Source organism: Primulina eburnea, chromosome 2, assembly GCF_022965805.1.
Source record: "Primulina eburnea isolate SZY01 chromosome 2, ASM2296580v1, whole genome shotgun sequence".
NCBI classification, from domain to species: Eukaryota; Viridiplantae; Streptophyta; class Magnoliopsida; order Lamiales; family Gesneriaceae; genus Primulina; species Primulina eburnea.
This window is the reverse complement of record NC_133102.1, coordinates 36493178-36637356: the sequence shown is the minus strand read 5'-3', so window position 1 is coordinate 36637356 and position 144179 is coordinate 36493178. Positions and strand designations below refer to the sequence as shown.

General features: G+C 37.4%; 5 protein-coding genes across 12 annotated transcripts; 3 read left to right on the top strand and 2 right to left on the bottom strand.

Annotated features, from left to right (window-relative positions):
* Nucleotides 1–59502: 59502 nt before the first annotated feature.
* Nucleotides 59503–61359, top strand: LOC140824268 (uncharacterized). The gene is made up of 4 exons (XM_073185865.1): nt 59503–59727; nt 59782–60243; nt 60301–60489; nt 60679–61359. Exons 1-4 carry the CDS (start codon nt 59503–59505, stop codon nt 61357–61359), a joined length of 1557 nt encoding a protein of 518 aa, XP_073041966.1.
* Nucleotides 61360–61654: 295 nt separating this feature from the next.
* LOC140824267 (uncharacterized) lies at nt 61655–62098 on the top strand. The gene has a single exon (XM_073185864.1). The coding sequence runs from the start codon at nt 61655–61657 to the stop codon at nt 62096–62098; it is 444 nt and encodes a 147-aa protein (XP_073041965.1).
* Nucleotides 62099–80592: 18494 nt separating this feature from the next.
* LOC140823074 (probable serine/threonine-protein kinase WNK4) lies at nt 80593–84271 on the bottom strand. The gene is made up of 8 exons (XM_073184190.1): nt 84141–84271; nt 83941–84057; nt 82826–83091; nt 82505–82728; nt 82228–82385; nt 81814–82132; nt 81329–81634; nt 80593–81236 (listed from the first exon to the last, which is right to left on the bottom strand). The coding sequence occupies exons 2-8, from the start codon at nt 84028–84030 to the stop codon at nt 80719–80721; spliced, it is 1881 nt and encodes a 626-aa protein (XP_073040291.1). The 5' UTR covers nt 84031–84057; nt 84141–84271; the 3' UTR covers nt 80593–80718.
* Nucleotides 84272–93051: 8780 nt separating this feature from the next.
* On the top strand, nt 93052–95747 carry LOC140823072 (protein INVOLVED IN DE NOVO 2-like). Of its 2 annotated transcripts, none has more exons than XM_073184188.1 (2): nt 93052–93187; nt 94732–95747. In XM_073184188.1, the coding sequence occupies exon 2, from the start codon at nt 94744–94746 to the stop codon at nt 95563–95565; it is 822 nt and encodes a 273-aa protein (XP_073040289.1). In that variant the 5' UTR covers nt 93052–93187; nt 94732–94743; the 3' UTR covers nt 95566–95747. The 2 variants fall into 2 exon arrangements, with proteins under 2 accessions (XP_073040289.1, XP_073040290.1); XM_073184189.1 differs by lacking the exon at nt 93052–93187 and adding an exon at nt 93236–93389.
* A 6903-nt stretch (nt 95748–102650) lies between these two features.
* Nucleotides 102651–127418, bottom strand: LOC140823071 (uncharacterized). 7 transcript variants are annotated; one of them, XM_073184182.1, is made up of 8 exons: nt 127063–127418; nt 126919–126981; nt 126733–126819; nt 125495–125537; nt 125298–125405; nt 104138–104211; nt 103944–104041; nt 102651–102958 (listed from the first exon to the last, which is right to left on the bottom strand). In XM_073184182.1, the coding sequence occupies exons 1-8, from the start codon at nt 127276–127278 to the stop codon at nt 102673–102675; spliced, it is 975 nt and encodes a 324-aa protein (XP_073040283.1). In that variant the 5' UTR covers nt 127279–127418; the 3' UTR covers nt 102651–102672. The 7 variants fall into 7 exon arrangements, with proteins under 7 accessions (XP_073040283.1, XP_073040282.1, XP_073040288.1 ...); XM_073184187.1 differs by adding an exon at nt 103032–103072 and having other exon boundaries at nt 102680–102915; nt 103949–104041; nt 125298–125532; nt 127063–127414; XM_073184185.1 differs by adding an exon at nt 103032–103072 and having other exon boundaries at nt 102681–102915; nt 103943–104041; nt 125298–125532; nt 127063–127414.
* Nucleotides 127419–144179: the final 16761 nt, after the last annotated feature.

Here is a 144179-nt window from a genome sequence, read left to right as displayed (position 1 = left end):
TAAATAAAAACAAATAATAAAAACAGTAAACTTAAAAAGTTGTTATCAGAACTTCAAGCTTTTATTTATGAACTTCAGAAGGGTTTATACAAGAGAGAATAGAGGGGAGGAAACTCGACCGTGTTCTTCTAAGAACACAGACTGAACCTATAAATATATAGAAGAGCCGGACATGAAACCCCGGATTCCATCTCTAAATAAAAATAGTACAATGCTTTATGAAAGCAAATAGTAACATGGGCAATAAATTCAAAAAGTGTACAGTGATATGCCACCCACTTTTGTCATGATATGCCATGATTTGATGTGATATTTCACCAACTTGATGAGATATTTCTTCTGACGATTTTTAATCATTTTTGATATTATATTTTAAAGAATTTTTCAAATTCTCAAAAATATCATTTATTTGAGAAAATTGAGGAATATCATCCTCAGGGTCTTGAGTTTCTTGCATCTTCATTAAATGAATAAATTGATTTTCTTGATTCGGAAGCCATTGATTTATCTGATTTTGAATCTGAGCATCCAATGTTGGAGTATAAATCCATTTTCATTTCCTCAATATAAACTTCAATCATATTCTCTTTGGAATAAATCTCAGAATATTTCTGAGTCAGAATCTTGAAAGGACTCATAGAGTCTTTCTCTTTTTCATGTTGATTATGGAATTCTTTCTGATATAAAGAAATTTTTTCCTCCATATTTAGAAGAGTTTCATGACCATGAAGCTTTCCAGTTGCTGGATCTTCTCGGAACATTTTATCCCATAATTTAATATAGCTGACTCTTTTTAAACAAGGGATACTTTCATCAGTATAATCACATTCTGGTTGTCATCTCCAGATCCATGGAATTCCAAATTCCATGAAGAATAGACATAAAGTCTTGCCGTCAATCCAATGTTCAGAAAAGGATTTCTTTATGCATGGGGACACATTTAACCATGTATTCATAGGTTTTATAAAAACCTCTGGCAAAATCTTTGCAGATGGATCAAATATTTTCCACCATATATAAAACCAATTTGGAATAGTATGATGAAAAATATTTTCACATATCTTCAGAAACCAAGTATGTTTCTTCTTTTCATTTTCATAAAATAATGTTTTATTAAAACTTTCAACGTAATCCCAAAAATTGAATTTGAAACTCATTTTATGAGGTCGGAATAAAATTCTTTTTCAACTAATGGAGATATACCACATTCTTCTATAGATGTGATCTTTTTAACTTCTTTTTTGTTGAGTATTACTAAAAAAGTGAGTTATATCAACACTTTTTGTAGATATGAGAAGATTTTCATAAAATCCTCTTTGCTTATAAGCACCATATACATATGATGTATTGGTTAAATATCTATCCATGATAGTCCATGGAGTTTTTTCCCATTGAAGATCTTTTTCTTTTATAAGAAGAATTAATTCACGATGTTTTGTCTCTGTATAAAGAGCTGAATCATTATCATCTTCTTTTATTAATATTAGCATATGATGCTGAAGACTGAGAATCTGTATTATTCTTCTGCTTTTGTTTCAAAAATTCTTGAAACTCATTATATAATTCAGTATTCTGCTCAGTATTACTGGCTGATGAACTTGATAAGTTCTGGGCTATTAGCCTCTGTTTGCCATGTTGTGCTATAATATTAGGGGGTTTTCCCCTGCCACCTCGCCCTCTATAAGAGGACTCTCCTCTTTCTCGGGAATACATATCTGTAAATGAAAACATTAGGATAAATATTCTCGAGTTAAGAAATCAGGTAGATGATTATCTTCACCTTTTTTATAAATGATTTCAAAATCAAAAGGAGCTGAATGAGCCTGCCATCTTGCAAACATTTGTTTAGATACATCATGTTTGAAATCTTTATTAAACATAAATTTTGCAGATTTGCAGTCAGTTTTTATAATAAACTTTTGATTGTATAAATCATCTTGAAATTTTAAGATACATCTAACAATAGCTAAAATTTCTTTTGCTACTGTGGAGTAATTTTTCTGGGCATTATTCTATTTCCCAGAATAAAATCTTATAAGATATTCTTGTTTAGTTTGGGGATCTTTCTGTTTTATAATTCCTCCAAAACCTATATCTGAAGCATCAGTTTCAACTATATTATCCCATTGAGGATTAGCAAGCATAAGACAAGGAAGATTTTTAACCTTTTCTTTGATATTTTTAACAGCTATAGTATGTCTTTCAGACCAAGGTAAAGGATTTTTCTTTAACCTATCATATAAGATAACATAATTTTTAGTAAGATCTTTTATATAAGGAGAAATATAATTTAAACTTCTTAAAAATCTTTGTAACTGAGTTTTATCAGTTATAATATCAGGAAATTTTGAACCAAATTCTATACTTCTTTGAATAGTAATTATTTTCCCTTTCTCAATCATATGACCAAGAAATCTGATATTAGTTTGAAACAAAATTATTTTAGATTTTGAAATAATAAGACCATTTTGAATAACAATATTTTTAAACATTTCTAAATGTTTAAAATGTGTTTCAATATCATTAGAAAACACTAAGATGTCATCTATATAAACAATTATAAAATTGTTATAATTATAAAAATATCATTCATAATTTGTTGAAATTCTGAAGGGGCATTTTTAAGGCCAAATGGCATTACTTTCCATTCACAATGTCCTATAGGAACATTAAAAGCAGTTTTATATCTATCAGATTCTTTTATTTGAATCTGCCAAAATCCTGATTTTAAATCAAATTTTGAGAATATAATTGCATGTACTAATCTATCTAGTAAATCTTTTTTATTAGGAATAGGATGCCTAATCCATTTTAAAACCTTATTAAGAGGTTTATAATTTATAACCAATCTAGGAACTCCTCTTTCCTGCTCTGAATGTTTATTAACATAAAAAGCAGTACAAAACCATGGAGATTGAGAATGTTTTATTAAACCTTTATCTAACAAAGAATGAATTTTATTCTTACATAATTCTAAATATTCAGAATTCATTTGACAAGGACGAGCCTTAGTAGGAATATTTCTTTCATCAAAATTCTCTTCATATGGAAGAGAGATAATATGCTTCTTACGATTCCAAAAAGCATTTGGTAAATCATTACATATTTCTAATAAAAACTTATTATAAATAATTTTTATTTTTTCCTGCAATTTAGGATTCTGTAATTTATCATCTATTGTAAGAAATTTTATATCTTCTTTTAAAGAATTTATTTGAAAAGTTTTTCTTTCAATCTGTTCTTGTAATTCATTTAAAATTCTATGAACAGGTTTAGTTATAAACTGAAGTGAAATAGGATTACCTTATAGGTTCCTATAATGCATGTTTCATCAACATAGGTTAAAGGATATATTTGATAAATAAAAGGGAGACCAAGTATAAGTTGGCTAGAAATATCTTTCGCTAATAAAAAACTGGTTTGAATACAGTTTTTATCTTTGCAAATATAAGATTTTGGTAATTTATAATTTATTTCTAGAGGTTCTCCTCCTGCATGAGAAAGAGAATGAGTAGTTTTATGAAAATATTTTGTAGGAATTAATCCTTCCTGGATAACATTTAAATATGCACCACTATCTATCATAGCAATAAAATTCTTCTTATAAGAATTATCAATTAATAAAGTAATATTAGTATACCATTTTTGAGATATTATCATACTTAAAACAGATAAATGTTTCTGATTATCATCAGGAAATGAAATATCTTGAATATTTTCAAAACTTTCAGTATTAGAAATATTATTATTTTCGATAACTTAAATTCTATAGTTTAAACTATTATTATTATTTTGTAAAATTTTTACTTGTTCTTTAAGATTATCAATTTCTTTAACTAAATCCTGTATAATAACTGGATTTTGTTGACTATATTTTTTCTGTAAAAGATTTTTTACTTCTTTCATGGAATAGGCTTGTTCTTGTTTAACAAGAATATTATTATTACTGGTTGAAGCAGTATTTTCCATTTGATCATTAATTGTAGATTTTAATATTGGATCCTTAATCATTTTAATGAATTCTAAAATATTATTGTTAGTTAAAACATTAATATTTAAATCTTGAAATTGAGACATAAGTTTATAAAACTCATCATTTTTATTATTATTATCCTCAATAGGATTTATACAAGATTTTCCTTGTATACAATTATTGCATTCTTCTAAATCAGAAATGTCTGATTCATTATCCAGAATTTCTTCTGAGTTGTAGGATTCTGAAGAATTCTCAGTTTCACTATCAAAATTATTATTTGAATCCATTATTATTTTAAATAATGTTTCTTTTATATTATCATCTATTTCTAAATTATTAATTTTGTTTTTAGCCCAACATTGATTAGCATAATGACCTTGTTTTTTACATTTTCTACAAATTATTAATTTATTTTTAGCTTTATCAGCTTTCCATGATTCACGGATTTCATTTCTTTTCTTCTTTCTATCTTTTTGTCTATCAAACAAATGTCTTTTCTTATAAATCTTATCAACTTTATCTTTAATTTTCCTTTTACCTTTATTAGGTAAGTCCATACCAAATTGATCACAAAATTTACCTAGTTGTTTTTTCTCTAGTAAATTCTGTCTTTTAATTTGATTATTTAATTTTAATTCATTACAGAGAGCTAAACCCTCTTGAATACAAGTATTTATTAGATTTCCATAATTATAATTATCATAAGGAATATTTATATTATCTTTTCTTAATACTTTTCTAACCCTTTCAGCAAATAAGAAAGGTAAGCCATCTATGAATTTAGCTTTTCACAGACTATTATTACAGTCTGGAATCTCATATATACGAGATAAGAAAGTATCTTTATACCATCTAAAATCAGTAAGTGTTTTACATTTTAGATTACTTAATAAAGTTCTAATTTGTTCACTATTATTAGTGAATTTTCCAGTAAAATGTTCAATCATAGTTAATATTAAAGAATAAACTACATTTTCTGATTGAATATTATTTTCCATCTTTATGGAATTAAAAATTTCATCTTTTTGAGAATAATGTAAATAATTATCTCACCAACCTTTAAGTTGACCAGTAAATCCTGCTGTTATCATTTTAGAAATATTTATATCAGTATTGCCTGATGTTTTACAAACAGTACTATACATAAGCATTCTATGAGCAGTATTATAAATCTGTCTATCACTAAAACCATCAATATTCCATTCATAAATATTTTTCCCATTATAAATATTAGCAAAAATATATTCTTGTTCTTCAATAAGAACATCCATGGGAGTAGGTCTATTATAATAATATTTACTTGTAGTAGGTTTATCTGCCCATTTAAGTTTATTAATTTCTTCATCAGAATGATTATTAATTTTTTCTAGTTCTTCAAACTCTTCACTAAGAGTATTTAAATTAAGATTTCTAAATTTTTCTTCTAATAATTTTTCTATATCAGAAACAGAAGATTTAAATTTAAAATCTTTTATATTAGGAGGTGATTGAATAGAAGAACTAGTAATAGAAACTGTAACATCCCGAAAATCTGAAAGTCCACGTGAACCACGTGCATGTAAATTATTAATTTTCTTTGTTATTTTATTAAATTCTTTTAAAGCATTAAATGCATGTTTATTTTATTGATTTGTGTTTAATTATTTTATGCATAATTCACGCATGATAGGATTTAATTCATGAAATTTATGCATTAGGATTTCTAGGTACATTTCACGATCGAAGAGAAATGAAGACCGGAGAAATTTCAGGAAAAATATTTTATTACATAATTAATTTTTTATTAATTAAAATAAGACGTTTTAAAGGTATTTTTTCAAAATAGGATTTTTATGGATATTTTTACCTGCAGGATTTTAATTTTTATCGGTGCGCAAATTTTATCAAATTGGGGGACTTTTTAAGAGTTCGGCTAATATTTTCAAAATCTTTTCAACACGAAATATTTTTTGGGAGTGTATTTGAATTTAACGAGCCAACTTTTGAACTCATTAGACTTAAATATTATTTTAAACCTTTAATTATCAAGGTTAGAGCCTATTAACCTTTTTAATTGCAACCTCATTAAGCCTAATTAAATCCCTTAACCTCCCGTAACCCCCCACAGCTGATACACGTCCCTCTCCATTCAGATTCTCTCCCCATTCAGCATTCCCCACCCTCGGTTTCAGAGCTCCACGATTGAAGGCGTCGGTTCTCTCTTGTTTTGCAAAAGAAAAGCTTCAACCGGGTCTCCCTTTGCATTGTTCTTGTTTTTCAATCTTCAAGGCACGCTCCGTACCCTTATTTCTGCATCATTTACGTCTTATACATACTGTACGTGATGTGTTATATGTGTGTGTATGTCTCGATCCAGCCATACCAGGGAAGGTTTCCGTTTGTTCTTGTCAAATACATGTATTCTTTGTTTTCCACTCACGTTTTAATGTACCGTGCAAGGGGCTGCGGGATTTTGGTTGCAAGGGAGTTTAAAATATCAAGAATTAAAGGGCTTAAGGGTTGGAGGCTAGCCTTGGTCGAGTAAGGCTCATTGTGTGCATAGGCCGATGGGTTTGGGGAGTGTTTCCTTGGAGACTTGCGGCTGTTGATATATTCTAAATTTCATGGGGCTGTAACCCTGATCCTTGTACATCCAGTAGGGTCTAGTAAGACGTTATAGGTGAACCATGGATGTGTGGTTGAGAGAGGAGCTCGATCATTGGAAGGGTAACTCGATCGTGTGTGTAGAGGAGATTCGATGCTCTTCTGTAAATGGCTTTGTGCAGCAGCAAGCGCGTTGGTTTGACTTGGTTTAGGAGGTCCCTTAGAGCCTTAAGAATGAGATTAAATGGCTGGACAGGTGGTTGTATAAGAGGGGACCGAAAGGTTAGGGGATTGGGGGCCATGTGTTGCAAGTTGAGTATAGAATAGTGGAGAGGCTAGAGTTTGTCTCTTTTGGGATATATCAGCCGAAGTTTCTTTTGGGACAATATTATAGTATTAGGGACCTTTTAGTATTTTTAAGATATGATAAAAAGTTGTGAAAATTTTGATTAAGTTTCGAGTCGATTCGGGTTAAAATCGGGACTTCGGTCCAAGTTTTGGAATGAACCGGATAAGTTGTGATTTTGGCTCGAGTTTACATCTAGGGATACTTATAAAAATATTTTGGGACATTTTAAGGAGTTTGGTAAGCTTCGGGTCAATTTTAGAGGTCCAGGGTTGAAACGATAATTTTTGAGTTTCTGGGGGCAAAATGGTCATTTTGCACTCGGGGTGAGATTTTGGCCTTGGCAGCCCTGAGCACAAATTCATGATATTTTAAATGTTCATGCATCATGTTTATGGTTTTTACGCAATTATGATAAATATTGTGCATGCTTTGTTTAAATGAAAAGTTACGCATATGCATGTTTTTATTAAGTGATGAAAATGACTATATTTTTGAAGGATGGGAATTGGTTGTGACTGACGATGTATATGTATACGATGATATGATTGGAGATATCGTGAGGGAAAAGGCCCCAGAGGGAGCCCGTTTACGGGAGAAGGCTCCAGAGGGAGCCCGACGATCGTATTTCCATTGACATGATATGATAGGCCCGGGCTCAGTGGGCGGGTAATGCTGTCGCTGATGTCCCCCGTCGCCGGGTACCACGGTTTTTATAGATGGATCCATCGATAGAGCTGATACGATAGAGCTGATACGAAAGTCACAACTAATGAACTGAATTCAAGTAAAAGAAAATGTTTAAGTTTATGACACGATGAGCTGTTTTGACACGTATATGATGATATGAGATGACATGAGTTGACACGACATGATTTTATACGACACGTTTACGTTATGCTTTAAGTTCATGAAAGATATGTTGAGTATGATATTTTTCACTGTTGTGTGCTATGTATATGTACTTGTTATTAACGGTACAGGTGTGTTGAGTCTTTAGACTCACTAGGCGTGTGTGATGCAGGGGAGCTTGTTATTGAGAGGACTGAAGGTGCTGAACACTGAGTAGACATACCTGGTGTGGTGACACGACCCGAGGACCACATGTTTTCCGCATTTTGTTTTTATGAGATTTGAGAGGATATGAACATTTTTATATGCTGGTTTTGATACGCTGATGATTTTCACAATTTTTACTCGTTTATGTTTACGCACTATTTATATTGTCAAATACTTAAGACATTTTCAAATGTTATTTATAAAATGCAAGCTTTAATTTTTTTAAAAAAATATTTCCGCGCTTTTAAAATTAGTAGATGTTTCAGAAACAATATTAGTTTCTGGTTCTTCTATATGTACATCTGGTTTAATTTTATTAATAGATAAAATAATTTTATCAATACGATCTTTAAGAGAATTAATTTCTTCTCATATAATCGTAAGATATAAATTTGTATAATTTTGTTTTCAATTATTTGATTAATATGTTTAACAGTAATTTGTAACATATCATTCTCAAATAATTTTGAAAAAGCAGTAAAATTAAAAATTTTATTATTCTTTTCTATTATAAAAGATTGTTGAGGAGGGTAAACATATTTTTGAATCTGTCCTGATGAAAGTTTATAATTTCTTTCAAGAATAGAAATATAATCTATAATAAATGTTTTGAAACACCAAGGAACAAAATGTATTAATTTTTTCTGATTTTCACAATATTTATAAAATGTTGAAACAATATATTCAAATTCTTCTTCAGAAAAACTTTTAAAGTACCAATTTCTGAAAGATTCCCATTTGGGTAAATAAAATTCTGCATTGATCTTTGCTATAGCAGAAGATCCTTTAGTAAAATCAATTTTTGATTTATTATCCATTAAATACTAAAATTCATTTCTGAAACAGTATCAGTTTCTTTTACTTTTTGAAAGTTACGTACTTTTATGAACAATATTATTTTGATTTATAATCAAATCATCTACTGTATTAGTAGATTCTAAATCTTCTCTAATTTGAGAAGTAGATGATCTAGAAGTTTGTGGTATATCAACCATATAATCTAGAGGAGAAATAAAAGAATGACTAGATCTTGATCTAGCATAGACAGAAGAAGGTAATAATCTTCTTTGATCATTATTAAACTGTATTTGAACAGATCCTTCATTAGTTTGTATAACTTGTTCTAAATCCCTATTTATTATAGGATTTCTAGGAACAGCTTGTTCAATTATCCAGTTTTCTGGAAATTCTATTTCTTCCCATTTTATAGATCTACGAGTTGTAATATTAGATATATTAAAATTAGTTTCTATTAGAATAGTTTCATTTAATTTTTTTATCTATTCTTTTACACATAGGATTTAGTGTAAATAATGGTTTATAATAAATACGATAACAGATACATATTACTTCTGTTTCAGGAGTATAATTATAACCATGAGTTTTAACATTTAATGTTAAAGCATCTAATATATTTATATCAGACAATGATAAAGATAAATTTGGATAAACATCAAAATATACCGGACCATGAGCCAGACTAGATTGAATTATTCCCATAAGAGATTGTTTCCAATTTAAATTTCTTCCATCTCTTAAGGCTGCTATGAAGCTTTCTGGTAAACCTTCTAAAGTTAAAGGTCTAAAAGCAATTTGAATTAAACCTATATGAATAAATCTATAATTTTTCATATAAGGTAGAATATCTTTATTATTCAATAATCTAATAATCATTTCTTCATTATGAAGATGTACTGAAGATTCTGTAGTTTTAACTACTTGTTTAAAACCAATTCTTTCAAAAGTTCATAATTTATAGATCATTTTAGATTATATCTTAGGAATAGTCCATTTATTCAATAAATCTAAATTTTCAGGTAAATCATATTCTTCATTTAAACTGTTATGAACAGTTTCTTTCATGCTGAAAATATTCATTTGAATAAATGTGCTAAATTATTAACCAGACTATTTCCATGGCTCTGATACCATCTGAGGCTTGGGATCAAATGAGGAATCTGTTACGTGACATTGTTTTATCAAACTTTTCCTTAGTGGCTTTCGCACACATGAAGGTTATTGGTTTCCAGTCTATATAACATCTTCAACTCAAACTGATATATATATATATATATATATATATATATATATATATATATATATATATATATATATATATATATTTAATTATTTAAATTTGAAAAATATCATAATTTAATTACGATACACAAAAGTGACATTTTTATATGCTCTCTTCTATGCTTATATAACTATAGGTAGATATACAACACTGCCACTGAAAAAGAGTTCCATGTGATGGAAGAGATATTTTTTGAATATAATAAAAGATCTGCGACCATTCATTAATACAAGAAAAATAATTATTTCGGTCCACTAAATTGCTATATTTTGGATTTTAGTTCACTAATTAGTATTCAAAATTTGATTTGATATAGTGATTTTGGTGTTTTTCTTTAGTCCTACCTCATCATAATGTTTACGTGATATAAAAAAATACTGATATAATGTCATAAACTTCTTACGTATCTGGCAGAACATCAATAGTTTGATCAAAATGCATGAAATTATAAGTTAATGAACTATAATCTAAAAAATAGATAACTTAATGGAAGAGAAAAAAATATTTTCCTTGTAATTAAAGACATTGGATTGAGTTTAATTTGATCTCTGATCAGCTGGCCTCTCCCTTTCAGAAATCAGTTACCCTCTCTCTTTCAAGAATTATACACTAAAATACGATCTTAATTTCTCTCCATAAATTAAGCAAGAAAGCCTTCATCTTCGTTCCCAAAATATATCTTCATAACCCTAAAAACCAGTCAAAAAATGCTAAACTTGAGAACAGAATATGCGCCCTTAAAGTCCATTAACATTATATCAGAAGCAACGTTTCATTCCAGGCGTCTGGGTTCGGAGCTCCCAGTTTCTGAAGATTCTGTCGAGGTTTATTACAGAAATGGCTCTGCAGGGAAACCGTTCGTGTGGGAATCGGCGCCTGGAACCCCTAAAATTAAACTATGGGAATCCAAACCCCCTCGTCTCGCACCTCCTCCTTCATTCCACTCCGTCTCAGTGGTAGGAAAACCCACAAAGAATAATCTGAAAGCTTTGCATGATGTGAAGAAAACAATACTGCAGAAATCTCCGACTGCAGGTTCCTCGTCTTCCCGACTTGGGACGGCTCGAGAAGCGTGGAGACAGCGTAAATCTTCAAGATCGTTCGATTCCATGGATGATGATTATGAGCCACCAGTTTCTTGCTACTACGTGTTCTGCTGCTGGGCGTGATGTGAATTAATGCAGAGTCTCCCGGTTGTTAAGATAATTTTCGTGAGTTTAATTTCAAGGCTATATTACATTGTTTAATTATGAATATCTGGCCGGCTCCAGGCTGTGGGAAGTCAACTGGTATATAGCTCATGCATGTTTTATTTTTTTGAGTCAACCCCAAATATAGTAACCTATTGTTTATGCGAGAGATCGAATCACTAAGTTTTTTCATTATATTTTCTTTTTATCATTGTTCAAATTACTAGTTATGATTGTATCGCCTCGTTTTTAAATATGAAAAATTGTAATTTTTGTTATTTATGATTTTATCTCGATTTTGGTTATAATCTATATTATAAATTAATTTTAGATATGCATGTTTCAATTTTTGGTAACCTTGATCATTTTTCACCATAAGTAATGATGTAGCACTATCATGAGCACCACGCCGATGTCAAGTCAGTGTCATGCCGATGTCACATCTACACCATGTTGACCAAATAACCAAAGTTTTTTAAAAAAAATATAAAGATAATTGAACAAAAATCTTAAATTAAAATTTGAAAACATAAAGCACCAAAATTGCAATGAACCTGTATATATATAACAAAAAATTTAATTTTTCCTTTCAAATAAGCTATATGTGTTAAAGCATAATCTCATCGAGCTAAATAAAAGCGAGTCTCAAACTTGAACTTGATTGTATTTGAAAATTATTTGAGTTTATTAACTTTAATTGGAGCTTAGAAATTAGTTTTTGATATCAAAAAGTAGTAACTTTCTCACCTTTATTGTATCAAATCTTCATTTCCTAGATAGTAGTTAGATTATAGGAATTTTTTTCATCATGAATATGTTTGAACAATATAAACGGCAAAGCTAAGTTTCCGTTAGGCTATAAAAGTGAAATAATGTAATGCACAGACAAGTATTTTATGGATGTTTGGAGATTTGAAAAGTTCTACTTCACCATTTCTTTCGTTTCCGAAAAGATTCCACTAGAAGATTTTGATGATTACAACAATTTGCAATAACTCACTATAACATAGCTTATCTCTAGCTTACTGAAACTCTTAGCTATTCTCACAACTTAAACATTTTGATCAGTAAGACTCTTACAGCCAGTTACATGTATTTTTGAATAAAATACACTAAAACAAATTATCATCGATGATATGATATTAACAATTAAATGTGTGCTTCACAAAACTCTTTATCAGTTGAGCTCTTGAAAGCTTTAGATAACAAAATATACAAAATGTAAAATGCTCGTGTAAAGAATTTTATATCTAAAAGTGTCACGCTTCGAGACCGAGGTTAGTCGACTTCAATATCGCCAAACGACAAGCCTCGTAATACAATATAAACCAAAACCAGATAGAAATAATGTTGAAGCGTTTACAACGGAAAATAAAATACTTATATATGCGGAAAATAAAATAAACTTCTTGATTCATCTTATTATCATCTCCAAAACAGGTCTTGTTCATCTTCTTAGATATCCTCTTCTGACTTATCTGGGGAGGGTAGAGTAAAAAACGAGTGATATGATCGTCACTCAGTAATTGGGAGCCGTTCGAGCTCATACATTACAAATATACATGATCTTCAAAAAATAGCATATCATGCATACCATATTTTGTATCATATATCATAAACATAAACATAAGCATAACTTGGCGTAGGAACTGAGATTCACTACTTTCCATGATTTACTGATATCAGTCTCTAATTTTACTACTATAAGAAGTCGAGGCCATATAACAGTTAAAATCTCACCATGTAAAGGTGATACTTTTTTCCGGTCGTTGTGTTCCAAATTGATTTACCTAAATTTAATGTGTGGGGTGTGCAATTGATACAATATGCCTTTTAGCTATGTTTGTCTTATTGTTTATTTGATATCTTTTCTGAATTAGCTTAGAGTTATAGTAGTGATTGTAATAGTCATTCACAGAGTTCTGCTAGTTACAACTAGACTGTTTATGTGACCAGCTGCGTGTATCAGTTGAACTCTTTGGGCTATATCCAATCCCATGTATGTTCGCCTTATTCGTCTTTTCTATCGGTTGTTCAACTAGCTTACATAGCTCAGGTTGTTTATGTGCCACAACTGATTTGACAAAGTGAATGTATTTCCCTTTACGCATGTTCAATTATGTCTTTGTACAACTTGATGAAGGTTCGTTCTGGCTGTTAAAATCTAAACTAGTTTTATCTCCAACCGATTTCTACAGTCCTTGCATCTCAGTTATTGAAACTGATGACTTGTTCCAGACCTGGATCAGATAAGTTGGTCTCGAACTTTCAAACTTTAACTGCTGAATCATATACTAGTTCTCATCATTTTCAGCCGTCAGCTCAGCATTCTCCTTTTTGAGATTCGACAGATCAACTTATTGTGAACAACTAGTTTCAGTATTGTCGTCTTTAGGATCAATTTGCTATGCTTTAGCTTCCTCAAAGGAGAGAGCAAGCTTTTGGTACTCATTTACCATGTCATGCAATGTTGAAATAAGTTCTTCTCATGTAAAATCAGTTAAACTAAAATCAAATGCATGTTCACTGTTGGATTCTAGTTAGGGCTGTAAACGAATCGAATCGAATCGAATCGATTTTTAAGAAATTTTCAGTATTCAAGCTCGAGCTCGAATCCGAATAAACATTTTTGAAGTTCGATTCGAAACTCGAACTTTTATTACTTTCGATTCGAACTGAAGCTCGAGTTCGAATTCGATTCGAACTTTTCATATATATATATACATATATATATATATATATATATATATATATGTATATATATATATGTATATATATATGTACTTAATAATATTTTATTTATTTTTTAAATATAATGCTAAGGTTCGCGAACAATCGAAAATTATAATTTTAGCTCGAATTCGATTCGAAAAATATTCGAACATGTTCGAGTTCGGCTCGAATTCGATAATTTCGAATTCGAACCAAATATTATTCGAACCGGCTCGAAAAGTTCGTGAACGTATTTCGAATTCGAACCAAATATTATTCTAACCGGCTCGAAAAGTTCGTGAACGTATTCAGTTCGTTTACACCCCTAATTCCAGTTCAGGATCATCAGCCATGAGACATTTCACCTCTTCTTCATCACTTGAGCTGCTTGAGCTCTCTAAGTCTGATGCGTCACTATCAGTTTATGCCTATTTGGATTTGTGTTCTTCGGTCACTAAAGTTTTATGCTTCCGTCTGGAGGATTTCTTGTCATCCTTAGATCTCTTTCTGTGCTCAAAGGGCATTTTTCCCTTTTCAACTAATCTCCTATTGTCCTTCTTTTGCTTGGGACAGTCAGCAATGAAGTGGCCAGTTTTGCCACAGTTGTGGCCAGCATTCGGTTCATCCTTAGACTCATTCTTATGACAGTACTTCTGGATTGGTCGTTGGTTTATCCTTATGAATCTTTCGAATTTTCTAACAAACAATGACATTGCCTCATTGCTCAGTTGTTCAATGGTTTTTCAACTGAAACAATTGACTCCATTTTTAGAGAACTTAGGGCATTTGTGATTGGTGGAACTGACACAATCTCTTGTTTGTATATCGAATTCATATGCTTTTAGATCAGTAAACATGTAAAGTCCGAAAAATCAACCTACGTAAACCACATGCATTCAAATTATTTTAAGTGCTTAATTGTTTTATTTAATTGATTTTAAATGCTTGCATGATATACATTAAATGAATAAAGGGATGATTGCATGATTAAATGATTATATAATAAGATTTCATGAAATTGAAGGAGTTTACCCGAATATTCGATATTAGACAAGAGAAAGGAGACCGAGTAAGACCAAGACAAGAATATTTATTTTTCATTAAATATTTTCAAGGCTTCCTAACATGATTAAAATTGATTTAATTTTTCTAAAAATGGTAGAGTCCGAATTATTTTACGATTCGAGCTCGATTTTTCTCGGAAAGCCGATTTTGGGAAAACAATGAGTTTTTAAAACATCAAAAAAAAATTGGAAACTAAATTTATACTTTTATTTTTTAGTTATTTAAGATTTATTGGGCCCAATTTAATTAAATTAAGTAGGCCCGATTGCTTCTATAATTGGAGGCTCAAAACCAAAGTATTAAACGATTGAATATTCGAGCGTATTAAACGAAAAAGCACGTTTTCTAAACCCTTTTACGCATCATTCAAATCATATTATGCATGTTTTAATTGTTTATGCATAAAAATTTAGGTGCTCGATTATTTTTATGGTAGAACGGATATTTTCAAAAATACGATGATTTTACGCTTATATGAAAGAACGTTATGAATCCAACGAACACGCTGCCAACTAGGGATGATTTTTGAATAAAACCTGAAAAAATCGGAAGGAAATACATGCTGAAAATCAAGGGAAAGGCTAAGGAGGTGAGTCCTATGCTTTTCAGAATTTTTCCTTATGCATTCGTGTGATTGAAGGCTCGGCTAGGATGCATCGGGTGTTGATCTTGAGGAGGGTTCGTTCTGGTCATGGTTAGGTCCTAGGAAGAGTCCTATCATGGCTAGGACTCTTGGGAAACGCTAGGGAAGAGTCCACGGGAGTTGGGACTCTTCCCCATGCGCATTCAGGGAAGCCTCGGGCAAGAGGGCTCACGGCTCGGTATGGGGCTGGGCTAGGTGGTCAAGACTGTGCCTTAGGATGGTCCAGTGAGTGTTAGAAATGGCTGGGCTCGGTGGTGGCCACGTTAGAAACCTCCACGCAAAGATGGCAGCAACAACCGTAGGTGGTGCGTGCAGCCCTTGTTCTGATGGCAGGGCTCGCAGCGTGGATTAGGGGCTGGGACGTGATGGTTCTCAGGCTGGTCCAGGGAATGTTAGGAGGGGGTTTGATCAGTGGTTACTGGAGTAGAAGGGTCCTAGTTCGAGTAGAATCCTAGAAAGCATATCGCGAAGCTTGTTCTGAATTGTAGGGCTTCGTACGTGGGTTTAGGGGTTTGGGCTGGGCTGGGCTTGGTTGGGTCTGGGCATGGTCTAGGGTCGGTAAGGGTTAGGTGTGCTCGGTAATGGCTCGAGCAAGAGGAGTCCTAGCTCGTATAGGAGTCCTAGTGAGGGAAGGCAACTTGCGCAGCTTTGTGTCTTCACTCCAGGGTGATTTGCGCAAGCTAGGGCCTAGTTCCAAGGGTTAGGGTTGGTCAATAGGGTTCCTAGGTGGGTTGGCTAGGGTCTGGCTCGAGGTGGCTTTGTGGAATTGGGAGATGGCTCAGTGTGTTCAATTAAGGGTCAAAAACAAATTTATTAGAACAAAATTTCAAACCATGGGTCCATGGGGTGGTTCATGGCTCACAAGGGTAGTTTAGGAAATGAAAATCCATGTTTAAAGTCTGGGAAGAAAATATTAAGTTTTGAATTTATTCGAGAATTAAACGCCTCACGAATTATTATTATAGAATTAAATGAAAAGCCTCGAATTAAGCTGGATAAAATTATGAAAAATTATATTTAAGCATAAATAATTATTTAGGATAAGTCCATGTCATTAAAAGTAAGAAAAAGTTAAATCGAGAAATATTACGTTTAGTGACAAAACGGTCATTTTACACTTGGAAATTTCGTAAAAGCTTGGCAGCGTCCTGAAGGATCATCACGCATGTTAAATGATATTTTATGATGTTTAAAATGAAAATATGATATTTTATGATTTATGGTAAAGATGTGCAATTTTTACTGTTAAAAATGTTATTTTTGGAAAGTTATGATTTTTTATGTTTATAAAAGAAAATGAAAAATATTTTGAAGGATGTGAATTGACTGTGATAAATTACATATGATATGTGGGGGATCTGGTTAAAGAAAGAACGGTGAACTTACAATTTTGTGGCGATTTCGTGAGGGACAAGGCCCCGAAGACCCCGACGATCGTATTTTCACGGCGGAGCCTAGTGCCCGCCCCCATGGACCATGTGGAGCTGAAGAGTGATCAGTCGAGCAAAGGATAAATGCTAGTCACTTTCGATGATCAAACTTCCCCCAAAATGATAAAGGAATGAAAGCTTTACGATTGAAATGATTTTTCGATATATGATTTATTTATGCTGAAAATGATTTTAAATGGTTTATTTATGTTCAAAAGATTAATTTAAGTAAAAGTATGATTTTCAATGCATGTGATTGTATATGTATTATTTGCTACTCATGTTTAGAACGTGATGAGTCATCAGACTCACTAGGTTTGAATGATGAAGGATTTGATGATTTGAGGAGGTGCTAATGCTTGAGTAGATCGAGTGCAGCAGTACACTCCTGAGGGACCTTTATTTTCAGCACTAGCTTGATAGATAAAAGATTTGAAAGATTATTGTTAATGATTTTATTAGAGATATATTTATGCTTTATTTTTTTACGTTAGTTGATCTTGTTAAAGATCGATGTAGGATTTTTGTTTAATTGACGATTTTGGGATTTTATGCATTGATTTCAAATGCTAAATTATCATGATTTATGGAAGTGTTAAGTTATTTTAATTAGTAATTTCAGAGTTTATGAAGAAAAAAAATGTCGAGGTCGTTCAAAACAAGTCTTGAAGTTCCACTTTGTTCAGATATTTTGATTCTCTTATGACCATTTTCTTGATATCCCACTTCTTGAGAAGACCACACATCACTTTCAGCGCAACTTATTTATTTGAATACACTTTCCCTGTTCGTTCAGTTCGTTGACAATGCAGCTGTCTCGTTTATCAAATTCATTCATTAATTCACAAGATTTCATTCTGATGTTGTCCAAAAAAATTTGATACAACAATTGAAAGTTTATTTTCCTGTCTCCTCATTGTCTTCAAATAACCGTATCAGTTTCTCCCAAATTTCTTTGGCAGATTTGTACATCTTTATTTTGCTGAACATATTTTTATCCAGCGTCTTTTGAAGTATGTCATTGGAAACATTATCCAAGTTGGCTTTTCTTTTGTCCTTACTTGTCGACTCATCACGTGGTTTCTCAAGGTGATGAGGTGCTCCATCAATTAGAGCAACAACAGTGTTTTCTTTCATGATCTTCATTGATCCATAAGTTATGACGGACCACATGTTATCATCTTGTGCAGTTAAATGTGCATGCATTCTAATCTTCCAGTAATCAAATTCTTCTCTGGAAAACATCAGAATTTTGTTGAAGGAAGTCATGTTTATCAGATATATGTATTGAAAGCATTCAAGAACAATATTTAACCGCTCTGATACCACTTGTTAGGATCGGTTAACTTGTGTAAAGTATTTAAAAGGAGTGGTTGAATAAACACTTTGGATTTTTAATTCTTTCAAGAATTTGAGTCAGTTCTTTGAGAAACTGATTTTGAAATCTTGTATGTCAATAATGATCAGTTAACTAAAATAGTACGGAAATAAACTGAAAAACAGATTTGGATACTGTAAAAACTGAAGATAAAGAAAAATGAACAAAAGGATTTTTACTAAAACTCTTATCAGTTGATAACTGAATTGCTCACCCTTTCTATCTCAAGGATATAGGTTTCCACTAAAAGACTTTGATTAATACATAAAGATGTAATAACCTACTTCTTTTTTGACATAAACACAGCCAAACTGAAACTCTTAACTTTTCTTAGACTCTTATAAGTTGATAACTGAATTGCTCAAATTGTACCCTGATTTCTACGAATAAATTATTTAAGTGTGAGCTTGAGATTGCAATTTGCAAACTGGATATAAGCTTGAAAATGAATCGCAACTAACTTGATAACTAATTGTTCTTTGAGTAGTTGTGTAACTGATATTCGCTTGACACCGACTCGTTCTCTCTTTTTTTACCACAACTGGAATTCTCAGCTATTTATAGTCTTCGATTCCAACGATCACATTGAATACATTTATTAATGATGTCTGTTGAGTAGTCTTTTTTGTCCATGTAGACATCATTCTGATAATAGTACGATGTATCAGACTGTTATGCGCTGACTAATTTTCTTAGGTACGGAATGTCACTTTGTCTGCTGATATCAAAATGCAACTGCTGATGTAGCTAACTGATCAGGAGTCAAACTGGTCAACTGATAAGTTCAGCTGGTCTTATACTTGGTAATCAGTTCAAACTGATGTCCTTTCAGTTTGAACACTCTATTAGCTTCAGTTTGAGTATTTCAATTATTCTATATCAGTTATGCGAATATTACGTTCAATTCTGATCTTCAATTTTGATATCGGTCAGTTTTTCAATCTCCTAATCTTCAGTTTTTTAGACTTATTTATATCTTTTGAGAACTTTAGTTTATTTACTTTATTTCTACTTAGTTTATTTCAATCCGATAAGTTTCTCAGTTCTAAGATCAGTTTTGTCTTATCAGTTTTGTCACTGTTCAATTCAGGTCTTCATTTTGGTTATTGATTGGTTTTTCAAATTCCGAAACTTATAATTTCTCAACAATCTTTCCGTCTTCATTTAGCAAGTTGAACACATAGATAGACAGAAGCTATTGAGAGAAGATTTCTTGAGTGTCCAACTCTATGAATTTACGAAGTCTAGAAAGATTCAATCTTCTGAAAAACTCCTCAAACTGCTTCATCTTTGATGGTGAGAGTTGATTCAAAATCAAAAGATCGACGTTCAATAAAAATGATGGAGTTTGGGTTGCCATTGTTATTGAATTTCCGTGAAAAAGAAACTTGCAAGTGATTTTCTTGGAAAATTTGAGAATTTGATGATAGGTAAATGGAAAACTGAGTAGGGCGGCACTCATATATGTTCGTGAATTTTCAAATTTTGGAAACGTGTCACTCCGAGATTTTTTCGAAAATAATTTAATGTAAAATCAATTCTCTCAAATGATTAACTCATTTCGGAAACTGAATCTAAGAAATTAAACAATAATATTTTTAATTGAAATTAATCAGTTTTTAAATAACTTAGTTTAATCAGTCACGAATCTCATTGTAGAACTGAACTGAATTAAGATTAGTTAACTTATTTGATAATATTAGTTGGTTTGAGTACTGAATGATCAGTTTGAAACTAAATCATTTCAGTTCAGGAACAACTGAGATCTGTCTTATCAGTTAACCAACTAAAATTCATCATTCCCCATAAATTAAGCATTAAGACAAATCAATAAGCCCAAAAATATTGATAAAGTAAGAAAACTTAGTATCTGATAAAGGCTTAGTGAATATATCAGCTTTTTGTTGCTCCGTTGAGATGTATTCCAGTCTAATATCTTTCTTTAGAGCATGATCTCGGATGGAGTGACGTTTGACATCAATATGCTTGGTTCTCTAGACTGGATTATATGTGATCTCAGTTGAACTGAAGTTATCATAACAGATTGGTGATTCTTCTGTAGTAACTCCATAATCTTACATTTGTTGCTGAATCCAGAGCAATTGGACACAAAACTTCCAGCAACTAAGTATTCAACTTCAATTGTGGTCGCAATGGATGTTTGTTTCTTGATAAACCATGATATCAGTATGTCTCCTAGAAATTGACATGATCCACTTGTACTTTTGTGATCTAGCTTACATCCTGAATAATCTATATCTGAATATTCAACTAAATTGAAAGTAGAGTCTTTACATACCATAAGTTCACATTTTGTGTGCCTTTGAGATATTTCATTATATGTTTGGCAGCTAAGCAATGCGATTGTTTAGGATCAGCTTGAAATCTAGCACACATGCATACATCAAACATAATATCAGGACGACAAGCAGTTAGGAACAATAATGAACTAGTTAAACCTCTGTAGAGAGTCATCTCAACTAATATTCCCACTTCATTTTTGTCTAGTTTAATCGATGAACTCATGGGAATGGATGTTGCTGAACATGTTTCCATGCCCAATTTATTGAGAAGTTTCTTCGTATATTTGGTCTGAATGATATAGATGTTAGTTTCCAGTTGCTTCTGTGAGAACCCGGAAATTCCGAACCAAATCATGTAAGAATTTAAAACTCGAAACTAAGCTCAAACCTTTAATCTTAACTATAAAACTCAAATATTAATGTTGTAACATTTCATGTTCACAATCTTCGCATGATTTTGATGTTAAAAAAAACTTGTTATTTTGTTATTAATAATCTAGCTTAGTGCGCAAATAGCTAAAACTGAATGAATCAGTTTACGAAGCCACAACTGAAGCTACTGGAAATGCCAACAGATTGAATCAACTGATCGCTGAAACTCAATCAGTCAAACTGATTTATCAACAAGTAGTTCAGCTGACTGTCCAGCTGATAGGTGATTCAGCAGGTGAACCTCAGAAGCCTGGCCTGCCGATGATGTGTCCGACTGACGAAGAGCCCAACTGACCAGTTCAACTAAAAAAGTGAAATCATTTCGACTGACGATTCAACTGATTTAACTAGCCCAACTGACCAGTTCGAAGCATCAGTCAGAATATTTCAGTTGCAGATCATGATAAGCTTATTCATAGTGGATTCCAGTTGTGCGTGAAGATACAAAGACATTGTCCAGTCAAAGGACAAAAATGGACGTTGCATCAGAGCATTAAAGACAAAGCGCTCCAGAGGGGCGGTCAAAAAACGAGACACAAAGTCCAAGGAGTTGATTCAAATTGCAACGGATACATTAATGAGTCTCACTGAACGATGGAACTTCGCACCTATAAATAGAAGAGAAGATTAGTGAAAACTCAACAGGAAGAAGCAGAAGAAAAAGAATGATATACACAAACAAAAAGCTTCAAAAGAGAGAAATGAAGGGCACGCTCATTGCACATCAGATTTCAGAAGCAATCAGCCTAGAGGGACACTTTAACGTGTTATCTGCTTAGTTTAGAGGCTTACTTCCCTCAGTGTGTAAGAACATCCTTGTTCAGTTCTCACACACGAACACTCTCAACCACTCATATACAGTCTTGCACAAAGACGTTAAACTTGTGTATGTAGTCTTTGACACATAGACGTTAAAGAAGTGTTGGCTGGAAGGTGCTGCCTTCAGTTGTAGCTAGGAGTTCAGTTTAGGCAGTAGTGTAAGTCCTACCTGAGTGAGTTTGTACAAAGTGTTGTATTAATCAAAGTCTTTTAGTGGAACCTACCAGTGGAGGTACAAGGGGTGACGTAGGAGCAGTTGAAGTCTCCGAACATCCATTAAAATATCTTGTGTATCTAACTAATTAATTGTTGTTTTTAAACTGCTTGGATTAATTAGAGTATCTGTCAGTTCAGTTGTCATCATAACTGAACTGAAGAATGCAAAAACTAATCTAGTCTCTTTCAGTTATTCAGTTTACATAAGTTAAATGTTTTCAAATATAAAAGTTTTCTTTACGAAGGCTTATTTCGGGTATCTTCCGCTTGATTTTTCTGTTAAACCAAACCGATTTAATTCTTCGGTGTTAACATTCTTAGAACACGAGCTATTGCAGCTCATTGGAGAATATTTTGTTTCAAGCATCTCCTGGAATCCCAACACACACGATCATTCAATTGGTATAAGAGCTAGCTATTCTAAGAAGAACATTTGAAGAAAACTGTCTATTTTTAAAAGGTTTTAAAAGTTGTTTTTAAAATCTTTTATATTGTTTTCAAATTGTTTGAAAAAATTTATATCTCGCACATTGCGACGAGTTGAGAGGATTGATTCTGCAATTGACATTGCTGCCATTTCTTTCGATTATGAGCTTTGGGGTTTTAATCAACCCGTAGGGTCTTGAACTCTACCTGCCAAGATGTTCAGCTAAACTGCTCGGTGAACAAGATTTCAGTTGTTAGCCTACCAGTTCAGTTGACATACAAATGAAGCTTACCCATGCTGGGATACTTGATGATTAAAGTGGAGCTCGGTCATCAAAAGTATATCACTGCTCCATTGATATATCATATCAATGTGGTACAACATCAATAAGTTAATTTAAGTCTACTCGACCAGTTAGACTGCATACTGATCAAGTTCAAGGCAAATTAGCTGCTCTTCTAACAGAAAGACTCAAGATCGTTGCAGCTTTCAAATCACTCAAGGCAACCAATCGTCAGTATATTCAGCTCTGTCCAATGTAAACCAACCAATGTTCGGTGTTTTTTAAAATCTGATATTTTAGTAACAACTTTCCTTACAAATTATGATGTACTTGAATGTAAAATACAAGGAAGTTTATTTGATCAAATAAACATTTTGTTTATCCAGCTGTGTTTCATTGTGACTGAACTGATATACTTAGACTTCTTGCCGAAACTACTTTGATGTTTTTAAGGTTGTAAAACTTTTTCATTCCAAATTTCACAGTGTTTTTTAAAGTCAACCATTGAGGGGGAGTTTTCTTTAAAATCCATTCTACTGAAAATCGTTTTTCAAAAGCATTTTAAATCAATCTTTAATTCAGTTTTTGAGGGGGAGTTTTTTTTTTTTAACTATTTTAAAATACCAGCTCTCTAACTAAATTTATATTATTTTACTTCGTTAACTGTTTTAGTTTTGTGAACATAAAAAGGGGAGATTGTTGGAATCTTCGCATTATTTTGATGTTAACAAAACTTGTTATTTTGTTACTAATAATCTACCTTAGTGCGCAGATAGCTAAAAATGAATTAATCAGTTTACGAAACTACAACTAAAGCTACTGGAAATGCCAACTGCTTGAATAAACTGATCGCTGAAACTGAATCAGTCAAACTGATTTATCAACAAGCAGTTCAGCTGACTGTCCAGCTGATAAGAGATTCAACACGTGAACCTCAGAAGCCTGGGTAGCCGATGATGTGTCCAAATGACGAAGAACCCAACTGAACAGTTCAACTGAATAAGTGAAATCAATTCAACTGACGAGTCAACTGATTTCACTAGCCCAACTGAGAATCAGTTAAATTGACCAGTTCGAAGCATTAGTCAAAATCTTTCAGTTGCAGATCAAGACAAGCTTATTCAAAGTGGATTCCAGCTGTGCGTGAAGGTACAAAGCCATTGTCTAGTCAAAGGACAATAATGGACGTTGCATCAGAGCATTAAAGACAAAGCGCTCCAGAGGGCAATAAAAAAGAAGAGACCCAAAGTCCAAGGAGACGATTCAAATTGAAATGGATACATGAACGAGTCTCACTAAACGATCGAACTTCGGGCCTATGAATAGAAGAGAAGATCAGTGAAGAATCAACAAGAAGAAGCAGAAGAGAAAGAACGATATTGTAATGCCCCAGATTTGACGACTGTCCTCACTGTACCAAGACGGGTCTTTCCAGCATGCTTATGTCCTCACTCACACGCACCCTGAGAAACTTACTAGGAGGTCACCCATCCAAAAATTGTCCCAAGTCAAGCACACTTAACTTTGGAGTTCTTATGTGATGATCTACCGAAAAGAAGATGCACCTTCGTGATATGAGTAGTTCCAATCAAATCTTTTAAGCCCTCTTCAACTGTACAGTCTATTACATTGAACAGTCTCGGAATCCCTCTCCTTCCCGTGTGGGTCGGTTCATTCATGTTCCCTCCACATAGAAGCCTGCCAGGAGCCACTCATTGTCCGTGCAACTGATGGCACCGGCAATCACCCCCCGCCCTCTTCAGCCCCGGGCCTCACATGCCCACCAGCTTCCGCTTGGTTCGTCCCCGAACCACACCGTACTAAGAGAGGTCGGCTCTGATACCACTTGTAACGCCCCAGATTTGACGACTGTCCTCACTGTACCAAGACAGGTCTTTCCATCGTGCTTATTTCCTCACTCACACGCACCCTGAGAAATTCCCAGGAGGTCAATCATCCCAAAATTGCCCCAAGTCAAGCACGCTTAACTTTAGAGTTCTTATGTGATGAGCTACCGAAAAGAAGATGCACCTTCATGATATGAGTAGTACCAATCAAATATTTTAAGCCCTCTTCAACTGTACAGTCCATTACATTGAACAGTCTCGGAATCTCTCTCATTCCCGTGTGGGTCGGTTCATTCATGTTCCCTCCACCTAGAAGCCTGCCAGGAGCCACTCATTGTCCGTGAAACTGATGGCACCGACGATCACCCCCCGCCCTCTTCGGCCCCGGGCCTCACAGATATACACAAACGAAAAGCTTCAACAAGAGAGAAAAAAAAAGGCACACACCTTGCACATCAGCTTTCAGAAGCATTCAGCTAGATGGACACTTTAACGTGTTATCTGTTTAGTTTAGAAGCTTATTTCCCTCAGTGTGTGAGAACATTCTTTTTCAGTTCTCACACACAAACACTCTCAACCACTCAAATATAGTCTTGCACAAAGACGTTAAACTTGTGTATGTAGTTTTTGATAGATAGACATTAAAGAAGTGTTGGCTGGAAGGTTTTGCTTTCAATCATAGCTAGGATTTCAGTTTAGGTAGTAGTGTAGCTGAGTGGGTTTATACAAAGTGTTGTATAAATCAAAGCCTTCTAGTGGATTCTACCCATGGAGGTAGAAGGGATGACGTAGGAGCAGTTGAAGTCTCCGAACATCCATAAACATATCTTGTGTATTTAACTGATTAACTGTTGTTTTTAAACTGCTTGGATTAGTTAGAGTATCCGTCAGTTCAGTTGTCACCATAACTGAGCTGAAGAATGCAAAAAATCTCTTTCAGTTATTCAGTTTACATATGTTAAAATGTTTTCTAATGTAACAGTTTTCTTTACGAAGTTTTATTTTGGGTATCTTCCGCTTGGTTTTTTTTGTTAAAGCAAACCCGATTTAATTCATCGGTGTTAACATTCTTAGAACACGAGCTATTGCAGCACATTGGAGAATACTGTGTTTCAAGCATCCCTTGGAAGCCCAACACACGTGATCCTTCAATTATCTTAAATTTTCAGCTAACATGGCTCGAGGAAGTAACTCAAAAGCTCGAAGATTAGTTCAAAAGGGATCTGCGCCATAAGGAACCACATCAATCGAAGAGTCGTCACCGGAGGAGTAAACCCCAGCTCAAGGACTCAATATTATAGCTCAAGGAAGCTCAACCTTGCTTGTCCTAAAAGAACCAAAAAGAGAGCTAGAAGAAGATCTAAGGGAATGAAAAATTTTAGTGTGTAGGAAACAACCCTTGAGTTGATCACGGTGACTCTTGAATATCGATGAGGTTGACCACATTGAAGGTTTTTCTTGGGCATCAAGGGGGACAGCTATGGGCTAGGTAAAAGGTCATTTGGCACCTATAAATACACCCCACTATGCTGAAGAAAACACTTCCGAAAACACCACAAAAATTCGGCCCCTTCCCCTCCATAAAAAGCTCTCTGCCTCATATTAGTCCTACCCAACTCTTATCCTTCAAAATATGTAGGTAATTTTTTCTTAAAATCAAGCATGTATCGTATTTTTCGTATTTTCATAAAAAGTCATATTCATGATAACATAATTATTTAAAACCTTTCAAAACGTGTTTAGGGCGCTGCCAGGGCTAAAAACTCAACCTGCGTGAAAAATGATCATTTTGCCCATGGAAATCCTAATTTACCATTTTACCCCTGGACCTAAAAATTTCGATCCGAATCCAACCAAACTCCTTAAAATGCTTAAAAACATAATAATAAGCATTTCTTAGACGTAACTCAAGCCTCCGTTTCAAAATTTATATGATTAGTTTTAAAACTTAGACTAGGGTCCCGTTTTTAACCCGAATCAACCCGAAACTTAACCAAATTTTTCCCAACTTAAACCATGACTTAAAGCTACATGACCAACCCCTTAAAACACTTAATTTAGACAACCTAGGGCCCTCGGAATAGACCGAACAGCTGCTGGAATTAATTCAGCACGCAAGCACCGAAAACCCTAGTGAGCTAAATCCTTGTATTATCGATCCTAGGCCTAACCAACCCGAACCAACCTTGAACCTTTGCTACCTAGGACCAATATCAAACCAAGGACTCACTCCTGGACCAATCAAACCCACTCCTACAGCAAAAGGCACGCGGACGTGCATGAGTTACCGAAAACAAGCCAAAACACGACCTTTCTCATTTCATGCGCCTCAACCCCCACTTAACCCAAGACCAGACATGTAAGGACCTCCCCTAGGCCTCAATTTGGACCCTACTGGACCATACCATGGCCTGTTTTAGTCCCTCTTTGTCGTGCCTCCCTTTTTCTTGCACTTGCCGCTCAAGGAGAAACGATTGGCCCTCTCTATTTTCGTGGACAACTCGAGACTCCATCCCCTAGACACCTTCAATCCCTTCATGTACAGCCCTTACAAGCCTTAACCTAGCAGATGCTTCCATAGTGACATGAAAAACATGAGTTTTACACAAGATATGCATGTTCATGTCAAAACCTTTGCAAAAACGATTCTATATGATAGACCAACGAAATTTCATGTAAAAACATATACAATAACATATAAATGGTTTAAATGATGAGAAAAAGAGATACATGGCATGCCTTAACATTTTTGTGATAAAAAAACTCAAAGGTATGCGTGAGGACATGCACCGGAGAAGCGAAGAAGAAACTTTCTCTTAAAAACTAGGAGAAAACCAAGAGGAGCTGCTGGAAATGGCTGAGAGAATGTTGTTGAATGAGAGGGAGGGGGCGGCCAAATTTTAGGTTTAGGGTTAGGGTTTGATGGTGTAGGTTTTAAAAAAAAAAAACTCATGCATAAATGTTCCCTAATAAAAATTTAAATGAAGTTAAAAATATTTTGGGCCCGCTAAGCACTAAAATAAACATATCAAGCCCAAACACACTCCGGAAAATTTTTCGTTTTGGTACATTTTTAAAAATATTGCCCGAATCCTCAGAAAGCCCTTCGAATCGATAAACTTGGCGTATCGGCTAAAATTATAACCCAGCGGGTAAAAATACTCAACCAATGCCCATTTTCAAAAATTATACTTAAAACACCTCATATTAAATAACTAAAATTAATTATTCAATAAAAATATTTTTCCTAATTATCTATGGTCTCCATTACCCGTCTGATGCATGAAACTTTAAAAAAACCAATGCAACAACACCTAATCATGCAATATTCATGCATTAAATGCATAAAAATCATGAAACACATATTTTGTAAAACCATAGATTGCATGCAGTCGGGTTACGTAGTTCAAATTTCCTACAGGTAGCGACTCCTCATCTCCGTCTCCGTCTCCCAAGTAACCTCCTCCTCGGAGTGATTCAGCCACTTGACTTTGACCATGTGGATCATCTTGTTCCGGAGACTCCTCTCTCTCCTCGTAAGATAGGTTCGGTGTCAGCTGAAGTGGCTCATAGTTCAGCACATGCGAAGGATTCTACATGTAATTCCGCAGCATGGAGACATGGAACACATTATGAACTCTCGCCAGATTCGGTGGTAATGCAACTCTGTAAGCGAGTGTCCCGACTCTCTCTAAGATCTCAAACGATCCTATGTATCTAGGACTGAGCTTGTCCTTCTTCACAAATCTCATCACACCCTTCATCGGTGTGACCTTCACGAACACATGATCCCCTATGGCAAACTAAAGATCTATGCGCCGCTAATCCGCATAACTCTTCTGCCGGCTCTGAGCGGTCTTCATCCTGTCTCGGATCTTGACCACTAACTCTGCTGTCTGACAGACATTATTCGGCCCTATCTCTGCCATCTTTCCTACCTCGTCCCAATACAATAGAGACCTACACTTCCTCCTGTATAATGTCTCATATGGAGCCATATCGATCATTAATGCCTGATAACTGTTGTTGTACGTGAACTCCACAAGAGGTAACTTTGGCTCCCAATTGCACTGAAAGTCGATCAAACACACTCTGAGCAGATCCTCTAATATTTGAATCACCATCTCTGACTGTCCGTCGGTCTGAGTATGGAAGGCAGTACAGAATATCAGCTTAGTACCCCATGCTTGATGCAGACTCTTCTAGAATGCAGACGTGAATCTCGGAACCCTGTCAGACACAATGGACACTGGAACCCCATGCAGCCTATCTATCTCTCTGATGTACAGCTCTTCGTACTGAGTCATGGTGCAAATCTTCTTGATCGGTAAAAATTGTGCTGATTTAATGAGTCGTTCGACTATCACCCAAATGACATTATACCCACCAGTCGTCCTCGGAAGCCCTGTCACAAACTCCATGGTAATGTTCTCTCAATTCCACTCGAGAATAGTGAGTGGTCTCAGATTTTGTGTAGGTCTCTGATGCTCGGCCTTAACCTTCTGACACGTCAAAAACTCGGGAACGAAACGCATAATATCTCTCTTCATGTCTGGCCACCAATAAAGAGACTGAAGATCCTTATACATTTTCGTACTCCCTGGATGGATGGAGTACGGGGTGTTGTGGGCCTCTCTCAAGATATCTGCCCTTAGGGAATCACTGCTTGAAACCCACAGTCGATCACGATAACTGACTATGTCGTCCACAACTGTATACAACCTCCGGCACTTAGCCTCATACCTCTGTCTCCACTTCTACAACTGCTCGTCAGAAGTCTGCCCTACTCGGATCCTGTCTCTCAGTTTTGATTGTACTGTCAGGGTAGAAAGATTAGGGGCACTGCCCTGGCATATACCGCAAGCTAAACCATTGAATATCTACCTGCAACATTCTCTGTACTGACAATTGAGTGATCACTACAGTATTTCTGCTCAGGGCACCTACAACTACATTATCCTTATCCGGATGGTAGCTAATGTCGCAGTCATAATCCTTCACTAGCTCTAGCCACCTACGATGTCTCATGTTCAGCTCTTTCTATGTGAAGAAGTACTTCAGGCTTTTTTGGTCAGTGAAAATCCTGCACTTCTTCCCATACAGATAATGCCTCCAAATATTTGGGGCAAAAACCACTGCTGCTAGCTCGAGGTCATGAGTTGGATAATTCTTCTCATGAACCTTCAGTTGTCTGGATGCGTAGGAAATAACTCTATCACGCTGCATCAGAACCGCGCCCAAACCGAGCTTTAAAGCATCTGTATAAACCACAAACTTTCCTTGACCCGGTGGCATAGTTAGAACTGGTGTTGTAGTCAATGCCTGCTTCAGCCTGTCAAAACTCTCCTGGCCTTCAGGTCCCCAAACAAACTTCATGTTCTTCTTCATCAAAGAGTTCAATGGCACCACAATGGAAGAAAAACCCTGAATAGACTTCCGATAATACCCTGCTGGACCCAAGAAATGGGGATCTCTGTCACACTCTTAGGCAGTGGCCAATCTCGAACTGCATCAACCTTGCTGGGATTGACCTCTACTCCATCTCAGGATACAATGTGGCCCAAGAATGCCAATCTATCAAGCCAGAACTCACACTTACTGAATATGGCGTACAGCCGTCTGTCCTGTAAAGTCTACAGTATAGTCCTCAGATATTGAGTGTGCTCCTCCCTGCTCCTCGACTAAATCAGGATGTCCTCGATGAAAACTATGACGAACTGATCCAAATATGGTTGAAACACGTGATTCATGAGATCCATTAAGATCGCTGGCACATTCGTCAATCCTAAGGGCATTACCATAAACTCATAGTGACCATAAAGGTTCCTGAAAGTCGTCTTATGCACACCAGACTCTCTCACCTTCAGCTGATGGTATCCTGATATGAGATCTATCTTCGAGAATACTTATGCTCCCTGAAGTTGATCAAATAGATCCTCGATCCTGGGAAAAGTGGATACTTGTTCTTTATGGTGACTCTGTTTAGTTCCCTATAAGCCGCATGCTGCCAACATTCTTTTAACAAACAGTACTGGTGCGCTCCATGGAAAAAAGCTAAGGCGAATGAAACCCTTATCTAGCAAGTCTTGAATCTAATCCTTCAGTTCCTTCATCTCTGCAGGTGCTAGAAGATAGGGCGCCTTAGAAATCGGCACAATACCTGGCATGAGCTCGATAGAAAAGTCCACCTCTCTATCTGGTGGAATGCTTGAAACATCGTCAGGGAAAACACTGAGGAAATCTCTGACCACTTCGACCTCCTCTGGCCTCTGGCTTACTGGCTCGGTCACTATCATGATATTGGCCAAATATTCCTAGCAGTCTTTTCTCATGAGCTCGCACAGATGCAAGAAATGATGTGTGGCATCTGCTGATGTCTGGCTTCCTCAAATATAAATGGCTTACCGCTGGCAGTTGGACAGATACTGACCTCCATCGAAAATCTATGACAGCTTCGTTCAAAGAAAGCCATTCCATACCCAAAATGATGTCGAACCCCGGTAACTGTAGCATGATCAAATCTGCCTGCACCGCATTCTTTTGTAACCGAAGTCCAATCTCTTCACTATCTGTGAGGTAAACATCTGATCCTAGGATGGAATCGATACTCTGAATCCCAAATCCATCGCCTCTGGTATGATTCCTAGTCTCTCGACAAAAGATTTGGATGTAAACGAATGTGTAGCTCCGGAGTCTAGCAATGCATACGTGGTTACACCTGAAATATTTTCCTTATTGCGACAAAACATACCATCAAATCTAATCGCGTTGAAACTTAAGAAATTTTCTATCAGTAATTATCCAAAAACTCCCGAAAACTATTGATTTAATTCTAGTACCCAATCAAAAATCTCGAATTTTTATCTCAGAAATTTTGGAGTTTGCAATTTGGCCCTTAAAGTTTCGAATTCCTTTCGATTTGGCCCTGCCATTTCTCAAAAATTGAATTTTTGTCCCCAACAGATTTCGAATTTAGCCCCAATAATTCCTTAAAATTTTCAAAATTTAATAATTGGATCCCCCCAAAAATTCAAAAAATTCGACAAAACCCTTTGATTTTTTCAATTAAGTCATTAAAATTCCTAACTCATTTAAGTCAATCCTTAAGTCCAACTAGGTAGAGCATGCAACCTAATTTATTCTAGGTTCTCAACTCCAAAGCTCAAATACCAACATAATAATCCATGCATTCGAGGCAGTAAATAAATGAAATTTTAAACATAAAGGTTACTGTGATCAAAGTAAAGCCTGGCTCGGCTTCTGCCTCCTCGCCATGCATCACGTAGGCCTTGCCAGTAGTGGGGCCCTGATTCCTCGGACAGTCAGTTGCTTTATGCCCCTCTTATTTGCATATGAAGCACCTGAAATTTCCCAACATAAACTTTCCATAGTGAAGTTTGTTGCCTTATTTGCACGACGGTCTTCCCTCCGGCTTAGGAGCCCCTGGTGCTTGAGGTGGTCGTTGCTGTCCCGGCCTCTTCAACTGACCCTGGGGCTTCTGCTGTCCCTGCTACCTCGGTGGCCCTGAATATTGCTTTTATAGCTGCTGTGGGCTAGCCTCAGTCTAATGCCTCTAACTCTGCATCTCAAAATCAATGTCCCTCATTGCATGCTTCGCCTGAAAAGAACACGCGGTGGCCTCGTCATGGCTCTCTGGTCTCATTAACATAAAATCCCAGCACAAGTTAGGTCTAAGCCAATCCATGAAATGTCTCAGCTTCTAAGCAGCATCTCTAGCGATAAAGAGAACAAAATGGCAGCCCCTGTTGTTGGGATCGGGAAAGAGTTTAGAGGGGGGGTGAATGAACTCTTTCAAATTTTCTTATTTAAAATAGGTTTTTCAAATGTTTTCAGGCGGTTGAAAATTCTTTCTCAAACGGTTGGAAACTTGAACCAATGATGAGTGCGGAAAACGGTTCACAATTTCCAATGACAGTTCAAACACTTATAGTCAACTTAACAAATTTGCGGTTGAAAAAGTAAGAGCTTGCGATAAGTAAATAACACAAGATTTTTATGGGTGTTCGGAGATTGAATACTCCTACGTCACTCCTTCTTCTTTTTCCAGGAAGGGTTCCACTAAAAGACTTTGGTTTTACAACGTGTTTGCAACAGCCCACTCCAATCAGGACTTATCACACTGCCTGTATTAGAACTCTTAGTGATCGCTTTACACTTCTGGAAATTAAGAACAATCAGTTCACCAGATAACAAGACTAGATCAAATAACCAAAAGGTCACTGATGAGAATAAACAGTTTAGTGTGAGTAGCACAAAAATGATCCTAAGAGGATCAAATGATTTTGCTGTGAAAAGCGTGCTGATTGAGCGAAGAAGTATGTATTCTTTTAGGAGTGCTCGGAGATCTTTTTAAGTATGCAAGCAAGCTGATTATCCTGTTGTAAATTCGAGAGCGCTGTTTTTGCAAGCATACACTTTTGTTAATATACACGATTTCCTTAACAGTCGGAAAGGACATAGCAACGTTAACCTGGTTCTCTGAATAGATGAGTCATTATCGTCTTTATGAGCATTAAATGTTCTTTAATGAACGCATTTAATCTTCTTTTTGCTCAGCATCGTTCTGAAGTGTTTTTCCTGAGAAGTTCCTTTTATAGTAACTGTATTTAACAAGAGAACATGACGTCTGTACTTTGTCTCCTTTCTTTGGGATAGACTCATTAATGTGGATCAATCTTGGAACAGATATATATACGTTGACTCGAAGATGGTGTAACACTTTGAATGCATTAAGCCGGTCAGAGAATGTTTTTGAGCAATAAGTAGTCCTTCTTAAATGATCTGGTTCTGATAGACGGTTGAAACTCGTCGGTTAGAAAGATATATCAGTGGATGAACAGAGCGGTTGAACTGATGCATATCTCATATACAAACCGTAGTTGGTTTCAAGCTGACCTGTCTTTGTCATACACCAAAATTCTTGGGAATAATATTCTCTTAACAATTTTCCCTTTTTTGGTGATTGAAAAAACCTGGCTGTAGGGCTAAGAAACATAGTAATTTTGACGAAGATATAGATAATGAAATTACAGATAACAGAGTAAACAATTTGTAATACGCAAGTTTGCAACAAAAGTTTCTTTGGACCTTTTACTTTGATCCACTGATTTTCGCCTTTTCTTCACGTTCTTTTAATCCATGCAATTTCTTCATGACAGATATTTCAGCTTCTTGAATTGCCTTTTGACGCTCTCTTTCCCCCTTTTTGACATCACCATGAACAAGAAACTACATGATCTCGGCAAGCTGAGCACCTTGGTCATCGAGGCGTTGTTCCAATTTTGTTTGGAGACGTGTCATTTGCTCCGATAAACCAAGGCATAGGTTAAGATGGGCAGAATTATGTTTAGCTTGCGAAAGAGAGAGACTTGTTTCCATGGTGGATAGATCATTTCGGAAGGAAATCTTGACTGATCGAAAGTCTTCCTTGATTGATCGAAAGTATTCCTTGAGATCAAATTGTTTTTTATTGAGAGTCAAAATAGATTGATCCATGGTGATTAATCTTGTCATAATTTGATGTTGGCAATCTTCCTCTGGATCTTCTTGTTTTTCAGGTTCTCATTCTTCATATAGTAACCTGTTTTGGAAAGAAACCAGTTGAGTAGATGAAATTTTACCAGCAGCTTTTGATGGTTCTGGCTCAAGGAGTTCATCCGTAATGTTCTCAATAATATGATCAATATTCTCAGTGGAGACAGAGCTTTTACAGCCGGTTTCAGTTGGTGCTTCAAGTTTAGTTGGCAAAGAACTTGATGGAGGAGAGTTTACATGCACCAAAAGATCATTCAGCTGAGTTGTATGTACTTCCTTGGGAGATGACACTAGTGGTTGTGAGGGAGATTTTGGACCATCCTTGGTTGGAGAAACTGGTGAAAAGACTTGTGGATCATCCCGAAAGGTGACAACTTTATCAAAGTCGGATAAAAAAATTTTGCTTCATCAACAGACACCTTTTGATCAGCTGAAGAATCACGTGGAGACAGTTGGGTAGACTTATCCATTGCAGAGATTTTTGGAGACTCAGATGGAATATCGGTAGCAATCTGATGACTCTGTGTTTCTTCATCACCCGATAGAGTCGGCATAGTAAATACTGGTGAAGGAGGTTTAGTGCTTGTATCGGGAGAAATAGATGAGGAGTCCTTTGTAGAAGGGATGGTGTGAAAGTGTTCTGAACTCAAATTTTCATTTATATCCATCATAGAATCGAACTTGCCATGTTCAGTAGCGGCTGGAAGATTTAGATTCTATCGCATTTGAGCGACTCTCATTGCCAGCGACAATTCGTCCATCTCAAGTTGAGAGATGATTGGCGAATCATCCTTGGCAGTATGACAAAAAGGATCAAAATTATTTCTCTTCAACTGTATGATGATTCGGAGAGTGCTTTCTTTCATTTGAAGTTCCAGAAAGTCTCGTCGTTGAAGAGCGGCTGCTTTTATTTTTCCAGTGTCCAGTAGCGAATCAAAATTTAGAGCCGTCCGATACTGAACCCACTTATCAAACATCTTGATATTTTTCTAAACAGCATCATTCACACGCTCGCCTGCGAGTACGATGGTCGTATGAACTGCGTTGTTAGGAGGTGCGTTTTTTATCATCCCTGTTTGCCCTTATCTGAGGATAGAATGATGGGAACTCCAAAATAAGAAGACTTAATCTTTGTCTCTGTAATTTTAATCCCTTTCAAATTAGTGGCAGAGATTGCAGGGATTGGAGCAGGGACGAGAGGGGCATAAAGATGCTTGACCAGTTTAATCTTTACTGGTTGTGCAGCTCTCTTCTTCTTAAAGACTTGTGCAACTGGAACATCATCTTTGGACTCATCATCGGAGTTTGTTTTCAGAACCAGCTTCCTCTTTGTTTCCATGGCGGTTGAAATGATTTTGGATTATTTCTTTTGTTTCACGAATTCTTCTCCGGCTTCACTCTTGACAGAGACTATCACCTCATCTGTTGGCCGATTCTTTTTTATAAACTTTTCCACCGATACCCAGGTGAAGAGCTTAGCTTTGCCAACTTCAATCATATAAACCGGTTGAACCCCGGCATCAATTAGCATATGGCAGATTTGAACCGCAAACCCTTGCGATTGATTTTCTTTGTTTATCATGGCCACCAATATCCTGAAGAGGACGTCAGACCAGTTTAATCGCAACTTGGATGAGACTGCGGCCATGACCAGAAATTTTTCCAAAGTGATTTTATCATAAGCTCCGGCTTTGGCAAGCAATCCTTTGGCAACAATGTCTGCCAGCAGTCTGAATTCAATCTTTAAGTCTCGTTTTTGGCAAGTTGGATGGGAGATTGAAGAGTCTGTGTCTGAGAAGGCACTACGACAGATATCAATATTTCCATTTGGCAGTGTGGAGAAATCAGTCACTCCTTCCGTTGGTAAGCTGAACAATTCAGCAAACATCTTCTGTGTGAACAGAAGTTTTTTGTTTTGGATGACACAAATGATTTCGCCATTCTTCATGTGCGCAGACTCGAAGAATTGCTTCAGTAGTGTGTCTGAGTAGTTGAAGCGGCAACCTAGAAAAGAGCGCAGCCCAGATTGTTCGATTGTGAGAAACATGGCTTTCTTTGATTTGTTGGGCATGGCAAATATGGATGTAAAGTTAACAGCGACGGTATTCTGAGAAATAGAGGCAGCCATTTTCTTGATTCAGTGAGAGAGTTTGAATTCAGCACCTGCAAGTTAGATGAGAATGCGATCGAGTTGCAATAGCAAGGTAAGCTCAGCACGGTTGCAAATGGAGAGTATGTATTTGCGGTTCAAATTATCACTTGTCAGTCTACGTGGAGGACTGTCAGTGGAGAATGTTTTGTAAATTTTGAACAACTTGGGCGGCGGTAAAAGAGTTTATTTGAATTTTCAAAAGTAAAAACTGTCACGTCAATAAGAGGCAGTTGAAAAGTTTGCGTAATTTTTTACGAGATGACGTGGAAGTCTCGTGCCCAAGTAAGATGAACCGCATGAGTAATGTAGTTAGAAGGAAATGGTTGAGAAGTTTATTTAATTAATGACTTAACCATTTTCTCCCCTAAACATGTGGATTAAAGACTGTTGGAAACTAAATTTCAGTGATTCGACAAACTAAGCTTCGAACTTACTAGAAAAGTCAACGAGCTTAACTGACTAAAATCTTACAACTGATAGTTGTCATTAGCTAAAGATTAATGTGTACCAGCTAAATATTATACACGTCATCAGTTGAAGCAGAATCTAACTGACTGATCAGTTGGGAACTGATCAGTTGAAACAATCGATTATGAGTTTTCCAGCAAAGTATCTTTCAGCTGATCTCTCAGTTGTACACGTCATCAGTTGAGAACGACAACCAAAAAATAGTACAACAGACTGCAACTAGTAGCGGAACGCCGCATTTCAGAGATTGCAATGTACGATCGTCAGAGAATATCGACATGGCAATCAACGGATATAAAGATTCAAATGTTATTTAATATTACCATTGAGGGGGAGGCCTATAAATAGGTGAAGAAGGCAGCTGAGAAAATAACACGCGAACTACTATTCTATTCAAGCTTGCTGTTACTCTGCTAAAATCACCACTCGTGTTAAGATATCAAGAGCTCACTCTTATCATATTTATCAGTAGCAATCTAGGCTACATTTACGATCTTGTTAGCACTTTGAAATCTTTTTTAGATTCATTCGATATATTCAGTCACACTGTAAAAAAGTTATTGTGAACTAAGAGTTTCAGTTTGGCAGTGTTAAGTCCAAACTGAAGTGGGTCAGTACAACATGTGTATTAGATCAAAGTCTTTTAGTGAAAATCCTATCTTCGTGATAGAAGGGGTCACGTAGGAGTTATTTATTCTTCGAATATCCAGAAACATATCCTGTGCTTTTCATTTCAGTTACTATCAGTTATTCTAACTTTCAGTCAATTTACTTCCGCAACTGTTTTCAGTTAAACTGATTGTTATCGACTGACGAGATAACGAGTGTTAGTTTTTCATTAAACTGAACCCTATATTCGAAAAGAATTTATTATCAGTGAGTGTTTATTCAACACCTCCTTTCTAAACACTTATCACCTTTTAACCGATCCTTTCAAGTGGTATCAGAGCGGTTGTATCTTGTCTCAGAATATTTCTACTCAAACTATTCATTATATCTTCCTTCAACAAGATCCCAGTGTTTTCCAGAGAAGACTTCGATGATTGGAAAATCAGGATGCAGGCTCACTTAGCTGCAAAAGACGATGATATGTGGTACGTCATCACTGACGGACCAATGAAGATTCTGAAAGCCAACACAGCAGTTGCGATCACCGATGGGGCACCTAATAGAATTGAAAAGCCCAGAGATGAGTGGACTGCTGAGGACAAAAGAAGTAAATTTGGATAATGTGGCAAAGGATATATTTTACAAAACATTGGATAAAATAACTTTCAGCAAGATCAAAATGCGTAAAATAGCTAAAGAAATTTGGGAAAAGCTGATCCAGCTTTGTGAAGCAAATGAACAAACCTAAGAGAATAAACTTTCTGTTGCTGTTCAGAAGTTTGATAATATCAAGATGAGAACTGCAGAATCAATGCATGAGTATGATGAAAGAGTCAGCTGTATCATCAATGAACTAAATGTACTTGGAAAAATGTATACCAACAAAGAAGTTGCATTAAAAGTGATCAGAGGTCTTCCCAAGGAGTGGGACGTTTTAAGACTATGGCAATGAGGGAATCCAAGGATCTAAACAAGGTTGAGCTTCATGACCTATTTGCTGATCTGAAGGCCTATGAGTTTGAGCTGCAAACTCGAGAAGGAGAACCCTCTGCTCCAGCCGTCACAACTACCTTAGCTGTTGTTAGAACAGAACCAATTGGTTCAGTCGAGAAGGTTGCTGATCAACTAAGCAATGATGACATGTCATTGTTCATCAAAAAATTCGGAAGATTTATGAGGAAAAATCAAGGGAACTTCCAGAAGTATTATCAGAGAAACAATTCTAAAGAGGAATCAAATGCTTGCTACAACTGTGGCAAACCCGGTCACTTCATTGCTGACTGTCCCAAACCTAAGAAGGACAGTCAATGCTTGACTGAAAGAAAGAAGAAGTCATATGAGCACAAGAAGAGACCCAAGGATGATAAGAAGTCTTTCAGGAAGAAGCATGAGGTACTCTTAGCAGAAGAGAGTAAATCAAAATGGGCAGAAACTGACAGCGAAGAGTCAGAGCCATAAACCTCATGCAGTTCCAGTGATGGTGAAGAGGAAGTGAAGTGTCTAATGGCTGGAGATACAGAAGTGGAGTCAAGCAGTCAACAGGTATTTGACTTTAGCTCAACTGATTTCACTAGAGAAGAACTCATTTCAACTCTTCATGACATAGTTAATGAGTACCACAAGCTTGCCTTATCTTTTGAAAAGGGTAGAGCAAATAAAAATGATCCCATAGACAATAAAACTAAAACTGATTTATCAGTTGTTGTGTTGAGTCTAAAAGAGGAAATTGCTGAGCTCAATGCTGAAAGAAGCAAGAATCAATCAATGATTCAGAAGATGATGCTTGAAAATTCAAAGCAAACCTGAGCTTATTCAGGTTTGGAACAAATCATCTGCTGCATTAACTGATATACAAAACTCACAGAAATCAGTTACTGATAAAATTAGTTTAGGGTTCAGTAACCAAGATGAAATTCCTTCCAATGATACTCGACAAAAACTGAATATGGATAAAGGGAAATACATTCACTTTGTCAAATCATTTGTGGTACAAGAACAAACTGAGCCAAGTAAACTGGTTGAACAGCCTACTGAAAGTACGAACAAGGCTAGAAGATATGGTATTGGTTATAGCCCAAAAGTTTTAACTGACTCACGCAGTCAGTCGTCAAAGAGATTCCGCAGGAATTATTCAAATGGCTACTCCAATTAGTATAACAACAAGCCAGTTCAGAAAAGATATCAGCTGAACAATCAGTTGAACAAAGCCAAATCACATGTTGTCTCATCTGCACACTACACACCAAGCACACACAAATCGAGAAAGACCATCTGGAATACAGCAATTGGACAGTCATTTAGACTGATCCAAGTCTGGATTCCTAAAGGGCTAATCAATTTTGGACCCAAATAGAAAAGGGTACTATATTTTGTGTGTGATTGCAGGTAACATGTACAAGCAATGAATCAATCTGGTACTTGGATAGTGGATGCTCACGACACATGACAGGAGATGCAAATTTGTTATCTCAACTGATCAAGTACACTGGACCAAACATCAGTTTCGGAGATAATTTCAAAGGTAAAACTGTGGGTAAGGGTAAGCTTATCCATGGTAACTTTATCATTAATGATGTTTTATTAGTTGAGAATCTCAAGTATAATCTGATTAGCATTAGTCAGTTATGTGATAATGGATTCTCAGTTCAGTTTGACAAACATTCTTGTTCAGTCAAAGATGCAACTGATGAGGTCATACTAACAGGCAAACAGTGTGGAAACACTTACAAAGTCAGTTGGAATGATCAACCTTATGCACCAGTATGTTTTATTGCTTCAAAATCTTTTAAAAACTGGTTGTGGCATAAGAGATTAAACCACCTGAACTTTAAATCTATTGCATATCTGAGTAATCACGATCTTGTCACTGGTTTGCCCAAAATGGATTTTACCAATGATAAAATTTGCTCAGCATGTCAGTTTGGTAACAAGTTAAATCTTATTTTAAAAACAAGGGCAGTAAATCTTCTTCCCGATGCTTAGAGCTGTTACATATGGATCTTTTTGGTCCAATACCAGTCATGAGCTTAAGGGGAATGAAATACACCTTGGTGGTTGTAGACGATTTTTCAAGATTTACTTGGGTTATTTTTCTCAAATCCAAAGATCAAACTACTGCTCAACTGATCAAGCTTTTCAAAAGAGTATTAAATGAGAAATCAGTTGGAACTGATAGAATCAGATCCGATCTAGGAACTGAATTCATCAATCAAATTCTTTCAATTTTTTTAGAAAATGCTGGATTTAGGCATGAGCTATCAGCAGCTAGAACTCCTCAGCAAAATGGTGTAGCTGAGAGGAGAAATCGGACCCTTAAAGAAGCTGCTAGAACAATGCTTGCTGATGCTGGTATTTCTCAAAGGTTTTGGGTAGAGGCAGTAAACATTGCGTGTTAAACTCAGAACAGATCGATGATTAATAAAAATCATTTGAAAACACCTTATGAGATCTGGCATGGACGAAAAAGTGTGGTTTCTTACTTCAAAATATTCGGCTGCAGATATTTTATTCTTGACAATGGCAAACATCATTTAAAAGCCTTTGATGCTAAACCTGCAGAGAGAATATTTTTAGGATATTCGTCAGTTAGAAAAGTTTATAAAGTCTTTAACAAGTGCACTCTAAATGTTGAAGAGTCTATACATGTTGTTTTTGATGAAACTGTACTAACTGATAAGTCAACTGATCCAGTTGAGCTAGTTGATCATTTACAGATATCAATTTGGAGGATGATCATGAAGAAGAAAATCATATCAATTGAAACATCCTTCAAACACCTGAACCTGAAATTGTGGATCAATCAGTTGAACAGGAAGTAGTTCCTGAAAATCAGTTGGAAGAGCAAAGAAATGATATTCAATTACCAACTGATGCAACAACTGAAACTGAAAACATTCAGTTGCCTACTGAAGAAATTGCTGATACAGAAGCAACATACGCTGAATTCAGATGGAAGAAATCACATCCTCCAGAATTGGTGATAGGTAATCTATCTGACCCGGTAAGAACAAGGAATCAAATGCTCCATCTATTTATTCATTCAGCTTTTGTATCGCAATTGGAACCGAAGAAAACTGATGAAGCTCTTGCTGATCCAAACTGGACAAATGCAATGCAAGAAGAGCTGAATCAGTTTACCCATAACAATGTCTTGGAACTTAGTTCCAAGACCAGTTTCAAAAACTATTATAGGTACAAAATGGGTGTACAGGAATAAACTGAACGAAGATGGTTCATTTGTGCGCAATAAGGCGAGACTGGTAGCACAAGGATATAGGCAAGAAGAAGGGATTGATTATGATGAAACATATGCACCAGTTGCAAGAGTGGAAGCTATCAGAATATTCCTTGCCTATGCATCATTCCAGAACTTGAAAGTTTACCAGATGTATGTAAAGAGTGCATTCCTGAATGGCTAGTTGCAAGAGGAAGTCTACGTTAAAAAACCTCCAGGTTTTGTCAATCATCATTTTCCTGATCATGTCTACCATTTGAACAAAGCCTTATATGGTCTTAAACAAGCTCCAAGAGCTTGGTATGAAACTCTTTCAAAATTCCTAACTGATCACGATTTTTCTGTTGTATCAGTTGATAAGACATTATTCAAATTTTCAAAGAATGATCACATTTTACTTGTTCAAATTTATGTTGATGACATCATATTTGGGTCAACTAACCCCAAATTATGCGAGAAATTTGCTAAGTTGATGCAGGAGAAATTTGAAATGAGCATGACGGGTGAACTGACATTCTTTCTTGGACTACAAGTGAAGCAACTGGAGACAGACACTTTTATTTGTCAGTTTGCAAGACGTGCCAGAGATGACACATGAGGAAACAGAGGTTTCTGACTGGACTTTGGTGATATTTGATCAATCTAGCAAGGAACATGAACCAGAGCCGTCTGGACCAGTATCTCCTCATCCATCATCAGATATGGTTTGGTCCTTGAAGAAATTCAGGAGATTCAACTCAACATGTCCAAAATAATGCAAGAAATAAAGGAGATTCAAAGCACTCACCTTTCTCATTCTCTGAAGTTGAACTCCTCCAGCGAATTTAATTCAGGAAAACTGAAGTCTATTCAAACAGCTGTGACTTCCATCTCCTTTGCAATCGACGAGCTTAAAAAGAACAGAGGCCTAGCTGAAAGTCTTTCTCTTACTCAAGACTCAATCAGCAAGAGAGTTGAATCCATGGAGCTATCTGTCTCAAAGAAAATCGATTTGATGCAGACTACTGTATTGACTGCTGTCAAAGACATTGCAGCTGATGTTAGGATTCTATCTCTCAAGGTCGATGTGCTTGAAAAAAAAGGGGAAGCAGCTAGATTGATGAAAGAATAAGAGAGGATACAGCTGAAGAGACATTTTTGTCAGTTATTAGTTGATGATTGTTTGTTTTCTTTGTACGAATCTGTAAATTAGAAATTATTTTATCTACAATGATTCAAAGCATTCTTTTACTTCAATGATCAGTTTATTATATTCTGAGTTTTGTCAATCACCAAAAAAGGGGAAATTGTTGGAAACTAAATTTCAGTAATTTGACAAACTAAGCTTCGAACTTACTGGAAAAGTCAACGAGCTTAACTGACTAAAATCTTATAACTGATAGTTGTCATTAGCTGAAGATTAATGCGTACCAGCTAAATATTATACACGTCATCAGTTGAAGCAGAATTTAACTGACTGATCAGTTGGGAACTGATTAGTTGAAACAATCGGTTATGAGTTTTCCAGCAAAGTATCTTTCAGCTGATTTCTCAGTTGTACACGTCATCAGTTGAGAAACAACAGACTGCAACTAGTAGTGGAACGCCGTATTTCAGAGATTGCAGTGTACGATTGTCAGAGTAAAGATTCAAATGTTATTTAATATTACCGTTGAGAGAGAAGCCTATAAATAGGTGAAGAAGGCAGTTGAGAAAATAACACGCGAACTACTATTCTATTCAAGCTTGCTGTTACTCTACTAAAATCACCACTCGTTTTCAGATATCAAGAGCTCATTCTTATCAGATTTATCAGTAGCAATCAAGGCTACATTTACGAGCTTGTTAGCACTTTGAAATCATTTTTAGATTCATTCAGTTGTGTTATATTCAGTCACACTGTAAATGTTATTGTGAACTAAGAGTTTCAGTTTGGTAGTGTTAAGTCCAAACTGAAGTGGGTCAGTACAACGTGTGTATTCAATCAAATTATTTTAGTGAAAATCCTATCTTCGTGATAGAAGGGGTGACGTAAGAGTTATTTTATTCTCCGAACATCCAGAAACATATCGTGCTTTTCATTTTAGTTACTATCAGTTATTCTATCTTTCAATCAGTTTACTTCCGCAACTGTTTTTCAGTTAAACTGATTGTTATCGACTGACGAGATACTGAGTGTCAGTTTGTCATTAAACTGAACCCTATATTTGAAAATAATTTATTATCAGTGACTGTTTATTCAACCCCTCCTTCTAAAAAATTAGCACCTTTAACCGATCCTTTCAAAGACTAATCCAGGATAATGAACTGTTGAGGGCTTTGACAGAAAGCCTCTTTAACTCCCAGTGACTGTCCATATGCGAGAGACCCTTTCATCTATAAATACAAGTAGATGGGGTTAGTGTTACAACCAACTTATATCAAGATGGCAAATGCAGGCAGTTCAAGTGAGCCAGATCTCGTGAAGGAATTCATGGACTCTGTACTGGCTACCCACAAGGCTGCTTATGAAGATAGCGTCTTTGTGAAGACGCTTGCCGTTTGGACAAAAATTGAAGAGCTTCGGTCCTCCATTGATGGAGGACTGGGCATTACTGCTAAGGAGATGTCACTCCTGAAGAAGTATTAGCGACTCCATTATGTCGCTGATGCATCATACACCTTCTCTGATGATAGCGTTTACCTCCTCATGCTCTTAAAAGAGCAGAGGACTCTGGGAAAGATTGCTTCCTCAGATGACTTTTTACGAACCTCCACCGGCGAGCTGACTTCTTGGTTGGCAAGTGGCCTATGGCGGTGGAGGATGAAATTAGGGATGTAAGATGCAAATTGTTTTTTTAATGAAAAAATTTCTCTTTTGTATTACCGAATGTCTCTTTATATTTCTGTTTACTATTTATTTCCTGCAATACAAACTAAACAAACGCAAGAACTAATCATATTAAGATATATCAATTAATCCAAGCATATTACGAAAATGAGAGAACTTAGCCTCTGGCAATGGTTTTGTGAAAATATCGACCGTTTGTTGATCTGTATGAACATATTCCAGCCGTATTTCTTTCTTCATGACGTGTTCTCGAATGAAGTGGTGTCTAATGTCGATGTGTTTTGTCCGAAAGTACATGACTGGATTGTATGTGATGGCTATAGCGCTGGTATCATCGCAAAAAATAGGTGATTCTCTAGCTTGGATACCGTAGTCTTTCAATTGTTGTTGTATCCAGAGCATATGAGCACAGCAACTTCCAGCTGCAAGATATTATGCTTCAGCGCTTGATGTAGCAATTGACGTTTGTTTCTTACTAAGCCATGATATAAACCGCTCACCTAAAAATTGGCACGAACCGCTCGTACTCTTTCTATCGACTTTGCACCCCACATAATCTGCATCTGAGTACCCTACAAGATTAAGGCTTGAATCTTTGGGATACCAAAGACCCACATTAGAAGTTCCTTTAAGATATTTAAGAATACGTTTAGCGGCAATAAAATGAGATTGCATAGGTTTAGCTTGAAACCGTTCACATAAACAAACCGCAAACATAACGTCTGGTCGACTGGAAGTTAGATAAAGCAAGGAACCAATCAACCCTCTGTACATTTTTGTGTCAATAGAGATTACCCCTTCGTCTTTATCTAGCTTAATTGATGAACTCATTGGGGTGGAAGTTGGAGAGCGATTTTCCATGCCAAATTTCTTTAGCATGTCTCGAGTGTATTTGTCTGGATTGATAAATATACCATCTTCGGACTGCTTTACTTGCAGTCCTAAAAAGTAATTTAATTCGTCCATCATGCTCATCTCAAATTTCTTCTGCATCATCTTGGAGAATCTTTCACATAGCTTAGGGTTAATTGATCCAAAAATAATATCATCTACATATACTTGTACAAACAGTGAATGATCATTTTTTGAGAATTTAAACAGCGTTTTATCAACCGTTCCGATTGTGAAACCATGCTCAAGCAAGAAATTGGTTAACGTGTCATACCATGCTCTCGGGGCCTGTTTTAGTCCATAAAGTGCTTTGTCAAGTTTGTAAACATGATCAGGGAGAATGTGATTGACAAAACCAGGTGGTTGTTCAACATGAACTTCTTTGTTTAACAACTCATTCAGGAATGCAGATTTAACATCCATTTGATATACCTTGAAGTCTTTAAATGTCGCAAAAGCTAAAAATATTCTAATGGCTTCTAACCTGGCTACAGGGACAAAGGATTCATCAAAGTCTATACTTTCTTCTTGTCTATAGCCACGAGCTACTAGTCTAGCCTTGTTTCTTATAATCAAACCATTTTCATCCATCTTGTTTCTGAATACCCATCTAGTTCCAATTACATGAGTATTATTAGGCCGAGGAACTAGATGCCAAAACTTACTTCTTTCAAACTGATTAAGTTCCTCCTGCATGACCTCTATCCAATTTGTATCAAGTAGTGCATCATCGATTTTCTTAGGTTCTATCTGAGAGACAAACACAACATGCATAAATTCATTTATCATTTGATTTCTAGTTCTAAGAGGAGCAGTAGGGTTACCGATTACCAGCTCAAGTGGATGATCCTTTTTCCACTGGAGACATGGTCCATATGGATTTAACTCGGTTGATTGAGTGATTTCTTCTTCCTGTTCCAAAGCTCCCTCTTCATTTTGTACATTTTACGGTTGCTGGTTGTCTTCCGGTTCGTTCACTTGTTGAGTTTGTTCATGAGCGTTGGATTTTCTTTTGATATGCTTCCACCTGTTTTTCTCAGATCTATTTCATCTTCAATGCTGGCTTCAAGGTTAGTAGCATCAAAATTATTTATTAAATCATGTATGCTGCTATTGCTATTTCATGACATATAGATGACTCATCAAAGACAATATGTATGGATTCTTCAACAGTGAGAGTTCTTTGGTTATAAACTCTGTATGCTTTGCTTACAGCTGAATATACTAAAAAGGTGCCATTATCAGCTTTAACATCAAAAGCGGTGAGATGTGTTTTGCCATTGATGTGAATGAAACACTTACAACCAAAGATGCGAAAGTATCCAACTTCTGGCTGCTTTCCAGTCCAAATTTCATATGGAGTTTTCTCATGATTTTTATTGATCATGGACCGGTTTTGAATATAACAGGCTGTGTTAATGGTTTCGACCCAAAACCTTTGTGAGATACCAGATTCGGCTATCATGGTTCTAGCTGCTTCCTTTAATGTGCGGTTTCTCCTTTCAGCTACTCCGTTTTGTTGAGGTGATCTTGCTGCTGATAATTCATGTTTTATGCCATAATATTCAAGATAGGATGACAGGAATTGGTTTAGAAATTCAATTCCTCTGTCCCTCCTGATTCTTTCAACTGCTTCACTTTTCTCAGTTTGAAGTATTTTGAGCAGCTTGACTAGTTGATCAGTGGTTTGGTCTTTGGAGTGTAGAAATATTACCCATGTAAATATGGAGAAATCATCAATTACTACAAGAGTGTATTTCTTTCCCCCCCCCCCCCCCCCCCAAGCTTGTGACGGGTATTGGTCCAAACAAGTCCATGTGAAGAAGTTCCAGACATCTAGCTGATGAGTTTCTTCCTTTGCTTTTGAATGTTGAACGGACCTGTTTTCCTAATTGATATGCATTGCAGACTCTATCTTTGGCAAAATCAATGTTAGGTAAACCAGATACAAGATTAAGTCTATTGATAGTAGCAATAGATTTAAAATTGAGATGATTAAGGCTCTTATGGAATAGCCAATTTTTATTACCATTTAAGGCAATAAAGCACGTAGGTGTATTAAGATAATCATCATTCCACTTGACTTTATATGTATTCAGCTCTCTATGACCAGTCAACATAATATTACCAGCTGTGGTTTTCACAGTGCATAAGAGTTTTTGAAATTCAACGATGTAACCATTGTCATATAGTTGGCTTATGCTAATCAAGTTATAGCATAGGTTTTCTACTAGGAGCACATCTTTGATGATAACTTTTCCATGAAAAATCTTACCCTTACCCACAGCTTTACCTTTTGAGTTATCACCGAAGGTGATTGTTGGACCTTTGCAGTTAGCTACTTCTGATAAGAGATCTTTGTTTCCAGTCATGTGTCTAGAGCAGACACTATCCAAGAACGAGATGGATTCTTCCATCTTCTTTTCCTTTGCTGCCTGTCATTATTGAAATAAAGAATTGGTACCCATTTCAATTTGGGTCCTGAGTTTATCAGTCCTTTAGGGATCCACACTTGAATTATCTTGAAAGATTTTTCATGATGTGTTCTAAAGTAGATGCTGTTGTGTGCATAATCAATTGATGTATGCAGTGCTTTTCCAGTATTTTGTTTCGACCGCCTGTCATTGTCAGTCAATCTATACCTCTTTTGAACAGGTCGGCTGTTGTGGTAATGGTTAGGTCTAGTTTTTGAATGATTTTCAGTTGACCCTGACTTTCTACTGGCCCAACCTGAACCGTTGTGAGTGGTTGTATAAGGTACTGCGTCTGAGCTATGATCGGTTGGTTTTAGCATTCTCAATTTCGACATATCCTAAACCACATCGACTTCTGTTATTTTCAAGATTTACATTCTGAGTGTCTTGATCTTCAGGTTTATCATGTTCATATACCGCACTAGATCTGACAAATTTAATTGGTTTTAAACTGTCTTTCTCTAGTAGCGGTTGATTTGATGCTCCAGAAGTACTGCATTCATTAATGCTATAACCTATTCTGGTTCTGTCTCCGGCTGGTTTCTGCATTTCATGCATCTGTTAAGAGAAACAGAGGACTTGTTCCAAGAGTTGACTGTATTTATCAACCGTTTGTTTTCTTTCAAAGTAGAATGGAACAATCTTCGCAGATCATCGTTCTCAGCCGTTAGCAGACTTGACTTTACTCTCAAACCATTAACCTCCTTTTGCTGCGAACAGCTAGAGAGAGTTAACTTGTTTTCCAAGTTTTGTTTTTCTGTTTTGGCTTCATTGAACTGTTGTGATAGCCTCTTAAACTCATCTACCATGTCGTGAAGTGCGGTGACAAGATCTTCTCATGTGAATTCATCAGAGTTAAAGTCAAATACCATTTCATCAGTAGTTTCTTGATCTTCCTTGGCCATGAGACACTCAATTTTCTCATCTTCGCTTTCACTTGAAGATTCTTCAGAAATAGATTTTTCAGATTCTGATTCAGCCCATTTGACTTTTTCTTTTTCTGCAACTTAGACTCGCTGACTCTTATTTTTGATGAATCTTCTGTTATCTTTAACTCGTCTTCTGTCACTTGATTTCTTTTCATCTTTTCTTGGCCTGTTGCATTCTGCAATAAAGTGTCCTTTCTTTCCGCAGTCAAAACAAGCTTGACCATCATCAGTATGGTCTTTGTTGAAGTGAGGTTTATTCATCTGTGATTTATTTTTACGCATGAATTTACTGAATTTTTAACGAATAAAGACATGGCTTCATTGCTTAATTGCTCAGCAGATTTCTTACTTGGGGACTCTTCGACCAGAAGAGTCACTGTAGTAGCTGGCAGTGCCTTCATCTGTTGAGAGGTGGATGGATCTTCTTCAGTTCGTATACCAAGCTCGAACTCATAAGCTTTAAGGTCAGCAAAGAGGTCGTGAAGTTCTAGCTTGTTCAGGTCTTTGGATTTTCGCATTGCGATAGTCTTCACGTCCCATTCTCTGGGAAGATCTCGCATAACCTTTAGAGCAATTTCACGGATAGAATAATCTTTACCTAATGAAATGAGTTCGATAATGATACCACTGAACCGTTCGTCGAATTCTGCTAGAGTTTCTCATGGCTTCATTTTTGCATTGTCAAACTTTTGAATAGCAATCGTCAACTTGTTTTCTTTTGTTTGATCATTGCCATCACATAAATTGAGTAAGCTTTTCCCATATTTCCTTGGCAGTAGTGCACGTCTTGATCTTGGCGAACATATTTTTGTCCAGAGTTTTGTAGAGGATATCTTTTGCAATGTTGTCCAGATTTGCTTTCTTCTTATCCTCAGCAGTCCATTCGTATATATGATTTTCTACCATCTGAGGAGCACCTTCGATTCTAGCTACAGCTGTGTTTACTTTCAGGATTTTTATCGGCCTATCAGTGATTATGTACCACATATCATCATCTTGGGCTGCTAGATGTGTCTGTATACGAATCTTCCAATCATCATAATCTTCTTTAGAGAACATAGGAATTTTATTGAACGATGTCATAAGTGTTCAAAAGATAACAATGTTTGAGAAAAACCCAGCTCTGATACCACTTTTTGGGATCGAGATAGAGTTTAGAGGGGGGGTGAATGAACTCTTTCAAATTTTCTTATTTAAAATTGTTTTTTCAAACGTTTTTAGGCGGATGAAAATTCTTTCTCAAACGGTTGGGAACTTGAACCACTGATGAGTGTGGAAAATGGTTCACAATTTCCAATGACAGTTCAAACACTTATAGTCAACTTAACAAATTTGTGGTTGAAAAAGTAAGAGCTTGCGATAAGTAAATAACACAAGATTTTTATGGATGTTCGGAGATTGAATACTCCTACGTAACCCCTTCTTCCTTTTCCAAGAAGGGTTCCACTAAAAGACTTTGGTTTTACAACGTGTTTGCAACAGTCCACTCCAATCAGGACTCATCACACTACCTGTATTGAACTCTTAGTGATCACTTTACACTTCTGGAAATTAAGAATACTTAGTTCACCAGATAACAAGACTAGATCAAATAACCAAAAGGTCACAGATGAGAATAAATGATTTAGTGTGAGTGGCACGAAAATGATCCTAAGATGATCAAATTATTTTGCTGTGAAAAGCGTGCTGATTGAGCGAAGAAGTATGTATTCTTTTAGGAGCGCTCAGAGATCTTTTTAAGTGTGCAAGCAAGCTGATTATCCTGTTGTAAATTCGAGAGCGCTATTTCTGCGAGAATACACTTCCGTTAATATACACGATTTCCTTAATGGTTGGAAAGGACATAGCAACGTTAACCTGATTCTCTGAACAGATGAGTCGCTGTCGTCTTTATGAGCATTAAATGTCCTTTAATGAACGCATTTAATCTTCCTTTTTCTCAACACTGTTCTGAAGTGCTTTTCCTGATAAGTTCCTTTTATAGTAACTGTATTTAACATCAGAACATGACGTCTATACTTGGTCTCATTTCTTTGGGATAGACTCATTAATGCGGATCAATCTTGGAACAGATGTATATACGTTGACTCGAAGATGGTGTAACACTTTGAAGGCATTAAGCCGGTCAGAGAATGTTTTTGAGCAATAATTAGTACTTCTTAAATGATCTGGTTCTGATAGATGGTTAAACTCGCCGGTTAGAAAGATATATCAGTGGATGAACAGAGCGGTTGAACTGATGCATATCTCATATACGAACCGTAGTTGGTTTCAAGCTGACCTGTCTTTGTCATACACCAAAATTCTTGGGAATAATATTTTCTTAACACCTGTCAACTTCTGAATAAACTCTGCCACAGTCGAGTCCCCTGTGGAGACTGATGAACTCCCTCATCGGGATACCCCTGACATCGGCTGGGAAATACTTGCCGTAGAATACCTCCTGGAACTGATCCCCAGTGAGGGTAGCCAAGTTCACCCCGTGGGCAGCTCCCTCCTACCATAGGGATGCATCATCCCTCAGCATATAAGCGGCGCACCTCTCTAGGTACTGAAAGTGTATCTCCAAAGACTGGATCCAACCCTCTGCCATGAAAGGGTCAGTGGTACCCCCGAACTCCTTTGCGTTGAGCCGTCGAAACTGCTCGTAGATAAGTCTAGCCATACCCTCCAAGACTCGGGTAGCGGCATCACCTGACGGTGGTGGTGGTAGTGAAAGGCCTCTATCGCCTCCGGAAGTATCTTCATGACAATCTGTGCTAGGAGCGCATCTGGGAGGCATGATATCTGAATACAGTCCAAATATTAAATGTAACCCATCATGCAATTTAATTTATTTTTCAAAACATTTAATATTTAAACCATGAAAGCATCTAAACATGTACCGTAAATCGCTGTAAAACGTATAGCATGCAATCATGTAGGTGATAGCAACAAACTATTTAAAACATTTAAAACATAAAAGCTTACAGACTTGAGGCTTGAAGGCTAAGCTGCAGAAGCTGGCAGTGGCAAAACCTTAAACATGACACTTGCTCTGATACCAACTGAAATGTCTGATGTTTAAAATAAGCTACAATTTTTTTTACAAGCTCCTACTCGAAATTTATATTTACAAGCATGCTTACAATACTGCCAAAAATTCATACTTTTAATGTATCAGTAATCAAATAGCAAGTAAAATATTGCAGTTAAAAATCCATAACAAATCGTCATCCCCAAGCTTACGTTTTAAAGATGTTTCAAATATGAAATATGTGTAAAGTTTCTGCCAACCATCAACATATAAAAACGATAGCGTATGAAAATAAATATCCAAATCATCCTATCTCATAAACATGATGTGCAGAAGAAATAAGGTCCTCGGGTTAGCGTGCGCACATCCAACGCCGCCTACTCAGTCTTCGGCGCCTCCAGTCTCCTCATCGATATACTCACTGCATCATTCACACCTAATGAGTATATAGACTCAACACACATGTAACGTTATAGCAACTACATATACATAACAAGCAACAATGAAAATACATTTCATGATCGTAAAAGTCGCATGCATAATAATAATTTGTTGAAGCATAAATATTTTCATCCTATCACATCATAACAGCATATACGTGTTTGTTTTTCTTAATTTGAATTTTGTTCCTTAGTTGTGAATTTTTTATCATCGTGTCAGTCGGTGGATCCATTTACGTGTAACCATAGTACCCGACGACGGGGACATCAGCGACAGCATTACCCGTCCACTGAGCCCTGGCCTTACATGTCATCGTATTAGTCACAACCAACTCTTATCCTTCAAAACATGTCATCACTTAATAAAACCATGCATATACGTAAATTTTTCTTAAAATCAAGCATGCATCGTATTTTTCTTATTTTCATAAAAAGTCATATTCATGATAACATACATATTTAAAACTTGCCAAAACGTGTTTATGGCGCTTCCAGGGCTAAAACCTCGACCCAGGTGCAAAATGACTATTTTGCCCCTGGAAACCCTAATTTATCGTTTTACCCATGGACCTCAAAATTTCGACCCGAATCCAACCAAACTCTTTAAAACGCCTAAAAACATAATAATAAGCATTTCTAGACGTAACTCAAGCATGTTTCAAAACTTATACGATTTGTTTTAAAACTTGAATAGGGGTCCCGGTTTTAACTCGAATCAACCCGAAACTTAACCAAATTTTTCCCAACTTAAACCTACATGACCAGCCCTTAAAACACTTAATTCAGACCACCTAGGGCCCTCAGAATAGACCGAACAGCTGCTGGAATTAATTAGGCACACAAGCACCGAAAGCCCTAGTGCGCTAAACCCTTGTATTATCGATCCTAGTCCTAACCAACCCAAACCTGCCTTGAACCATTGCTACCTAGGACCAAGATCAGACCAAGGACTCACTCCTGGACCGACCAAACCCACGCCTACATCACAAGGCACGCAGACCTGCCCTTGTATTCAAGTTTGCAATCTTGATTTTGATGATAAAAAACTTGTTAATTTGTGTTGCTAATAATCTACCTTAGTTTGCAGAAGCTAGAATCATTCACAGGTTGTTCACATCGCAAGCTGAAGACCTAGCTGATCGCACAAACTGAATCAGTCTAACTGTTACATCAATTGAGCAGTCCAGCTGATTGTCCAGTTGATAGGTGGTGCAGCAGGAGAACCTCATAAACCTGGCCAGCCGAAGAAGTGTTCAACTAATGAAGAAACCCAGCTGATTAGTTCAACTAAACAAGAGTGAAATAAGTTCAACTGACGAGTCAACTGATTTCACCAGCCCAACTGAAGATCAGCTCAGCTGACCAGTTCGAAGCATCAGTCAGAATATTTCAGCTGTAGATGAAGACAAACTCTTTCAGTAGATTCCAGCTGTGCGTGAATGTACAAAGCCATTGTCCATTCAAATGACAATAATGGACGTTACATCAGATCATTAAATACAAAACATTTAAGAAGTGCAGTCGAAAAGTCGAGACACAAAGTCCAAGAAACGAATTCAAGATGTAATTGATACAATAAATGAGTCTCACTGTACGTTCAGTTTTCCCGCATATATAAAGAGAAGATTAGTAAATACTCAATAAGTAGAATAAAAAGAAGCTGAAGAAAAAGAACGAGATACAAAACCAAAAAGTTTCTTCAAAGAGAGAAAAGAAAGGGCACGCACATTGCACATCAGCTTTCAGAAGCATTCAGCCTAGCGGGACACTTTAACATGTTATCTGCTTAGATTAGAAGCTATTTTCCCTCATTGTGTGAGAACATCCTTGTTCAGTTCTCACACACACAAACACTCTCAACCACTCAAATACAGTCTTCCACAAAGACGTTAAACTTGTGTATGTATTCTTTGACACAGACGTTAAAGAAGTGTTGGCTGGAAGGTGCTGCTTTCAGTCGTAGCTAGGAGTTCAGTTTAGATAGTAGTGTAAGTCCTAGCTGAGTGGGTTTGTACAAAGTGTTTTATAAATCAAAGTCTTCTAGTGGATCCTACCCGAGGCGGTAGAAGGGGTGACGTAGGAGCAGTTGAAGTCTCCGAACATCCATAAACATATCTTGTGTATTTAACTGATTAACTGTTGTTTTCAAACTGTTTGGATCAGTTGGAGTATTCGTCAGTTCAGTTGTCACCATAACTGAACTGATGAATTCAAAAACCAATCTACCCTTTTTCTGTTATTCAGTTTACATGAGTTGAAATGTTTTCTAATATAACAGTCTTCTTCACGAAGAATTACTTCTAGTTTCTTCCGCTTGGTTTTAAACCAAACTCGATTTAATTCATCGGTGTTAATATTCTTAAAACACGAGCTATTGCAGCTCATTGGAGAATATAGTGTTCAAAATGCCTTCGAAGGCACTAGCACACTCGATCCTTTAGTTAGTGTTTTCAGTTTACGTCTTGATAACTTTAGTCTGGCTCGTTTAACTGATCCGTTCGACTCTTGATCAGTTCCAACTTCCTGCGTACTAATGTAAATCATTAGAAACAAATTAGCAAGTTTTTTTAACATCAAAATCGCGAATATAGAATGTTCCAAAAATTTTCATAAAATCTTCTTTGCTTATATGAACCATATACATATGATGTATTTGTTAAATATCTTTCAATGATAGTCCATGGAGTTTTTTCCCATTGTATATCTTTTTCTTCTATTAGAAAAATTAGATCTCAATATTTTGACTCTATATATAGAGTTGAATCACCATCATCACCTTTAATGATATTAGAATATGATGCTTGAGACTAAGAATCTGTAGTATTTATCTGTTTCCGTTTTAAGAATTCTAGAAATTCATTGCATAATAAATCATTTTGCTCAGTATTACTGGCTAACAAACTAGAAATGTTTGGGCTCTAAGCCTCTGTTTTCCATGCTGAGCAATAATATTAGGGGGTTTTGCCCTACCACATATTCCTCTATAAGAGGAATCTCCTCTTCCTCGGAAACTCATACCTGTAAATAATAGAACAAAGTTAAATATTCTCGAGTTAAAAATCTAGTATATGATTATCTTCGCCTTTCTTAAAAATGATTTCAAAATCAAAATGTGCTAAATGAGCATGCCATCTTGCAAACATTTGTTTAGAAACATCATGTTTAAAATCTTTCATAAATATAAATTTTTCATATTTACAATCAGTTTTTATAATAAACTTTTGATTGTATAAATCATCTTGAACTTTTCAAATACAAATTTTAAAATACATCTCAAAATAGCTAAAATTTCTTTTTACTACTGTAGAATAATTTTTCTGGGCATTATCCCACTTTCTAGAATAAATCGAATAAGATATTCTTACTTTGTTTTGGAATCTATTTGTGTTAAATTTCTTCCAAATCCTATGTCAGAAGAATAAGTTTATACAATTTTATCTCATTGGAGATTTGCGAGCATAAGACAAGGGAGATTTTTAAATTTTTGTTTAATATTTTTAACAGTTTCGGTATTTTTATTAGACCAAGGTAAAGGATTTTTCTTTAATCTATCATATAAGATAGCAGAATCCTCAGTAAAATTTTTAAAATAATGAGATATATAATTTAAACTTCTTAAAAATATTTGTAACTGAGTTTTATCGATTATAATATCAGAATATTTTAAACCAAATTCAATACTTCTTTGGATATGAATTATTAATACTTCTTTGGATATGAATTATTTTTCCTTTCTCAATTATATGACCAAGAAACCTAATATTAGATTGAAATAAAATCATTTTGGATTTTAATATAAATAGGCCATTTTGGATTACATATTTTTAAACTTTTCTAAATGTGTTAATACATCATTATTACCCAAGAATTTTGGTGTATGACGAAATCAAGACAGCACTTCACTGTTTCATGGAATAGCTGTATTTCGTATATGTAACAGGTATCAGTTCAACCGCCCAGCTCAGCAGCTGGGATATATTCCAACCGGATAAAGCACAAGAAGACTAACCGCTTGAGTTTCAGACTGCCTAGGAATTCAACTGTTTGGATAAAAAGAAGTGTGAACTTGAATTATCTTTCTCAAAACTGGATCATTAAAGAGAGCTATTTATTGCTCAATTATTGAAAGACATTCTCTGACCGATTCTAGACATTCAAAGAATTACACCGCCTAAAAATTCAACTGTTTGGATAAAAAGAAGTGTGGACTTGAATTATCTTTCTCAAAACCGGATCATTAAAGAGAGCTATTTATGGCATCATCCCATTCCGAGGACTCACAGAAATTTATCTCTACACCAGTTCCAAGAATGATCTGCATTTATTTCAAAATCCCAAAAAAAAAAGATCATGTATAGACTAAAAAGTTCTGATGCTGAAAACAGTTACCATAAAAGGGAAGTCCTCAAGAGATGTGATTCAGAACTATGCTGAGCAAAAAGAACATTAAATGCATCGATTAAAGAATAATTAATACTCTTAAAGATGACAGTGACACATCTGTTCAGGGGCTCAGGTTAACGTTGCTTGTCCTTCCCGACCGTTGGAACAATCAGCTATATTAACAGAGAAGTAGCAAGAGAGAAAGAGAGCTCCTTTCACAGCTGTAAAACTATCATCTGATTGCATTCTTTGAAGTTTTTGAGCGAACTCAAAGCTTACTTGATTCATCTCTCAATTAGCACGCATTGAATATAAAGATACTCGATCATTCAAGGATCATTTTCGTGCTACTAAAATCAGATTTTTCATATCAGTAACCTTTTGGTTATTTGGTTAAGTTGTGGTGTATGGTGAACAAAGTGTTCTTAAAATCCAGACGTGTAAAGTGATCACTAAGAGTTCCAAAGCAGGAAGTGTGATAAGTTCTGATTGGAGTAGGCTGTTGAAAAAAGTTTGCAAAGCCAAAGTCTTTTAGTGGAATCCTTCCTGAAGAGGAAGAAGGGGTGCGTAGGAGTATTCAATCTCCGAACATCCATAAAAAAACTTGTGTTGTTAATTTCTTGCATGCACATACTTTTCCAGCTTCATTTTGTAAAGCTTTTGAACGTTTTTAAGCTGTCATTGGAAATTGTTAACCGTTTTCCGCACTTAATAGTGATTCACATTTCCAGCCGTTTGAGAAGATTTTTTCAACCGCCTTAAAAATCAAAGTTTTAAAAACAAAAATTTGAAAGAGTTCATTCACCCCCCCCCCCCCCCCCACCCTCTATACTCTTTCTCGATCCTAACAAGTGGTATCAGAGCGGGGCTTTCTCAAACATTGATCTCTTATAATTACTCATGCCATCGTTCAACAAAATTCCTATGTTCTCTAAAGAATATTATGAATTGGAAAATTCGTATGTAGCCACATCTAGCAGCCCAAGATACGACATGTGGTATGTTAATACTGACGGGCCAATGAAAATTCTAAAAGTAAATACAGTTGCAACAACAACTGAAGATGCTCCCCAGATGGTTGAAAAACACCGATCTGAATGGACAGCTGAGGAAAAAAATAAAGAAAATATTGATATTGTCGCAAAAGATTTTCTTTACAAGACTCTAGACAAAAACATGTTTGCCAAAATCAAGACATGCATTACGGCTAAAGAAATATGGGAAAACCTCACACAACTATGTGAGGGCAATGATCAAACTTAAGAAAACAAGCTGACTATGGCTATCCAAAAGTTTGATAATACAAAAATGAAGCCGGGAGAAACTCTTACAAAATTCGACGAATGGTTCAGTAGTATCAACATCGAACTTATTTCTTTAGGAAAAGAATATTCTAACCGAGAAATTGCTTTGAAGGTTATGCGAGCTCTTCCTAGATAATAGGACGTGAAAACCATAGCTATGCAAGAGTCCAAAGATCTGAACAAGCTGGAACTTCATGATCTCTTTGCATATCTTAAAGCATATGAATTCGAGCTTGGAATACGAACTGAAGAACATCCATCCACCTCCCAACAAACAAAAGCCTTGCCAGCTAACACAGTGACTCTTCCGGTTGAAGAGTCCACGGGTAAGAAAACGGCTGAGCTACTAAGCTATGAAGCCATGTCCCTTTTTGTTAAAAAATTTGGTAAATTTATGTGTAAGAATCAATCACAAATGAATAAATCTTATTTCAAAAAGGACCATACTGATGATGGTCTAGCCTGCTTTAACTGTGGAAAGAAGGGACATTTTATTGCATAATGCAATAGGCCAAGAAAGGAAGAAAAGAAACCGGTTGACAGGAGACGGTTTAAAGACGACCAAAAATTCACGAAAAGAAAGAATCAATGAGTCCTGGTCACAGAAGAAAATAAAGGTAAGTGGGCTTACTCAGAGTCGGAAAGATCCACTTCTGAAGAATCAGCCAATGACTACAAAGTGTCTCATGGATAATGAAGACCCAGAATCTACAGAAGAAATGGCATTTAACTTTGACTCTATTGAATTCACAATAGCTAGACCTGGTCACGACACTGCATGATATGATAAATGAGTTCAATGAACTATCGCAGAAATTCAATGAAGCCAAGGCAGAAAAACAAGACTTGAAAATAAGTTGACTCTCTAGCTATTCGTAGCTGATGCCCCGGAACGTCCCGAGTCAGGGATGGGCCCTAGGACTTCCAGAGCCATGGAGTATATCCATGGTTAGTGCCCGGGCCAGGATGGGACGCCCTCATGTCGATATCATGGCAGAATGGATTAATGACTCGAGCCATTGTACCATCCGGGACACAATTTCTCCGAGATATGAAGTACCCGAGTTCTTCTATGGTTAACCTGAGAGGCATTCTGCTCAGTCACCTCGATATGGGTGAAGTGTTTAATTCCGCCGACAGACAGAGTGAATAGCCGACCTACCTCTGACACTAATGCAAATGGTCAATAAATCAAGTATCCTGGATATGACAAGTACGCGATTTGACATGTCAGATCAATAGGGTATAATCAGCCACCCTATTATATGTAATGCTCAAACACGAGATAAGTCTAGACAGCCACCTTGGTTGTCTAGACGTCCCGGACCGAATATTCCCCCAAAGATAGTGAACATCCCAAGCGGAAGTAGGGGAGAAGCAAGTTCTCGGGAGGAAAGAATCAATCCGGCAGAAAGGAAGGATCCCTCCCCGAGCCGAGGACTAATCAAGATGATTTCAGGAGGGTCTACCGATGGCGATTCCAATCGGGCTCGGAAAGCGAGGAGTAGGAGGGAATGTTTGGAGGTTGATGGAAGGAGGAGAGACGAGCCGGTTATAAGCTTTGGGCCAGAGGATCTCAGAGGAGTAAGCCTACCTCACAATGACGCTCTTGTCATTCAAGCCCGAGTGGCTAACTATGATGTGTTGAGAGTATTTGTTGACAATGGCAGCTCGGTCAATGTCATCTTTAAGGAAGCTTTGGTCCAAATGAATTTACATGAGTATTAGCTAGAGGCAATTGAGACTGCCTTATTCAGTTTCGCTGGGCACGCTGTGTATCCTGAGGGGGAAATCGCTCTACCCTTGACCCTGGGCACTGGAGACCTGAGAAAGACTGTGATGACTGTTTTTACAGTAGTGGATGCCCCATCCTCGTACAATATCATATTGGGAAGGCCGGTCATGAATGAGATGAGAGGCCTGACCTCAACTTATCACCAGAAAATCAAATTCCCAGTGCGAGGGCAGGTTGGAGAAGTTAAAGGAGATCGGCCCTCTTCTCGGAGGTGTTATGGGGAGACAGTCAGGATAGATAAAATGAAGGCGATAAGGGAAGGGAAGGAGAAAGAATGTCAGGAGGAGACCCAAGAGAGAGAAGTGCACTTTGTTGCTGAGGAAGAACAAGAAGTGGTGGAAATTGAGCCAGGAAAGAACGTCCGGGTGGCCCGAGACATCTGCACGTCCACCTGGGTAAATCTCTTGCAATGTTTGAAAACTAACATCAGTGTTTTTGCCTGGTCTCAACAGGAATTGTCCGGGATCTCGTCCCAAGTGGCCAAGCATAAATTAAACATCCTTCCGGGGTCCCGGCCCGTGAAGCAAAAGAAGAGACATTTTGGCCCCGAAAAAGATAAAGTAATTGAAGAGCAAGTGGGGGAGTTGTTAAGGGCCGGGCATATCAGGGAAGTCCAATTCCCTACCTGGCTGTCAAACGTGGTTCTCGTCCCAAAATCTACTGGAAAATGGAGAATGTGTGTTGATTTCAGGGACTTGAACAAAGCATGCCCAAAAGATTGTTATCCACTCCCCCGGATTGACTAGCTAGTAGACTCCACTTCTGGATGTGATTTATTGAGCTTTCTGGATGCGTATCAAGGATATCACCAAATCCCTTTAGCTCTGTAGGATCAGGATAAAGCCAGTTTTATTATCGCCGGGGGCACCTTTTGCTATGTCGTTATGCCTTTTGGATTGAAAAATGCGGGGGCTACGTACCAGCGCCTGATGAATCTTGTCTTCCAAAAGCAAATAGGTCGGAATGTGGAGGAGTATGTGGACGACATTCTAATCAAAACCCGGGAAGGCTCTCACTTCATTGATGATTTAGCTGAAACTTTCACCACTTTGAAACAATACGGAATAAAGCTCAACCCGAGAAAGTGTGTGTTCGGGGTTAAGAGTGGTAAATTTTTGGGTTTTTTGGTAACTGATAGGGGAATCGAGGTTAACCCTGAGAAAATCAAAGCAATAATGGACATGCCTTCTCCTCAATCTGCCCGAGATGTGCAGAAATTAACCGGGAGGATTGTCGCCCTGTCGCGCTTCATTTCCCGATCGGCCCATCGGAGTTATCCATTCTTCCAGGTCCTAAGGAAAGCGCAGAAATTTGGCTGGGACGACAAATGTGAACAGGCTTTTCAGGACCTGAAAAAGCACCTGGCCGATTTACCTATTCTGGCCAAGCCTGAGCCCGGGGAAAAGTTTTGGGCCTATCTCTCCGCTACTGAATTTGCTGTTAGTTCCGTACTCATCAAAGAAGAAGGAGCCGATCAGAAGCCTATATATTATGTTAGTCATGCCCTTTGAGGCGCAGAATTTAAGTACAGTGAATTGGAGAAGGTAGCATTAGCCCTAGTAATGATCGCTCGAAAGTTGAGGCCATATTTTCTCTCGCACGCCATTGTAGTCCTCACCAATTCTCCCCTCGGGAGAATCATGACTCACGCCGAAGTCTCCGGGAGAATGGTCAAATGGACTGTGGAGCTCGGGGAGTATGATATTGAATACAAACCCCGAGCTGCAATAAAAGCTCAGGAATTAACAGATTTCTTAACAGAGATGATTCAACCGGCTGAAGAAGAGGTATGGAGGGTGTTTGTTGATGGCGCATCAAACCTGTCAGGGTGTGGAGGTGGGGGTTGTCTTAATCGCCCCATCAGAAGAGAAAATCAAACTGGCTTTAAGGATTGACTTTAGGGTCACAAATAACGAAGCAGAATACGAAGCTGTTTTGGCAGGGTTACAGGCTGCCCGGGAAGTTGGTGCTTCCCGAGTCATTATTTATTCTGATTCCAAGTTGGTTACCCAGCAGATCAAAGGGACGTACGAGGTCAAGAACGAAAAGATGCTCAAATATTTAAAGCTCATCACTGCTCGAGCATCGTCTCTGATAGACTGGAGTATCGAACAGATTCCCCGAAAAGAAAATGCAGAGGCCGATACTTTAGCCAAATTGGCTACTTCCATGACAGAGATAAATACCCGGGAGGTTCTCTGTTTTACCCATCTGATGCTCTCTATTGAAGCAGAAATACCCCCGGTCTAGAAAAGCTCATTGATGACTCCCATCGTGGAATACATAATACATGAAAAGCTTCCAGAAGATCGAGCCCAGGCTGCAAAAATCAAAAAGCAAGTGCCTAGGTTCGTCATTTTGAACAATGTTTTGTATAGACGATCCTTTCAGGGCCCATTACTCAAATGTTTATCGGAAGAGGAGATACAGTACGTTCTCCGGGAAATACACAAGGGATGCTGTGGGAAACACCTTGGTGGAACAGCTCTGTCTCGAAAAGCTATTTTGATCGGGTTCTGGTGGCCTCAAATGAGCCAGGATGCTGCCCGATTCGTCCAAAAATGTCAGGGTTGTCAACATCATTCTAATTTTCACCATCACCCAACCGCAAATATGCAACCAATCTCTGCATCATGCCTTTTTGACCAATGGGATTTGGATATTGTGGGTCTCTTCCCCATAGCCCGAGCCCAGAAAAAATTCCTCCTGGTGGTTGTGGATTATTTTTCCAAGTGGGTAGAGGCCGAGCCATTAGCCAAGATTACTGAGGATGAAGTCATGAAATTTCTGCGGAAGAATATTGTTTGCATATATGGCATCCCGAGGAAATTAATTTCAGATAATGGAAGACAACTCCAAGGAAAAAAAAAATCACATCCTGGTGGCAAGGAATGAAGATTATTCAATCTTTCACCTCAGTAGCTTACCCTCAGGCTAATGGCCAAACTTAAGTGACTAACAGGATCATTGTGCAAGCCTTGAAAGCCCGGCTCCATGGGAAAGGTAAAAATTGGGTAGAATAATTACCGAGTGTTTTATGTGCATATCGAACTACGACTCGATCATCGACTCGAGAAACACCCCACGGCCTTGTCTATGGTTCCGAAGTAGTCCTGCCGGTGGAAATTGGGCAATCTTCTACTAGGGTAGAATCTTACTCGAGCAACAATGATCTATCCCGGGCCGTTGAACTTGATCTGGTTGAAGAAAAGAGAAATAGAGTAGCCATCCGAATGGAAGCTTATCGCAGTCGGGTAATGAAATCTTATAATAAGCATGTTCGGGCACGAGACTTTCAGATAGGGGACTTGGTCATGAAAAAGTTCAAACCGGTGGGTGATGTAGGGAAGTTAGAAGCCTGGTGGGAAGGACCTTTCAAAATAATTCGAAGCGTCAACTCAGGTGCAGCTTACTACCTCGAAGATTCTCAGGGACATACTCTCAAGAGACCGTGGAATGCTTTTTATTTAAAGAAATGTTATGTTTAAAAGCACGTGTATTTATTCTTTCTTCTTCAAATAAAGAAATGATTCAGGAAAAAGTCTACAAAGTCCAGGGACCCGTACCCTGGCCTAGGGACATGCACCCTGGTTATCTACAAAGTCCAGGGACTCGTACCCTGGCCTAGGGACCCGCACCCTGGTTATCTACAAAGTCCAAGGACCCGTACCCTGGCCCAGGGAACCGCACCCTGGTTATCTACAAAGCTCAGGGACCCGTACCCTGACCCAGGGACACACACCCTGGTTATCTACAAAGCCCAGGGACCCGTACCCTGGCCCAAATGACCCGTACCTCGGTTACAAATAAAGCCCAGGGACCCATACCCTGGTTACCTACCCGGCCTAGGGAATCATTTCATTTAAATTACCTTATCGAGATCAATTTCATAATGAAACCCCCGAATTTATACTTCACGGGGGAATATCGGTTGATAGTTATTATGGAATTCAAGACAGTCCGCATTTCGGAAATATCTTGAGGCAATTATCAAGTATGAAGGCGGCAAAAATATTTCCCTTAAAGAAAGAATATTTATAAGATATCCGGAAACTCGGGAATAAAAAAAAAAGAGAAGAGAGAGAATCCTAATCTACTCGGGGACTTTTCTCTTTGTTCTGCTTCTCCTCCTCCTCATCTGGGAGAGAGGTGGCTGCCCTCTCTAGATCGGGAAAGTCTTCTTGGTCAGCTGGAACTAAGACTGCCTCCTCGAATTGCTCCAGACACTTATTGAAGCCCTGTTCAAAATAGGGGAAGGCTTTATCAGCTAACATCTTCTTGAACTCTGGGGACTTCAGAAAATTTGTCATTTGTTCTTCCTGGGCAGTTTTCAGGAGGTTCAATGCGGTCTGAAAATCCTATGCCCGGACGCGGGAGGACTCTGCCTCCGCCCTTGCTGTTTTGGCCTCCGTCTGGGCCTTAGAAAGCTCTGCTTGAGCCAAATCCATTTGCTGTTGCCAGCAGGCCTTCTCCCGAGCCAAGACATGCTCATGAAGTTCATTCAAACGACCCACCTCTTCTTGGATTTTAGCATGCATCTCCCGAGCCGAGGTAGCCTGAACATTTGCCCCCTTGGCCACTTGAGCCACTCGCTCATAGGAATGTATGAGCATCTGCAAGCCCTGAAAACATAAAAAGGTGAGAGAAGGCAGTATAAACGAATGCAATTTTATGAACTTACGGAGTAGGTCCTGGATACTCCTTCGCAAAACAACATATTGGGATGCATTCCCTGAAGGTGTACCACCTCGTCAGGGCGCATAAGGCCTCGGATCATTTTGACAAGGTCCGAGCAAATATCTTCCCCAAAGATATTAGGGACGACCCAGGGCCTTCCCCCGGAGGGACCGGCAGAAGAACCAGTCATAGGAGGAGACTGGGCAATCTCCTCCGTCTCATCCTCTACCACCACCGCTTCCGCGATCGGCCCCTGGGTGGCTTTCCTCTTTCGCCGATTTAGAGGAACCGGGTCTTCTTCAGTAGCAGGGACGGTGGATTCTTCCCGGGGAAGGGTGGTTTCCTCCTGGGCCTCAGCTTCCACCTCAACTCTACGGTTTTCAACTTCCCGAGCCTCAGATGCCGTCCGGGCTTGGCGTTCTTCCTCCTCTTGAATTTCCCGGGCCCTCTTCTCAGCCCGGATCTTTTTCTGCTCAGCTTTTCTCTTAGCAGCAGCCTCCTGAAAGCTTGCCCTGATCATATCTTCTTCGGCTGCATCGAAAATTGACATTAGATTTAAAAGCATACAAGAGATGAGTAGACCAGGGAAAGTGATTTACCAGCCTGCGACCCGGGTTGATCAAATTCATCAATAATCCGATCCACTGGGTCCTTAGGCCGGGACCCGATCCCATAATGAATTAGATTACCCCCCCCCCCCCCCCCCGATCAGTACCGAGGACAGGTAGGATTGCTTCTCCAAAGCATCCCAAGCATGGGTAAAAGGAGGAAGGAGCTTGAAGTCTCGGGGAAGCTCGGGCTGCGTGGGCATAGAAGATAGAAAACCCAGGGCACAGGTCAGAAGAGTTGGGAATTGAAGAAAGAAAAATTTTGTCTTCCACCCCTTCAGAGAAGAAGGGATGTTGGTTAGAAACCGATAAAGCATCCGGGCCATGAAAGAAAATACCTCGTCATTAAATCGGCAAGAGTAAAAATAATGAAAAACAGAGGAGTTGATCGGAAGGGACTTCATGCGGAACAAAACAAAAGTGGCTGCCATTATTCTAAAAGCATTAGGGTGGAGGTGATTGATGGGAAGATTGTATAACCGAACAACACTTTCAAAGAAATAGTGAATCGGGAAATGAAGCCTGCTCCTAAGTTGTTCTAGGAAGAAGGTATGAAAACCAGGAGGAGGGGTGTCAGGGTGGTCGTGTGGCCCGGGAATTTGAATTTTATAGGTGGGTGGGATGGAGCCTAGAGACCTAATTTCCTCTATACTACCTGGACGAAGTGTAGAGGTCACAGTAGAAAACCACGGGGGTCCTGCTGCTTTATCCTTCCCCTTGACGGAAACCCCTGCAGGCCAGGAAGAAGAAGCTTTGGGTTTTTCGAGGGATCGGGAGCGGGAGATGGAAATACCTATGGGGGTGTGGGCCGATAGATCGGAAGGAGTCGGGGAATTATCTTCTGATCGACCCTTGGCATTTTGACCAGAAGTAGAGGAGGTAGAGTTTGACATGGCTAAGTAAAGAAGGGAGAAAAGACTTACTAGGAAGAAACGAAGATGATGACTGGTAGTCGACGAACGGAAAGATCGCCGGAATAAGATCTGCGCGGTGGAAAAGCTCGAGAGAGGAATTTGGCAGAGCTTCCCTATAAGTTGAATTTGCAAATGATTTTTGGGAAAACCGGTCATTTACTATATATAAGGGAAGAAAATGATCTACACCGTTGATCTAAAGCAAATCGAATGGACCAGATCAGCTTCAGAAATTGAGCGGCATAATTAGGCAGGGTATTAGAAAAAGACGTGTGCACAAATCGAGGAGTTGTAATTATTCATCTGCTCGGAATGTGAACAGTTCCTGACAGCTTGTCAGAAAGGGATGCACTGTTCTGACATCGCATTAAGTACTCGGGGAAACCAAACGACAAAATACTCTAAGCTCGGGAGACACGAGGCCCCGACATTATGTATAAACCCGGGTGATATGAGGACCTGGCATTTAATTTTAAGCCCGTGATATTATCGTTTATCGCTTATCCATCCTTAGTTTATACCGATTTGTTTGCAAAAGACATAAAGGAGTATAAGATACAATAACTAAGAAATTCTTTATTAAGGAAATGGTCGATGTCGTATTACAGCTATTCTAGAAGCTACATAATCTTGCCATTCAGTTATCCAATCAGTCAATTCCTGAAAGCAAAGATTAGTGAAGGACTCAGCAGTTGAGATCTTGTTCAGATGATGCCATTCCTTCCATAACATTGCGTGCAGCAGAGTTTGGTCGGTGGCTAGATCTGCAGTTCGAGCTACTTCAAGCTCCCGCCTATATTTCCTCACCACTGCTATCTGTGCACGAATAAGAGCCAAGCCATTTTGGTGTGTTATTAATATCCTGGATCTTGTACCAGGTAGACATAACCTTCACCCCGATATATTCTTCAATGGTTCTTTTCAAATTCTCCACGTAAGGACGTAGTTCAACCGGTATCTGACTATGAGCGCCAACGGAAGAGACCGTGCTGCTACAAGTACTGGAATCACTTGAACTTGACATATTTAACTAGTACTCACATTTCATTCCCATCGTCCTATTTATAAACAAGTGGCATTTAATGATGGATTAGTGGGAGAGGCTCAAGGAAGTCGAAATGCCTTCCCATTCATTCAGAAGAAGAATCAATCACAACCGTTGAATGTACATGAACGATCAGGATGGGCCTTGGAAATGGAGTCGAGTAGACGGAAGGACGTGCACGAATATCGACGTGTTGTCATTATTAAGCTCTCGGAATATGGAACAATTTTTGGCGATATAAACGCTAAAGCGTACGTCATAATGACACTCCGTAAACCACCGAGAACACTAACTGACAAGACGTCTTAGCAAGGGAAAAATAAGGCCCGTGTGATATATTTTTACCCCGGGTGGTGAGAGAGCCCGGCAGTTTATTTTAAAGCCCGGGAATATGAGGTTCCGGCACTTTATCCTAAAACCGGGATAAGTGAGGACCCGGCAAGTCGGTTTGTTGAATATCCGTTATTCATATTCGATTAAGGTCGCTCAGTATTGTCGGTTATTCTAAACATGCTATGTGTATCAATTGAACATGCCATGGAAATAACAGGGATGTGCAAAAATAATTTTTATTTATTTGACGAAATTGTTGCGGACTACATCAAAATATGCCTCTTCTACAAAGGTCATCCACAGGGTCATCCAGTCCTTTATTCCTCCAGTGGACGTCTTGAGAAAGCTATCAGAGTTGGCCATGTCCATCAGAATCTTCCTTTCTTTGTAGAGCAACAGCTCGTAGACATAATCATCCTCGAAGAGATCCGCTGTCTCGGAAACGTGCAGGCGTTCCCGGTACTCCTTCAGCTTTACCAACAGTCTCGAAGCATTAGCTTCCCCGGTCTCGTAAAGAAACTTCAATCTCTGAAGCTTTTCCCAGTAGCGGAGAATTTGTGGAAAACTTCATCTTCTATAGCAGCCTTTCGGGTTTCCAAGGCAGACTTCTTGAAGGACGTAGCCATATCCGGGAACGTCGAGCCGCTTGCACCTGCCATTATATTCCTTGAATAATAAGTTTGTTGATATCTTTGAACAGAAGATGGATTACTATATATAGGAGAGGGAAACCAATCCACACCATTGATCCACAATGAATCAAACGGCTCAAATTTACATAGGAAATTGCGTAAAGATATTTGAAAAGACGCAAAGGTATTTGAAAAGACAGGTCCAGGATAGTAGTTGTGCCAGACACATTAATGGAAGCTAAAATCTCTTATCAGAAGTAGTCAACTACAGAGGTCCAACAATCACCTTTGGTGAGAACTCTAAAGTTAGAGCTGTGGGTAAAGGTAAGATTATCCATGGAAAAATTATCATTAAAGATGTACTTCTTGTAGAAAATCTATGTTATAACCTGATAAGCATAAGCCAACTATGTGACAATGGTTACAGCGTTGAATTTCAAAAACTCTTATGCACAATTAAAACTACCGCATGTAATATTGTGCTAACTCGTCATTGAGAGTAAAATACAAATAAAGTAAAATGGAATGATTATTATCTTAATGCACCTACTTGCTTTATCGCCTTAAATGGTAATAAAAATTGGCTTTGGCATAAACGACTGAATCATCTTAATTTCAAATATATTTCTACTATTAGCAAACTTAAACTGGTATCTGACTTGCCTAACATTGACTTTGCCAAAGACAGAATTTGCAATGCATGTCAATTAGGTAAACAAATCCGTTCAACCTTCAAGAACTAAGGAAGAAACTCATCAGCAAGATGCCTGGATCTTCTTCATATGGATTTTTTTGGACCAATACCGGTGATGAGCTTAGGAGGAAAGAAGTACACTCTTGTGGTAATTGATGACTTCTCCAGATTTACTTGGGTAATTTTCTTAAACTCCAAAGATCAAATCGCAGCTCAACTAATCAAGCTTCTCAAAAGACTTCAAAATGAGAAAATTCAAGCAGTAGACAGAATCAGGAGTGACAGGGGAACTGAATTTTTGAACCCATTCATGTCATCCTATCTTGAAGATAATGGTATAAAACATGAACTGTCAGCTGCAAGATCACCCCAATAGAATGGAGTAGCTGAAAGAAAGAACCGCACATTGAAGGAAGCAGCTAGAACCATGTTGGCAGAATCCAGTAACTCACAATGGTTTTGGGCGGAGGCCATCAATATAGCAAGTTATACTCAAAATCGGTCTATGATCAATAAAAAACATGAAAAGTCTCCATATGAGATCTGGACCGGCAAGAAACCTGAAGTTAAACTATTTCCCCAACTGAGATACTCATGCTAGAGAATAATCCCATTACCGAACAACCTTGCCCCAGGATGTCTCAGATTCTCTGCATGCTTCTCACGCAATCAGTGAGATCGAAATACCAAATCAGCCTTTGTCTGTCGAGGAGGCTGTGCAGTTTTTATCTGATTTTGATAACAACACAACCTACGAGGAATAAAACCCTGACTCTAACAACACAACCTACAAGTAACAAAACCCTGACTCTGAGAACCCTCCCTGTTACAAACCTTCCTCTAGTTACTCTCGAAGAACCGTCAATTTCATATTCCAAAAATCTTCAGAATGATGAGGTCAGTATCATGCATACATACAGATTGTCATACATCTGTATCTCTAGATGCTAAGGTTGACACCAGCAAGTCACCCTATACCTCTCATGCTGATATCGACAAAATTATTGAGGACATAACCGCGGAACTCGACGAGCCTCAACCTTCAAAATTTGTTGGAAAGCATCATCCTCTCAACTGGCCTCTTTCAAAGCCAAATTATGTGATGATCGGGATGCCTCTGAAAAAGAAGATCAATCAGATGAACATGACCAACAAGAGATTCTATCAAAACTTGTCAATTTAGACAATTCAATTATTTCTCTAAACTGCAAACATTTTGATCTCAAATATGCTTTTCAAATGATGAAGTCGGATGTTTGTAAAGAATTCTCCGCCATTAATGCCAGCATCTCCCTACGTCAAGAAAATCATAATTCCGGACATCTAAACATGTGTCTTGAGCTCTCAAGCAAGATGAATAGCCTGCAAGAACATGTCGACCAACGAATGAATGCCCAAGGAGCTCAACTCACGGAAATTATGGAGTTTCTTATTTATGGTGATGTCAAAAATGGGGAAAGAGAACAACAAAGGGCGATTCAAGAAGCAGAATTATCTATGATGAAAGAATTAAGAGAAAAGGAAGAAAGAGCCAAAGTAGAACAAATTTCAGGTCAAAAAAAAAATTAATTGCTTTATCCATTTAGTTAGTTATTTTGTTTTAAATTGTAATTTCATTTACTTAATGAAATACAATTTTTTGTTCGTACTTATCTCTTTAAATATCATTGTATTGAATAGTTTTTGCAGCTGGGTTTTGTCATCACTAAAAAGGGGAAAATTGTTAAGAAATCATTATTACCCAAGAATTTTGGTGTATGACAAAATCAAGACAGCACTTCACTGTTTCAGGGAACAGCTGTATTTCGTATATGTAACAGGTATCAGTTCAACCACCCAGCTCAACAACTGGAATATATTCTAACCGGCTAAAGCACACGAAGACTAACCGCTTGAGTTTCAGACCGCCTACAAATTCAACTGTTTGGATAAAAATAAGTGTGGACTTGAATGATCTTTCTCAAAACTGGATCATTAAAGAGAGCTATTTATTGCTCAATTATTGAAAGACATTCTCTGACCGGTTCTAGACATTCAAAGAATTACACCGCCTCAAAAATTAACTTATCTCTACACCAGTTCCAAGAATGATCTGCATTTATTTCAAAATCCCAGAAAAAGAAGATAATGTATAGACTACAAAGTTCTGATGCTAAAAACAGTTACCATAAAAGAGAACTCCTCAAGAGATGTGATTCAGAACTATGCTGAGCAAAAATAACATTAAATGAATCGATTAAAGAACAATTAATGCTCTTAAAGATGACAGTGACACATCTGTTCAAGGGCTCAGATTAACGTTGCTTGTCCTTCCCGACCGTTGGAACAATCGGCTATATTAACAGAGAAGTAGCAAGAGAGAAAGAGAACTCCTTTCACAACTATAAAACTATCATCTGATTTCATACTTGGAGATTCAGAGCGCACTCAAAGCTTACTTGATTCATCGTTCAATTAGCACGCATTGAACAGAAAGATACTCGATCATTCAAGGATCATTTTTGTGCTACTAAAATTAGATTATTCATATCAGTAACTTTTTGGTTATTTGGTTAAGTTGTGGTGTCTGGTGAACAAAGTGTTCTTAAAATCCAGACGTGTAAAGTGATCACTAAGAGTTCCAAAAAAAGACAATGTGATAAGTCCTGATTGGAGTGGGCTGTTGCAAAAAGTTTGTAAAGCCAAAGTCTTTTAGTGGAATTCTTCCTGAAGAGGAAGAAGGGGTGACGTAGGAGTATTCAATCTCCGAACATCCATAAAAAACCTCGTGTCGTTAGTTTCTTGTAAGCACATACTTTTCCAGCTTCATTTTGTAAAGCTTGTCAACCTTTTTAGGCTGTCACTGGAAATTGTGAACCGTTTTTCCGCACTTAATAGTGATTCACATTTCCAACCGTTTAAGAAGATTTTTAAACCGCCTTAAAAATGGTTGAAATATTTAAAATGTGTTTCAATATTATTTGAAAATACTAAAATATCATCAATATAAACAATTATAAAATTACTATAAGAATAAAAAAATATCGGGGCATTTTTTAAAACCAAATGATATTATTGCCCATTCATAATGTCCATTAAAACCAATTTTATATCTACCAGATTCTTTTATTTGAATCTGTCAAAAATCTGATTTTAAATCAAATTTTGAGAATATTAATGCATTAACAAGTCTATCTAATAAATCTTTTTTTTATTAGTAATAGGATGTCTAAACTATTTTAAAACCTTATTTAAAGGTTTATAGTTTATGACTAATTTAGAAACTTCTCTTTCCTGTTTAGAATGATTATTAAAATAAAAGGCAGTACAAGACCAATGAGATTTAAAAGGTTTTGTCAAACCTTTGTCTAATAAAGAATGAATTTCATTCTGGCATATTTCTAAATATTCATAATTAATTTGACAATGCCTAGCTTTTATAATAATGTCCTTTTCATTAAAATTATCTTCATAAGGTAATGAAATATATGTTTTTTCTATTCCAAAAAACATTAGGAAAATCATTACAAATTTCTAAAGAGAATTTATTATGACTAATTTTAATTTTATCATGTAATTTAGGATTTTGAATTATATCATCTATAGTTAGTATTTTTATTTCTTTTTTTAAAGAATTTATTTGAAATATTTTTCTATCTTTTCCTATAATTTATTTAGTGTTCTATTAACAGGTTTATTTATAAACTAAAAGAAATAAGTTTTCCTTCAAAAATTCATGTAATTCCTTGTTCATAAACAAAGTTTATAGGATAAATTTGTTATACAAACAAAGAAGTCCTAAATTTAGTTAACTTGAAATAGATTTCGCTAATAGAAACTTGTTGAAATACAAGTTTTATCCTTGCATGCATATATATGCTTTTGGAAATTTATAATTGATTTATAAAGGTTCTCCTCCAGCGTGAGAAAGATAACGAGTAGTTTTATGAAAATACTTAGTATGAATTAATCTTTCTTGTATAACATTTAAATCTGCACCACTATCAATCATAGCGATAAAATTTTTCTTATATGAATTATCAATTAATAAGGTAATATTTGTATATCATTTTTGAGATATGATCATACTTAAGACAGATAAATATTGTTGATTAGACTCAATGAATAGCATATTATGAAATTCTTCAGTATTTAAACTAAAATCTTCATTAGATGTTTCTTTATTATTTTCAATAATAGAAATTCTATTATTTAGATTTAAATTATTTTGTTGTAAACTTTTTTTTTGTTCTTTAAGAATATTTCTTTCTTTAACTATAAATCTTGTATAGTCACAAGACTTTGTTGACTATACATTTTCTGTAAAAGTTTATTAATTTCTTTCATAGAATAAGTTTAATTATCCTTTGTAGTATATTACTAGTTTGATTACTAGTTGAGGAAATATTTTTTATTTGTTCTATAACATTATTTCTTAAATTAGAATCTTTAATCATTTTTAAAAATTTCAAAATATTATTATTAGTTAATACATTAAAATCTTTAAATTGATAAATGAGTTTATAAAACTCATCATTTTGATTATCAATATTATTTATAGGATTTATACAAGATTGTCCTTGTATACAACCATTAACAATCTTCTTTTTCAGAACCAATATCTAAGATATCTTCTGAATTATAAAATTCATTTTCTGAAGTATTGTCAAAAATATTAGATTCATAATCAAATTCTAAATTTGAATCAATTATTATTTTAAATAAAGTTTATTTAAGATTATCATCTATATCTAAATTATTAATTTTTGTTTACCCCAACATTGATTAACATAGTTTTTTCAGGCTTATTACATTTTCTGCAAATAATTAATTTATTATAAATAAAGTATAATTATATTATAATAAATAAATATCATATCCTTTATATAAAAATGTTAGAATTATAAATAATAAAATATATATTGAATTATAATATATTTTAAATATTGAATTATAATATATTTTAAAAATATTTACTAATATATGATAAAATTATATTTTTTTTCTCTATCTATATTATAGTATTATGATTATAAATCAATAAATTAAAACTCAATAAATCTATCATATACATTGATAAAATATACTTCAATATATCATAAAATTTGTTTGCTTTTTGTGGTTTACAATTACTACATTGAATATTTTTCCAAGTTCTTAATGAATCGAGACTGAATTTGTAAAAAACTAAAATGATAATTAGGGTTATTTTTATTGTTTGATAACAATATATCTTGAATCCTGCAACATATATTTATTTTATTATATTTCAATTGTATATATGATTTATTTTTTGAGTTGTAATTTTATTAATATATAAATAAAAATAATAATAACATTTAATTTTTATTTGTAAATTTGTTTAAAATATATATATTTAGATATATACTTTATCTATTGAGATATATTTGTATTAAATAATAATTCTAATATTTTTAAATATATAGACTATGATACTTATCATAATATAATTTTTAAATAAGTATATTATTAAAAAAGGTAATTAATAAAATAATAATGAAATAAAGATGTATACCTAATTGAATGCAATAATAATAATTAGATTTAAAAGTAATTTAGGGTTAAGGAGAAAATTGATTTTAAATTTGATGATGTATCAAATAAGTTATTTACAATAGTTATTGTATCAATTTATCAATAGTTTGTGTACGAAAATTACTTTGTTGGGTCTATAATTGCAAGAAATTTTGGTTTTGATGATAACAAAATTATCACTATGTTTCTAACATATTTCATCATATGCGTAGTTTGAAACGTCAACTACTCGTTTTACTTAAAAAGTACTAAAAAAAATTCCCTCGACCAAAATAAAACATATATATGCTTTAAATTACCTTGTACCATTTTGAAATGAAACAACCGATTATATTTGAAAATTCAAATGAAAGAGTTTAAAACATAATGTCGTAAAACGTTTTGCCAAACCTAACTATCAATATTTCAAAAATATAATAACACTATCAGCCTCTCAAAAATCACTCAAAATCAATTATAATAGTCGTAAAAATCTTTAACATAAATTTTAAATCATAAGTGTGGAAAACTAACACAGGTCCTCAAGTAATGTGCACCTTTAGTCCAGTAAGATCAACTATCAAAACCTTCATTATCATTATTATCATATTCACCTCGGGATGAACATTCGGTCGGTTTGGTTACTGACCGAACCGAATTAGCCATAAACGAACCGAACAGAAATATTTTTCATTAACCGAACCGACCGAATTATTTCTTATAACCAATGAAAATCAAACCGAATTAAAATCGGTTAATTCGATTGGTTACCGAATTAACTGATTAGTTTTTAAAAAAATTGTGATTTAACTTTAATTATATATATATTTTTTCTTGAATACTACAATCTACACAAATGCATAAAAACATAATATCACACACATCACAAATGTATAAGTTTTTTTTGAATACAATTAATACATATTATATCGATTTTAAAATTATAAATTAAAAAATATATATAAATTGATAAATAATAAAAATTTATTAAACAATAGTATTTATTATATCGGTTAATTCGGTTAACCGATTTCAAAATTTTGAAAAGCGTAACCGAACCGAATTAACCGATATAGCAGAATTTTTTAAATTTGAAAACCGAATTTTCGAAATAACCGAACCGAATTTCCGAATTGGCTCGGTTCGGTCTGTTAATTCAGTTTAACCGAAATCTTGCTCACCCCTATATTCACTTACATCCATCACACCTAGTGAATCTAATGACTCAGCAAACCATATTATTGATATCAATTAATACTTATATAATCACATACAACAGTGAAAATACTTTTACTTAAAATAACATTTCATAAACATGCATAAACTTATACATTTTTCATATCATAATAAACAGATTCATTTTCATCATAATATACGTATACATTTTCCTTCCGTTGAATTCAGATCGTTAATTGTAACTTTCATATTAAAGGTCGATGGATCCATCTACATGTAACCACAGTACTAGGCAGCGAGGACATTAGCGACACTCTCACCTGTAAACTGAGCATTGGCCTTACGTGTAGTAGCCCGAATCCTATTTATTTAGATAAACATGATTAAGTATCTTTAATTAAGTAAATCATGTGTAATTTGGCTTTAGAGTTCGTGTGAGTAAGCCGAGGTGTAGCCAGAAAGGGAAGAGCAGCCCGAGAAGGGAAGAACAGCCCGGGAAGGGAAGATCAGCCCGGGAAGGGAAGATCAGCCCGGGAAGGGTATTTGGTTGACACGCCTGCCGGACACGTGTCAAGTGCATGGTAATTGTTGGACACGTTCATGCATGTAAGGTGAGGTGTCTTTGTGCATGCTGCCTAGCGACAGATGTCCGGATGCATGGGATTTGGTTGACACGTTCATGCAGACTGAGGTCTATAAATATGCCATGGGATTTCTCATTGTGGAGGGGGTACTGTGTGTTTAAATGCAAGTTTTAGCTCTCTAGAGCAGCCCAGAAAGGGAAGAGCAGCCCGGGAAGGGAAGATCAGCCCGGGAAGGGAAGAGCAGCCAGGAAGGGAAGATCAGCCCGGGAAGGGAAGAGCAGCCCGGGACAGAGCAGCCGGGCATAGCCGACGGTCCGAGAAGGTCAGTCAGGGAGCTCAATATTGTCAGGGCTGACGACGGACTAGACCCGATTGATAGGATTTCCTGTGGACTAGGATTGCTTTACTAGAGGTACGAAAGTACTATCCGAGATATCCTGGTCGAGTATACATTCTTATATGTGTTGCATGATTATTTGCTGCATTGATATATGTCATATGATGCATGCTATTATGTCACGCTTATTGCTGCATGTTACATTTCATCTTGAGCCGTATCTCTTTCGAGATAGCCTTTATTGTTGAGCTGTATCTCTTTCGAGATAAGCTATATCTTGTGGGGCCGCTCAGCCCTGTCTTGTGGACGCATGGACACCGAGAGTACACAGTGGCCGACGGGTCCGGAGGGCTTCGGTGATCCGGGACATTTTAGGTCCACGTCTGATCTTGTAGTGGATGCAGTGACCCAGAGGAGTACCGCGCGGCACTATCCACTTGGCGCCTCTAGACTGAGCATATTGAGATCTTTTGTGACTCCCGTTTCTTGACTACCCTGGTATCATATCATAGCATGTGCATTTCATATAGGCTTGTATACTCATGCTTTTGTACTGGGCGTTCTTATCGCTCACGTCCTCGGTTTTGTTTATCTTGGACACCCCATTCCCACGGGGCAGGCCTCAGGTTGGATGGCTCAGGAGGAGGATGATGAGGACGTTGAGTAGCCGGTTGGTTTAGTTCTTCAGTACTGTTTGTTTCGATATGGTTGTACCGCATATTTTTATTCTGAGTTATTCTGGACTTCATTTGGGTTGTATATCTATCGTTTGTTGACCATTTCCGCAATTATCTATGATTGTTATTAATTTAGTTAATTGCATGCTTAACTCTTGATTAGTAGGTGATTCTGGAACGGGTCACTACATTACGTATCATCATATCATAGTATCATCGTATTAGTCACAATTACCTCACTCCCTTCAACATTTCATATTTTCATGATTTTATAACATTCATGCATATAATAATCATTTTTCTTTTGAACCAAGCATGCAACATATATTTTAGCGCTAACGTTTCATCATAAAATTTCACAAACATTTAAAATAACCATATTAACATATTTTACAGCATTCCGGACACTGCCATGACGTTTACTATTTTCAGGTGTAAAATGACCGTTTTACCCCTAGATGTAAAAATTTTGATATTTTTATTTAGCTTTAATTCATGGCTTTTTATTTATTTCATAATTAACAATTCGTAATGCGTTTTAATACTTTAATATAAAATTCCCAAATTTAAAAAATAGAATTTCTATATTTAATTTACTCTCGTGAACCATGATTCACCTCCGTGGAACCAAGTTCGAACCCTTCTCCAAAGAAACCCTAAAAACCAAACCCTTGAGCCAACTATCGGTTTCATCGAGCCTAGCCCGAGCCACCTCGATCCAACTCCTGACCAGACTTCCCTTGAACCCTGCTAGACCCACTGGCCCCCTAGGACCTAGCCCTAACTCGTGCCGAAGCCCCCTGCACAAGACGCGTGTTGTGCGAACCTAGAAGCAACCCACTAAGACTCTTCGAAACCCAGCTAGGACCCCTGTCCTCGAGACAACACCGATCCAGTCCCTCGTGAACCCTCTCAAGACCCTAAATGACCTAGCCTGGAACCCTGACCCCTAACCCCAGTAGCGAGCCTTCCCTGCAGGCTGCTGCTCTCGGGTGGCTTTGGGCAAAGTCCTAGTTCGCTTGGACTCTTCCCTAGCTGACTAGCTTGAGTCCTAGCATGGCTAGGACTCCTCTCTATGCCCAACCACGTCCTAGACTAACCCTGGTAAAGCCTTGGCCGAGCCATGCACCGTGCTTCTCGCTTAACTGATCACTTTCCAACAAAACGTGCAATATGGTTCCATCTTGTTCTAGTTCATGTGCAGCCTATCACCATGCATCTTAGGACTCCTAATGTTGTGTAAAAGCATTCCATCTCAGTCCTTAATCATGGCAGCCCATTCACGCAATTAAATATCAAGTTTTGGAAAACAAAACTCAAACAATAATCACATGGTTATGCATAAAAACGAAAATAATGAAAAGGGATTCATGTTTTTCATGCAAACTATAATTAAATACATATTAGGGTGTGATAGATGAGAAAGAAAGAATTATGGCATGCCTTTGCGTATATTACGCACGAAAATACATTGACGATGCGAAGAACGACGACGTGAACCCTTGGCTGAATTTTTTCTTGGAAGAGCCGATGCTTTCCCTTGAATAAATCGTGTGTGTGCCGTGTGTTTGAGGGGAAAATAGTTTGTGTGTTTTAGGAGGGGAGAGGCGTGAGTTATAAGGGTTTGGGGTAGGGTTTTGGGCTTAATTATTTGATAAAATAATAAGTGTACAAGCATAGGCCTATTAGCATAGTACAATAGGCCCATTAAGCCCAATAGTGCATATTAAAATATTTCTTTCAGGAAAATTCGTGAAATGATTAGCCGAGTTGTCAAAAAGTTCATATTTTAGTTGAAAATCGAATACCTGTTAAAAATTACATCCCGGCGTATAAAATCACCTCAAAACTCCTTATTTTCAAAAATATCATATAGCATCAACATTTTAAATAATTAAAAACAATTATTAATAAAAATATTTTCTATTTTTCAGCCATTGGTCTCCGTTCCTCGATCATATCTCGAATAACTTTTAAAAATACAGCTTTACGCATTCAAGTATAAAACTACTTTAAAATCATATAAACATATCAACCATAATTAATTTAAGCAACTAAAATAATTTAATTAGTCATTTTTCATTTTTCCTAAATTTACATGCAGTTGGATTACTTCGTTTTAATTTTGGGTCTTACATAGTTGATAGATTGAAATTCGGATGTGATAAGCTGAAATTATATCTCCTCACAACTTGTTTCCGGCAAGCTGAAGTGTTTCGATGATATCTCATAATTCAGTGATTCAAATAACAAGAAAAAAAAACGGATGAACGGAAAACTCAAATTGTTATAAGTCATATTTCTTATCACCTAGGATAATTCGGAAGATATCTAGGAAAAATAGTTGTTGCAAGATCAAGCTGAACGGAGCATAACCAGCAACTATATTGAAGGGATTAGTTCTGGTATTTTATCAATATCTTTTAGCTTAATCTATTTTTAAAAATATATATTATTATAATTTGTATTTTGAAAATATGTACATAGTTAAATATTTTTTTGTCTATTTATATACATCTTTTATGTTTTAAATTTTAAAATATTATTTATTGTATTATATTAATATTTTATATGATATAACAGTATTCTGATCTGACTATCTGATTAAGCCAGTGCAACAGTTGAAATATTTTTTAAAGTGGACTACTTCGATCACCGGTGCAATTATAAAAGCATTGTTATGAACAATTATATGAAAATATTTATAATATTTTGTTGTTGTATTTAAAATTATAGTTTGTATAATGTGTGTATTTTTAAAAAAATAATAATGATACAATTATATTTAAAATATGTTTTAAAAGTAAGTTGTTTAGCAGGATAAATGTTGTATCACCATTTCTAAAAATGGTTATACCTAGAGACTAAGTTAATTAACTAACATAGAGGATAGATTATTTATATAATAGTATTTATAAATTAATTGTTTATACACAAGTACACCTTAATTTTTAGGGGGATTGATTATGTTTTCAAAATGTATTTCTATATAATTGAAATGAAAGACAAGGTATATTTTTAGTTATTTTTTTTAATATAAGTTTTGCAAATTCATCATCAATTCACTATCTTTCGTTCACAACCTGACTTCTCCTTGGAGGGGACTTCCTTCCGGGTAAATTTGGATGTGGGCATGTGGTCACAAGCTTATATCATTATACTCTGTCATTATTAAATCTTAAATTTTATTTTATTTTTATTTTTATATATTATTTAATCTATTGATCAGGCTTGAAAATTTTTAAATTATAATAAAAATTAGGAACCCTTTTCACATGTAAGTTCGTCCTTCTTCGCTTTTTAGAAACTAGTCTACAACACGCACCAAATTTTCTTCCCGAAAACAATATTTATCCATTTTTCCAGAAGTAAAAAAAACGAAGTATACAAAATAAAATATCAAGACAATTCTGATTTAGAAAAAAATTTATCCGAAGACAATTATACTGTACAAAAAATTACAGTTTGCCATGTCAAGGTTCACTGGTATACATGATTTCACTTCCCTCAATTTTTCCGCTGTTGGGATAAAACTAACAAAAGAGCTATAAAATTTACATAACAAACGGAGAACACCCCATTTATGCAGTTTACTGCACTCAAACATTTGTTTATAGATAGTTATTACAAAGTAGAAACGAAAATTACACATGGCATTGATCAAAATCTTAATTTTGACTTATCTTGCTCTATGGTTTTGCATGCCTTTAAGATGATTAGGCCATCTCGAAGAACAAGAAGAAGAAGACATACCATTCATTCGTTGTGTACTAAGATTACCAAAAACTTCATAAGGCGATTGAAAACCGATGCTTTCAACGTCCCCGGCTGTCTTAAATAATCTTCTTCTATTAACCTCCTTCACCAGAGACTGATGTAGCAACTGGCTTCGTGTATCTACCAGAGACCGGTTTTTTGTTAATCCAAGTGTTCCCTTCTTGTGCTTGCAAGTGGATTTTTTATTTGAGTATTCTAACATCTCCTTGCATTGTTTACAGCAATTCTGAGCTAGATTTTGGCCGGTGGTAGAATTTTCTCCAGGATAGAATCGAGAAGGAATATGATCATCAGCATCAGTTCGATCATGTCTTTTTTGTCTCATTTCACGATCATTTTCATCAGCAGAATGGTATGCCCAGTTTGAGTATTTTTCGGAATGTGCTGAGCTCTGAGAGCTAGTGTCATCAAACAAGTCATCTACAAAAAAGACAGCCGGTTTAGTTTGCCTCATCATCTCATACACAGGGAATGGAGGAACAAAAATACTTATCAAATACGACAAACGATACCTTGAACATGAAGCCAATGACTATGAAGCTTCACATCCATCCGTTGGGATGCAATTGAACTCGAGAATGACACTTGGGACGATACAGAACTTGAGTAGGATATTTGTTGATCACTATAATTTTCTTGATAATTTTTGCTGTCTGAGTTCCAATCGGGAACTAGACCAGATATCTCGCCATCTATCATATTTGCGATTTCTGATGGTTTCCAGTCCGTGATATCTAATTCCTTCACCATTTCATTTGCGACATCTATGGGAGTATCGTTGACTATGTCGAAGGGAAAAAAGACGTTTCTAGCACCACCTGAAAAGTAATCGAAAAATGGTTACCAATATCATCAAATTTTACTCCAAATTGGTGGCATTTTGATGAAATGTGCAATAAGTTCAGCCGGAGCTCACTCAACATGGAAAACAAATCATATGATAAATGCATAATCAAGTGTTTTCCATTATACAAAATTGTATGATAATCAGAGATACCTTCTTTATCGGAAGCAATCTGCACTTTAAGGAACATGGTATCGTCCTCAGGGTTCAGCTTCCCAGTAATTGTCATATTAGTCTTAGGTACATCGTCATCATTCGACCATAGGTGCTCAAGGTCAACATTTGCGTTCAGAAAAGGCTTCTGAATGGCTATATCTGACTCTATCTGATCATGAAAATTGGCAGTTACAAGAAATGGATCAAGCAACAGGTCTTTGGCAGATAATCGCTTTGATGCAGGCTCTAAGCATTTTCCGATGAATCGTTGGGCCTCCAAATCTTGAACTTTGTAAAACGCCCTTGGCTTTTTACCCTTCAAACAAAACATTAAAGTGGTGACCCCTTCAGTGTCTGATCTGGTTTTACATTTTTTTCATTGTTTGCTAAAATTTGTAACAAAGATCTTACTGATGTCACTTTCTTGTATATCTGAGCAGGATTGATGCATTCACTGTACGGATATTCGGAAGTGACCATCTCTAGAACACACATCCCATAAGAGTAGACATCAACCAGTTCGTTATAGTTTTCTTCATACAACTCGGGTGCCATAAACTCCGGTGTGCCTACAAAGTATTAGAAAAATAGATACAACAAACTTTCCTGGGATCACCATGAAATTAAAATTCTACGGATTTTATTTATTAATACATCAAATGAAACATGTATAACCAAGGACAAGTACCTATAACGCTATGTGCTCTCCGCGGCCCACTGAGTATTGCTGCCAGACCAAGATCACCAATCTTCACTTGTCCAAGGTGTCCGTTGACAAATATATTATCACACTTAAGGTCTCTATGAATCACAGGAGGATCATGTCCATGTAAATACACAATACCTTCAAGTATTTGGTGTGCCCATATCTTTATGGCTCGCATACTGATTCCTTTATACTTCACTCTGAATCTGCATTAATCTAATCCAAGGTCATATATCTCAGGATCAGATTACAAACTGGAACAGAAGTCCTTTATACTGGAATAGAAGTAGAAAGTAACATTACTCTCTTAGAGTGCCAGAAGTGAGCATTTCGGTAATAAAGTTAAACGTTCTCTGTTCAGCATTGATCCAACTAGTGTAGAATCGGATGATCGAGTGATGATTGAGTGTACTGAGTAGATGAACTTCAGAGTAAAGGCGTTGCAAATCGTCTGGTGAATGAAGCAAATCAGTGAGATTCACTTGGTTCCATGCAACTTCGATTCCAAGCACCTCATCAATTGCCTTGTACACCGTTTTTATAGCCCCCTTTCCAAGAACTTCATCAAACTGCCACATACTCACGTTTAAAAAATTCAAGACAAATACAAATAGAAAGGAATCTTTATGAAGCTATGGTCATGTTTAAGGTCCACAAGATGAGAACTTACAATCGTTCATCCATACCCTATGAAAGTTATCAATCAAAGTTTCTCGAAATCGAGTCCATCGCATAGTATTATAAACACTTTCATGCATTTAATTCCAAACTGAGTCCATCAGCCACTCAAACATTGAGCAATGACGTAGAAATAGAAATTAACCTCACATACATGACAAAGTAAACGCAAGATTCTTGGTTAAACATAGCCTTTATTCAACAATAATTAGTAGTATCACCGTCAGTCTATCAGCGTAACAAGGAGGGATATAAAATTACGATCTAAAAGTTGTACTCATTTGAACTTCTATCAGGTTATTTTGGTTATAAAAACATATCGTTTAACAAGCCAAGATTATTACCACCCTTCTGAAAACAAATATAGAAGAGGTTTCATGAAGGAAACAAAAATCATTTCACTAAATTCATACCTAGCAGCCCGAATTTACAATTTTCTACAATATTTGATGATGTATTACGATGTAAAATAATAGCAAATGATTAAAGAACAAACAAACAAACAAACATCAAGATCTATTAATTAATCACACAGTACTTTTTCTGTTAATTTATGGAACCTCGTTAACTAATATCCCTTTCTATAACCAATCATCTATTCAAAAGTAGCTTTTTAATTAAGTAAAAAACCATGATTTGACCATGATTACCAAAAAAATTCAATCAAAAGTTAAAAAGTGGACGTTATATAAACTCTTTCAATTCGTCCGACTGTGAAATTTTATCAAACAGGAACTCACTCGAGCATAGCGGCCAGTTGGATCGATTTGAACAACTTCCTGACCTCCAGTCGATTCGCGGGCCTGCTCCACAAACCCCAGTCTGCTCATATTCGTAAATTATTTATTATTTCATCTGAAAAAAAAAGGAGAGAAAATTTCGAGGTGCGCGTTCATGTTTGTCGCAAGTGAAACATATAATCGAAGAAAACGTAAAAGCTTTTGCAGGAATCAATTCGTAGGATGATCGAAAACCATCTTCTTCGCCGATTTGATTGACCAAATTGACGGCAGAAACTGACAGGAGGAATATTGTACAGTATATAGAATAGAATAGAACAGGGGTGACACACACACACATATATATATATATAAGAAAAAGACACTGTTTATTTACGTAAATTTTTAGAAAACTTGTGAATGTGTCAAAAGTATACTGCTTATAACAAATTAGAGGTAGGATATGAACTTCCGATCCGTCGCATAAATGTAACTGTTTAGCCCAAATCTTTGAAACATATTAATAATATAAGCTCGCATAATGTGAGAACCCAGCAGTAGACATGTCCAAAAAAGAGTTAGTTGAAGACCATGATGAAAGGAACTAGTTAGTACACGATCCACGATGGATGATCGTGAAAGATGACCAATGTGAGAACCCAGCAGTAGACATGTCCAAAAAGGAGTCAGTTGAAGACCATGATGAGAAGAACTAGTTAGTACACGACCCACGATGGATGATCGTGAAAGATGACCAAACTATTCGATAGAATGGAACAAAAGCTGAGAGGAAGAATCAGAAAAAACACACGACAAACATTCAACAAAACACAGCAGCAAAGCTTCTTCAATTTCTCTCAATAGTTCGTCTGTAAATTTTCAATTTTCAGCACTCTAGTTTCTGTAGATTTTGGTATATTCTTTCAACTTTCTTGTAAAAAATGTCGTTCAAGTTCATAACATGATTAAATTTGATGTTATTAATGGATTCTCTCTACAATTTCATCACATTCCTCAGTTCACATTTTTAGCTTTGAAGTCATACCGAAAGAATTGGAATCAACGGTCGAATCGGGATACACCGACGCTTGATAAAGAAGTCGGATAATTCCAAACAAATTTTCGTGAGAAACAGCAACTATTTCATATTTTAACATAACGTAATGATCAAATTGCTGAAAAAAAATAAGGAGATAAACATTATCAATAAAAATCCGAGTCAGATTAAACAATTAAGTCGAGTGCCACCATTATAAAATTGATTTGAGTTAGTTATTAATGCCGTGGACTAAATATAAAATATTATTTTTCTAAACTTTAAAAACGAAACATGACCATTCGTGGATAACTATATGACAAAGAAACGCAATAACATTACGTGACGCAAAATTGTTAAATCCTATGGAGGAGGACAAGTTTGACTTAAATTGGTTTCTTTTATGAGTGAGTCTCATGTGAGACCGTCTCACGGATCATAATCTGTGAGACGGGTCAACCCTACCCATATTCACAATAAAAAGTAATACTCTTAGCATAAAAAGTGATACTTTTTCATGGGTGACCCAAATAAGAGATCCGTCTTACAAATAATATCCGTGAGACCGTCTCACACAAGTTTTTGCCTTCTTTTATATATTTGGTGGGGTTCTTTTCCCTGCTATGAATCCCACGTTTAAAATAATGTTAAATATATATGAGCCCAAAATCTACTTTCTTTTTTTAGGGGGAAAAAGAAGAAGATATGACCATAATTGGGAAGTGTCCAATTGATCAAAGTTTTAAAACGTATTCAAAATGAGAAAAATAGTTTATAGAATTTGAAGTAAGCCAGCATCCTATCTAGATAATTAAAGAATTAGGCATGAATGAGATCTCCTCAGCAAAATGATATTGTTGAGAAATAATCAAATTTGGAAGAATTCTGTGAAATGGTGAATTTTATTACACTTTAAAATACAAATATGATATTGTAGTAACAAAATTATGTATATATAAATATATATTTCACTTGAAAGAAATGTGTGTTTTTTTCTTCCTAGAAAGTGACTTTCAAAAAGTGAATTGTAATTTTTAAGTGTTTACGGAATAATTTGGCCATATTCGAAATAGATATAACAATTGTACATATACTTGATGTACATGTAACATCATTAAAAAATAATTGACATGTTTATGAAAGTGTGGAGATAAATTTGGTGCATCATATGAAAATTGGTAAATAAAAAATTGTAATTTTAGTTTTGTAAATTATTATGTTTTGGATTTTAGTTCTATAACTTATTAAAATTTGGCTTTCATACAATAAATTAAATTTATTTGTTGGTCTATTTTTGTCTGAAACCACTAATTTCATGGAATGTAATTTATTTGGTATTGTTTTTCTCTTACGTGATATGTGCAGCGATAATCAAACTAATATTACTCAAATTAAAATTCATATCATAAAAAAGAAAAATGAAACAAAACAACGTCCAATACTTCAAATGGAAGAAAAAAATTTGTTGTTTCTCATTATTTTTATTTATTTTATATTTAATATATATAATATAAGTTTTATTATTATCACATGAATTATATAAGAGAGTATTTATATTAAATAAATAATATCCGGTGGATTTAGTGGTTTAAGAAAAAAAACAAAAAAACAAAAAAATCCAACTTATCCCATGAAAATCAAATTTTAAAGATTTATATGATTAAAACTCAAAAATTTGCATTTATCTTTAAATAAAAATGAATGTATTTTATTTTTGGATTATGTGTAATGAAACTCTATAAATAGATCTCTCATTTGTGAAGAAAATCACAATTAAGTAGAGAGAAAAATATTATAAAGTGTGTAGTTTGGTAAATTTTGAGAGTTTGAGATTTTTACTTTTTACCATAAATTTTTACTTTTTCACAACATGTTATGTTGAAATAATATATTTTAATATGGAAAAAGTAATAGTTGAATATTTGAATGTTGAAAATAAGAGTTGTAAAGTTAGAAATTTGTGTGTGATGATGTAGGTAATGATGTATTTTATTTTTGGATTATGTGTAATGAAACTCTATAAATAGATCTCTCATTTGTGAAGAAAATCACAATTGAGTAGAGAGAAAAATATTATAAAGTGTGTAGTTTGGTAAATTTTGAGAGTTTGAGATTTTTACTTTTTTACCATAAATTTTTACTTTTTCACAACACGTTATCAGCACGAAGCTCTAAAAGTCCTACATACTTTTCCAAGCTCCAAACAGAAGAAAAAGGTAACAAAAGTAATTATATTTATTTTACTGTTATTTATTTATTGTGTATTTATTTAATATACAATATAATGTTATTATTAGAAATAATAAAATAAATTTTTCATAAACTTGTTATAAATCCTGGGAGGATGTTAAGACGACATCCCACACTCCCGGTAAGGGATACGACAAGTATAAAATCCTATAAGGTTTTTAAACAAAATAAATTATGACATTCATTATAATATTATGATATGAGATACATAATTATTTAAACATGTCTAATATTATATACATCATATTATTACCATAAAATTATACAAATACATACATTTATTTTTTGTACACCAACGGTCATAAACGGTAACAAACGGCTAGTTTTTGTCCTATAAATATCATCTCACAAACACATTCAATCACTCCAACTTTCTCTTCTTCTCTAAAAATTATTCATCATCAAATTTTTCGAAGAAAAAAGAAGATGGCTTTCTCAAGGATATTTTTAATTATTTTGGTTATCATACTCACGAGTCTTGTATTTATCGGAGAATATCCTCCTCGTGCGTTTTCTTTATTTTTACAAATACTTGTACTTGTTATTTATCCGTTACTTTGTATTGCAATATTTATTAACTAATAAACTGCATCGTAATTTTTTTTAGTACCACCATGTCAAATTTAACGAAGCTCGAATTTATTGTGCTCGACATCACGGGAAAGAATTATATGCCATGGACTCTAGATGTAGAAATGCATCTTGAGTCATTGGGTCTAAGCAAGACCATTAAAGAAAATGGCATATGCACGTCACAAGAAAAGGCAAGAGCCATGATATTTTTGCGTCGACATCTCGACGATGGATTGAAATGTGAATATCTGACTGAAAAAAATCCCATGGCTTTGTGGAAGGGATTAAAAGAAAGATTTGAACATATAAGGGAAGTTATACTTCCGACCGCCCGGGATGAATGGAATACACTGAGATTCCAAGATTTTAAAAAAGTCAGTGATTACAATTCGGCGATGTATAGAATAATCTCGCAATTAAAATTTTGTGGACATGAGGTCACAGAATCTGAGATGCTTGAAAAAACATTTTCCACATTTCATGCATCAAATATTACTTTACAGCAACAATATAGAGTACGTGGATTTGCGAGATATTCTGAGCTCATCGCCTGTCTTCTTGTGGCGGAAAAGAACAATGAGCTATTAATGAGAAATCATCAGTCCCGACCCACTGGATCAACAGCATTTCCCGAAGTAAATGCTGTAAGTAAAAATGAATTTAAACCTCGGAACCAAAATAAAATTCATAGACAAGATTTTGGTCGAGGTCGAGGTCGAGGTCGTGGACGTGGACGTGGACGTGGAATTGGCCGTGGTCGTGGTCGAGGCCGTGGTTTTGAAAATAATAGAGATAGTTATTTTTATAACTCATCTCAAAAGAGCGTCCCAAACCATCCACAGAAAAGGCATCATGAGAATATAAGTATTAATGAGAATCACTCAAAAAGATATGAAAGTTCTTGTTACAGATGTGGTACTCCAGGACATTGGTCCAAAGTTTGTCGAGCCCCTGAGCATCTTTGTAAACTTTATAAAGAATCATTAAAGGGGAAAGAAAAGGAGACCAACTTCACTGAACGCAGTGACCGTTAGAGTGATTCAACTCATTTTGATGCTGGTGATTTTATGAATGATTTCTCTGGAAATGATCAACATGTTGGTGGGATAGAAATGAACAATTTTGATGCTACAGATTTTCTCAATGATTTCTCTGAAAATGAACAATTTAATGGTAGAATATAAATGTACAATAATTGATTTTTCATGTATTCATGTAATAATGTTTTATTGTATAATTATGATATGTGTTATATTTACATATGTATTTTCAGTAATTTTATTTCATTGCATATTTTTTTGAAGTTCAAATATGGAAAATGCTATGAGCAAAGCTGAAGTTTGCATACCCGATAGTGGTACAACGCACACTATCCTCCGAGATAAAAGATATTTCTTGGAACTAAAACCAACAAAAACAACGGTGAATACAATATCAGGTCCTGTAGACTTGATTAAAGGATGTGATAAAGCACAATTTTTGTTACCTAATGGTACAAAATTTTTTATCAATGATGCTTTATATTCACCACAATCGAAAAGAAATTTGTTGAGTTTTAATGATATATATTCCCACGGGTATGATACTCAAACAATGAATGAAGGGAATGAGAAATATATGTGTCTTATCACATATAAATCAGGAAAGAAATATGTGATTGAAAAACTACCAATGCTCCCTACTGGATTGCATTATACACATATAAGTCCCATTGAATCAAACATGGTAGTTGATAATTCTTCGATATTAACCAATTGGCATGATCGATTGGGACATCCTGGTTCAACAATGATGCGAAGAATTATAGAAAATACACATGGTCATCCACTGAAAGACCAGAAGATCTTTCAGAATAATAAGTTTCAATGTAAAGCATGTTCTCTTGGAAAACTTATTATAAGACCATCACCAGTAAAAATCCAAACTGAATCACCAATGTTTCTTGAACGTATTCAGGGTGATATTTGTGGACTAATCCATCCACCATGTGGACCATTCAGATACTTTATGGTATTGATTGATGCCTCCAGCAGATGGTCACATGTATGCTTATTGTCAACTCGAAATGTTGCATTTGCAAGATTACTTGCTCAAATAATAAAATTGAGGAATCAATTTCCCGATTATACAATCAAGAAAATTAGACTTGATAATGCTGGTGAATTTACTTCCCAGACTTTCAATGATTATTGTATGTCTATGGGAATCATTGTTGAGCATCCTGTTGCTCATGTACATACACAGAATGGATTGGCTGAATCATTGATTAAACATCTGCAAATGATTGCCAGACCAATGATTATGAAAACAAAGCTCCCTATTTCTATATGGGGACATGCAATTTTACATGCTGCTTCATTAATTCGCATCAGACCAAGTGCATATCATAAATACTCCCCATTACAGCTTGCATTTGGTAAAGAACCAGACATTTCTCATATGAGAATTTTTGGATGTATGGTGTATGTGCCTATTGCACCACCACAACGAAAGAAAATGGGACCTCAAAGAAAGGTTGGAATTTATATCGGTTATGATAGTCCATCAATCATTCGATATCTTGAACCTCAGACAGGCGACGTGTTCACAGCACGTTTTGCTGATTGTCATTTTAATGAGGAAATCTTCCCAATGTTAGGGGGAGAACAGAAACATAACGAAAAGGAATTTACATGGTATGTATCATCATTGTTACATCTGGATCCAAGAACAAAACAATGTGAAAAAGATGTACAACAAATTGTACACTTGCAAAGAATAGCAAATCAAATACCAGATGCATTTGCAGACACAAAAGGGGTAACTAAATCATATATACATGCTGCAAATGCCCCTGCTCGAATTGAAATTCCAAAGAAACAAATGGAAGATACTCATGATGTCATTAAACGCCTGAAGCGTGGAAGGCCAGTCGGTTCCAAGGATAAAAATCCTCGAAAAAGAAAATTCATAGAGAAACACGATGATCACAAAATAAATAATGATGTTTCTGAAGAAACACATGATGATCACAAAATAGAGAATGATGTTCCTGAAGAAACACATGATGATGCAAATGTTCTGTCAGAACCACAAACTGACGAGAATCATGAAATCTCTATCAATTACATTAATACTGGAAAAATATGGAACCGAAAAGATATAGATGAAATTGATGATATATTTTCTTATAATGTGGCAATCGACATCATAAATGATAATGAAGATCATGAACCAAAATCTTTTGGTGAATGTAAAAATCGGCAGGACTGGATAAAATGGAAAGAAGCCATCCAGGTTGAATTGGATTCGCTAAATAAACGTAATATTTTGGACCTATAGTCCTTACACCTGAAGGTGTAAAACCTGTTGGATACAAATGGGTTTTTATTCGAAAGCGAAATGAGAAAAATGAAATAGTAAGATATAAAGCTCGACTTGTTGCACAAGGTTTTTCTCAAAGGCCTGGAATTGATTATGAAGAAACGTATTCTCCTGTGATGGATGCAATTACATTTCGGTATTTGATTAGCTTGGCGATGTCTGAAAATTTAGAAATGCGTCTTATGGATGTTGTTACAGCTTACTTATATGGATCACTTGATAGTAATATATATATATGAAAATCCCTGAAGGATTTAATATGCCTGAAGCACAAAGTTCAAAACCCAGAGAATGTTATTCTGTGAAATTACAAAGATCGTTATATGGGTTAAAGCAATCAGGTCGAATGTGGTATAATCGACTAAGTGATCACTTGATGAAAAAGGGATATGTAAATAATTCAATATGCCCTTGTGTTTTCATTAAGAAAACAACATCCGGATGCGTAATTATTGCTGTATATGTTGATGATTTAAACATCATTGGAACGAATAAGGAAATTCAAGAAGTTGTGTCATACTTGAAGGAAGAATTTGAAATGAAGGATCTTGGAAAAACCAAGTATTGTCTGGGTTTACAAATTGAACAAAAAGAATGTGGAATGTTTGTTCACCAGACAAATTATACAGAAAAGATCCTTAAACGTTTTAATATGGATAAAGCAAATCCTTTAAGTACTCCAATGGTTGTTAGATCATTAAACATAGAAAAGGATCCATTCCGTCCATGTGAAGATGATGAAGATATTCTTGGTCCAGAAGTACCATATCTAAGTGCCATCGGTGCCCTTATGTACATTACAAATTGTACAAGACCTGATATATCTTTTGCCGTGAATCTGTTGGCAAGATTTAGCTCATATCCAACAAAGAGACACTGGAACGGAATTAAACATATATTCCGTTATCTACGAGGAACGACAGACTTGGGACTTTTGTATTCAAAAGATGCTAATCCAAGTATAATTGGTTATGCCGATGCTGGATACTTATCTGATCCACACAAGGCACGTTCCCAAACTGGATATGTATTTACTCGTGGAGGCACTGCAATATCTTGGCGTTCACAGAAACAAACGCTCGTAACAACTTCATCAAATCATGCCGAGATTATTGCACTACATGAAGCAAGTCGTGAATGTGTGTGGTTAAAATCAATGACCCAACATATCCAAATTTCATGCGGATTATCATTCGATGAGAAGCCTGTGATACTATATGAAGATAATGCTGCATGTGTTGCTCAAATGAAAGAAGGATACATAAAAAGCGACAGAACTAAACATATTCCTCCTAAGTTCTTCGCATTCACCAAGGAGCTTGAGAAGAATAAATGTATTGATGTTCGTCACATTCAATCAAGTGAAAACCCATCAGAGCTCTTCACAAAAGCACTTCCTACGTCAATATTCAGAAAGCACATATATAATATTGGAATGCACAATCTACTAAATTTGTGAAGAATTGTTCATGTCAACATCAGGGGGAGTTTACGTGACTGCACTTTTTTTCCCTTACTATGGTTTTTATCCCAATGGGTTTTTCCAAGTAAGGTTTTTAACGAGGCAGTACAAAACACGTAATGAAGACATCATCGTATCATGATCATCATCACAAGGGGGAGTGTTGAAATAATATATTTTAATATGGAAAAAGTAATAGTTGAATATTTGAATGTTGAAAATAAGAGTTGTAAAGTTAGAAATTTGTGTGTGATGATGTATGTAATGATGTATTTTATTTTTGGATTATGTGTAATGAAACTCTATAAATAGATATCTCATTTGTGAAGAAAATCACAATTGAGTAGAGAGAAAAATATTATAAAGTGTGTAGTTTGGTAAATTTTGAGAGTTTGAGATTTTTACTCTTTACCATAAATTTTTATTTTTTCAGAACAAAAATAACCCTATTCATTAAAAATTCATTTTTCACTGTTTCATTTTCCTCGCCGACTTTTCCTTAAACTCGGACATAAAACCCGACTACGAGTAGTGTACTACGGTCGTATGCTACTCAATTCTGTGATCTTCTTCAGTTACTTGAGGTGTATTTTCCTCTCTTTCAAGCAATAATTGTCGTTTGTTTGAATTATTCTCTGCTCGCTCTTTATTTGGTTTGGTTTGGTTGGGTTGGGTTTTGGGAACAAAATTCCAGTGTTTCATCCCAGAATTTAGTTGTTGTTTCCTTTCCCTTTTCCCCCTTTTTTGCATCTATTATCTGCTTTCGAAGTCTGGACAGTCGATGAGGTACTCGGAAATGGGAGAGTATAAAAGATTCATACCTGTTCCTTTGGGTTTGGATTTTTTTTTTGTGCTTCCCCCTTTGTATATGAACAGTCTATAGATGGCATTTTTGGGATTTTCGTGCATATAAATGGTTTTTGACATTTTTCTGATTACGAATTTTTACTTTGATCGGCTACATTTTTTACTCATTGTTTCTGGTGCAAAGAAATTAGAAGTACATTCTTTATAGGCATCCTTTAGACGTAATTTCCAAAAGAAACCAATAAGGATGACATTTTCCGACCAGCAAAAGGAATTAGTGCTTGCTTGGTTATAGAGGCAAATTGTTTTTGGTTTTGTAATTCAAGGTTGTTTTCCTGTTAAAAAGGAAAATACGTTGTCCTTCTGGAATTTGCTGGCATACTGGATGTTTCCTAGTTCATTTGTGTGCTGCGGATCAAATTGATACTGTATCTGTTTGTTGCTGATAGATTTGATAAATGTGGAATTTGGAAATAATTGAATTTGGTTCTTGGAGTTCATTGATGAGAGCACCAAGGAAAAAAAAAACAAATCAAAGGGAAAATAACTAAATTTTCTTTTAAAAAATTGAAGGAAAGACCTGTGAGGTGAAACAGTGTGATTAAGGCTTTCTGGAATCATATTTTTGTGGAATAAATACTTGTGCATTCGATGATAGAACTGCAAAATGTAAGTGTAGTTGCAAGAATTTAGTTGACGCTGTAAAAATTCACTATATCATATCTTTGCAAGTATCAGTTGAGTCCATAGTTATTAAAAGTCGACAAGGCATATGACTAGGCTGAAGACGTGCTACAAACATCATTCACTGCTCCTAGTGGCAAAACAAGGTGTAGCTTTTAGTAGGCATGTGCCTTTTCCATGGAACATGATTTAAAGGCCCAATTATGTAGTACTTAATAATACATGGTGAAATGCAATGGTATAGTGTTCATTTGTGCTCATAGAATGATATTTCTGTCTCCAAATCTCCTCCAATCCTATCGAAATCCAGGTTGCCAAACATTTTTTTATCATGTTCAATAGGGTTGTTAAGTATACATGGTACTATTTTTCCCATGTATTTTGATTCTAAAGTTTCATGTTTTAGTGCGTCTACTTTTGTCAAAATGTGTGCCATGTCTTGCACCTAGGTTTCGGCCAACAAAAGGCCATTGATGACATTGTTTACAGAAGATTTTCAAATTTTGGATAACTTTTAGTACTTTCTTGAGACTCATTGAATGTAATGTGAAACAAACAAGATACGATGTTCTGTTTTGGTTAAAGGACAATTGACGTCCTATTATCTTACATTTAATGCCTATTATCTATCTTTCAGATTTTATGAAAGATGTCTTCCTCATCTGAAGATGAAACCGATATAAGTGAATCTGAGTTAGAGGATTATGTTGATCAATGCTATGAGCTGTTAAAGGATGGGTATGTGAAAGTTCAGTTTTCAGACGCACTGTACAGGTGTCCATACTGCCCCGGAAAGAAAAAGCTCGTCTATCAATACAAGGACCTCCTTCAACATGCCACTGATGTTGCTAAGGGATCACAGAACAAGGATATCAAGCACAAGGGTAAGCACTTGAGTCTTGTCAAGTACATGAAGAATCATCTTCTTCGTGACGATTTATCTTCGGTATTAACGAGATTGACTCTTGACCTTCCTCCTGGAAAAAGGGGAAACAATGTGTTTGTGTGGCCGTGGATTGGAATTCTGGCAAATGTAGGTGTAAGTAACTCTAGCCTCAAAATTGATCTGGCGAGGAAAGGGTTTGATACCTTTAGAGTTAGACTACTGCCAAATGATAAAGATAATCCAGGATATGCATTGGTGGAATTCAAGAAAGACTGGAGTGGCTTCTATAATGCTATGATGTTTGAGAAGGAATTTGATTTTGATCATCACGGGAAGAAGGACTATGTTGCAGCTCCACTTTCGGTGGGCAAATGCTACGGTTGGATTGCACGAGACGATGATTTCGATTCAAAGGGTATCTTGGGTGAATATCTCAGGAAGAGCGGAGACTTGAAAACTATCGCCGACATAGAAGCAGATGAGAAGCGGAAAAATGCCCTACTCATCACCAATTTGGCTAACACCATTGACGAATTGAGGGCACGTGTTGATGAACTTGAAACCAAGCATGGTAACACCCCTTGAGGCCTTTGGCCTTGTGCAAGACTGAAAGATTAGACGTGCTTATCTTTTGCTAGATGGAAAATGTACCATGTTAATGATCTAGTTTTGGTTCTGCCATTGCTCGTCTCCCATTTAATTTCCTTAGCTTGTTTGTTCCCTGGACTTTACTGGTTGTGTATTTGATGTCCCAATGTTTTGGTACTCTGGCATTACGTTTTGATGATTTGTGGATCTGGGATCTTCTCCAAACAGTCTTTGATGTTAGAATCCAAGGAAACACGAGTATGTTATCATACCTGATATTTGAGTGAGTCTCATGTGAGACCGTCTCACGGGTCATAATCCGTGAGACGGGTCAACCCTACCCATATTCATAATAAAAAGTAATACTTTTAGCATAAAAAATAATACTTTTTCATGGGTGACCCAAATAAGAGATCCGTCTCACAAATACGACCCGTGAGACCGTCTCACACAAGTTTTTGCCCTGATATTTTGGGATACAAATAGGATTAAATGTGGAAAAAGATTATGTGAAAATTTGTTCACCTGTGCTTCATTAATCACTTTTTGATCGGTCATAAATTTTGTTTCACTATGATGTGACTCCCATTTAAACTCGTACAATAGATTTTTACAAGAATTAGTGGTCACCCGGCATGGTTCTCGCACATGAATATTTCTTTACATTATAACAATAAGATTTAAAATCATTGATATACACATTTTAGACCACAATTAATAATACAAAGGGGAGTATAAATTTAAATATCGGCACATCCACATTTCAACACAGATTACTAGTCTTCTTTTCCTTCATGGTATATAGTACAATATCAAAATTTAACAGCAAAACAAAATTTGTAAAATTATTTTCATGTTGTGAAAAAGTAAAAATTTATGGTAAAAAGTAAAAATCTCAAACTCTCAAAATTTACCAAACTACACACTTTATAATATTTTTCTCTCTACTCAATTGTGATTTTCTTCACAAATGAGAGATCTATTTATAGAGTTTCATTACAAAATAAAATACATCATTACCTACATCATCACACACAAATTTCTAACTTTACAACTCTTATTTTCAACATTTAAATATTCAACTATTACTTTTTCAATATTCAAATATATTATTTTCAACACTCCCCCTTGTGATGATGATCATGATACGATGATGTCTTCATTACGTGTTTTGTACTGCCTCGTTAAAAACCTTACTAGGAAAAACCCATTGGGATAAAAACCATAGTAAGGGAAAAAGAGTGCAGTCACGTAAACTCCCCCTCATGTTGACACGAACAACTCTTCACAAATTTCGTAGATTGCGCATCCCAATATTATATATGTGCTTTCTGAATATTGACGTAGGTAGTGCTTTTGTGAAGAGATCTGATGAGTTTTCACTTGATTGAATATGACGAACATCAATACATTTATTCTTCTCAAGCTCCTTGGTGAATGCGAAAAACTTAGGAGGAATATGTTTAGTTCTGTCGCTTTTTATGTATCCTTCTTTCATTTGAGCAACACATGCAGCATTATCTTCATATAGTATCACAGGCTTCTCATCGAATGATAATCCGCATGAAATTTGGATATGTTGGGTCATTGATTTTAACCACACACATTCACGACTTGCTTCATGTAGTGCAATAATCTCGGCATGATTTGATGAAGTTGTTACGAGCGTTTGTTTCTGTGAACGCCAAGATATTGCAGTGCCTCCACGAGTAAATACATATCCAGTTTGGGAACGTGTCTTGTGTGGATCAGATAAGTATCCAGCATCAGCATAACCAATTATACTTGGATTAGCATCTTTTGAATACAAAAGTCCCAAGTCTGTCGTTCCTCGTAGATAACGGAATATATGTTTAATTCCGTTCCAGTGTCTCTTTGTTGGATATGTGCTAAATCTTGCCAACAGATTCACGGCAAAAGATATATCAGGCCTTGTACAATTTGTAAGGTACATAAGGGCACCGATGACACTTAGATATGGTACTTCTGGACCAAGAATATCTTCATCATCTTCACATGGACGGAATGGATCCTTTTCTATGTTTAATGATCTAACAACCATTGGAGTACTTAAAGGATTTGATTTATCCATATTAAAACGTTTAAGGATCTTTTCTGTATAATTTGTCTGGTGAACAAACATTCCGCATTCTTTTTGTTCAATTTGTAAACCCAGACAATACTTGGTTTTTCCAAGATCCTTCATTTCAAATTTTTCCTTCAAGTATGACACAACTTCTTGAATTTCCTTTTTCGTTCCAATGATGTTTAAATCATCAACATATAGAGCAATAATTACGCATCCGGATGTTGTTTTCTTAATGAAAACACAAGGGCATATTGAATTATTTACATATCCCTTTTTCATCAAGTGATCACTTAGTCGATTATACCACATTCGACCTGATTGCTTTAACCCATATAACGATCTTTGTAATTTCACAGAATAACATTCTCTGGGTTTTGAACTTTGTGCTTCAGACATCTTAAATCCTTCAGGGATTTTCATATATATATTACTATCAAGTGATCCATATAAGTAAGCTGTAACAACATCCATAAGACGCATTTCTAAATTTTCAGATACTGCCAAGCTAATCAAATACCGAAACGTAATTGCATCCATCACGGGAGAATACGTTTCTTCATAATCAATTCCAGGTCTTTGAGAAAAACCTTGTGCAACAAGTCAAGCTTTATATCTTACTATTTCATTTTTCTCATTTCGCTTTCGAATAAAAACCCATTTGTATCCAACAGGTTTTACACCTTCAGGTGTAAGGACTATAGGTCCAAAAACATTACGTTTATTTAGCGAATCCAATTCAACCTGGATAGCTTCTTTCCATTTTATCCAATCCTGCCGATTTTTACATTCACCAAAAGATTTTGGTTCATGATCTTCATTATCATTTATGATGTCGATTGTCACATTATAAGAAAATATATCGTAGATTTCTTCTATATATTTTCGGTTCCATATTTTTCCAGTATTAATATAATTGATAGAGATTTCATGATTCTCGTCAGTTTGTGGTTCTGACAGAACATTTTCATCATCATGTGTTTCTTCAGGAACACCATTCTCTATTTTGTGATCATCATGTGTTTCTTCAGGAACATCATTCTCTATTTTGTGATCATCGTGTTTCTCTATGAATTTTCTTTTTCGAGGATTTTTATCCTTGGAACCGACTGGCCTTCCACGCTTCAGGCGTTTAATGACATCATGAGTATCTTCCATTTATTTCTTTGGAATTTCAATTCGAGCAGGGGCATTTGCAGCATGTATATATGATTTAGTTACCCCTTTTGTGTCTGCAAATGCATCTGGTATTTGATTTGCTATTCTTTGCAAGTGTACAATTTGTTGTACATCTTTTTCACATTGTTTTGTTCTTGGATCCAGATGTAACAATGATGATACATACCATGTAAATTCCTTTTCGTTATGTTTCTGTTCTCCCCCTAACATTGAGAAGATTTCCTCATTAAAATGACAATCAGCAAAACGTGCTGTGAACACGTCGCCTGTCTGAGGTTCAAGATATCGAATGATTGATGGACTATCATAACCGATATAAATTCCAACCTTTCTTTGAGGTCCCATTTTCTTTCGTTGTGGTGGTGCAATAGGCACATACACCATACATCCAAAAATTCTCATATGAGAAATATCTGGTTCTTTACCAAATGCAAGCTGTAATGGGGAGTATTTATGATATGCACTTGGTCTGATGCGAATTAATGAAGCAGCATGTAAAATTGCATGTCCCCATATAGAAATAGAGAGCTTTGTTTTCATAATCATTGGTCTGGCAATCATTTGCAGATGTTTAATCAATGATTCAGCCAATCCATTCTGTGTATGTACATGAGCAACATGATGCTCAACAATGATTCCCATAGACATACAATAATCATTGAAAGTCTGGGAAGTAAATTCACCAGCATTATCAAGTCTAATTTTCTTGATTGTATAATCGGGAAACTGATTCCTCAATTTTATTATTTGAGCAAGTAATCATGCAAATGCAACATTTCGAGTTGATAATAAACATACATGTGACCATCTGCTGGAGGCATCAATCAATACCATAAAGTATCTGAATGGTCCACATGGTGGATGGATTGGTCCACAAATATCACCCTGAATACGTTCAAGAAACATTGGTGATTCAGTTTGGATTTTTACTGGTGATGGTCTTATAATAAGTTTTCCAAGAGAACATGCTTTACATTGAAACTTATTATTCTGAAAGATCTTCCGGTCTTTCAGTGGATGACCATGTGTATTTTCTATAATTCTTCGCATCATTGTTGAACCAGGATGTCCCAATCGATCATGCCAATTGGTTAATATCGAAGAATTATCAACTACCATGTTTGATTCAATGGGACTTATATGTGTATAATGCAATCCAGTAGGGAGCATTGGTAGTTTTTCCATCACATATTTCTTTCTTGATTTATATGTGATAAGACATATATATTTCTCATTCCCTTCATTCATTGTTTGAGTATCATACCCGTGGGAATATATATCATTAAAACTCAACAAATTTCTTTTCGATTGTGGTGAATATAAAGCATCATTGATAAAAAATTTTGTACCATTAGGTAACAAAAATTGTGCTTTATCACATCCTTTAATCAAGTCTACAGGACCTGATATTGTATTCACCGTTGTTTTTGTTGGTTTTAGTTCCAAGAAATATCTTTTATCTCGGAGGATAGTGTGCGTTGTACCACTATCGGGTATGCAAACTTCAGCTTTGCTCATAGCATTTTCCATATTTGAACTTCAAAAAAATATGCAATGAAATAAAATTACTGAAAATACATATGTAAATATAACACATATCATAATTATACAATAAAACATTATTACATGAATACATGAAAAATCAATTATTGTACATTTATATTCTACCATTAAATTGTTCATTTTCAGAGAAATCATTGAGAAAATCTGTAGCATCAAAATTGTTCATTTCTATCCCACCAACATGTTGATCATTTCCAGAGAAATCATTCATAAAATCACCAGCATCAAAATGAGTTGAATCACTCTAACGGTCACTGCGTTCAGTGAAGTTGGTCTCCTTTTCTTTCCCCTTTAATGATTCTTTATAAAGTTTACAAAGATGCTCAGGGGCTCGACAAACTTTGGACCAATGTCCTGGAGTACCACATCTGTAACAAGAACTTTCATATCTTTTTGAGTGATTCTCATTAATACTTATATTCTCATGATGCCTTTTCTGTGGATGGTTTGGGACGCTCTTTTGAGATGACTTATAAAAATAACTATCTCTATTGTTTTCAAAACCACGGCCTCGACAACGACCACGGCCACGTCCACGTCCACGTCCACGTCCACGACCTCGACCTCGACCAAAATCTTGTCTTTGAATTTGATTTTGGTTTCGAGGTTTAAATTCATTTTTACTTACAGCATTTACTTCTGGAAATGCTGTTGATCCAGTGGGTCGGGACTGATGATTTCTCATTAATAGCTCGTTGTTTTTTTCCGCCACAAGAAGACAGGCGATGAGCTCAGAATATCTCGCAAATCCACGTACTCTATATTGTTGCTGTAGAGTAATATTTGATGCATGAAACGTGGAAATTGTTTTTTCAAGCATCTCAGATTCTGTGAACTCATGTCCACCAAATTTTAGCTGCGAGATTATTCGATACATCGCTGAATTATAATCACTGACTTTTTTAAAATCTTGGAATCTTAACATATTCCATTCATCACGGGCGGTCGGAAGTATAACTTCCCTTATATGTTCAAATCTTTCTTTCAATCCCTTCCACAAAGCCATGGGATTTTTTTCAGTCAGATATTCATATTTCAATCCATCGTCGAGATGTCGACGCAAAAATATCATGGCTCTTGCCTTTTCTTGTGACGTGCATATGCCATTTTCTTTAATGGTCTAGCTTAGACCCAATGACTCAAGATGCATTTCTACATCTAGAGTCCATGGCATATAATTCTTTCCCGTGATGTCGAGTGCAATAAATTCAAGCTTTGTTAAATTTGACATGGTGGTACTAAAAAAAATTACGATGCATTTTATTAGTTAATAAATATTGCAATACAAAGTAACGGATAAACAACAAGTACAAGTATTTGTAAAAATAAAGAAAACGCACGAGTAGGATATTCTTCGATAAATACAAGACTCGTGAGTATGATAACCAAAATAATTAAAAATATCCTTGAGAAAGCCATCTTCTTTTTTCTTCGAAAAATTTGATGATGAATAATTTTTAGAGAAGAAGAGAAAGTTGGAGTGATTGAATGTGTTTGTGAGATCATATTTATAGGGCAAAACTAGCCGTTTTTTTCCATTTATGATCGTTGGTGTACAAAAAAATAAAGGTATGTATTTGTATAATTTTATGGTAATAATATGGTATATATAATATTAGATATGTTTAAATAATTATGTATATCATATCATAATATTATAATGAGTGTCATGATTTATTTTGTTTAAAGAATCTTATAGGCTTTTATACTTGTCGTATCCCTTACCGGGAGTGTGGGATGTCGTCTTAACATCCTCCCAGGATTTATAACAAGTTTATGAAAAATTTATTTTTATTATTTCTCATAATAACATTATATTGTATATTAAATAAAATACACAATAAATAAATAACAGTAAAATAAATATAATTACTTTTGTTACCTTTTTCTTCTGTTTGGAGCTTGGAAAAATATGTAGGACTTTTAGAGCTTCGTGCTGATAACGTGTTGTGAAAAAGTAAAAATTTATGGTAAAAAGTAAAAATCTCAAACTCTCAAAATTTACCAAACTACACACTTTATAATATTTTTCTCTCTATTCAATTGTGATTTTCTTCACAAATGAAAGATCTATTTATAGAGTTTCATTAGACATAATCCAAAAATAAAATACATCATTACCTACATCATCACACACAAATTTCTAACTTTACAACTCTTATTTTCAACATTCAAATATTCAACTATTACTTTTTCAATATTCAAATATATTATTTTCAACATTTCATAAATTTTAAAGGCTAATCCATTTTTCAGATGCTGTTGTTTATTATCGTCTAAAGCACCAACACACGCTCATTGTAATTGCAAAAACCCAACAGATACGTACCAGCAAAGATCATATAAAACCAAGTACGTATATGCAAGTGATGCTGTAATTCTATCGCTAATTTCCTACATATGAGATCATAAATCATTGTTTTCCTGTACAAAAGACTCCAGTAAATCAAGAATGAAATTTTGTCAATCGTGTTCAGGACCATCTCTAGTATCGACTCTTGGGACGAATCAAGTAGATAACGACCATGAACCCATCGGCTACCTGGTCTTGAGATAGATTGCAGCATGAACAAATTTTGTCAATCGTGTTCAGGACCATCTCTAGTATCGACTCTTGGGACGAATCAAGTAGATACGACCATGAACCCATCGGCTACCTGGTCTTGAGATAGATTGCTGCATGAACAAATTAACATCAAATCAGTTACACGAACCATGTAGTTTGTTCAAATTTTCTTCCTAACCATGTGACATTGAGCCAAATATGAACACATTCTGTGCATGTAATTTCTTAATTGTCATTGTCAAGCGCCAACTCTCAAACCAATACATCCACGGTCATCCCAGAACAAATAATCTCACTGAAGGGAAGGGTGGAGCGAGGAAAGAGGTGAGAAGAAAAGGGCATCCAATTAGTGTTTGTGCACCTATTCGAGACATCAACCACTCACATAATCGGTAGCATTTGCAAGTTTTGTTCATACCACACACATGGGCAGTATCCTTACCCACTCAAAACATGACAAGTGTGGTAAGTGGATATATAATGGTCACCCATTCAAACATAATATATGGATAAGTGGTCATGATTCATCACTCAATACACGTGTCATGTGCTGAGTGGATGATGACACTTCACATATAGGTAGCATCTACCAAGCAACATTTGCCAACCCAATCCGATAAGTTGACAGTATTGGCCACGTGAATGCTGTTTTCTCACCGTCAGAGGCACAAAATCTTTGGATATTTGTCCCATACACATGTATTCCCCCCTTCTTCAACACAGCTTCCCGTAACTTGGCAACGTAAAGAAATGCCGTCAGAGGCACAAAATCTTTGGATATTTGTCCCATACACATGTATTCCCCCCTTCTTCAACACAGCTTCCCGTAACTTGGCAGCAACGTAAAGAAATGAATGATATCTTTAAGTAATTAAATTCCACAAAATTATTCTAAAAGTGTCCAAATCAAGTACAAAGAGAGAAACAGTGAAATATACTATTTGTCTTCAACATAAAACATCTGGAGTACAGTTAAATACCTCAACCTTGGTTCGGAATTCCAAGGAGCTCTCACATATGTGACATTCTGCTCGATGAGAGGATTGGTTAGGCTGATCTGACCTAACAAAAGCAAACACCTGCGAGTATATGTAATATTTACTGTTATAAGGATCTAGGGCACAGATTATGTATAAAACTGCAATCACATGGAAATAGAGCAATTGAAAACACACCTCCTCGGTACAATTTGGGCATGCCCCCTTTAATGCAACCAAGTCATTTTTCCAGAGCCCTTGAAGTGCTCCAACTATAAGAAAATACCAGATTAGAGAGGATATCACACCCTTCATGTACTCCTATGGAATAAATAATATGTGTGAGAAAATTATATCAAATCAAACTTTTTTGTGCTCCATATGTTTGAGGAGCAACAGCTGGCAAGATAGGTTTGATTTATGACACGATCATTACTCCGACCACATAATAATCCAAGTATAATAAGCCATTATTTTCCAGATTCTTCATAATATTGTACAATACAGGGTCTATTGAACAATCTTGCACGATATTTTGGCATCAAAACCGACTGGAAAAGTTCAGTGGAAAAAGATGTGTTTTTCAGTAGTCAAGCACCAAAACTGGTTTCTGCTCGTTGAAATTGTAGGCTAAATATGGCTAAGTTCATTCTAAGCACAACTCAGTTGCAAATATATTACAATATATATTACAATATGATGTAACCCGGGAGAAACGGTCGAGTCGGGTCGGGAACTCTACCGGGTAAACTATCAAGAATATCGAAGGGAATATGAGTTGGACGCCGGGCTCAGATTGTAACTTCTCGAATACTTCGAGGGATCTGCGAACAAGAAAAAGAACCACGTGAATGGGCGCCGGAGGGGTGTCCGACGTGGCCACTCCGATGCTTAAGTCAGCGAGATATTCAAGCAAGAAAACCAATGTAGCCAAGTGATGGCTGTGATGATTGGTGTGTAGTAAATGAGAGTATTAAATGTCAATTAATGTTTGGATAGATAGTAAATGCGAATAAAGAACCTGGCATTTATAGTAGAGGATGCAATGATGACCTCGTTCTTCGTGTGAGAGCATTAATTATAATAGGGTGGCTGATTATACCCTATGGTTCTGACATGTCAAATCGCATACTTGTCAAATCCAGGCCACTTGATTCATTGACCACTTGTAATAATGTCAGAGATAAATCGGCTATAAATACTGTTTTATCGGCGGCATTAAATGCTTCACTTATATCGAGGTGGTCAGGGTGAGGTATTTCCCGGGATTTCTCATAAGAGCATAAATGCATAATGTCTCAGGGAGATTATGTTTCGGGTGCTCACATGGCCTGGCCTCTGACTGACCGACCTTTTTGCGGGTTCCTCCAGCCATCCTCTCGTTATCCCGGGTAACTTCATGACCCGGGTGTTGATCTGTCCAATCATTTTATCGATATAGTTAGAACCTTTTATTTTCCTGACCCGGGCATTAACCGTGGATATACTCCATGGCCCGGGAAGTCCCGGGGCTTATCTATGACCCGGGATATTTCGGGGCATCATCATTCCTTCCTCAATTAGTCGGGCTAGAGTTATACTCGCTGTCCCGATAAGTCTTGTGTGCCCGGTCAGGAAAATTGCCTTACCACTTGTTCTTCTCCGAGATAGTTTGTAGCGTATTGACACGTGGTTAATGATGACGTACACCATAGGGTTTGTCAAGGACTCTTCTTTTCCCAATAAATCATTATGGCACCTTGATTCCTGGACCTGTCTTTTCGAATACCTTTATGTCTTTTCAAATACTTTTACGCGATTTCCTAAGTAAATATGGACCATTTGATTCATCGTGGATCAATGGTGTGGATTGGTTTACCTTTCCTATATAATAATCTACTTCCTGTCCAAACATATCAACAAGCTTAGTATTCAAGGAATTTTAATGGCCGGCGCAAGTGGTTCGTCGTCCCCGGATATGTCTACGTCCTTCAAGAAGTCGGCCTTAGAAACCCGAAAGGCTGCTATAGAAGATGAAGTTTCCACAAAATTCTTTGCTACTGGGTTGAAGCTTCTTTACGAGACCGGGGAGGCTAATGCTCCGAGACTGGTGGTAAAGATGGAGGAATACCGGGAACGCCTGCACGTTTCCTAGACAGCAGATCTCTTCGAGGATGACTATGTCTACGAGCTGCTGCTTTACAAAGAAAAGAAGATTCTGACGGACATGGCCAACTCTGATAGCTTTCTCAAGACGTCCACTGGAGGAATAAAGGGTTGGATGACCCTGTGGATGGCTTTTGTAGAGGAGGCGTATTATGATGTAGTCCGCAAGAACTTCTTCAAATAAATAAAGGCTATTTTTATTTTATATTCCCGTTGTTTGCTTGCGCCTTGTACAAAATAACAGAAAAAATTTGAACGATCTTAATTGGGGATAAATAACGAATAGTTGACAAATCAAAGTGCCGGGATCTCATACGTCCCAATTTTAGAACGAGGTGCCAGAACCTTTTATCCCGGGATTAAAATAGATCCCCGAGCTTTCTCATAGCCCGGAATAAAAATATAGTACTGGGACCAGATTTTTCCTTGTGTTGACAAGTTTCATCGGTAAGTATTCCCGGGAATTCCACGGGGGTCCGTAACATGCTCTTAGTATTTAATAGGGTAGGAGACCGTTTCATATTCCGAGAACTTGACAATTATAACACATCGATATTTGTGCACATCTTTTCGTCTACTCAGCTCTATTTCCAAGATCGATCCTGACCGTCCATGTATTTATTCAACGGTTATTATGGATTTTTCTTCTGAATGAGTGGGAAGGCGTTTCAACTACCTTGAGCCTCTCCCACTTCTCATTATCGATCGTTACTCGTCTATAAATAAGACGATGGGGATGAAACGTGAATGTCAGTTTAACATGTCAAGCTCAAGTGATTCCAGTACTTGTAGCAGCACGGTTTCTTCCATCGGCGCTCATAGCCAGATACTGATCGAACTACGCCCCTACGTGGAGAATTTGAAAAGGACTATCATAGAATATATTGAAGTGAAGGTGATGTCTACCTGGTACAAGTTCCAGGAGATTAGTCTTGCGCACCAGAATGGCCTGGTTCTTACTCGTGCACAGAGGGCGGTGGCGAGGAAATACAGGCGGGAGCTCGGAGTAGCCCGAACTGCAGACCTAGCCAATGATCAAGTTTTGTTGCACGCGATGTTATGGAAAGAATGGCATCATTTGAGCAAGATCTCCAATGCTGAGTCTTTCATCAATCTTCATTATCAGGAAATAACAGATTGGATGAATGATTGGCAAGATTATGTAGCTTCGAGAATAGGTGTAATACGGCAACGACCATTTCCCTAATAAATTCTCATTTACCGTGTGTATTGTTTCTTTAAATTTTTGGCAAATGCATTGGTGCTCATGGAAAATATGAATTCATCTTAACGAATGAAGTAAAAACGCTAAGACTTGATATCTTTTGAACTTATAAAATGCCAGGGCTCACTCTTACCCGGATTTGATAACATGTGCCGGGGCCTTGTAACACCCAGACTTGTAAAATGTGCTGGGTCGTCGTACCACCCGGGCTTAAGACAATACGCCGGGGCTTAGCCTTCCCCGATCATTTAATGCGATGTCAGAACGACGCATCCCCCTCTGACAAGCTGTCAGGAACTGTTCGTATTCCGAGCAAGTAAATGATTGTGGTTCCTCGATTTACGCACACGTCTTTTCAAATATCCCGCCCAATTATGCCGCTCAATTTCCGAGGTTGTACTGGTCCGTTCGATCTGCTTTAGATCAACGGTATAGATCACTTTCTTATCTTATATATAGTAGGCGACTGGTTTTCAAAAATCACATGCAAATTCCCTTGTAGCGAAGCCTCTGCCAAATTCTTCTCTCGAGCCTTTCCATCACGCGGGTGTTATTCCGGCGATCTTTCCGTTCATCGACAACCGGTCATCATCTCCATCTCTTCCTAGTAAGTTTCTTCTTTCCTCATTTACCCCTTTCATTATGTCAAACTCAAACTCCACATCTTCCACGTCCGGGAAGAATGTCAGGGGCCGGTCGGAGGATAACTCCCCGACTTCTTCCGAGACCTCAGTTCGCCTTCCAGTAGGCATTCCCATTTCCCATCCCCGACCCCTTAAAAAATCCAAAGCTTCCTCTTCTCGGCCTACTGGTACCCAGGCCAAAGGAAAAGAGAAGGTCACAAGTCCCTTGTGGTTTTCCACTGTGACTTCTACCCTTCGCCCGGGTAGTATAGGGGAGTTGAGATCTCTGGGCTCCATCCCTCCTACTTATGACATCAAAATCCCCGGACCGAACGATCACCCAGATACCCCTCCCCCCGGATACCATGCTTTTTTCTTGAGCAGCTCAAGAGTGGTCTCCGCTTCCCGGTACACCACTTCTTCGAAGGAGTTGCTCGATTTTTCAACCTTTCCCTCAACCATCTACACCTTACGCTTTTCGCATTATCGTTGCTACTTTTGTGTTGTTCCGTATGAAACAACTTCCCATCAATTCTTCAATTTTTCATTATTTTTATTCTTGCCGGTTTAATGATAGGGTCTTTTCTTTCATGACCCGGATGCATTACCGGTTCTTGACTGATATCCCTTCCTCCCTGAAAGGATGGAAGACAAAATTTTTCTTTCTTCACTTCCCAATTCTCCCTTCAAGTGCCCTAGGCTTTCTTTCTGCTATGCCCCCCCAACCCGAGCTTCCCCGGGACTACAAATTCCTCCCCCCTTTTGTCCAAGCCTGGGAGGCCCTAGAAAAACAATCTTATCTTTCCTCGGTATTGATTGGGGGGGACAACTTGATTTATTATGGGATTGGGTCCCGGCCTGAAGACCCCGTGGATCAGATAATAGATGAGTTCAATCACCCTGGGTCGCAGGCTGGTAAATTATTATCTCGCCATTATTTTCCTGGACGTATCCTTCGCATGCTTGGTCATCTGACATGCTGATTTTATAATGTAGCCGAAGACATGATCAGGGCGAGTTTCCAGGAGGCCGCGGCCAAGAGAAAGGTCGAACAAAAGAAAGCCCGAGCTGAGAAAAAGGCTCGGGAAAACCAGGAGGAGGAAGAACGCCAAGCCCGGGAGTTGGCTGAAGCCCGGGAAACTGAAGGACGCCGGGACGAAACAAAAATGATGGTTCGGGAGGAACCCATTCTTCCCCGGGAAGAATCCACCGTCCCCGCTACCGAAGAGGATCCGACTCCTCTTAATCGGCAAAAGAGGAAGGCCATCCAAGAGCCGATGGTGGTAGTAGAGGATGAGGTCGAGGAGATCGCCCGGTCTCCTCCTATGACCGGTTCTTCTGCTGGGCCTTCTGGGGGAAGGCCTTGGGTTATCCCCAACATCTTTGGGGAAGATATCAGTTCGGACCTTCTAAAAATGATCCGGAGTCTTCTGCGCCCTGACGAGGTGGCACACCTTCAGGGACTCCATCCCAATATGCTTCTCTGCGAGGGAACGTCCCGGGTCTTTTCTGTAAGTTCATGAAATAGTAACCCCTCCTTTCTTCTTCTCTCACTCTCTTTTTTTTTTTCGTAAGCTCTGTAGCTTTATCCCAAATTGGAACGACATTTTCAGGGCTTGCAGATGCTCGTACATTCTTATGAGCGAGTAGCTACTGTAGCTAAAGGGGCCAATGCTAGGGCTACCTCGGCTCAGGAGACGCATGCTAAACTCCGAGAGGAGGTGGGTCGCCTGAGCGAGCTTCACGAGCATGTGTTAGCTCGGGAGAGGGCTATCTGGAGCAACAGATGGATCTGGTACCCGAGCTGACGATCTCCAGGCTGCTGTATCCCTTCTTAAGACTACTCAGGAGGAGCAGATGACTAATTTTTTAAAATCTCCTGAGTTTAAGATGATGCTGGCTAAGGAGGCCTTCCCGTACTTCGAACAAGGCTTCAACAAATGCCTAGAACAATTCGAGGAAGCGGGTTTGGTTCCAGCTGACCGGGAAGATTTTCCAGATTTAGAGAAGGCAGCAGCTTCTCTTCCAGACGAGGAGGAGGAGCAGAACAAAGAACAGGGTTCCCAATAAACCCAGTTTTTTTTTTTTCGGGTTCCGGGCACTTTGTAAATATCTTCTTTGTTAATGAGATTTCCCATCGTATTTAATAACGGCTTCCGAATTATCTCCAGCCTTTTTTCAAGCAAAAAATCTGCGGGCCCGATGCAACATTAATCTTTATTAAGATCGATAAACGATCAAAATACGGGTTTCAGGACTTGGTAGGTAACCGGGGTACAGGTCCGCCGGGCTAGGGTATGGTTCCCTGGCCTTGAAAGTATATCCGGGGTACGGGTCCACCGGGCCAGGGTACGAGTCCCTGAGCTTTGTAGAGGACCAGGGTACGGGTCCTTGGGCCAGGGTACGGTCCCTGAGCTTAGTAAATAACCAGGGTGCGGAACCCCGGGCCAAGGTACAGATGCTTGGACTTAGTAAATAACCAGGGTGCGGAACCCCGGGCCAAGGTACGGGTCCTTGGACTTAGTAACTAGGGTGCAGAGCCCCGGGCCAAGGTACGGGTCTTTGGACTTAGTAAGTAACCAGGGTGCAGAGCCCCGGGCCAAGGTACGGGTTCTTGGACTTAGTAACCAGGGTGCGGAGCCCCGGGCCAAGGTACGGATCCTTGGACTTAGTAAGTAACCAGGGTGCAGGGCCCCGGGCCAAGGTACGGGTCCTTGGACTTAGTAAGTAACCAGGATGCAGAGTCCCGGGCCAAAGTACGGGTCCTTGGACTTAATAAACAATCTCCTGAATTCATTTCTTTATTTGAGGAAGAAGAAATAAATACATGTGTTCTTAAACATAATATTTCTTTAAATGAAAAGCATTCCATGGCCTTTTGAGGGTATGCCCTTGAGAATCTTCAAGGTAGTAAGCTGATCCTGAGCTGACTCTCCGAATTATTTTGAAGGGCCCATCCCACCGGGCTTCTAACTTCCGTACATCACCTATTGGTTTGACCTTTTTCATGACCAAGTCTCCTATCTGAAAGTCCCGTGCTCGAACATGCTTATTATAAGATTTCATTACCCTGCTGCGATAAGCTTCCATCCGGATGGCTGCTCTATCTCTTTTTTCTTCAACCAGGTCAAGTTCAAAGGTCCGGGATAGGTCATTGTTGCTTGAGTAGGATTCTACCCGAGTGGAAGATTGTCCAATCTCCACCGGCAAGACTGCTTCTGAACCGTAGACAAGACCATACGGGGTTTCCTGAGTGGATGATCGAGGTGTAGTTCGATAAGCCCATAAGACACTTGGCAATTCTTCTACCCAATTTTTTCCTTTCCCATGGAGCCGAGCTTTTAAGGCTTGCACAATGGTCCTGTTAGTTACTTCAGTCTGGCCATTAGCTTGAGGGTAGGCTACTGAGGTGAAAGATTGCATAATCTTCATTTCTTGACACCAGGAGGTGATCTTCTTTCCTTGGAATTGTCTCCCGTTGTCTGAAATTAATTTCCTTGGGATGCCATATCTGCAAACAATACTCTTCCACAGGAATTTCATGACTTCATCCTCAGTGATCTTAGCTAATGGCTCGGCCTCTACCCACTTGGAAAAATAATCCACAGCCACTAGGAGGAACTTTTTCTGGGCACGAGCTATGGGGAAGGGACCCACAATATCCAAACCCCATTGGTCGAAAGGGCATGATGCAGAGATTGGTTGCATATTTGCGGTCGGGCGATGGTGAAAATTAGAATGATGTTGACAACCCTGACATTTTAGGACGAGCCGAGCAGCATCCTGGCTCATTTGAGGCCACCAAAATCCAGCCAAAATAGCCTTCCGAGACAGAGCCATTCCACCAAGGTGTTCCTCGCAGCATCCCTCATGTATTTCTCGAAGAACGTACTCTATTTCTTCTTCTGATAGGCATTTGAGTAATGGGCCCTAAAAGGATCGTCTATACAAAACATTGTTCAAAAGGGCGAACCTGGGCACCTGTTTTTTAATCTTTATAGCCAGGGCTCGATCTTCTGGAAGCCTCTCATTCCTTATGTATTCCATGATAGGGGTCATCCATGAGTTTTTCTGGACCGGGGGTGTTTCTGCTTCAATAGAGAATACTAGCTGGGTAAAACAGAGAACCTCCCGGGTACTTATTTCTGTCAGGGAAGCAGCCAATTTGGCTAGTATGTCGGCCTCTGCATTTTCTTCTCAGGGAATTTGTTCGATACTCCAGTCTGTCAAGGACGAAGCTTGAGCAGTGATAAGCTTTATATACTTGAGCATCTTTTCGTTCTTGACCTCGTATGCTCCTTTAATCTGCTGGGTAGCCAGCTGGGAGTCAGAATAGATAATGACTCGGGAGGCCACAACTTCTCGGGCAGCCCGTAACCCTGCAAAAACGGCTTCGTATTCTGCTTCGTTATTTGTGACCCTAGAGTCAATCCTCAGAGCCAGTTTGATTTTTTCTTCTAATGGGGAGGTCAAGACAACCCCCACTCCACATCCCGACAGATTTGATTCGCCATCCACGAACACCCTCCATACCTCTTCCTCGGCCGGTTGAATCATTTCTGTTAAGAAATCCGTTAATGCCTGCGCTTTTATTGCAGCTCGGGATTTGTATTCAAGGTCATACTCCCCGAGCTCCACAGTCCATTTTACCATTCTCCCAGAGATTTCAGCGTGAGTCATGATCCTCCCGAGGGGAGAGTTGGTGAAGACTGTAATAGGGTGAGAGAGAAAATACGACCTCAACTTTCGAGCGGTCATTACCAGGGCTAATGCTATTTTTTCCAACTCGCTGTACTTCATCTCTGCCCCTCGAAGGGCATGACTAACATAATATACAGGCTTCTGATCGGTTCCTTCTTCTTTGATGAGTACGGAACTAACAGCGAATTCAGTAGCGGAGAGATAGACCCATAATTTTTCCCCAGGCTCAGTCTTGGACAGAATAGGTAAATTGGCCAGGTGTTTCTTCAGATCCTGAAAAGCCTGTTCGCATTTGTCGTCCCAGCCAAATTTCTGCGCTTTCCTTAGGACCTGAAAGAATGGATAACTCCGATGAGCCGACCGGGAAATGAAGCGTGACAGGGCAGCAATTCTCCCAGTTAATTTTTGCACATCTCGAGCAGATTTAGGAGAAGGCATATCCATTATTGCTTTGATTTTCTCAGGATTAACCTCGATTCCCCTGTCTGTTAATAAAAATCCCAAAAATTTACTACTTTTGACCCCGAATACACACTTGCTCGGGTTGAGCTTTATTCCGTACTGTTCCAGAGTGGCGAAAGTTTCGGCTAAATCATTAATGAAGTGAGAACTTTCCCGAGTTTTGATTAGAATGTCGTCCACATACACCTCCACATTCCGACCTATTTGTTTTTGGAAGACAAGATTCATGAGACGCTGGTACGTAGCCCCCACATTTTTTAATCCAAAAGGCATAACAACATAGCAGAAGGTGCCCCCGGTGGTAATAAAGCTGGCTTTATCCTGATCCTCCAAAGCTAGAGGGATTTGGTGATACCCTTGATATGCATCTAGAAAGCTCAATAACTCGCATCTAGAAGTGGAGTCTACCAACTGGTCAACCCGGGGGAGTGGATAACAATCTTTCGGGCATGCTTTGTTCAAATCCCTGAAATCAACGCACATTCTCCATTTTCCTGCAGATTTTGGGACGAGAACCACGTTCGACAGCCAAGTAGGGAATTGGACTTCCCTGATATGCCCAGCCCTTAGCAACTCCCCCATTTGCTCTTCGATTATTTTATTTTTTTCGGGGCCAAAATGTCGCTTTTTCTGCTTAATGGGCCGGGATCCCGGGAGAATGTTTAATTTATGCTCGGCTACTTGGGGTGAGCTCCCGGACAATTCCTGTTGAGACCAGGCAAAGACATTAATGTTAGTTTTCAAACATTGCAAGAGATTTACCTGGGTGGTTGCGCAGATGTCTCGGGCCACCCGGACGTTCTTTCCCGGCTCAATTTCCACCACTTCCTGTTCTTCAGCCACAAAGTGCACTTCTCTTTCATGGGTCTCCTCCTGACGTTCTTTCCCCTTCCCTTCTCTTCTCGCCTTCTTTTGATCTATCCGGATTGTTTCCCCATAACATCTTCGAGAAGAGGGCTGATCTCCTTTAACTTCTCCAACTTGTCCTCGCACTGGGAATTTAATTTTTTGATGATAAGTTGAGGCCACGGCTTTCAGCTGATATTCATGTAAATCCATTTGAACTAGGGCCTCTTTGAAAATAACATTGACAGAGCTCCCATTGTCCACAAAAACTCTCAACACATTGTAATTAGCCACCCGGGCTTGAATGACAAGAGCGTCATTGTGAGGTAGGCTCACTCCTTGGAGATCCTCTGGTCCAAAGCTTATAATCGGCTCGTCCCTCCTCCTTCCATCAACCTCTAAACATTCCCTCTTAGTCCTCGCCTTCCTGGCCCGGTTGGAGTCGCCATCGGTAGATCCTCCCGAAATCATCTTGATTAGCCCTCGACTTGGAGAGGGATCTTTTCTTTCTGCCGACTGGATTCTTTCCTCCCGGGTACTCGCTTCTCCCCCTGCTTCCACTTGGGATGCTCACTGTCTTCGGGGGAATATTCGGTCCTGGACGTCTAGACAACCAGGGTGGCTGTCTAGACTTATCTCGCGGAGGATGAGGTGCTGACATAGGACGCCTATTGGAATTCTTCCCCAGGATACGGCATTCATTGGTATTGTGGGCACAATCTTTATGGAGGGTACAATACCCTTTCGGTTCTGGCCTGGATGTCCTTGATACAGAATTGGGAAGAGGGGTTTCATCTGACCTGCATTCTTGAATCTCCCTGTCCCGAGCAATTCTCAAAGGTACGTGGGGAAAGTGTCCCGAGCCATTCTTCTTGGAGGCTCTTTCTTCAGGTCTGACAGCACGATCCCCTCTTGCTCTCTTCAAGGCCTCTCTCTTTTGATTTTGCGCTTCTTCCATATTAATGTACTTTTCGGCCCGGGATAAAAGATCTTCGAAGTTTTCGGGCAATTTTTTGGTCAAGGATCGAAAAAAATCCCCTTCCCATAACCCTTGCATAAACGCTGTGGTCTTTGTCTCGGGTGCACAGGTTGGCACATCCAGGGCCACCCGGTTGAACCTTTTGAGATATGCCCTCAGGGTTTCATCTAGCTTCTGCTTCACTTCAAATAAACTGAAAGCAGTCTTCTTGTACTTCTTGCTGCTGCTAAATTGATGCAAGAATACTTTTTAGAAGTCTTCAAAGCAATGGATGCTTTGCGGTGCCAGTCCTTCAAACCATCTTTGTGCAGAATCGACCAGGGTGGTGAGGAACACTTTACATTTAATTTGGTCCTCATAACAATGTAACATGGCCATATTTTCGAAACGAGCGAGGTGCTCCTCAGGATCAGAACTCCCATCGTAGTCCTTGATTTTTGCCGACTTGAAATGCCCGGGAAGTGGTTCCCGAACAATGATGTCAGAAAATGGACAACCCTTCACAACGAGAACATTGCCCCTAGAACCAACCTGCCCCTCCAACATTTTTACCTTCTTCCTCAACTCCTCCAATTCTTCCGCAACGGTGGGAGATTTTGAACCTGCGCTTGATTCTCTTTCCTCTTCCCTTCTCTCTTCCTCCTGCGGCTGATCATGCTGCTGCTCAGGATGACTAACATGGTGAGAGGTGGCCTTCTTTGCTGTGGCCATCTTGACAGCATCAGTAATAATCTTCTGTAATTCCTCGGGAGTTAACTGAATGGTGGGCTGGGGACCATTAGGGGGAGGGCCACCTGCACCAGAAAGCCGAGTATTGTTCTCCTCCTGAACTCGAGAAGTGTCTTGGTTCGCCGTTCTCCTGGTAGGAGCCATATCAACGCCTTAGAACTCAAAGTTTCCCACAGACGGCGCCAATGATGTAACCCGGGCGAAACGGTCGAGTCGGGTCGGGAACTCTACCGGGTAAACTATCAAGAATATCGAAGGGAATATGAGTTGGACGTCGGGCTCAGATTGTAACTTCTCGAATACTTCGAGGGATCTGCGAACAAGAAAAAGAACCACGTGAATGGGCGCCGGAGGGGTGTCCGACGTGGCCACTCCGATGCTTAAGTCAGCGAGATATTCAAGCAAGAAAACCAATGTAGCCAAGTGATGGCTGTGATGATTGGTGTGTAGTAAATGAGAGTATTAAATGTCAATTAATGTTTGGATAGATAGCAAATGCGAATAAAGAACCTGGCATTTATAGTAGAGGATGTAATGATGACCTCGTTCTTCGTGTGAGAGCATTAATTATAATAGGGTGGCTGATTATACCCTATGGTTCTGACATGTCAAATCGCATACTTGTCAAATCCAGGCCACTTGATTCATTGACCACTTGTAATAATGTCAGAGATAAATCGGCTATAAATACTGTTTTATCGGCGGCATTAAATGCTTCACTTATATCGAGGTGGTCAGGGTGAGGTATTTCCCGGGATTTCTCATAAGAGCATAAATGCATAATGTCTCAGGGAGATTATGTTTCGGGTGCTCACATGGCCTAGCCTCTGACTGACCGACCTTTTTGCGGGTCCTCTAGCCATCCTCTCATTATCCCGGGTAACTTCATGACCCGAGTGTTGATCTGTCCAGTCATTTTATCGGTATAGTTAGAACCTTTTATTTTCCTGACCCGAGCATTAACCGTGGATATACTCCATGGCCCGGGAAGTCCCAGGGCTTATCTATGACCCGGGATATTTCGGGGCATCATCACAATAAAACAAATAACAATATATATATATATATATATATATATATATATATATATCCGTAATTTTTTATTTTTAATCTCTTTCTTATATAAAAATTAATTAATACTTCATAAGATATATTTATATAGTTATATAAATTTTCTTTCATTTCAAATTAAATTAATTATACACAATTTAATAAATATTATATTATTTTATGTATATACTATTATTCTCCTGCATTAATGTGTGTGTATTGACGGCTAAGTACTATACTAAAGTTAAAATTTAATATTACATATTTGGTGAGTTAGTTAAACCTTCTATTTTATCCATATCACTTGTAATTTCTACCACTTTGACTTTCTCCAATTTTCTTCATATGAATTTGAGTTAAATCCCTTAAAAAGGATTATGAATATCAACTGAATTTGATACGTATCTTTTGGACAGTAGGTTTGTTAAAAAAGATTTCATTAACGAGTTTTATTTTGGGATTTATTGAATATTTTGAACTGATAATTATTGAGTTAAGACCAGATGTTACAGGTCTCGAATGTAAATTGCATGCTACGGTTTCCAGTGTTTAAGGAACGAATTGAACACATGGGTTTCGTAATAAATGAAATTTCTTTAGGAATAAATATTTGAATTACACCTAATTATGAGTTAAAATAATTTAAATGTACTGTCCCTATAAGGTTAGGGTAATGTGTTTGAACTTTGGGAGCCTCGATAGGCATGTTATTAAGTTGCAATAAGACTTATGTGATTTTGATATTGAAAACTAGGGTAATATTGGGACTAAGTATCAACCTATTGGGAATCAAAGGTTCTTGTTGAATTATTTATTGAAATTATTTTCTAGTAAATCAAGTAAGTTGGAATTTTCTGATAGAGAACTAATATATCGAACCTATAGCAGGAGAAGTAAAATTATTTGAAGCCCGGGAGGTACGAGGCCCCGGCATATTATCTAAAATCCGGGAGATTCGAGGCCCCGGCGCTTTCTTCTAAGTCCGAGAGATATGAGGCCTCGGCACCATATATGAAGCCCGGAAGGTACGAGACCCCGGCACATTATATTTGAAGTACGGGAGGTACGAGGCCCCGGCACATTACCTTAGTCCGGGAGGTACGAGGCTCCGGCACATTATCTAAGTCCAGGGATCCGTACCCTAGCTCGGGGCTCCGTACCTCGACCATTTATGAAGGCCAGGGCTCCGCACCCTGGTTATCTATAAAGTCCAGGGATCTGTACCCTGGCTCGGGACTCCGTACCTCGACCATTTACAAAGTCCAGGGCTCCGTACCTCGACCAATCATAAAGGCCAGGGCTCTGCACCCTGGTTATTTATTAAGTGTAGAGACCCGTACCCTGGCCTGGGGACCCGTACCCCAGTCATCTACAAAGTCCAGGACTCCGCACCCTGGCTCGAGGCTCCGCACCTCGACCATTATCTAAGCTCAGGGCTCCGCACCCTGGCTCGAGGCTCCGCACCTCGACCATTCCCATGTCCCGAGACATGCTCCTCGGCCTAAGGTCCCGGCACCTCATCCCATCTCTGGGATATTTGAAGCTCCCGATGCTTTTATAGCCTGGAATTGATAATTTTTTCTATTGAAGTCCATGACCGGACACACAAGACTAATCGGGACAGCGAGTATGACTCTAGCCCGACTATTTAAGGAGGGAGTGATGATACCCCGGGATGTCCCGGGCCATGCATAATGCCCGGGTCATGGATAAATCCGGGCCAAGAGGGCGAAGATCTGCACAGAAGCCCGGATCTCAAGCAACCCGGGACATTGAGGGGATAGCTCAAGGACAGGGAGAATCTATGGAGATAGTTCATCAGAAGGCCGGGCCAGTAAACGTCCGGGACACCTTTTCCCCGAGCTCTCGTACAAGTTCCCGGGAACTTTCTACCCGGGCCACCTCGATATGAGCACCGCACTCGAGTATACTAGCAGAATAGGATGTGGACGACTGTCCCATCTCTGAATCCATGCCGAGAACGAGGTCATCATTACTTCTCTTACTATAAATATCAGGTTCTCTCTTTACATTTACATTCATTCATTCACACCAATATCACAACCATCACTTGGTTACATTGGTTTCTAGCTTGAGTCCATCACTGACTTAAGCATCGGAGTGGTCACGCCGGACACCCCTCTGGCGCTCATTCACGTGGTTATCTCCTTGAGTGCAGGGCATCTTATTCGTCCAGGAAAGTAGCTTCTGGTTGGGATACCCCTTGCTCAGTTTCCAACTTACTTGATTTACTAGAAAATAATTTCAATAAATAATTCAACAAGAACCTTTGATTCCCAATAGGTTCGATACTTAGTCCCAATATTACCCTAGTTTTCAATATCAAAATCACATAATTCTTATTGCAACTTAATAACATGCCTATCGAGGCTCCCAAAGTTCAAACACATTACCCTAACCTTATCTTTCTTTTTACCAGCTGCTCAGGAAGCCACCAACCAACAATAGTTTTAGAGCAAAGAGTCTCCCCTTCGATTCGTGCAAGGGACAGTACATTTAAATTATTTAACTCATAATTAGGTGTAATTCAAATATTTATTCCTAAAGAAATTTCATTTATTACGAAACCCATGTGTTCAATTCGTTCCTTAAACACTGGAAAACGTAGCATTCAATTTACATTCGAGACCTGTAACATCTGGTCTTAACTTAATAATTATCAGTCCCAAAGTTCAAAATATTCAATAAATCCCAAAATAAAACTCGTTAATGAAATCTTTTTTAACAAACCTACTGTCCAAAAGATACGTATCAAATTCAGTTGATATTCATAATCCTTTTTAAGGGATTTAACTCAAATTCATATGAAGAAAATTGGAGAAAGTCAAAGTGGTATAAATTACAAGTTATATGGATAAAATAGAAGGTTTAACTAACTCACCAAATATGTAATATTAATTTTAACTTTAGTATAGTACTTAGCCGTCAATACACACACATTAATACATGAGAATAATAGTATATACATAAAATAATATAATATTTTTTAAATTGTGTATAATTAATTTAATTTGAAATGAAAGAAAATTTATATAAATATATAACTATATAAATATATCTTATGAAGTATTAATTAATTTTTATATAAGAAGAGATTAAAAATAAAAAATTAGGGATATATATATATATATATATATCGTTATTTGTTATATTGTAAATATGGCTAAGTTCATTCTAAGCACGAGTCGTAGATGGATCTCTTATTTGGTCATCCATAAAAAAATATTACTTTTTATGCTAAGAGTATTACTTTTTATTGTGAATATTAGTAGGGTTGACCCGTCTCACGGATAAAGATTCGTGAGACCGTCTCACAAGAGACCTACTTTATTTAAAATATCAAATATTTTACAAGAGTTGCACTAACTGAGCACTCAACTTAGCCAAACTAAAATCCAATATTAGTTAGCTAAGTCACATGATATGGGTCGCCCTTTATTGATAGACAGGATGTTCATGAATAAGATATAACTGATCCATTCCCAAAGTCTCAAAGCAGACAAAAAGGTTTGCTTTTGCTTTAACTTCTAATAATCATATGCTTTGAAATATGTAGGTTCATTTTGTTATGAATTTGGATCGAATGGATCCGATTATCTCAGAATCATTAGGCCCAAGCACTGAGGGCTCAACTGCTGATGTGAGTGAGGCCCCGGCCCTATATTCTAAACGTGTATTTTAGGAGGGAGGGAAGGGGCAACACATGAAGGAGAATATAAAAAAATGAGAGGGGTTGGGTAGAAGGAATCATTCAGTTATATTTTTGTTGAGCAAGTTACTGGCATTCGGCAAGGGAGAGGAGTTGTACAGAGTCTTCATACTCTGGGAACATATTATCAGTTCAATACAATATTTCATTTCTGGTATTTGAATCTTCATATATACTGAAATGCGTGATATTGCTAGGTCATAACATTTGTCCGGCCTGCTAGATTCGAAAGAACGGCGGAATATGATGGTCAGCACACCATGGAAACGATAACCCACCAGGAGCAGGGGGTAAAACACAGGAGAAGGCAGAAAGTGCGGCGGCAACAGGCAGAGGAGGGTGAGAAGACGTGTCGGAGGAGGTGAGGATAGCAAAGAGAAAGATTGAATTACCTGGGTTTGAAGGTGATGATCCGCTAGGATGGCTGGGGAAGATAGAACAGTATTTTGAAGTCCATAACACCCCCTTTGAGTGTAGGCTCAAACTGGTTTGCATCCGTATGCAAGCATCCAGTGTGCACTGGTTTCGTTGCTTCAGGTGAGGCTTCTTAACATGAACTAGTATCGATTTGGGGAGGAGTTGATTAAGCGGTACAGCGGATATGATGCAAATCGATTTGAATTAAAGGCTTCGTTGAAACAGGAGCAGCAACCCATAGATGCCTACATTGAGCATTTTGAGATTTACAGGAGGATCAGTGTTTGGGTTATTTTATGAGTGGCTTGACGAAGGAGATACGGCAGAAGATGATTGTACATAATCCCCGAACAATAGATCAAGCGATGGCGTTAACGAGAGGATTGAAGATGGAGCATGGCAAGGTGACGGATCGGGGAAGAAACAAACCTGGGTCGGGCTATGATAAAAATGTAGCCACTGATGTGGGCTGGGCCACCCAAGCCCAATTCAATGATAGGGAATGGGAGATCGGAGCGATGGAGAGAGGGAAGGATTGTGTCTCATCAAGAGTTTTTACTTACGTGGGGGGAAGGGATTATGTTTTAAATGCGGAGATCCATACCACCCGATGCACAAGTGCGCCAACATAACTTTGAGTCGCAATTTTAGATGAGGACGGAGAAGGAAGCGAATTTGAATCAGTGGAGGTGGAGGAGGAAGTACAGGAGATGGTAAAGGAAGCTGAAGGATGAATGGAAACACCCAATACAGAGCATAACACCTTAGAACTGCCCCTATATTCTATCCATTGCATTGATCAGCCGCAAACTCTGAAGATGAGGGCGAGGGTGGCTGGCCGTAAAGTAACGGCGATGGTTGATAGTGGTGCAAGCCACAACTTCGTCTCGAGAAGCTTGATTACGGAGTTGGGGCTGGTGGTTGATGAGAGAGTGTTCTCGGGGATGGGTGTCACAGATCGTGTCAGGGGGTGCAAGGAGTTGAAGATGGATTTGGGACAGTATCAAATTTTGAGCTAGGCGGCATTGCCCTAATTCTAGGGGTCAAACGGCTTCGCACCTTGGGAAACGTGTAACTAAATTGGACAAAAATGCAGATGAGATTTAATTGGAAGGGGCGGACAATGGCTCTCGTCAGCTCGTGCCGTAAGGTGTTGGGTTAAGTCCCGCAACGAGCACAATTCTTGAACAACGAACAACTAGTTCAGATATTCACGACCAAGAAGTGCTGGATTCTCTTTTGGATAGGCACTGAAAGGAGATTCATCCCTTAGCACGTCAACGGTATCTCTCAAGTCAATTGCTAAGGTTGGTGAGGTGGAATTTCGTGGGGCAGTCTTGTTGAAGCAGAATGATAGTGAAAGGGAGTAGCCAAAGGTAGGAGGAAGACAGTGTGATGAAGGGATGAAGAACGAAGAACGTTCTTGACAAGTATGAGCAGGTAATTCGAGAACTTCATGAGTTACCCCCACATCAGAATGGTATGGTTTAGTATCGGTGCGATAATATCACTATGCCCACCATCAGAAAGATGAGATTGAACGAATGGTGGAAGATATGCTTAAGTCTGGTGTGATTCAAGCCATCAACAGCCCGTATTCGAGCCTTGTGATGCTAGTTAAAAAGAAAGATAGCAGTCGGCGTTTTTATGTAGGCTACCGAGCATTAAATGACATCATAGTTTCAGATAAGTACCGGATTCCAGTGGTCGAGGAGTTATTCGATGGGCTGCACGGTGCTACACATTTTAGCAAACTGGATCTTAAATCAGGATATCACCAGATTCGCGTCCAAGATTATGATATATCCAAAATGCCTTTTAGTACGCATGAAGGTCACTATGGATTTTTGGACATACCCTTCGGGCTTAAAAACGCCCCGGCCACCTTTCAAGCGATGATGGATGAGGTATTTCGCCCTCATTTGAGGAATTTTTTTTTAATTTTCTTTGACGATATTCTGATTTATAGCAAAGGGTGGGAGAGGAGCATGTCATGCATGTGGAGATGGTGCTGGAAGTATTGCACGTTAATAGGCTGGTCTTGAACAAGAAGAAATGTCAGTTTAGGTTGAGTCAGGTTGAATATTTGGGCCATGTTCCTCGAGCATCGTCGTGGGTTCCAAAATTGTTGATTGACTTTCATGCCACTCCGGTTGGGGACATGTGCGAGCTTTGAGAACATATAAAATACCGGCAAACTGTTTTCTTTGGCAGGGAATGAAGAGGGATGTGTGCAAGTTTGTGGCTGAGTGCCAGGTGTGTCAAAAACAAAAGTACGAGGCTACCTCACCCACGTGATTGCTGCAACCATTAGCTATCTCGGAAGCAATTTGGGAAGATTTGGCTATGGATTTTATTATTGGGCTGCCAAAGTTGAAGGGTCATGATGTTATCTTAATAGTGATCGATTGACTGTCCAAATACAGGCACTTCCTCTTATTTAAGCACCCCTGCACAGCAAGCTAGGTGGCTGAAATCTTTATAAGAAATATGGTTAAATACAGGGGATTCCAAAGAAGTGACAGAGATGTGGTGTTCATGAGTTTCTTCTGGTCTGAACTCTTTAGACTACAGGGTACTCGACTAAAAACGACCACCGCATAACACCCTGAAACTGATGGCCAAAGTGAAGTATCGTCTTATCGAACAAGTAAATAGAGACTTATTTGTGTTGTTTCTGCTCTGAGCAGCCTAAGAATTGGGCATGATGGCTACAATGGGCTGAGTGCTGGTACAACACTTCTTCCCAAACGTTAGCGGGGGGTGTATGGGCAAAAACCACATATTGTGATCTAGTTCCTACCCGGTGAAACAGTGGTGGCAGCGGTTTCTCATGCTTTGATGGATCGAGAAGAACTTTTGAGACAGCACAAGTACAATCTTGACCAAGCTCAACAGCGGATGATCAAATCGCTAACAGGTAACGAAGGGGGGGTTTCATTTCCAAGATGATGATATGGTGTATTTAAAGTTACGACCATACCGCCAAAACTCAGTATGTACAAGGGTATTTCAGAAGCTTGCAGCCAGGAACAACAGACCTTTTAAGATTTTAAAGAAAGTGGGATCAGTGGCTTATCGAGTACAGTTGCTGAGAGGTCTAAGGTGCACCCCATTTTCCATGTATCATGACTTAAAAGAAGTATCATGACTTAAAAGAACAGTGGGAAAGAACTATGTCGAGACGAAATTTCCTAGTGAATTGGAGGCTGATTTGTTTTTTACGTTTGAACCGGAGTTGATTCCGGTTGGGCCATTCAACAGAAAAAAAGGAAAATCTCGTAAGCAGCTGCTAGTGCGTTGGAAGGGAAGAATAAAGGAAGATGCTACGTGGGAGAACTTGGAAGATTTTATAATACGATTTCAAGATTTTTGCCTTGAGGACAAGACAATTTTTGAAGAGGTGGGATGTGTTATGAATCCAGATCAATCGGGTCCAATGATCTCAGAATCATTGGGCCCAAGCAATGAGGTCCCAATTGCTGATGTGAGTGAAAGGCCCCGGCCCAAGATTGTAAATGTGTAATTTAGGGGGGTGGGGGGAACACGTGAAGGAGGATATAAAAAATGAGAAGGGTTGGGTAGAAGGAATCATTCAGATATATTTTTGCTGTGTAAGTTGCTAGCCTTCTGCTAGGGAGAGGAGTTGTACAGAGTCTTCATACTCCGGGAACATATTATCAGTTCAATATAATATTTAATTTATGGTGTTTGAATCTTCTTATATACTGAATTGCGTAATATTTCAAGGTCATAAGTCATAACACATTCACAGGTAATTTTTTGCGGACAACTAACGATGGTCGGAAAAGAGAACAAATGAAACTAAAAAAGAAGGAACTGAAGAAAAGAAAAATTAGAGCAACTTCCGTTACTTTCAGCTGTGTATAACATAGCTGAAGGTGATGACATTGCCAATCTATAAAAGGAATAGCATAACTAGAGGGCAATATCAATATATATGATGATCCTTGGGCAAGAAACACAGGGTACAAAAGGAAAGAGAAATGGATATGTTGACCATCAAGACTTGAATTCGACTGTACAAATGTGCCAAATACTACAAGCAGAGTAAAATGGCCACTTAGAAACTTTCAACGATGAATTCCCACAGAGAATTCTGAATATACCAATCCAAACTATCCATAAAATCTTGTCATCCTACAAATTTTAGAGACAACGCTGCTTTCTCAATAAAATGCCCCAAAAAATTAAAATATCGAATACTAATAGTACTCACGGAACTTTGAACTAACCTACTTTTTTAATAAATCTGTAAATAGTGAAAACTCTGAATATAAAATATGTACAAAGAACACAAAAACAAGATTGAGGCTACATGAAATATTCATGTTCACAGCAAGCACATATCCATAAGAGTAAAAATCTCACTGCATTATTCTTCCAAAATAATATGCAAGAACATGGTATAGCTTTCGAATTTAAAGTACCAGAAGCTGAAGCAATTGGATAGCCTATGACGAACCCCAACATGAATAAGATACCATTCAGCGGGGCAAGAAACTCCACTGCAGAAGCTTGATCAGTAGGCGAAATTCCTGAATCGAATGCATCTTGATAAACCTGAGCTACTATGTACATGATAGGCACAAGACAGGCAAATGACCCAAAACCAAGAAATAACAACCATACGCTTGCCAAAGCATAAACTTGTGAAGGATCTTCCTGCCCTACATTCATGTTGTAGAATATTCAAGTAGACGAAAACAAAAAACAATGATAAATGAGTAGACGAAAACAAAAAACAATAATCCATTGAACTAGAAATACGTGCTCGGCTTACATAAAATTACTAAATCAAAATATAATTAGCAATGTGGTAAAACATACATTAAGCAGACCTTTCCGCTTTGAAGCATACCAAAAAGATAGGAGTTACGTTTACTTATCTACTTTAGTAATTTACATGCTTGGCCGGATCAAGCCATTCAGTATTGTACGTCTGATAAAATATTAGCAAAATATGTAATCCGATTTTAGGATTCAAGATATGTGACACTAAGAAGTATGTCTTCAGCTTTATTTAGTAATTAGCCTCAAACCTTTGCATCCGAATCTTCATAATATCTGAATAATCTCCAATTCCAAATATTGATGCTAACAAATGTTTAATTGAAATTCACAGTACATAACTACATATAATCCCAAACACCTCTTTTTTCGTACAACACTATCGAAAATGGTTACAGATACTGTCATGAGCACAAAAACAATCATGAATAAAAATTGAAATAATCTTTCATCCCTGTCTGCCATAAAACTTTGTCCATTCTTATCCTACTTATTGCCGCCCAAACTGTATAATTTCCTTTTTACCATACCAAAAAATAAAATACAAAATCAAATAGAATTATCATTCATTAAGAACACAAAATTAGTCGCTAGAGATTTGGTTAAGCATCATTGCTAAGAATGAATTAATCAAGTCTTCAATTTATAAGCCCAAATTAGAAGATCAGTTGGTTGTAGATCAAAACAATATGCTTGCAATCGTGATAAGCTGCACCAGCTAAACATCCCTTGTGCTCTTAAATGAAATTGATGATATAGTTTTGCCCCAGCTATTCCATGATGCACCACATTCTAAAATACTAAGATGAATACCCCTAACTTTAACTTAGAAAGCTCCAAGACACAATACACACTTAAGGATCATTCAATTTAGCGTTTAACATTCAGCAGCAAAAACACATAATTCACAAATTATTCAAATCCACCTAAATTTCACAGTTTACTCAAGAAATACAGAATTTTAAGGCAATTGCACTGAAATTTTGAATTGGTACGAGCCAAAACAAAAGTGATGGCATCATAATGTGGATAACTTTACCATATACCATTAGTTGAAAGCAACTTCAAAATTACCTTAGCATCTGCATAAGTGGATTGTCGCCTGAGACTGCAGCGTGGATACTTTATAACATACTTTGATCCATACCACCGCAGCTTTAGCTGCAAATCGAAATTTTCTTTCATCAGTACACATCCAGACAAACAAAGAAAATCATAATTCATAACACAAAATATCTCACCGAGATGAATCTAACTTACCTCAACCCTATCAAACATGTCATCGACTATTAACGGTTCGCCGCTATAATAAGCATCCCGAGCCTAGGATTACATAACAGCTACATAAGTGAAAATAGCACAAAATTAATTTAAAAGCGAATTGCAGAGTAACCGGTAACTGACTTGACAATAAAGAGCTTCTAGCGTCTCTTGACTGGCGGTTTCAATTTTCCCGACAAAGACGCAGGACAGTCCTTCGAGCTGACTACTGTTGCTGCGTGTGGCGGACGGGGAGGAGGTGACGCCGTAACTTCGTGTGGGGACACGGACGGAGAATGGGGATCCAGCGCGGAAGAGCTCGACAACGGCCGAGCCGCTCACCCGTGGCGCTACGGCCATCGACGGCGTAGAATAGTGGCAGAAAATGATATTCTGGGAGAAAGAGTATATTTTGTGCGGTTTTGCTGTTGGAACATGTGGCTATCACGCCGAGGAGAGATGATTTGATGGAATTGTCCTTCACATTTCTTCTCCTTTTTTAATCCTTTTTCTGGATAAAAAAATTGTTTTCTTTCGAGTTTTCTTTCGAGTTTTAAAATAATATTGCATTTATATTTTTTCATACAATTATTTAATTTTACATTTTAATCGGATATTTTTATTCAACATACAAATTTGATATGCAATCGAGTTTTAGATATTCTTAGAAATTTGAATTTAAAGTTTGAATGAAAATCATGACTCGTGAATGTGAGAGTATTTTTTAGTTTTCTATATTCTTGAGTCAGTTGCTTATAATTGTAGAAGTTTCTTTTGACTCTTAATTTAATTAGAGACTTTTGACTCTTCCTATTTTTGAGTTAATTGCATGATTAATTGATTTAATTAATTTTGGATGACTTTTGATTTGTATATTGGAGTATATAAATAGTATGTATATTTCCTCAATCCAGTTAAAATTTTTTTTTACAAGCACATACAAGAACTCACTCAAACATTCTCTTGCATTTTATATTGTTATTTTTTCATAGGACCGGGTAAGTTTTGGTGATAAAGTGAAGGTACATTTTGAGTTCGTCAATGTATTTAATTCATGCTAAGTTGCTGCATGTTTTTGTCATTGTATCATGTAACAGTTGTCCATCCCGATGCTCGAAGCACCTTTGGAGGGACACATTTGTTATAAGAAAATTGTACTTTGTACATGCCTTGACTTGATTTATTGGTTTCTTATTGTTTTACATACTCGATATTTATACTTTCAGATGTACACTACTTTTTTTTTAGTGTTATGTCTGTTTCTATACGATCATGTTTTCGTTTACTACTCTATAATTGTTGTTTTCATACTCCGAATTTTAGCATTTTAGCTAACAATCTTAAAACATATTTTTTATACTTATTATGTGATTTGTTGAAGATATGGCTTCTGAAACGAACGTGCAAAGTTTCACTTGTCATGTTGTCCCTCATGTCACTGTTTTTGTTACGACTCAAGTCGTTCCTCATGTTGCCTCATGCTGTGTTATCCAGTCACCGAGAAAAACCAGATAAATTCACTAGTGTGAATTCAAAAAGTGGCAGCAGAGAATGTTATTTTACTTGATGATGATGAACGTGGACAGATTCCTATCTGAGTATGCTCCTAAACTCAAAAAGGGTGATGAAGATGTTGAATATGTCAATTCTCTAGAGGCACGAAATCATTCTGATTTCCTGTGCCGAAATTATATACCGAATGGATTGGTAGATTCGCTCTACCATGTGTTTTACGAAAAGAAAACAGCTAAATAGATATGGGAATACCTTGACAGAAAGTACAAAACCGAGGATGTTGGAGCCAAGAATTTTTTTATAGGACGTTTTCTAGATTTCAAAATGGTGGATTCTAAGACTGTTGATAAGTGCAATTTATTGTACTTTTATTACTTGTCTTTAACTTGGAATTTTGTGAATCTTGAGCAGGTTTTATTTGATATGTTGTTGTTTTTGTTATTGTAGTTTGGAAGCTTATAAATGAGAGTTTGGAGTAGTATAGTGATGAATTGGAAGGTGCAAAGGACAAAGCTTGACGAAGTAGGACCGCACCCGCACTCTCAACAAGACCGCACCCGCGGTCATGCTAGGAGAAAAGGAGAAATTTTGTCGAACGACCACCGCACCCGCGGTCCTATCAACACCGCACCCGCGGTCATGCACAAACATCATTCCGGAAATTGTGAAACTTTGTGGACTTTGAAGAAAAGAAGGGGAAAATGGTGTGCTACGTGGGATATCTTGTCTAGACTATAAAAGGGTCTCTTTTTCATCATCTAGGTTATAGAGAGGAGCAAGGAAAAGGGTGGAGGCTACAAGGAAAAGAGTTGAAGATCAAGATCATCATCTTCAACAAGTTCTTGCACATCTTTGGACAAAAACTTCATACACTCCAAAACTCTTGTTCTAAGTTCTTTCTTTCTTTATTTTTACTTTTATTTGATATGTCTTGTTTAAGATTCATGTATTGTTGTGTTATTTTTATCATTATGAACTAAATCTTAATTCTAGAGGAATGATGGAACAAAACTAGAAACCATGTGTTGAGATTCATGATTTATGCTATATAAGTTGTCTTTATTGTTTATTTATGTTTTTTCAATCTTAATGCTTTCATTTTATTGGCCATATCTTGAATGATTTGTATGTTTATAAATGATTACTTGGAAAAGGAAATTTATAAACAAGAAAGGGAAAAATACATCAATAGTATTTATATAGTTCGGGAGGACATATTTTGCTATTGAAGCCATTAAAAGAATTTAGTGTTGATTGTGTTATTTAATTATCGATTGTTGATAGGGATATTACAATCTTTTGTTAAATAATTAGTATCCACTTATCACTCAGGAGAGGGAGTAGATAATTATAGAATTCTTGGTTAATGAATAAGAAGGACAATTATAATATAGCTACACAAAATAGCACATGGTGGATAGTTGCGTGAAGTCAAACCTCTAGATCTTTTATTCCATTGTTCAACTCTGTTTGGTATTACAAAATTAAATTTATTTTTAATTCAGTTATTGATACGAACAAATCTGTTAATTGATTATTCTAAATAAAATCGAGACTATTTTAATTACAAGCATTAATATAAATTTAGAATTACATTCTTCGTGGGATCGACACTTGTACTCAAAATTACATTTTACTATAACTTGACGTCGTGCACTTGCGAGCAATCAAGAAAACACGCAACAAGTTTTTGGCGCCGTTGCCGGGGACTGTAAAATTTGAATTTATATTAATATTGTTACCAATTAGTCTAGATTTTAATTTAGAGCTCTTTTTATTATACTACATTAAACATTGAATTGTTTATTGTCTTTGTTTGACAGTGCATGCGAAGATCGCAAAATCTTGACTTGCTTATCTTTGATCCTGAGATCGAAAGAACCGCAAGAAGGTTAAGAAAGGCAAGAAGAGAAGAGATTCTAGCAATGGCTGAAAATAGAGACAATGAAAATCCACCCCCTGCGATACCCATCAGAGATCATTTTAGGCCGGTATTGAATGCTCATTATTCTGGTATAACACGAGGAACGATTAATGCAAACAACTTTGAGCTCAAACCTGCATTGATAAACATGGTTCAACAGAATCAGTTTGGAGGAGCCGCTAGTGCAGATCCTCATTTACATCTCAGAATATTCCTTGTAATTACTGACACGGTAAAAATAAATGGTGTTTCTGATGATATAATTCGATTGCGTTTGTTTCCTTTTTCTCTTAGGGACCAAGCAAGAGGATGGCTCCAATCGCTTCCTTTGGGGAGTATCACTACCTGGCAGGATTTAGCAACCAAGTTTCTTGCAAAATATTTCCCACCTGCGAAGTCTGCACAGTTGAAAATTGAGATAAGTACTTTTAGGCAGACTGATTTTGAGCAATTATATGAAGCATGAGAAAGGTATAAGGAGTTGTTGAGGAGATGTCCAAACCATGGTTTTGAAGATTGGGTACAGATTGAATTGTTTTATAATGGTTTGAATGGACAAACAAGAGGCACTATTGATGCAGCAGCTGTTACGCCTTAAACGCATACAAATCTCGAGGATGAGATTAATGTTTTTAATGCTGTAACATATCCCGAAGTTTTTGTTTTGATGATACCAAAACTTGGCTTAAAAATGTACTAATGTTTTATATTGAGGCATGCAGGAAATTAAGAACAAGGTTACGATCGGAAGATCCGAAATTTGGTTCGGACGTTCCGAAATTGTGCCAATCAGAAGCAAAATAGAAGCTGTTCGGAAGCTGCGAGGAGCGAGTTCGGACGTTCCGAAGACTGGATCGGACGTTCCGAACACAAGCAATCAAATCACTTCAATCCGGAGACAATTTGATCTGACTGATTGATTGAGTAGATTTCGGACGCTACGATGGACATGATCGGAAGCTACGAAGTGTTGAAGATTTCAAATCTCCGGAACGCGGGAATGTTCGGACGATACGAACTGGAGTTCGGACCTTCCGAAGTTGTTCATACACTGTCTGAAAGAATTGTTCGGAAGAAACAAAGTTTGATCGGTCCCTCCGAAACATATGTTCGGACCCTACGAAGTCAAGAACGGAAGATCCGAAGTCATGCCAGAATTACGCAAATTGATTTCAATCACATCGGAAGTTCCGAAGCACAAACGGAAGATCCGAACCTTGGCGTCCAAGACTAGTATAAATAGGCCTTTGAGGATGCATTCTCAATCATCCCACTCCATTCTCTCTTGTCTCTTACAAAGCTTTCTACTATCTCTTGTGTGCGTTGATTAAAAGAGTTGTAATATCAAAAGAGTTGTAGAAAAAGAGTGAAAGTAATACTCTCGAGTGGGTTGTAAAGTTCGTGGCTATCCTTGGAGCCCTCAAGGCCAAGTAGACGCATCGAGGCGTGGTTGTAAAAGCTAGCTTGGAGCTCCTAAAGCCAAGTCGTTATAGTGATACCTCGATCCTCATCGAGAAGGGGAGACGTAGACGATTCTTCGTCGAACTTCCATAAACATCTCTATCCCTCTTTACTTTACGCATTTACTTTATTGCATTTAAATTACGCATTTATTTTACGCACTTACTTTACGCATTCATTTATCGTATTTATTTGTGATTGTCCCTCAAGTCTTCCGCTTGCAATTTTTGCAAACTCGTTTTAAAAACGCTAAAGGGCCTTAAAGAACCTATTCACCCCCCCCTTTAGGTTCTTCAAGTGGTATCAGAGCCAAGTTTTTCAAAATCTTTTAAAAATGGCCAATCTAGCAAGCGAGTATGCCCAAGGACAATCCACAAATCGTCCCCCTCTTTTCAATGGTACTAATTACGGATATTGGAAGAATAGAATATCTCTATACATCCAATCCGTCGATTACGACCTTTGGAAAATAACGGTGAAAGGTCCCTATATCCCCATGAAAACGGTGGATGATAAGGAAATTCCTAAGGGAATGGATGACCTCACCAAGGACGATATGAAACTTATCTCTCAAAATGCTAAAGCTATGAATATTCTTCATTGTTCCCTAGATATGAATGAATACAACCGAATCTCGGCTTGCACCTCCGCCAAAGAGATTTGGGACAAATTGGAGATTTGCCACGAGGGAACCAATCAAGTCAAAGAAACGAAGATAGATCTTCTCCAACTCAAGTACGAGACCTTTGAGATGGAACCCAAGGAGGATATCGACACCATGTTCCGGCGGCTCACCCAAATCATCAATGAGCTTGCCCAACTTGGTGAGAACTACCCAACTAAACAAGTGTGGAGGAGAGCCCTTCGAGCACTACCGGCAGAATGGGATGCCAAGCGCACGGCTATCATTGAATCCAACAAGGGAGATGCGGCATCCTACGACCTTGATCAACTTCATGGGACCCTAAAGACCCATGAACTTGAAGTATCTACCCGGAAGGAGACAAAGAAAGATGACGACAAAGTAAAGGCGAAAGGGATCGCCTTGACCAGTCAACTTGAAGATAGCGACGATGAAGAAATGGCACTCCTCACTAGAAAGTTCCAAAGATTCATGCGGAGTTCCAACTTCAACAAGAAGGACAAAAAGATTGAGAAGGAAGTGACCTGTTACAACTGTCAACAAAAGGGTCACTATGCAAACGAGTGTCCCTCCAAGAAGAAGGCCGGCAAAGACAAGAAGAAGGCCCTTCTAGCCACGTGGAGCGACAGCGACAACGAAGAGGAGTCTACCCTATGCTTCATGGCGAAGGAAGATCATCTGACCGACTCGGATGACGACGAGGTACCCTCTTACGATGAATTACTCTCCGCTTACACTAGTATGTACAATAAGGCTAAGTCACTTAGAAATGAGAATAAGCAACTTAAAACTGAACTAGAAGCTAGGATGCATGACAACACTAGGCTCAAGACAAACCTAAGAGACTTAGAGAAAGCCTTCAACAAGTTCAATGTGAGTAGCGGTAAACTAGAAAACCTCTTGAGCATGCAAAGGTGTAACTTCGACAAAGGAGGTCTAGGATATGAAAAGAAATCAGTCAACTTCGCAAAGGCAAAACTAAGAACACCACCAACATGCACTTACTGTTGTAAGATAGGCCACATAAGACCTAAATGCAAGAAACTTAGACACCAACACAATAAGAATAGTTATTGGAAATGGATCCCCAAATCCGCAACTACTACTAACCTCAAAGGACCCAAAGAAACGGGTACCAACTATCAAATTGTATCTCAATCTTGTAGGGACAAAGGGGAGACAAGTCATCGAGCATTTGGTATCTTGACAGTGGATGCTCTCGACACATGACGGGAGAAAAGAAGCTGCTACAATCCATTCGACCAAAAGAAAAGGGATCGGTGACCTTTGGAGACAACAGCAAAGGGATCATAGAAGGCATCGGCTCAATAGGTATATCTAACTCTACTATTATTGATGATGTACTTCTTGTGAAAGGACTTAAACATAACCTCCTAAGCATTAGTCAATTGTGCGATAGGAGTTATGAAGTCAAATTCACACCACACGATTGCACTGTATCACTCACAACTGACAAATCCATTAGTTTCAAAGGTTATAGAAGTGAAAATGTTTACAAGGTCGATTTAAAGATTTCATCTTTTTCAAAAATAAAAAGCCTTGTAACATTAAATGTTGATGACAACATTCTTTGGCATAGACGACTTGGTCATGTTGGGATGAGCACCATAGAAAAACTTTTAAAACTTGACCTAGTTTCCGGAATGCCAAAGCTGAATTTAAAATTAGATTCTTTTTGTGATGCTTGTCAACTTGGTAAACACACAAAGGAATCTTTCAAAAATAAAAATTTTGTATCCACTTCTATGCCCCTTGAATTACTTCACCTAGATTTATGTGGTCCCTCGAGGAAAACCAGTCTAGGAGGTAAATCCTATGCTTTTGTCATTGTGGATGATTTTTCACGTTTTACTTGGACATTGTTTTTAGCCCATAAAAGTGTGCCTTTGATCATTTCAAAATTTTTGTCAAAAAGGTTGAAAATGAGAAAAATCTTTTGATCAAACAAATCCGTAGTGACCACGGAACGGAATTTCAAAATGAAAATTTTTCAATTTTTTGTCAAAACAAAGGCATTGGTCACAACTTTTCTTGTCCTAGAACTCCTCAACAAAACGGTGTCGTTGAGAGGAAGAATAGGACCCTAGTAGAGATTGCAAGGACCATGCTATGTGAGCATTCTCTACCAAAATATTTTTGGGCTGAAGCGATGAGTTCTGCTTGTTACATCATCAATCGCGTATCAATAAGGCCAATTCTCAAGAAAACTCCATACGAACTATGGAGAGGGAGAAAGCCTAATATTTCTTACTTCCGCGCTTTTGGATCAAAATGCTTCATCCACAACAATGGTAAGGACAACCTGGGTAAGTTCGATGCTAAATCGGACAAAGGTATCTTTCTTGGTTACTCTACTTCTAGCAAAGCATATAGAGTCTTTAATAAACGCACTTTACTAGTTGAAGAATCTATTCATGTCATATTTGATGAAACTAACCCTTGCTTGCCTAGACCTGTTGTTTCTGATGATGATGATATAGATATCCTTGGCGAAGAGTTGGAGTCCACAAGCCTAGATGATGTTCCTAAAGATCAAGAGGACGCACCTCTTCCGAAGGAGTGGACTACGCACAAGGATCATCCCATGGACCTCATCATTGGTAGCCCATCGAAGGGAGTATCTACTCGCTCTTCTAATATGTGCAATTATCTTGCTTTTCTTTCTCACATAGAGCCTAAGAACATAGAAGAAGCTTTACTTGATGATTCTTGGATTATTGCTATGCAAGATGAACTAAATGAATTAGAAGGAATAAAGTTTGGAATCTTGTACCTAGACCCACTGATAGACCTGTCATAGGAACTAAATGGGTATTTAGGAACAAGTTAGATGAGCATGGTACAATCACTAGAAATAAAGCTAGGCTAGTAGCTAAAGGATATAGTCAAGAAGAGGGAATTGATTATGATGAGACTTATGCCCCTGTTGCTAGACTAGAATCCATTCGCATGCTACTTGCTTTTGCTTGCTCTAGAGACTTTAAATTGTTTCAAATGGATGTTAAAAGTGCTTTTCTTAATGGTGATTTGAAAGAAGAAGTGTATGTTGAGCAACCTGTTGGTTTTGAAGATGTGCACTTATCTGATTATGTGTATAAACTTGATAAGGTTTTGTATGGTTTGAAACAAGCTCCTAGAGCTTGGTATGAGAAATTGTCTACTTTCTTGCTGTCTAATGGTTTTTGTAGGGGTAAAGTTGATATTACCTTGTTTACCTTGACTAAAGATAATGATTTGCTGATAGATGATATTATTTTTGGTGCTACTAATGAACACTTGTGTAGAGATTTTTCTAAGCTTATGCAGGATCACTTTGAGATGAGCATGATGGGCGAGCTCAACTACTTCCTTGGTCTCCAAATCAAGCAATGCAAGGATGGTTTCTTTGTCAACCAAGGGAAGTACATCAAGGAGATGCTCAAAAAGTTTGGGATGGAGTCTTCCAAAGCCTCATCCACACCTATGAGCACGACAGTCAGACTCGACAAAGATGAAGGAGGTAAACCTGTTGACCAAAGTTATTTCGTAGCATGATTGGCTCCCTACTCTATGTGACTGCTAGTAGACCTGACATTATGTTTAGTGTTTGCTTGTGTGCACGATTTCAATCATGTCCAAAGGAATCACACTTATTCGCCTTAAAACGCATTTTCAAATATCTTTCAAATACTCCAAATCTCGGATTATGGTATTCTAAGAACTCATTTTTCGATTTAAAAGCTTACTGTGATGCCGACTTTGGAGGATATAAGGTGGATAGAAAGAGCACTAGTGGTACTTGTTTCTTTTTGGGAAATTGCTTGGTGTCATGGTTTTCTAAAAAGCAAAACTGTGTTGCACTTTCAACGACCGAGGCCGAGTATATGGCTGCCGGTAGTTGTTGTGCACAAATTCTTTGGATGAAGTATCAATTACTCGACTATGGTGTTACTTTTTCAAAAATTCCAATCTTTTGTGATAATACAAGCACCATATGTCTAACAAAGAATCCAGTTCAACATTCTCGTACAAAACATATTGACATTCGACATCATTTTATTCGTGATCACATTGAGCAAAATGATGTGGAACTTCACTATGTTGACACCAAGAATCAAATTGCTGATATTTTTACAAAACCACTAGATGAATCTACTTTTACTCGTTTGCGTGGTGAACTTGGCATGATTGAGTTGTAAACATTAGTCAAATACTCTCGTACATATTTGTTAAATTGAGGGGGAGTATTATTAATGTGAGCATTATAATGTCGGATAATACAAATTAATTGTATTTATCCATAATTATGGCTCAACATTCATTTATGTGCTAAATATTTTAATTTTACCTGTTTATTTGTCTCTCTTTATGCTTATGTCTTTTTGATTATCGCAAAAAGGGGGAGAATTTATTTGGTTAAAATTGCTATTAAATGGTTATTAAATAAATTCTCAAATAAATTCGCCTTAATTCAACCTCTTAGATTTGTTATTTGATTAAGGGGGAGTTATTTAATAACATTTAGATTATGTTGATTATTGTTTCTCAATTTTTAACCAAGTCTTGTGATCATCAAAAAAGGGGAGATTGTTACGCCTTAAACTCATACAAATCTCGAGGATGAGATTAATGTTTTTAATGCTGTAACATATCCCAAAGTTTTTGTTTTGATGATACCAAAACTTGGCTTAAAAATGTACTAATGTTTTATATTGAGGCATGCAGGAAATTAAGGACAAGGTTACGATCGGAAGATCCGAAATTTGGTTCGGACGTTCCGAAATTGTGCCAATCAGAAGCAAAATAGAAGCTGTTCGGAAGCTGCAAGGAGCGAGTTCGGACGTTCCGAAGACTGGATCGGACGTTCCGAACACAAGCAATCAAATCACTTCAATCCGAAGACAATTTGATCTGACTGATTGATTGAGTAGATTTCGGACGCTACGATGGACATGATCGGAAGCTACGAAGTGTTGAAGATTTCAAATCTCCGGAACGCGGGAATGTTCGGACGATACGAACTGGAGTTCGGACCTTCCGAAGTTGTTCATACACTGTCTGAAAGAATTGTTCGGAAGAAACGAAGTTTGATCGGTCCCTCCGAAGCATATGTTCGGACCCTACGAAGTCAAGAACGGAAGATCCGAAGTCATGCCAGAATTACGCAAATTGATTTCAATCACATCGGAAGTTCCGAAGCACAAACGGAAGATCCGAACCTTGGCGTCCAAGACTAGTATAAATAGGCCTTTGAGGATGCATTCTCAATCATCCCACTCCATTCTCTCTTGTCTCTTACAAAGCTTTCTACTATCTCTTGTGTGCGTTGATTAAAAGAGTTGTAATATCAAAAGAGTTGTAGAAAAAGAGTGAAAGTAATACTCTCGAGTGGGTTGTAAAGTTCGTGGCTATCCTTGGAGCCCTCAAGGCCAAGTAGACGCATCGAGGCGTGGTTGTAAAAGCTAGCTTGGAGCTCCTAAAGCCAAGTCGTTATAGTGATACCTCGATCCTCATCGAGAAGGGGAGACGTAGACGATTCTTCGTCGAACTTCCATAAACATCTCTATCCCTCTTTACTTTACGCATTTACTTTATTGCATTTAAATTACGCATTTATTTTACGCACTTACTTTACGCATTCATTTATCGTATTTATTTGTGATTGTCCCTCAAGTCTTCCGCTTGCAATTTTTGCAAACTCGTTTTAAAAACGCTAAAGGGCCTTAAAGAACCTATTCACCCCCCCCTTTAGGTTCTTCAGCAGCTGGTGGCACAATATTTGCCAAATCACCCGATCAAGCATATGATTTGCTTGAACAGATGACCATTAACAGTTATCAGTGGTCGTCTGAAAGGTCAGGAGTAAAGAAGCAAGCTGGAATGTATGCCATAGATCCTATTACATCCCTCACCGCTCAAGTTTCAGCTTTGACAACTCAAATTGCAGCAATGAACAAGGCTAGTACATCAGAAGTTGAAAATGCATCTGTTGTTACTGAAGAACCACATATTCCTGATGAGGCTCATTATATCAACAATAGGAATTTTGGTGGTTATGGAGGATATCGAGGTAACCCTCCCCCTAACACTTAACATCTTGGTTTGAGAAATCACGAGAATTTTTTATATGCTAATAATAAGAATGTGTTGAATCCTCCACCGGGGTTTAATACATCAAAGGGGGAAGGAAAACCTTCACTTGAGGATTTAGTTGGGACATTTGTTGTTGAATCAAGTGAAAGAATGGCTAGGACTAAATCTCGTCTTGATGGCATGGAAACTCACATGGGAAATATGGGAGCCACAATGAAGTCATTGGAGACACAGATTGGTCAATTGGCTAATGCATTGAAAGATCAAAATAAAGGTCAGTTCCCAAGTAACACTGAAGTGAATCCAAAGGAGCAATGCAAAGCTGTGACTTTGAGAAGTGGAAAAGAACTTGAGGGTAAAAATTCCAATGAAAAGGATGAAAAAGAGGTGACTGTTGAAGAAGTTGAAATTGAGGGATCCAAAGTTGAAGTTGAACAACCTCCGGTATTTCAGCCAATACTTCCATATCCACAGAGGTTTAAAAAGAAGAAATTGGATGAGCAATTTGCCAAATTTTTGGAGATCTTCAAGAAGATTCATATCAACATCCCATTTGCCGATGCTTTGGAGCAAATGCCAAACTATGCAAAGTTCATCAAAGATGTGATGTCAAAGAAAAGGAAGTTGCATGAGTTTGAGACAGTTAAGTTGACCGAGGAGTGTAGCGCCATACTCCAAAAGAAACTACCACAGAAACTCAAAGATCCAGGGAGTTTTACTATTCCTTGTGTTATTGGTGGTTCTAGAATAAATAAAGCTTTATGTGATTTAGGTGCCAGTATTAATTTAATGCCTTTTTCTATTTACAGGACTTTGGAGCTTGGCGAGGTGAAGCCAAGCACTATTACCCTGCAGCTGGCGGACAGATCACTTACATATCCACGGGGTATAGTGGAGGATGTTCTGGTAAAGGTAGACAAATTTATATTTCCTGCTGATTTTGTCATTCTAGATATGGAAGAAGATCAGGACACTCCACTTATCTTTGGAAGGCCATTCTTGGCCACCGGAAAAGCTTTGATTGATGTGCACAAGGGTGAGCTTACATTGAGAGTAGGTGGAGAAGAAGTCATGTTCAACATCTACAACACAATCAAAGAACCAAATGAGGTAAGTACTTGTAATAGTATTGATGTAATTGATTCATGTGTATCTCATGTTGGTGCAGGTAGATTGACGAAAGATTCCTTGCAGAGATGCTTGTTGGAATCGGCATCTATACTGGATGAAGATGATTGGGACGTGCAAGAGGAGTTACTTGCTCTCGATACATTGCCTAAAGAAAAGATTGATGTGAATCATGTAGAGCAACTTGAAGATGCAAGTATAGAGGTACCAAAAGTATCTCCTGAATTGAAGGAACTTTCAAGTCACCTTTGTTATGCATTTTTAGGTGAAAATTCAACATATCCAGTAATTATCTCTTCTTTTCTTACTTGTACTGAAAAAGAAAAATTGTTGAGGGTGTTGAGAGAATTTAAATCTGCTTTGGGATGGACAATTTTTGATATAAGAGGAATTAGCCCTACTGTTTGTATGCATAAAATTTTGATGCAGGAGTCGTATTCACCCTATGTTGATCATCAGAGGAGGCTTAATCCCGCAATGAAAGAGGTAGTGAGGGCTGAGGTATTAAAATTGTTAAATGCTGGTGTTATTTATGCTATATCTGATAGCTCGTGGGTTTCACCAGTACATGTAGTGCCTAAGAAGGGAGGAATAACTGTAGTGAGAAATGAAAACAATGAATTGATTTCAACTCGTCCAGTGACTGGTTGGCGAGTATGCATAGACTACAGGAAATTGAATGATGCAACTAGGAAAGATCATTTTCCTCTTCCATTTATTGACCAGATGCTTGATAGAGTAGGTGGTTATCATTATTATTGCTTCCTAGATGGTTATTCAGGTTACAATCAGATTGTCATAGCACCGGAGGATCAGGAGAAGACTACCTTCACCTGCCCTTACGGTACATTTGCTTTCAGGAGAATGCCATTTGGACTATGCAATGCACCTGCTACTTTTCAGAGGTATATGATGGCCATATTTTCTGACATGGTTGAGGAAATAATGGAGGTTTTTATGGATGACATTTCTGTGTTTGGTTCATCTTTTGATAACTGTTTGCAAAATTTAATGCTTGTTTTGCAGAGATGTCAGGCTAAGAATCTAGTTCTGAATTGGGAAAAATGTCACTTCATGGTTCCAGAAGGTATTGTGCTTGGCCACAAAATTTCGGCTAAAGGAATAGAAGTTGAGAGGGCCAAAGTTGTGGCAATTGAAAATCTTCCACCGCCGAAGAATGTGAAAGGGATCAGAAGCTTCTTGGGACATGCTGGGTTTTATCGTCGTTATATTAAAGATTTCTCTAAAATTACTAGACCTTTATGTAATTTGTTGGAGAAGGATTCGACATTTATTTTTGACGATAATTGTTTGCATGCATTTAACAGGATCAAGAAAGCACTGATTTCTGCTCCCATTATGATAGTACCAGATTGGAAGGAACCATTTGAGCTCATGTGTGATGCTAGCGACTATGCTGTGGGAGCAGCATTGGGACAAAGGCGAGATAAGATGTTCAAGGCTATCTTCTATGCAAGTCGTACACTTAATGCAGCCCAACAGAACTATACAACTACTGAGAAAGAGATGCTAGCAGTTGTGTTTGAATTTGAAAAGTTCAGAACATATCTCATTGGCACCAAGGTAACCGTTTTTACTGATCATGCAGCTCTTCGCTATTTATTTGCCAAAAAGGATGCCAAGCCCAGATTGATTCGATGGATACTCCTACTTCAAGAATTTGACTTTGAAGTAAAAGACAAGAAAGGTTGTGAGAACCAGGTGGCAGATCATTAGTCACGATTAGAGCTGGAAGAAAGAACTGATGGTGGTGTCATTAATGAGTCGTTCCCAGACGAACAGCTATTTGAGGTAAATTCTAAACTTCCTTGGTTTGCCGATATAGCTAATTTTTTGTCTTGTGGTACTTGTCCTCCAGATCTGAATCATCACCAGAAAAAGAAGTTCTTCCATGATATAAAATTTTTCTACTGGGATGATCCTTGTGTGTATAAGAAATGTGCTGACCAAGTGATCAGGAGATGTGTTGATGGAGAAGATGCACACAAAATTCTGGAACAATGTCATTCATCATCTTATGGTGGACATTTTGGAGCAACACGAACAACAGCTAAGGTATTGCAATCAGGTTTTTTCTGGCCTACTTTGTTTAAGGATAGCTATACCTTAGTGAAATCATGTGATAGATGCCAAAGGTTAGGAAATATTTCTAGGCGTCATGAATTGCCACTGAAAAATATTTTGCAAGTGGAACTTTTTGATGTTTGGGGCATAGATTTCATGGGACCTTTTCCCCCTTCTTTTGGTCAATCTTACATATTATTAGCTGTGGATTACGTTTCGAAATGGGTGGAAGCAATCGCCACCAGTACTAACGATGCTCGTGTTGTAGTTAAATTTGTGCACAAGAACATTTTCACCAGGTTCGGAACACCGAGAGCCATCATAAGTGACGAAGGTACGCATTTTTGCAATAGAATTTTTAACTCACTGATGGCTAAATACAATGTGAAGCACAGAGTGGCTTTGGCATATCATCCTCAATCGAACGGACAAGCTGAAATATCCAACCGAGAAATCAAACAAATCTTAGAAAAGACTGTCAACACAAACCGGAAAGATTGGGCTATAAAACTGGATGATGCACTGTGGGCTTATAGGACAGCGTTTAAGACGCCTATAGGGATGTCTCCCTATAGATTGGTTTTTGATAAAGCCTGTCACTTGCCACTGGAATTGGAGCATCGAGCATTCTGGGCAGTTAAGAAGTTGAATTTTGATTTGAAAGCCGCTGGCGATGAAAGAAAACTTCAGTTGAATGAAATGGAGGAGTTCCGCAATGATGCCTATGAAAATGCAAAGATTTATAAAGAACAGACCAAGAAGTGGCACGATAAGCTCATTGTACGAAAGGAACTAAAACCAGGACAACAAGTACTTTTGTTCAATTCCCGTCTAAAGTTGTTTCCTGGTAAGTTGAAATCGCGTTGGTCAGGCCCATTTTCGGTGGAGACAGTGTATCCTCATGGAGCGATTGAGTTAAAATGCAGTGATGGGAGGACTTTCAAGGTGAATGGGCAAAGAGTTAAACCATATTATGGAATTGAAGTGAGGCACCTTGACAACATTCCTTTGGGCGATTCAACTTGATATAGACAGATGGTAGTCAGGCTGATGACGTTAAACCAAGCGCTTATTGGGAGGCAACCCAATTCTTTGTTTTTTTTTTGTTTGCATTGTTATTTTGGTTTTGATTTTATATTATCATGTTATTTATGGGTTGTGTATTTTTAATATAGTGTGTGCTTAAATCTTCCCAAATTTAATGAATCCCATTTGTATTATTTTCAGGACTGAAAATTTGAGAAGAAAATATTTTGACGAAACAGGAGTGCCCCTACAGTCTCATGTGCAATGCACCTATCTTTGAGGTGCATTCAAAATACAAGAAAATTCAGAGCACAACCGCACCCGCGGTAATAACATCACCGCACCCGCGGTCGTGCAATATGGGAAAATGATAGTGCTGCCGAGAAGACACCGCACCCGCGGTGCTTATGCACGCCGCACCTGCGCCAATCTGCCGAACAGAGACCGCGCCCGCGCTGTCCATATTGCTGCACCCGCGCTGTACTAGCGAACACATACCGCACCCGCGGTGTTTAAGAAGCCGCACCCGCGGTCTGGCTTTTTAAAGAACAATCGGGCATTCTCTTCCACACTCGAAAAACACCACTCTCAAGAACACCCACTTCCATTTTCGAAATCCCTACTCCAAACACAACTCACACACCAAATTTTTGTTCTTCTTTCAACAAATTCATCACTACAACCTACAAATCTTCACTCATTCCATCAAATATCACATTCCTTTCCATCAAATTCAAAATCAAACCTAGGGTTGAAAAAGGGGCTCCAAAATGTCTTCAAGAATTTGAACAAAACTTTGTTTTTGTTCTTCAAGAAACAATTCAACACACCCAAGGTGAGCAAATTCATAGCACATTTGTTGATAAAATTCGAAAATTGTTGGGGTTTATTGCTAAGGAAGGATAAATTAATTTGGTGAAGCATATTGTTGATTTTGGGAATATTGTTGATTGATTATTGTGTACATTGTTGAGGTGTGATAATTGTGAAGTAGTAGTTTGGAGGAGTGCAAGATTCTTGTATTTTGAGAAGTGGGTTGAATTGAAGTTGTGTTTAGAAGGTGTTCGACAAAATGCCACCAAGAAGAAAACAATCTAAGGGTGCTTCATCCTCATCAACTGTGAATTATGATGAAAGTCGGTTTTATGATGAGAAGGCGGAGGAGCAGTATGGCAAGATTTTGAATCGAAGCATTATAAAAGAAAGGGGATTTGATCTTAGTGCCCCTCAAACTCAAATTGGAGAAATGCTTAGGGTTCGGCAGTGGGAAGAATTTGGTAGGCAGCCACAAGATGCTGTCATCTCATTGGTGAGAGAGTTCTATGCTAACCTCAGGGTTAGATATGATCGGTTGACGGTTTTTGTCCGAGGACAATCGGTTGCCTT

Excerpts from the sequence above, each read along its gene's own strand:
- LOC140824268 (XM_073185865.1), top strand. The coding sequence starts at position 59,503 with ATGATTTCAGGAGGGTCTACCGATGGCGATTCCAATCGGGCTCGGAAA. Across the intron at positions 59,728-59,781 it reads TTGTTGACAATGGCAGCTCG|CTAGAGGCAATTGAGACTGC; the intron begins GTCAATGTCATC and ends CATGAGTATTAG. Across the intron at positions 60,244-60,300 it reads ACATCTGCACGTCCACCTGG|GAATTGTCCGGGATCTCGTC; the intron begins GTAAATCTCTTG and ends TGGTCTCAACAG.
- LOC140824267 (XM_073185864.1), top strand. The coding sequence starts at position 61,655 with ATGGCGCATCAAACCTGTCAGGGTGTGGAGGTGGGGGTTGTCTTAATC.
- LOC140823074 (XM_073184190.1), bottom strand. The coding sequence starts at position 84,030 with ATGAGCAGACTGGGGTTTGTGGAGCAGGCCCGCGAATCGACTGGAGGT. Across the intron at positions 82,386-82,504 it reads GAGAGCACATAGCGTTATAG|GCACACCGGAGTTTATGGCA; the intron begins GTACTTGTCCTT and ends AATACTTTGTAG. Across the intron at positions 82,133-82,227 it reads TATACAAGAAAGTGACATCA|GGTAAAAAGCCAAGGGCGTT; the intron begins GTAAGATCTTTG and ends TTTTGTTTGAAG.
- LOC140823072 (XM_073184188.1), top strand. The coding sequence starts at position 94,744 with ATGTCTTCCTCATCTGAAGATGAAACCGATATAAGTGAATCTGAGTTA.
- LOC140823071 (XM_073184181.1), bottom strand. The coding sequence starts at position 127,278 with ATGGCCGTAGCGCCACGGGTGAGCGGCTCGGCCGTTGTCGAGCTCTTC. Across the intron at positions 104,212-125,297 it reads TCCAATTGCTTCAGCTTCTG|TTGGAGCACTTCAAGGGCTC; the intron begins GTACTTTAAATT and ends ATTTTCTTATAG. Across the intron at positions 104,042-104,137 it reads GCCCAAATTGTACCGAGGAG|GTGTTTGCTTTTGTTAGGTC; the intron begins GTGTGTTTTCAA and ends ATATACTCGCAG.